The sequence below is a fragment of the Scyliorhinus torazame genome, chromosome 10, assembly GCF_047496885.1.
Source record: "Scyliorhinus torazame isolate Kashiwa2021f chromosome 10, sScyTor2.1, whole genome shotgun sequence".
Classification (NCBI taxonomy): domain Eukaryota; kingdom Metazoa; phylum Chordata; class Chondrichthyes; order Carcharhiniformes; family Scyliorhinidae; genus Scyliorhinus; species Scyliorhinus torazame.
Genome location: NC_092716.1, coordinates 2,908,563 through 3,037,360, shown reverse-complemented (window position 1 = coordinate 3,037,360; position 128,798 = coordinate 2,908,563). Strand labels below are relative to the sequence as shown.

Here is a 128,798-nt window from a genome sequence, read left to right as displayed (position 1 = left end):
GGTAGTCCCAGTCCGGATTGGGACCGGAATGATCGGTAGTCCCGGCCCGGATTGGGATCGGCATGATCGGTAGTCCCGGTCCGGATTGGGATCGGCATGATCGGTAGTCCCAGTCCGGATTGGGACCGGAATGATCGGTAGTCCCGGTCCGGATTGGGACCGGAATGATCGGTAGTCCCAGTCCGGATTGGGATCGGCATGATCGGTAGTCCCAGTCCGGATTGGGACCGGAATGATCGGTAGTCCCGGTCCGGATTGGGACCGGAATGATCGGTAGTTCCGGCCCGGATTGGGACCGGAATGATCGGTAGTCCCAGTCCGGATTGGGACCGGAATGATCGGTAGTCCCAGTCCGGATTGGGACCGGAATGATCGGTAGTCCCAGTCCGGATTGGGACTGGAATGATCGGTAGTCCCAGTCCGGATTGGGACCGGAATGATCGGTAGTCCCAATCCGGATTGGGACCGGAGTGATCGGTAGTCCCAGTCCAGATTGGGATCGGCATGATCGGTAGTCCCGGCCCGGATTGGGATTCGCATGATCGGGAGTCCCGGTCCAGATTGGGATCGGCATGATCGGTAGTCCCGGTCCAGATTGGGATCGGCATGATCAGTAGTCCCAGTCCAGATTGGGACCGGAATGATCGGTAGTCCCAGTCCAGATTGGGACCGGAATGATCGGTAGTCCCAGTCCAGATTGGGACCGGAATGATCGGTAGTCCCAGTCCAGATTGGGACCGGAATGATCAGTAGTCCCGGCCCGGATTGGGACCGGAATGATCGGTAGTCCCAGTCCAGATTGGGACCGGAATGATCGGTAGTCCCAGTCCAGATTGGGACCGGAATGATCGGTAGTCCCGGTCCAGATTGGGATCGGCATGATCGGTAGTCCCAGTCCAGATTGGGACCGGAATGATCGGTAGTCCCGGTCCAGATTGGGATCGGCATGATCGGTAGTCCCAGTCCAGATTGGGATCGGCATGATCGGTAGTCCCAGTCCGGATTGGGACCGGAATGATCGGTAGTCCCTGCCCGGATTGGGACCGGAATGATCGGTAGTCCCAGTCCGGATTGGGACCGGAATGATCGGTAGTCCCTGCCCGGATTGGGACCGGAATGATCGGTAGTCCCTGCCCGGATTGGGACCGGAATGATCGGTAGTCCCAGTCCGGATTGGGACCGGAATGATCGGTAGTCCCTGTCCGGATTGGGACCGGAATGATCGGTAGTCCCAGTCCGGATTGGGATCGGCATGATCGGTAGTCCCAGTCCGGATTGGGACCGGAATGATCGGTAGTCCCTGCCCGGATTGGGACCGGCATGATCGGTAGTCCCTGCCCGGATTGGGACCGGAATGATCGGTAGTCCCAGTCCGGATTGGGATCGGCATGATCGGTAGTCCCAGTCCGGATTAGGACCGGAATGATCGGTAGTCCCAGTCCGGATTAGGACCGGAATGATCGGTAGTCCCAGTCCGGATTAGGACCGGAATGATCGGTATTCCCAGCTGGGAGCTATGTGCTCTCTGACCACGTTGCGGCCTTTACTTCTGTTCAGCCTTTGTTCATGTCATCTTCTTGGGACTCCTCAGGGATTTATACTGGCGACGAGGACAGACTACAGCTGCAACTCTGTAGTCTGGACAGTGTTTGAATTCCTTAACACACGAGCAAGGTCAGAGCAAGTTTAAAAATGGTGCTTTTTGGGAGATATGAGGCTTTTGACGCAGGAGTAGAAGATCGGTCCCAGCGCGCTGAGCGGATGCAGGATTTTTTTCAGGTGAATGCAATCACAGGTACGACCGACAAAAGGCAATACTCCTGACCACCTGCTGAGCCCCATTGTTTAATGTCATCAAAAACCTTACCTACCCGGCGGCCCCAGATTCAACGGCCTCTGATGAGCTGGTCGCACTTGTTGTCGACTATTATGACCCCAAACCGTCGGTGATAGTGCAGAGGTACAGCAGGCCAACCACAGGGGAGTCGGTCAAAGAATTCCTAATGAGCCAGCGCAAGCCGGGCCATCCCTATCAGAGATGTTGACGATCTGCCTCCTGTGTGGCATAAACAACATGGCGGCCCAGCGCAGGTTGTTGGCAGAACCTCTTTGGACTTATCATGTTCAGCAGGTGCCTGATGTTCGACGTAAGCTGTCTACCTTTGTCAAACCCTGTCTGTTTAGGGGCTGTTTAGCACAATGCTAAATTATTGGCTTTGAAAGCAGACCAAGGCAGGCCAGCAGCACGGTTCGATTCCCGTAACAGCCTCCCCGAACAGGCGCCGGAATGTGGTGACTAGGGGCTTTTCACAGTAACTTCATTGAAGCCTACTTGTGACAATAAGCGATTTTCATTTTCATTTCATTCTGGTCCTCTGCAACCACCTCGGGTACACAGTCTTCTAACCTTTTGGCTCGGATTTTGGCCAGTATTTTGGCGTCTGCGTTCAGCAGTGAGATGGGTCTGTATGACCCACATTCCGTTGGGCCTTTATCTTTCTTAGGTATCAGCGAGATTGAGGCCTGTGCGAGCGTGGGTGGCAGTGTGCCCCTAGCGAGCGAGTCTGTGAACATCTCCCGCAGGTGCGGGGTCAGTGCTGTCGCAAAGTTTTTGCAGAAGTCCGCCGGGAACCCGTTGGGACCCGGCGCCTTCCCCGCCTGCATGGAGCTAATGCTGTCCATGATCTCTCCCAGTGCGAGTGGTGCTTCCTGGCCCCGTTTTCTGCCCTCCCCCACGACTGGAATGTCCAGTCCATCAAGGAACCGGTTCATCCCAGACTCCCCCATTGGGGGCTCTGAGGTGTACAGCCCTTGGTAGAAGGCCTTGAAGGTTTTGTTGATCTTTTCTGTTTCTGTTTCGAATGTGCCTCTGGTATCCCTGATTTGTGCAATTTCTCTGGTGGCTGCCTGCTTTCTCAGCTGGTGTGCCAACAGGCTGCTGGCTTTGTCTCCGTGTTCTTATCGGGTCCCACGTGCCTGGCGGAGTTGGTGCACTGCTTTCCTGGTGGAGAGCAGGTCAAAGTTCCTTTGTAGCTCTTTCCTCTCCGCCAGGAGCTCTACGGTCGGGGCCTCGGAGTATTTACGGTCTACCTCCAGTATGGAGTCGACCAGCTGCCTCCCCCCCCCCTTCCCTCTATCGTTCTGCGAGGTATTCGACGAACGGTTGCCACCGCCTGGTGAACCCTTGAGCCGAACCCCTTAGGACGAACTTAATCCGCTCTAGCTTTATAAACCCTGCTATGTCGTTTATCCAGGTCTCCACACCCGGGGGTTTGGCTTCCTTCCACATTAACAGTATCCTGCGCCGGGCTACTAGGGACGCAAAGGCCAAGACATCAGCCTCTCTCGCCTCCTGCACTCCCGGCTCCTCTGCAACCCCAAATATAGCCAACCCCCAGCTTGGTTCGACCTGGACCCCCACCACCTTCGAAAGCACATTCACCACCCCCACCCAAAACCCCTGTAGTGCCGGGCATGACCAGAACATGTGGGTGTGATTCGCTGGGCTTCTCAAGCATCTCGCACACCTATCCTCTATCCCAAAAAATTTACTGAGCCGTGCTCCAGTCATATGCGCCCTGTGTAACACCTTAAATTGTATCAGGCTTAGCCTAGCACACGAGGACGATGAGTTTACCCTACGTAGGGCATCTGCCCACAGCCCCCCCTTGATCTCCTCCCCCAGCTCTTCTTCCCATTTCCCTTTCAGCTCATCTACCATGATCTCCCTCTCGTCCCTCATTTCCCTATATATGTCCGACACCTTACCATCCCCCACCCATGTCTCTGAGATCACTCTATCCTGCACCTCCTGCGTCGGGAGCTGCGGGAATTCCCTCACCTGTTGCCTCGCAAAAGCCCTCAGTTGCATATACCGAAATGCATTCCCTTAGGGCAACCCATATTTTTCCGTCAGCGCTCCCAGACTCGCAAACGTCCCATCTACGAACAGATCTCTCAATTGTGCTACCCCAGCTCTTTGCCATGCTCCAAATCCCCCATCCATTCTCCCCGAACAAACCTATGGTTATTTCTTATCGGGGACCGCACCGAGGCTCCCGTCCTTCCCCTATGCCGTCTCCACTGCCCCCAAATTTTCAATGTAGCCACCACCACCGGGCTTGTGGTGTATTTCTTCGGTGAGAACGGCAACGGTGCCGTCACCATAGCTTGTAGGCTAGTCCCCCTGCAGGACGCCCTCTCCAATCTCTTCCACGCCGCTCCCTCCCCTTCTCCCATCCACTTACACACCATTGAAATATTGGCGGCCCAGTAGTACTCACTTAGGCTCGGTAGTGCCAGCACCCCCGTCCCTACTGCGCTGCAAAAATCCCCTCCTCACTCTCGGGGTCTTCCCGGCCCACACAAAACTCATAATACTCTTCTCGATTCTTTTGAAAAAAGCCTTCGTGACCACCACTGGGAGGCACTGAAACACAAAGAGGAATCTCGGGAGGACCACCATTTTAACCGCCTGCACCCTACCTGCCAGTGACAGGGACACCATGTCCCATCTCTCAAAGTCCTCCTCCATCTGTTCCACCAACCGCGTTAAATTAAACCTATGCAATGTGCCCCAATTCTTGGCTATCTGGATCCCCAAGTACCGAAAGTACCTTGTTACCTTCCTCAACGGTAAATCCTCTATTTCTCTGCTCTGCTCCCCTGGATGCACCACAAACAACTCACTTTTCCCCATGTTCAATTTATACCCTGAAAAATCCCCAAACTCCCCAAGTATCCGCATTATCTCTGGCATCCCCTCCGCCGGGTCCGCCACATATAGCAATAAATCATCCGCATACAGAGATACCCGGTGTTCTTCTCCTCCCCTGCGTACTCCCCTCCACTTCCTGGAACCCCTCAATGCTATGGCCAGGGGTTCAATCGCCAGTGCAAACAGTAACGGGAACAGAGGACATCCCTGCCTCGTCCCTCTATGGAGCCGAAAATAATCAGACCCCCGTCCATTCGTGACCACGCTCACCATTGGGGCCCTATACAGCAACTGTACCCATCTGATATACCCATCTCCAAAGCCAAATCTCCTCAGCACCTCCCACAAATAATCCCACTCCACTCTATCAAATGCTTTCTCGGCATCCATCGCCACTACTATCTCCGCTTCCCCCTCTGGTGGGGGCATCATCATTACCCCTAGCAGCCTCCGTATATTTGTATTCAGCTGTCTCCCCTTCACAAACCCAGTTTGGTCCTCATGAACCACCCCCGGGACACAATCCTCTATCCTCGTTGCCATTACCTTGGCCAGAATCTTAGCGTCCACATTCAGGAGGGAAATAGGCCTATAGGACCCGCATTGTAGCGGGTCTTTTTCCTTCTTGAGGAGGAGCGATATCGTTGCCTCTGACATAGTCGGGGGCAGCTGCCCCCTTTCCCTCGCCTCATTAAAGGTTCTCATCAGTAGCGGGGCCAGCAAGTCCATATATTTCCTATAGAATTCAACTGGGAATCCATCTGGTCCCAGGGCCTTCCCCGCCTGCATGCTCCCAATCCCTTTCACTACTTCCTCCGTCTCAATCTGTGCTCCCAGTCCCACCCTCTCCTGCTCCTCCACCTTAGGGAATTCCAGCTGATCCAGAAAGCACATCATTCTCTCCTTCCCATCTGGGGGCTGAGCTTCATATAATCTTTCATAAAATGCCTTGAACACTCCATTCACTCTCTCTGCTCCCCGCTCCATCTCTCCCTCCTCATCTCTCACCCCCCCCTATCGCCCTCGCTGCTCCCCTTTTCCTCAGTTGGTGGGCCAGCAACCTGCTCGCCTTCTCCCCATATTCGTACTGTACACCCTGTGCCTTCCTCCATTGTGCCTCTGCATTACCCGTAGTCAACAAGTCAAATTCTGCATGTAGCCTTTGCCTTTCCCTGTACAGTCCCTCCTCCGGTGCCTCCGCATATTGTCTGTCCACCCTCAGAAGTTCTTTCAACAACCGCTCCCTTTCCCTACCCTCCTGCTTTCCTTTATGTGCCCTAATAGATATCAGCTCCCCTCTAACCACTGCCTTCAGCGCCTCCAAGACCACTCCCACCTGGACCTCCCCATTATCATTGAGTTCCAAGTACCTTTCAATACACCCCCTCATCCGCCATTAGTCCCATGTCCATTCTCCAGGGTGGACGCCGTTCTTTTTCCTCCCCTATCTCCAGGTCCACCCTGTGGTAGTATGTATTGGGGGTCATGTGGGACTGGAAGCCCTAATGTCATTGGCTGACAGATCCCAGGTCCTGGTTGGCCGTTGACCTCAAGCTCCGCCCTGAAGGCGAAGTATAAGAAGCCGGTGTCTTCCCCCGCAGGCCAGTTTACTGTCGAGCTGCTGGGGAACAGACACGCTTAATAAAGCCTCATCGACTTCACTCTATTCGTCTCATGGAGTCTTTGTGCGCCACAATTTATTAAGCGTGCCTAAAAAGGACTATGGAGCTCAGGATCATTCCAGAATGCCTGAGGATCAGCCCCCACGCAGTGAATGCGGCAGCAGCCTTCAAACACTGGCAGACTTGCTTCGAGGCCTACCTCAGACCGACCACCGGCCGAGTCTCAGACGAACAAAAACTGCAGGTCCTGCACTCGAGGGTGAGCACGGAGATTTTCACCCTCATTGAAGACACCGACGATTTCCAGACGGCGTTCACAGCACTGAGAAGTCTCTACGTTCGCCCAGTTAACCAAATCTACGCTTGCTACCAGCTCGCGACAAGACGGCAAGCTCCCGGAGAATCGATGGACGAATTCTACGCCGCACTGCTGATTTTGGGACGAGCCTGCAGCTGCCCGTCGGTGAATGCAAACGAACACACGGACATGTTAATGCGCGACGCTTTTGTGGCAGGTATGCAATCCTCCCAAATCCGCCAAAGACTTCTAGAAAAAGAGTCGCTAGGACTCTCAGAGGCACGGGCCCTAGCAGCCTCCCTAGACGTGGCCGCGCGTAATACCCGCGCCGACGGCCCCGACCGCGCGGCAGGCCATTGGGCCCCGTACGTACCCGTCGCAGCAAACCCCCTACCCCCCCCCCCCCCCCCCCGGACACCCCACAGGCTTGCGCAGTCCAAACGCCGAGTCGCACCGGGGGCGGCCGCTGTTATTTCTGCGGCCAGGCGAAACACCCCCGACAGCGCTGTCCGGCCCGCGCAGCCATCTGCAAAAGCTGCGGGAAAAAGGGCCATTATGCAGTGGTGTGCCGATCCCGCGAGGTCGCCGCCGTCCCGGGGCCACAGGGAGCCCTACAAGCAGTCTATGCGCCCCAACCCCCCCAGCACGCCATGTGCGACCCGCAGGCGCAGCCGCTCTGGGTCCCGACCATCGCGGTCCCGGGAGAACTGGGAGCCCTGCACGCTGCCTACGCTCCCCAACCCCCCTCCCCGCAGCCCATGTACGACCCGCCGCCGGCGCTACCGCTTTGGGTCCCGGCCAACACTCTCCACGGGGAGGAGGGGGTTTTTCCCGTCCCTAACGCCACCCTCACCCCCGTCCCGCGCCCCACGCCTGACCCGCCGGCGCCACCTACTTGGGCGCCGACCACCGCTGCCCCCGGTGAGGGAGCTCCGCGCGGTCCCAGCGCTCACGGCCCCACGCCTGACCCGCCGGCGCCGCCGACTTGGGCCCCGACCACCGCTGTCCCCGGTGAGGGAGCTCCTCGCGCTCCTTGCGCTCGCAGCCCCACGCCTGTCCCGCCGGCGCTGCCGACTTGGACCCCGACCACCGCTGTCCCCGGTGAGGGAGCTCCTCGCGCTCCTTGCGCTCGCAGCCCCACGCCTGTCCCGCCGGCGCTGCCGACTTGGACCCCGACCACCGCTGTCCCCGGTGAGGGAGCTCCGCGCGGTCCTCGCGCTCGCGGTCCTAGCGCTCGCGGTGAGGGAGCTCCGCGCGGTCCTAGCGCTCCCCAGACCCCCCAGCACACCATGTGCGACCCGCAGACGCCGCCATTTTGGGTCCCGACCACCACGAGGGGCGAAGGGGCGCCGCCATCTTGGACCGCCCCCGACCTGTACGACGCATGGGGGCGGCCATTTTGTCCACCCCCGCCGCCATCTTGTGACCCTCAGCCACGTGCGATGTATGGGGCGGCCATTTTGTCCATCCCCGACGCCATCTTGGACGGCAACAACGTACCCCACCCCACTACTACAACCACGGCTCGCTTCGGTTACGCTCGATCAGGCTCGGCCCCGGACACTCCAGACGACGACAACAACGGTCCTAATTAACGGCCACGAGACGCCATGCCTAGTCGACTCCGGGAGCACGGAAAGCTTTATACACCCCGACACGGTAAGACGCTGTTCCTTGACCACCTATCCCAGCGCACAAAAGATTTGCCTAGCTGCAGGATCCCACTCCGTACAGATCCAGGGATTCTGCATAGTTACCCTAACGGTGCAGGGGAGGGAGTTCAAAAACTACAAACTTAACGTCCTTCCCCAACTCTGTGCCCCCACCTTGCTGGGATTAGATTTCCAATGTAATCTACAGAGCCTTACGTTTAAATTCGGCGGCCCCATACCCCCACTCACTATCTGCGGCCTCGCTACCCTCAAGTTGCAACCCCCGTCCTTGTTTGCGAACCTCACCCCGGATTGCAAACCCGTCGCCACTAGGAGCAGACGGTACAGCGCCCAGGACCGGACCTTCATTCGGTCCGAAGTCCAGCGGCTACTAAAGGAGGGCATAATCCAGGCCAGCAATAGTCCCTGGAGAGCGCAGGTGGTAGTAGTGAAGACAGGGGAGAAACAAAGGATGGTCATTGACTATAGCCAGACCTTCAACAGGTACACACAACTAGACGCGTACCCTCTCCCCCGCATATCCGACATGGTCAATCGGATTGCCCAGTATAAAGTCTTCTCCACCGTGGACCTCAAGTCCGCCTACCATCAGCTCCCCATCCGCCCAAGTGACCGCAAATACACAGCCTTCGAGGCAGACGGGCGATTATACCATTTCCTACGGGTCCCTTTTGGCGTCACAAACGGGGTCTCGGTCTTCCAACGGGAGATGGACCGGATGGTTGATCAACATGGGTTGCGGGCCACGTTCCCGTACCTCGACAATGTAACCATCTGCGGCCATGATCAGCAGGACCACGACGCCAACCTCCAAAAATTCCTCCAGACCGCCAAAGCCTTGAATATCACGTACAACGAGGACAAGTGCGTTTTTAGCACCGACCGGCTAGCCATTCTGGGCTACATAGTACGGTGTAGACAGCGAACTGAGTGCACTCCCGGTGTAGACAGCGAGCTGAGTGCACTCCCGGTGTAGGCAGCGAGCTGAGTGCACTCCCGGTGTAGACAGTGAGCTGAGTGCACTCCCGGTGTAGACAGCGAGCTGAATTCACTCCCAGTGTAGACAGCGAGCTGAATTCACTCCCGGTGTAGACAGCGAGCTGAATGTACTCCCAGTGTAGACAGCGAGCTGAATGCACTCCTGGTGTAGACAGTGAGCTGAGTGCACTCCCGGTGTAGACAGCGAGCTGAATTCACTCCCAGTGTAGACAGCGAGCTGAATTCACTCCCGGTGTAGACAGCGAGCTGAATGTACTCCCAGTGTAGACAGCGAGCTGAATGCACTCCTGGTGTAGACAGCGAGCTGAGTGCACTCCCGGTGTAGACAGCGAGCTGAGTGCACTCCCGGTGTAGACAGCGAGCTGAGTGCACTCCAGGTGTAGACAGCGAGCTGAGTGCACTCCCGGTGTAGACAGCGAGCTGGGTGCTCTCCCGGTGTAGACAGCGAGCTGGGTGCACTCCCGGTGTAGACAGCAAGCTGGGTGCACTCCCGGTGTAGACAGCGAGCTGGGTGCACTCCCGGTGTAGACAGCGAGCTGAGTGCACTCCCGGTGTAGACAGCGAGCTGAGTGCACTCCCGGTGTAGACAGCGAGCTGAATGCACTCCCCGTGTAGACAGTGAGCTGAATGCACTCCCGGTGTAGACAGCGAGCTGGGTGCACTCCCGGTGTAGACAGCGAGCTGGGTGCACTCCCGGTGTAGACAGCGAGCTGGGTGCACTCCCGGTGTAGACAGCGAGCTGAGTGCACTCCCGGTGTGGACAGCGAGCTGAGTGCACTCCCGGTGTAGACAGCGAGCTGAATGCACTCCCCGTGTAGACAGTGAGCTGAATGCACTCCCGGTGTAGACAGCGAGCTGGGTGCACTCCCGGTGTAGACAGCGAGCTGAGTGCACTCCCGGTGTAGACAGCGAGCTGAGTGCACTCCTGGTGTAGACAGCGAGCTGAATGCACTCCCGGTGTAGACAGCGAGCTGAGTGCACTCCCGGTGTAGACAGCGAGCTGAGTGCACTCCCGGTGTAGACAGCGAGCTGAATGCACTCCCGGTGTAGACAGCGAGCTGAGTGCACTCCCGGTGTAGACAGCGAGCTGAATGCACTCCCGGTGTAGACAGCGAGCTGAATGCACTCCCGGTGTAGACAGCGAGCTGAGTGCACTCCCGGTGTAGACAGCGAGCTGAGTGCACTCCCGGTGTAGACAGCGAGCTGAGTGCACTCCCGGTGTAGACAGCGAGCTGAGTGCACTCCCGGTGTAGACAGCGAGCTGAGTGCACTCCCGGTGTAGACAGCGAGCTGAGTGCACTCCCGGTGTAGACAGCGAGCAGAGTGCACTCCCGGTGTAGGCAGCGAGCTGAATGCACTCCCGGTGTAGACAGCGAGCTGAATGCACTCCCGGTGTAGACAGCAAGCGGAGTGCACTCGCGGCGTAGACAGCAAGCTGAGTGTACTCCCGGTGTAGACAGCGAGCTGAATGCACTCCCGGTGTAGACAGCGAGCTGAATGCACTCCCGGTGTAGACAGCAAGCGGAGTGCACTCGCGGCGTAGACAGCAAGCTGAGTGCACTCCCGGTGTAGACAGCGAGCTGAGTGTACTCCCGGTGTAGACAGCGAGCTGAATGCACTCCCGGTGTAGACAGCGAGCTGAGTGCACTCCCGGTGTAGACAGCGAGCTGAATGCACTCCCGGTGTAGACAGCGAGCTGAATGCACTCCCGGTGTAGACAGCGAGCTGAATGCACTCCCGGTGTAGACAGCGAGCTGAATGCACTCCCGGTGTAGACAGCGAGCTGAGTGCACTCCCGGTGTAGACTGCGAGCTGAATGCACTCCTGGTGTAGACAGCGAGCTGAATGCACTCCCGGTGTAGCAGCTAGCTGAATGCACTCACGTTGTAGACAGCAAGCTGAATGCACTCCCAGTGTAGACAGTGAGCTGAGTGCACTCCCGGTGTAGACAGCGAGCTGAGTGCACTCCCGGTGTAGACAGCGAGCTGAATGCACTCCCGATGTAGACAGCGAGCTGAATGCACTCCCGGTGTAGACAGCGAGCTGAATGTACTCCCGGTGTAGACAGCGAGCTGAGTGCACTCCCGGTGTAGACAGCGAGCTGAGTGCACTCCCGGTGTAGACAGCGAGCTGAATGCACTCCCGGTGTAGACAGCGAGCTGAGTGCACTCCCGGTGTAGACAGCGAGCTGAATTCACTCCCAGTGTAGACAGCGAGCTGAATTCACTCCCGGTGTAGACAGCGAGCTGAATGTACTCCCGGTGTAGACAGCGAGCTGAATGCACGCCCGGTGTAGACAGCGAGCTGAGTGCACTCCCGGTGTAGACAGCGAGTTGAGTGCACTCCCGGTGTAGACAGCGAGCTGAGTGCACGCCCGGTGTAGACAGCGAGCTGAGTGCACTCCCGGTGTAGACAGCGAGCTGAGTGCACTCCCGGTGTAGACAGCGAGCTGAGTGCACTCCCGGTGTAGACAGCGAGCTGAGTGTACTCCCGGTGTAGACAGCGAGCTGAGTGCACTCCCGGTGTAGACAGTGAGCTGAGTGCACTCCCGGTGTAGACAGGAAGCTGAATGCACTCCCGGTGTCGACAGCGAACTGAGTGCACTCCCGGTGTAGACAGCGAGCTGAATGCACTCCCGGTGTAGACAGCGAGCTGAGTGCACTCCCGGTGTAGACAGCGAGCTGAGTGCACTCCCGGTGTAGACAGCGAGCTTGGTGCACTCCCGGTGTAGACAGCGAGCTGAGTGCACTCCCGGTGTAGACAGCGAGCTGAGTGCACTCCCGGTGTAGACAGTGAGCTGAGTGCACTCCCGGTGTAGACAGCGAGCTGAATGCACTCCCGGTGTAGACAGCGAGCTGAGTGCACTCCCGGTGTAGACAGCGAGCAGAATGCACTCCTGGTGTAGACAGCGAGTTGAATGCACTCCCGGTGTAGACAGCGAGCTGAGTGCACTCCCGGTGTAGACAGTGAGCTGAGTGCACGCCCGGTGTAGACAGCGAGCTGAGTGCACTCCCGGTGTAGACAGCGATCTGAGTGCACTCCCGGTGTAGACAGCGAGCTGAGTGCACACCCGGTGTAGACAGCGAGCTGAGTGCACTCCCGGTGTAGACAGCGAGCTGAGTGCACTCCCGGTGTAGACAGCGAGCTGAGTGCACTCCCGGTGTAGACAGCGAGCTGAGTGTACTCCCGGTGTAGACAGCGAGCTGAGTGCACTCCCGGTGTAGACAGCGAGCTGAGTGCACTCCCGGTGTAGACAGTGAGCTGAGTGCACTCCCGGTGTAGACAGGAAGCTGAATGCACTCCCGGTGTCGACAGCGAACTGAGTGCACTCCCGGTGTAGACAGCGAGCTGAATGCACTCCCGGTGTAGACAGCGAGCTGAGTGCACTCCCGGTGTAGACAGCGAGCTGAGTGCACTCCCGGTGTAGACAGCGAGCTTGGTGCACTCCCGGTGTAGACAGCGAGCTGAGTGCACTCCCGGTGTAGACAGCGAGCTGAGTGCACTCCCGGTGTAGACAGTGAGCTGAGTGCACTCCCGGTGTAGACAGCGAGCTGAATGCACTCCCGGTGTAGACAGCGAGCTGAGTGCACTCCCGGTGTAGACAGCGAGCAGAATGCACTCCCGGTGTAGACAGCGAGTTGAATGCACTCCCGGTGTAGACAGCGAGCTGAGTGCACTCCCGGTGTAGACAGTGAGCTGAGTGCACTCCCGGTGTAGACAGCGAGCTGAATGCACTCCCGGTGTAGACAGCGAGCAGAATGCACTCCCGGTGTAGACAGCGAGTTGAATGCACTCCCGGTGTAGACAGCGAGCTGAGTGCACTCCCAGTGTAGACAGCGAGCTGAGTGCACTCCCAGTGTAGACAGCAAATCATTCTCCCCAATATCTGACCGAATATTTATCCCTCAATCAGCATCAGGAGATCAGATGATTTTGCCATTATCAATTTTTATCGGAACATGCCACACACACATCAGCTGACATGCTATACACACATTTGTTGACATTCTATACACACATCAGCTGACATGCTATGCACACATTGGCCAACATGCTATGCACACATTGGCTGACATGCCATGCACACATTGGCTGACATGCTATACACACATTTGTTGACATGCTAAACACACGTTAGCTGACATGCTATACACACATTGGCTGACCATGCTAAACACACGTCGGTTGACATGCAATGCACACATCGGTTGACATGTTTACCTATATTACAACAGTTACTGTGCGTCCAAAGTATCTCAGTGGCATTTTGGAAATGCTGATGTTAACATAGGACATAGAAAAATACAGCACAGAACAGGCCCTTCGGCCCACGATGTTGTGCCGAACCTTTGTCCTAGATTAATCATAGATTATCATTGAATTTACAATGCAGAAGGAGGGCATTCGGCCCATGAGTCTGCACCGGCTCTTGGAAAGAGCACCCTACCCAAGGTCAACACCTCCACCCAACACTAAGGGCAATTTTGGACACTACGGGCAATTTATCATTGCAAATCCACCTAACCTGCACATCTTTGGACTGTGGGAGGAAACCGGAGCACCCGGAGGAAACCCACACACACACAGGGAGGATGTGCAGACTCCGCACAGACAGTGACCCAAGCCAGAATCGAACTTGGGACCCTGGAGCTGTGAAGCAATTGTGCTATCCACAATGCTACCGTGCTGCCCTTAAGAACAAATTAATCTACATTATATCATTCTACCGTAATCCATGTACCTATCCAATAGCTGCTTGAAGGTCCCTAATGTTTCCGACTCAACTACTTCCACAGGCAGTGCATTTCATGCCCCCACTACTCTCTGGGTAAAGAACCTACCTCTGACATCCCTCCTATATCTTCCACCATTCACCTTAAATTTATGTCCCGTTGTCATGCTTTGTTCCACCTGGGGAAAAAGTCTCTGACTGTCTACTCTATCTATTCCCCTGATCATCTTATAAACCTCTATCAAGTCGCCCCTCATCCTTCTCCGTTCTAATGAGAAAAGGCCTAGCACCCTCAACCTTTCCTCGTAAGACCTACTCTCCATTCCAGGCAACATCCTGGTAAATCTCCTTTGCACCTTTTCCAAAGCTTCCACATCCTTCCTAAAATGAGGCGACCAGAACTGTACACAGTACTCCAAATGTGGCCTTACCAAAGTTTTGTACAGCTGCATCATCACCTCACGGCTCTTAAATTCAATCCCTCTGTTAATGAACGCGAGCACACCATAGGCCTTCTTCACAGCTCTATCCACTTGAGTGGCAACTTTCAAAGATGTATGAACATAGACCCCAAGATCTCTCTGCTCTTCCACATTGCCAAGAACTCTACCGTTAACCCTGTATTCCGCATTCATATTTGTCCTTCCAAAATGGACAACCTCACACTTTTCAGGGTTAAACTCCATCTGCCACTTCTCAGCCCAGCTCTGCATCCTATCTATGTCTCTTTGCAGCCGACAACAGCCCTCCTCACGATCCACAACTCCACCAATCTTCGTATCGTCTGCAAATTTACTGACCCACCCTTCAATTCCCTCATCCAAGTCATTAATGAAAATCACAAACAGCAGAGGACCCAGAACTGATCCCTGCGGTACGCCACTGGTAACTGGGATCCAGGCTGAATATTTGCCATCCACCACCACTCTCTGACTTCTATCGGTTAGCCAGTTTGTTATCCAACTGGCCAAATTTCCCACTATCCCATGCCTCCTTACTTTCTGCAGACGCCTACCATGGGGAACCTTATCAAATGCCTTACTAAAATCCATGTACACTACATCCACTGCTTTACCTTCATCCACATGCTTGGTCACCTCCTCAAAGAATTCAATAAGACTTGTAAGGCAAGACCTACCCCTCACAAATCCGTGCTGACTATCCCTAATCAAGCAGTGTCTTTCCAGATGCTCAGAAATCCTATCCTTCAGTACTCTTTCCATGACTTTGCCTACCCCTGAAGTAAGACTAACTGGCCTGTAATTCCCAGGGTTATCCCTACTCCCTTTTTTGAACAGGGGCACGACATTCGCCACTCTCCAGTCCCCTGGTACCACCCCTGTTGACAGTGAAGACAAAAAGATCATTACCAACGGCTCTGCAATTTCATCTCTTGCTTCCAAAAGAATTCTTGGATATATCCCGTCAGGCCCGGGGGACTTGTCTATCCTCAAGTTTTTCAAAATGCCCAACAAGTATTTCCTCGAGCTTACCAGTCTGTTTCACACTATCCTCTCCAACAATATGGCCCCTCTCATTTGTAAATACAGAAGAAAAGTACTCGTTCAAGACCTCTCCTATCTCTTCAGACTCAATACACAATCTCCCGCTACTGTCCTTGATCGGACCTACCCTCGCTCTAGTCATTCTCATATTTCTCACATATGTGTAAAAGGCCTTGGGGTTTTCCTTGATCCTACCCGCCAAAGATTGTTCATGCCCTCTCTTAGCTCTCCTAATCCCTTTCTTCAGTTCCCTCCTGGCTGTCTTGTATCCCTCCAGCGCCCTGTCTGAACCTTGTTTCCTCAGCCTTACATAAGTCTCCTTTTTCCTCTTAACAAGACATTCAACCTCTCTTGTCAACCATAGTCCTCACTCGACCATCTCTTCCCTGCCTGACAGGGACATACATATCAAGGACACGTAGTACCTGTTCCTTGAACAAGTTCCACATTTCACTTGTGTCCTTCCCTGACAGCCTATGTTCCCAACTTATGCACTTCAATTCTTGTCTGACAACATCGTATTTACCCTTCCCCCAATTGTAAACCTTGTCCTGTTGCACACACCTATCCCGCTCCATTACTAAAGTGAAAGGCACAGAATTGTGGTCACTATCTCCAAAATGCTCCCCCACTAACAAATCTATCACTTGCCCTGGTTCATTACCAAGTGCCAAATCCAATATTGCCCCTCCTCTGGTCGGACAATCTACATACTGCGTTAGAAAAGCTTCCTGGACACACTTCACAAAAATCACCCCATCCAAACTATTTGATTTAAAGAGTTTCCATTCAATGTTTGGGAAGTTGAAGTCACCCATGACTACTACCCTGTGACTTCTGCCCCTTTCCAAAATCTGTTTCCCAATCTGTTCCTCCACATCTCTGCTACTATTGGGGGGCCTATAGAAAACTCCTAACAAGGTGACTGCTCCTTTCCTATTTCTGACTTCAACCCATACTACCTCATTAGGGTGATACTCCTCGAACTGCCTTTCTGCAGCTGTTATACTATCTCTAATTAACAATGCCACCCTCCCCCCCACCTCTTTTACCACCCTCCCTAATCTTATTGAAACATCTATAACCAGGGGCCTCCAACAACCATTTCTGACCCTCTTCGATCCAAGTTTCCATGATGGCCACCACATCGTAGTCCTAAGTACCGATCCATGCCTTAAGTTCACCCACCTTATTCCTGATGCTTCTTGCGTTGAAGTATACACACTTCAACCCATCTCCGTGCCTGCAAGTACTCTCCTTTGTCAGTGTTCCCTTCTCCACTGCCTCACTACACGCTTTGGCGTCCTGAATATCGGCTACCTTAGTTGCTGGACTACAAATCCGGTTCCCATTCCCCTGCCAAATTAGTTTAAACCCTCCCGAAGAGTACTAGAAAACCTCCCTCCCAGGATATTGGTGCCCCTCTGGTTCAGATGCAACCCGTCCTGCTTGTACAGGTCCCACCTTCCCCAGAATGCGCTCCAATTATCCAAATACCTGAAGCCCTCCCTCCTATACCATTCCTGCAGCCACGTGTTCAACTGCACTCTCTCCTTATTCCTAGCCTCGCTATCACGTGGCACCGGCAACAAACCAAAGATGACAACTCTGTCTGTCCTGGCTTTTAACTTCCAGCCTAACTCCCTAAACTCGTTTATTACCTCCACACCCCTTTTCCTACCTACGTCGTTGGTACCAATGTGCACCACGACTTCTGGCTGCCTTCCCCCAGTAGGTCATCCCCCCCAAAAGCATCCAAAACGGTATGCTTGTTTTGAAGGGGAACGGCCACGAGGGATCCCTGCGCTGTCTGTCTGTTTGTTTTCTTTCCCCTGACTGTAACCCAGCTACTCTTGTCCTGTACGTTAGGTGTGGTTACCTCCCTGTAACTCTTCTCGATCACCCCCTCTGCCTCCCGGATGATCCGAAGTTCATCCAGCTTCAGCTCCAGTTCCCTAACACGGTCTTTGAGGAGCTGGAGTTGGGTGCACTTCCCGCAGGTATAGTCAGCGGGGACACCGGTGGTATCCCTCACCACCCACATCCTACAGGAGGAGCATGTAACTGGCCTAGCCTCCATCCCCTCTTACCTGACAGAATATAGCTGCCCTGTGGACCAACTGGACCTCCGCCCTCCGACTCTGCTCCCAGTCAGCTGCACTCTCTGCAAACTCCAGGCTCCCTTCACGCTCTTTGCGGAAATGTCGGAAACAAAATGAAAGGAGCACCGTACTCCCTCCTCACCTAACTCCCTCAGTCACCAAACTCTCACTATCGCACTCAAATGCACCAAATTCAGCACTCAGTGCAAAATCAGAGTTGGTGATTTGGTTTATTGGGATTGTTGTTGATTTGGTTTATTGGGAATGTTGGTGATTTGGTTTATTGGGATTGTTGGTGATCGGGTTTATTGGGATTGTTGGTTTATTGGGATTATTGGTGATCGGGTTGATTGGGATTGTTGGTTTATTGGGATTGTTGGTTTATTGGGATTGCTGGTTTATTGGGATTGTTGGTTCGGGTTTATTGGGATTGTGGGTTTATTGGGATTGTTGGGAATCGGGTTTATTGGGATTGTTGGTTTATTGGGATTGTTGGTGATTTGGTTTATTGGGATTGTTGGTTTATTGGGAATGTTGGTGATTTGGTTTATTGGGATTGTTGGTGATCGGGTTTATTGGGATTGTTGGTTCATTGGGATTGTTGGTGATTTGGTTTATTTGGATTGTTGGTGATTTGGTTTATTGGGATTGTTGGTTTATTTGGATTGTTGGTGATTTGGTTTATTGGGAATGTTGGTTTATTGGGATTGTTGGTGATTGGGTTTATTGGGATTGTTGGTTTATTGGGATTGTTGGTGATCGGGTTTATTGGGATTGTTGGTGATCGGGTTTATTGGGAATGTTGGTTTATTGGGATTGTTGGTGATCGGGTTTATTGGGATTGTTGGTTTATTGGGATTGTTGGTGATCGGGATTATTGGGAATGTTGGTTTATTGGGATTGTTGGTGATCGGGTTTATTGGGATTGTTGGTTCATTGGGATTGTTGGTGATTTGGTTTATTTGGATTGTTGGTGATTTGGTTTATTGGGATTGTTGGTTTATTGGGATTGTTGGGATTGTTGGTTTATTGGGATTGTTGGTGATTTGGTTTATTGGGATTGTTGGTGATTTGGTTTATTGGGATTGTTGGCTTATTGGGATTGTTGGTGATTTGGTTTATTGGGATTGTTGGTTTATTGGGATTGTTGGTGATCGGGTTTATTGGGATTGTTGGTGATTGGGTTTATTGGGAATGTTGGTTTATTGGGATTGTTGGTGATCGGGTTTATTGGGATTGTTGGTTTATTGGGATTGTTGGTGATCGGGTTTATTGGGATTGTTGGTTTATTGGGATTGTTGGTGATCGGGATTATTGGGAATGTTGGTTTATTGGGATTGTTGGTGATCGGGTTTATTGGGAATGTTGGTTTATTGGGAATGTTGGTGATTTGGTTTATTGGGATTGTTGGTGATCGGGTTTATTGGGATTGTTGGTGATTTGGTTTATTGGGAATGTTGGTTTATTGGGATTGTTGGTGATTGGGTTTATTGGGATTGTTGGTTTATTGGGATTGTTGGTGATCGGGTTTATTGGGAATGTTGGTTTATTGGGATTGTTGGTGATCGGGTTTATTGGGATTGTTGGTTTATTGGGATTGTTGGTGATTTGGTTTATTTGGATTGTTGGTGATTTGGTTTATTGGGAATGTTGGTTTATTGGGATTGTTGGTGATTGGGTTTATTGGGATTGTTGGTTTATTGGGATTGTTGGTGATCGGGTTTATTGGGAATGTTGGTTTATTGGGATTGTTGGTGATCGGGTTTATTGGGATTGTTGGTTTATTGGGATTGTTGGTGATCGGGTTTATTGGGATTGTTGGTTTATTGGGATTGTTGGTGATCGGGATTATTGGGAATGTTGGTTTATTGGGATTGTTGGTGATCGGGTTTATTGGGAATGTTGGTTTATTGGGATTGTTGGTGATCGGGTTTATTGGGAATGTTGGTTTATTGGGATTGTTGGTGATTGGGTTTATTGGGATTGTTGGTTTATTGGGATTGTTGGTGATTTGGTTTATTGGGAATGTTGGTTTATTGGGATTATTGGTGATTTGGTTTATTGGGATTGTTGGCTTATTGGGAATGTTGGTGATTTGGTTTATTGGGAATGTTGGTTTATTGGGATTGTTGGTGATCGGGTTTATTGGGATTGTTGGTGATTTGGTTTATTGGGAATGTTGGTTTATTGGGAATGTTGGTGATTTGGTTTATTGGGATTGTTGGTGATTTGGTTTATTTGGATTGTTGGTTTATTGGGATTGTTGGTGATCGGGTTTATTGGGATTGTTGGTTTATTGGGATTGTTGGTGATTTGGTTTATTGGGAATGTTGGTTTATTTGGATTGTTGGTGATCGGGTTTATTGGGATTTTTGGTGATTTGGTTTATTGGGAATGTTGGTTTATTGGGAATGTTGGTGATTTGGTTTATTGGGATTGTTGGTGATTTGGTTTATTTGGATTGTTGGTTTATTGGGATTGTTGGTGATCGGGTTTATTGGGATTGTTGGTTTATTGGGATTGTTGGTGATTTGGTTTATTGGGAATGTTGGTTTATTGGGATTGTTGGTGATCGGGTTTATTGGGATTGTTGGTGATTTGGTTTATTGGGAATGTTGGTTTATTGGGATTGTTGGCGATTTGGTTTATTGGGATTGTTGGTGATCGGGTTCATTGGGATTGTTGGTTTATTGGGATTGTTGGTTTATTGGGATTGTTGGTGATCGGGTTCATTGGGTTTATTGGTTGGTTTATTGGGATTGTTGGTGATTTGGTTTATTGGGATTGTTGGTGATTTGGATTATTGGGAATGTTGGTTTATTGGGATTGTTGGTGATTTGGTTTATTGGGATTGTTGGTGATTTGGATTATTGGAATTGCTGGTTTTTTCGGATTGTTGGTGATCGGGTTTATTGGGATTGTTGGTGATTTGGATTATTGGGAATGTTGGTTTATTGGGATTGTTGGTGATTTGGTTTATTGGGATTGTTGGTGATTTGGATTATTGGAATTGCTGGTTTATTGGGATTGTTGGTGATCGGGTTTATTGGGATTGTTGGTTTATTGGGATTGTTGGTGATTTGGTTTATTGGGAATGTTGGTTTATTGGGATTGTTGGTGATCGGGTTTATTGGGATTGTTGGTGATTTGGTTTATTGGGAATGTTGGTTTATTGGGATTGTTGGCGATTTGGTTTATTGGGATTGTTGGTGATCGGGTTCATTGGGATTGTTGGTTTATTGGGATTGTTGGTGATCGGGTTTATTGGGATTTTTGGTGATTTGGTTTATTGGGAATGTTGGTTTATTGGGAATGTTGGTGATTTGGTTTATTGGGATTGTTGGTGATTTGGTTTATTTGGATTGTTGGTTTATTGGGATTGTTGGTGATCGGGTTTATTGGGATTGTTGGTTTATTGGGATTGTTGGTGATTTGGTTTATTGGGAATGTTGGTTTATTGGGATTGTTGGTGATCGGGTTTATTGGGATTGTTGGTGATTTGGTTTATTGGGAATGTTGGTTTATTGGGATTGTTGGCGATTTGGTTTATTGGGATTGTTGGTGATCGGGTTCATTGGGATTGTTGGTTTATTGGGATTGTTGGTTTATTGGGATTGTTGGTGATCGGGTTCATTGGGTTTATTGGTTGGTTTATTGGGATTGTTGGTGATTTGGTTTATTGGGATTGTTGGTGATTTGGATTATTGGGAATGTTGGTTTATTGGGATTGTTGGTGATTTGGTTTATTGGGATTGTTGGTGATTTGGATTATTGGAATTGCTGGTTTTTTCGGATTGTTGGTGATCGGGTTTATTGGGATTGTTGGTGATTTGGATTATTGGGAATGTTGGTTTATTGGGATTGTTGGTGATTTGGTTTATTGGGATTGTTGGTGATTTGGATTATTGGAATTGCTGGTTTATTGGGATTGTTGGTGATCGGGTTTATTGGGATTGTTGGTTTATTGGGATTGTTGGTGATTTGGTTTATTGGGAATGTTGGTTTATTGGGATTGTTGGTGATCGGGTTTATTGGGATTGTTGGTGATTTGGTTTATTGGGAATGTTGGTTTATTGGGATTGTTGGCGATTTGGTTTATTGGGATTGTTGGTGATCGGGTTCATTGGGATTGTTGGTTTATTGGGATTGTTGGTTTATTGGGATTGTTGGTGATCGGGTTCATTGGGTTTATTGGTTGGTTTATTGGGATTGTTGGTGATTTGGTTTATTGGGATTGTTGGTGATTTGGATTATTGGGAATGTTGGTTTATTGGGATTGTTGGTGATTTGGTTTATTGGGATTGTTGGTGATTTGGTTTATTGGGATTGTTGGTTTATTGGGATTGTTGGTGATTTGGATTATTGGAATTGCTGGTTTATTGGGATTGTTGGTGATTTGGATTATTGGGATTGTTGGTTTATTGGGATTGTTGGCGATTTGGTTTATTGGGAATGTTGGTTTATTGGGATTGTTGGCGATTTGGTTTATTGGGATTGTTGGTGATCGGGTTCATTGGGATTGTTGGTTCATTGGGATTATTGGGAATGTTGGTTTATTGGGATTGTTGGCGATTTGGTTTATTGGGATTGTTGGTGATCGGGTTCATTGGGAGCGGGGATCCGGGATGCCGCTCTCTGATTGGCTGTGAGCGGTGGGCGGGTCTCTGTTCCTGAATCAAGAGGCGGCCGCGGCGGAAAACCCGCTCAGAGCGCGAGCGGCGCCCGGGGGCGAGAGACCGGGATCGAGTGGATCCGGGACTGAGGAGACCGGGATCGAGTGGATCCGGGACTGAGGAGACCGGGATCGAGTGGATCCGGGACTGAAGAGACCGGGATCGAGTGGATCCGGGACTGAGGAGACCGGGATCGAGTGGATCCGGGACTGAGGAGACCGGGATCGAGTGGATCCGGGAGTGAGAAGAGCGCGGGGATCCGGGATCCAGTGAGGGATCTGCCGCCCGGGATCCGGAGTCGGTTCGGCCGCGATGACCGAAACTCTCCGGACAGCCGGACACCCGGTCAGCCCGGCCCGAGAGAGCGGCCGCTTCCGCAAGGTCAGTGCCCGGGATCGAGTGGATCCGGGATCGAGTGGATCCGGGATCCCGGGGGATCCGGTGTGTGGGGGGATCCCGGGGTGTGGGGGGGATCCCGGGGTGTGGGGGGATCCCGGGGTGTGGGGGGGATCCCGGGGTGTGGGGGGGATCCCGGGGTGTGGGGGGGATCCCGGGGTGTGGGGGGGATCCCGGGTCTTTCGGGAGATGGGGGGGATCCCGGGGTGTGGGGGGGATCCCGGGGTGTGGGGGGATCCCGGGGTGTGGGGGGGATCCCGGGGTGTGGGGGGGATCCCGGGGTGTGGGGGGGATCCCGGGGTGTGGGGGGATCCCGGGGTGTGGGGGGGATCCCGGGGTGTGGGGGGATCCCGGGGTGTGGGGGGGATCCCGGGGTGTGGGGGGGATCCCGGGGTGTGGGGGGGATCCCGGGGTGTGGGGGGGATCCCGGGTCTTTCGGGAGATGGGGGGGATCCCGGGGTGTGGGGGGGATCCCGGGGTGTGGGGGGATCCCGGGGTGTGGGGGGGATCCCGGGGTGTGGGGGGGATCCCAGGGTGTGGGGTGGGGGGGATCCCGGGGTGTGGGGGGGATCCCGGGTCTTTCGGGAGATGGGGGGGATCCCGGGGTGTGGGGGGGATCCCGGGGTGTGGGGGGATCCCGGGGTGTGGGGGGGATCCCGGGGTGTGGGGGGGATCCCGGGGTGTGGGGGGGATCCCGGGGTGTGGGGGGATCCCGGGGTGTGGGGGGGATCCCGGGGTGTGGGGGGATCCCGGGGTGTGGGGGGGATCCCGGGGTGTGGGGGGGATCCCGGGGTGTGGGGGGGATCCCGGGGTGTGGGGGGGATCCCGGGTCTTTCGGGAGATGGGGGGGATCCCGGGGTGTGGGGGGGATCCCGGGGTGTGGGGGGATCCCGGGGTGTGGGGGGGATCCCGGGGTGTGGGGGGGATCCCAGGGTGTGGGGTGGGGGGGATCCCGGGGTGTGGGGGGATCCCGGGGTGGGGGATCCCGGGGTGTGTGGGGATCCCGGGTGTGGGGGGATCCAGTGAGTCCACACGGGGTCCGGATCCACTCTTTGTTTTAATCTTGTTGCCATTTCTCATTTTGTGATTTTGGGTGTTTTAAGTGGGGTTGAAGTTGTTGTGAACACAGGGCTATATTCTAAAATGAAAATCGCTTATTGTCACAAGTTGGCTTCAATGTAGTTACTGTGAAAAGCCCCTAGTCACCACATTCCGGCGCCTGTTCAGGGAGGCTGGTACAGGAATTGAACCGAGCTGCTGGCCTGCCTTGGTCTGCTTTCAAAGCCAGCGATTTAGCCCTGTGCTAAACAGCCCCGATTAGAGCTCACTGAATACTGCGGCTGACCCTTTCTGGAAAGAATATTGAAAACAAATTGTGGGGTGCGTAACCCCGGATCAATGAAGCGAGCAGTAGGACAGGCAGGGGCAGCATCCGGCTTTGCTAAAAATGAGCTGTCAACCTGCTGAAGCTACAACACGGGAACTACGCTTTCGTCCATGTTTGAACCAAGGCTGTAATGAGGTCAGGAGCTGAGTAACTCTGGCGGCACCCAAACTGAGCGTCCGTGAGCAGGTTATTGCTGAGTAAGTGCTGCTCGATAGCACTGTTGATAACACCTTCCATCACATTACTGACGATTTGAGAGTAGACTGATCAGGCGGTAATTGGCTGGGTTGGATTTGTCTCTTGTGTACAGGACATACCCGGGCAATTTTCCACATTGCCGGGTAAATGCCAGTGTTGTAGCTGTACTGGAACAGCTTGGCTAGGGGTGCGGCAAGTTCTGGAGCACAGCTCATCAGTACTATTGCCGGGATCTTGTCAGGGCCCAGAGCCTTTGCAGTATCCAGTGTCTTCAGCCGCTTCTTGATATCACGCGGAGTGAATCGTATTGGCTGAAGACTGACATCTGTGATGCTGGGGACCTCCGGAGGAGACCGAGATGGATCATCCACTCGGCACTTCTGGCTCAAGATTGTTATCAATGCTTCAGTCTTGTCTTTTGTAAAGACGTGCTGGGCTCCTTCATCATTGAGGACGGGGATATTTGTGGAGCCTCCTCCTCCAGTCAGTTGTTTAGTTGTCCACCACCATTCACGGCTGGATGTGGCAGGACTGGACTGGATTTGTTTTTGTCACGTGTACCAAGGTACGGTGTTTCCACTTGTCGGGCTGTCCATTACTAACTGGGAACCATAAATATAAGACAGTTACTAAATAAATCCAGTACAGGGTTCAGCAGATATGTGTTTGCCAGAGAGAGTGGTTACAATGTGGAACTTGCTGCAACAAAAACAGCAAGAGGCATTTCCTTTCTGACATTTTCTGTTGTGAGGTGTTCACAGGACAGAATCAGGCCGTTTGGCCCAGCCGCCCCTTGCTGGTGTTTATGCTTCAAGTAAACCTGTTGCCACACTCTCCACCGAGCCTCATCAATATATCCGCCTATTACTTTTCCTCCTGTCTGTTTATCGAGCAGCTTAAACAGATCATTTGGTACATGAAAAGAAAAGAAATTACATAATAGGGCAACACAAGGTATACACTGTAAATACGTAGACACCGGCATCAGGTGAAGCATACAGGGGTGTAGTGTTAATCAGGTCAGTACATAAGAGGGTCGTTTAGGAGTCTGGGAATATGACTGCAGAGCTTAGATCTGATGTATTCATTGTGGGATCGCTTGGCTCTGTCTATTACTTGCTGCTTATGTTGTTTGGCACAGAGTCCTGTGTTGTAGCTTCACCAAATTGACTCCTCATTTTTCAGTATGCCTGGTGTTGCTCCTGGCACGCTCTCCTGCACTCGTCATTGAACCAGGGTTGATCCCCTGGCTGGGTGGTAGAGTGGGGGATATGCTGGGCCATGAGGTTACAGATTGTGGTTGATACAATTCTGCTGCTGCCGATGGCCCACAGCACCTCATGGATGCCCAGTCTTGAGTTGCTCGATCTGTTCAAAGTCTATCCCATTTAGAACCATTTTGGTGTCCCACATGTGAAGACGGGACTTTGTTACCACAAAGATTAAGACTTCCCACTTGAACTGAAAAGGCCCAAGAGTATTTTTAAATGCACGCGTCCGCGGTGATCTCGTACAGGAGACACTGGGCCCATTGTGGCTGCCAGCTCTTTGAAGGAACAATCCAATTGCATCCTCTCCCCTTCTCTTTCCCTATTTTCCTACAATATTTATTTTCAGATACATCCAATTCCTTTCTGAAATTTTCTGTTGTGAAGTGTTCACAGGACAGAATCAGGCCGTTTGGCCCAGCCGCCCCTTGCTGGTGTTTATGCTTCAAGTAAACCTGTTGCCACACTCTCCACCGAGCCTCATCAATATATCCGCCTATTACTTTTCCTCCTGTCTGTTTATCGAGATTCCCTTAAATGCCTCTTGCTGTTTTTGTTGTAGCAAGTTCCACTTTGTAACCACTCTCTCTGGTAAACACATATCTGCTGAACCCTGTACTGGATTTATTTAGTAACTGTCTTATATTTATGGTTCCCAGTTAGTAATGGACAGCCCGACAAGTGGAAACACCGTCTCTACGTTTATCCTACTGAACCCTTTCATAATGTGGGAGACCCCCAGACTCTGTAAAGAGCCCCAGCCTATTTGTCCTTTATCCTTGATTCTAGTATCATGCTTGAAATCATCTTTGCCCAATGTGTGTGTTTCCTTTTTTTGATAACATCACAAATAGTCCCAGTTTAAGGTGCGGCCTGACCCAAGGCTTTATACAGGTTTTTGTCGATAGCAATGAACCCCAGTGCGTTGTTGCAGTTATATGGGGCTGCACAGTGGTTAGCACTGCTGCCTCACAGCGGCAGGGCGGCACGGTGGCACAGTGGTTAGCACTGCTGTTTCACGGCGCCGAGGTCCCAGGTTCAATCCCGGCCCCGGGTCACTGTCCGTGTGGAGTTTGCACATTCTCCCCGTGTCTGCGTGGGTTTCGCCCCCACAACACAACGATGTGCAGGGTAGGGGGATTTGCCACGTTAAATTGCCCCTTAATTGGAATTTCTTTTTTTATTTGGCAACGGGCTTGCAGTATTCAGTGAAGTTCCTCACATGGAAAGATGTTAGTTGCTATGCTGAAACTGGGCTGAATGATAAACTGAAATGTTTATCCAGTGGTTTAAGTGACTGTGTGTGTACAGAGTGGAAGGTGTACTGGGAGTGTGTGTGTACAGGGTGGAAGGTATACTGGGAGTGTGTGTGTACAGGGTGGAAGGTATACTGGGAGTGTGTGTACAGGGTGGAAGGTGTACTGGGAGTGTGTGTACAAGGTGGAAGGTGTACTGGGAGTGTGTGTGTACAGGGTGGATGGTATACTGGGAGTGTGTGTGTACAGAGTGGAAGGTATACTGGGAGTGTGTGTGTACAGGGTGGAAGGTGTACTGGGAGTGTGTGTGTGCAGAGTGGAAGGTGTACTGGGAGTGTGTGTGTACAGGGTGGAAGGTATACTGGGAGTGTGTGTGTACAGGGTGGAAGGTATACTGGGAGTGTGTGTGTACAGGGTGGAAGGTATACTGGGAGTGTGTGTGTACAGGGTGGAAGGTGTACTGGGAGTGTGTGTGTACAGGGTGGAAGGTGTACTGGGAGTGTGTGTGTACAGGGTGGAAGGTATACTGGGAGTGTGTGTGTACAGAGTGGAAGGTATACTGGGACTGTGTGTGTACAGGGTGGAAGGTGTACTGGGAGTGTGTGTGTACAGAGTGGAAGGTGTACTGGGAGTGTGTGTACAGGGTGGAAGGTATACTGGGAGTGTGTGTACAGGGTGGAAGGTATACTGGGAGTGTGTGTGTACAGGGTGGAAGGTATACTGGGAGTGTGCATGTACAGGGTGGAAGGTATACTGGGAGTGTGTGTGTACAGGGTGGAAGGTATACTGGGAGTGTGAGTGTACAGGGTGGAAGGTGTACTGGGAGTGTGTGTGTACAGGGTGGAAGGTATACTGGGAGTGTGCGTGTACTGGGTGGAAGGTGTACTGGGAGTGTGTGTGTACAGGGTGTGTGTGTACAGGGTGGAAGGTGTACTGGGAGTGTGTGTGTACAAGGTGGAAGGTGTACTGGGAGTGTGTGTGTACAAGGTGTACTGGGAGTGTGTGTGTACAGGGTGGAAGGTGTACTGGGAGTGTGTGTGTACAGGGTGGAAGGTGTACTGGGAGTGTGTGTGTACAGGGTGGAAGGTATACTGGGAGTGTGTGTGTACAGGGTGGAAGGTGTACTGGGAGTGTGTGTGTACAGGGTGGAAGGTATACTGGGAGTGTGTGTGTACAGGGTGTGTGTGTACAGGGTGGAAGGTGTACTGGGAGTGTGTGTGTACAAGGTGGAAGGTGTACTGGGAGTGTGTGTGTACAAGGTGTACTGGGAGTGTGTGTGTACAGGGTGGAAGGTGTACTGGGAGTGTGTGTGTACAGGGTGGAAGGTGTACTGGGAGTGTGTGTGTACAGGGTGGAAGGTATACTGGGAGTGTGTGTGTACAGGGTGGAAGGTGTACTGGGAGTGTGTGTGTACAGGGTGGAAGGTGTACTGGGAGTGTGTGTGTACAGGGTGTGTGTGTACAGGGTGGAAGGTGTACTGGGAGTGTGTGTGTACAGGGTGGAAGGTGTACTGGGAGTGTGTGTGTACAGGGTGGAAGGTGTACTGGGAGTGTGTGTGTACAGAGTGGAAGGTATACTGGGAGTGTGTGTGTACAGGGTGGAAGGTATACTGGGAGTGTGTGTGTACAGGGTGGAAGGTGTACTGGGAGTGTGTGTGTACAGAGTGGAAGGTACTGGGAGTGTGTGTGTACAGGGTGGAAGGTATACTGGGAGTGTGTGTGTACAGGGTGGAAGGTGTACTGTGAGTGTGTGTGTACAGGGTGGAAGGTATACTGGGAGTGTGCGTGTACAGGGTGGAAGGTACTGGGAGTGTGTGTACAGAGTGGAAGGTATACTGGGAGTGTGTGTGTACAGGGTGGAAGGTGTACTGGGAGTGTGTGTGTACAGGGTGGAAGGTGTACTGGGAGTGTGTGTACAGAGTGGAAGGTATACTGGGAGTGTGTGTGTACAGGGTGGAAGGTATACTGGGAGTGTGTGTGTACAGGGTGGAAGGTACTGGGAGTGTGTGTACAGAGTGGAAGGTATACTGGGAGTGTGTGTGTACAGGGTGGAAGGTGGACTGGGAGTGTGCGTGTACAGGGTGGAAGGTGTACTGGGAGCGTGTGTGTACAAGGTGTACTGGGAGTGTGTGTGTACAAGGTGGAAGGTGTACTGGGAGTGTGTGTGTACAAGGTGTACTGGGAGTGTGTGTGTACAGGGTGGAAGGTGTACTGGGAGTGTGTGTGTACAAGGTGTACTGGGAGTGTGTGTGTACAAGGTGGAAGGTGTACTGGGAGTGTGTGTGTACAAGGTGTACTGGGAGTGTGTGTGTACAGGGTGGAAGGTGTACTGGAAGTGTGTGTGTACAGGGTGGAAGGTATACTGGGAGTGTGTGTACAGGGTGGAAGGTGTACTGGGAGTGTGTGTGTACAGGGTGGAAGGTGTACTGGGAGTGTGTGTGTACAGAGTGGAAGGTGTACTGGGAGTGTGTGTGTACAGGGTGGAAGGTATACTGGGAGTGTGTGTGTACAGGGTGGAAGGTATACTGGGAGTGTGTGTACAGGGTGGAAGGTATACTGGGAGTGTGTGTGTACAAGGTGGAAGGTGTACTGGGAGTGTGTGTGTACAGGGTGGAAGGTGTACTGGAAGTGTGTGTGTACAGGGTGGAAGGTGTACTGGGAGTGTGTGTACAGGGTGGAAGGTGTACTGGGAGTGTGTGTGTACAGGGTGGAAGGTGGACTGGAAGTGTGTGTACAGGGTGGAAGGTATACTGGGAGTGTGTGTGTACAAGGTGGAAGGTGTACTGGGAGTGTGTGTACAGGGTGGAAGGTGTACTGGGAGTGTGTGTACAGGGTGGAAGGTATACTGGGAGTGTGTGTGTACAAGGTGGAAGGTATACTGGGAGTGTGTGTACAGGGTGGAAGGTGTACTGGGAGTGTGTGTGTACAAGGTGGAAGGTATACTGGGAGTGTGTGTGTACAAGGTGCAAGGTGTCCTGGGAGTGTGTGTGTACAGGGTGGAAGGTGGACTGGAAGTGTGTGTGTACAGGGTGGAAGGTGTACTGGGAGTGTGTGTACAGGGTGGAAGGTATACTGGGAGTGTGTGTACAGGGTGGAAGGTGTACTGGGAGTGTGCGTGTACAGAGTGGAAGGTATACTGGGAGTGTGTGTGTACAGGGTGGAAGGTGTACTGGGAGTGTGTGTGTACAGGGTGGAAGGTGTACTGGGAGTGTGTGTGTACAGGGTGTGTGTGTACAGGGTGGAAGGTGTACTGGGAGTGTGTGTGTACAAGGTGGAAGGTGTACTGGGAGTGTGTGTACAAGGTGTACTGGGAGTGTGTGTGTACAAGGTGGAAGGTGTACTGGGAGTGTGTGTGTACAGGGTGTGTGTGTACAGGGTGGAAGGTGTACTGGGAGTGTGTGTGTACAAGGTGGAAGGTGTACTGGGAGTGTGTGTGTACAAGGTGTACTGGGAGTGTGTGTGTACAAGGTGGAAGGTGTACTGGGAGTGTGTGTACAGGGTGGAAGGTGTACTGGGAGTGTGTGTACAGGGTGGAAGGTATACTGGGAGTGTGTGTGTACAGGGTGGAAGGTATACTGGGAGTGTGTGTGTACAGGGTGGAAGGTGTACTGGGAGTGTGTGTATACAAGGTGGAAGGTATACTGGGAGTGTGTGTATACAAGGTGGAAGGTATACTGGGAGTGTGTGTATACAAGGTGGAAGGTGTACTGGGAGTGTGTGTATACAAGGTGGAAGGTGTACTGGGAGTGTGTGTGTACAGGGTGGAAGGTGTACTGGGAGTGTGTGTATACAAGGTGGAAGGTATACTGGGAGTGTGTATACAAGGTGGAAGGTATACTGGGAGTGTGTGTGTACAGGGTGGAAGGTGTACTGGGAGTGTGTGTGTACAGGGTGGAAGGTGTACTGGGAGTGTGTGTATACAAGGTGGAAGGTATACTGGGAATGTGTGTGTACAGGGTGGAAGGTATACTGGGAGTGTGTGTGTACAGAGTGGAAGGTGTACTGGGAGTGTGTGTATACAAGGTGGAAGGTATACTGGGAGTGTGTGTATACAAGGTGGAAGGTATACTGGGAGTGTGTGTGTACAGGGTGGAAGGTGTACTGGGAGTGTGTGTGTACCGGGTGGAAGGTGTACTGGGAGTGTGTGTGTACAGGGTGGAAGGTGCACTGGGAGTGTGTGTGTACAGGGTGGAAGGTGTACTGGGAGTGTGTGTGTACAGGGTGGAAGGTGTACTGGGAGTGTGTGTGTACAGGGTGGAAGGTGTACTGGGAGTGTGTGTGTACAGGGTGGAAGGTGTACTGGGAGTGTGTGTGTACAAGGTGGAAGGTGTACTGGGAGTGTGTGTATACAAGGTGGAAGGTATACTGGGAGTGTGTGTGTACAGGGTGGAAGGTATACTGGGAGTGTGTGTGTACAGGGTGGAAGGTGTACTGGGAGTGTGTGTGTACAGGGTGGAAGGTGTACTGGGAGTGTGTGTGTACAGGGTGTGTGTGTGTGTACAAGGTGGAAGGTGTACTGGGAGTGTGTGTGTACAGGGGGTGTGTGTACAGGGTGGAAGGTGTACTGGGAGTGAGTGGCTCTCTGCTGTTGATATTTTTGAGATGGCCATTGGGTCTGAATTCACAATATTATTGCTGAGCTGGAGTGGGCGTTGTTTGACGTTTGAACAGGTGGCTCACTATCTAAAATCAATATGTTTACTGGATTTTTAGCTTTTGGTTGATCTCCAAGTTCTGTGAACTGAAATGAAATGAAATGAAAATCGCTTATTGTCACAAGTAGCTCCATATGAAGTTACTCTGAAAAGCCCCTAGTCGCCACATTCCGGCGCCTGTTCGGGGAGGCTGGTTCGGGAATTGAATCCGCGCTGCTGGCCTGCCTTAAAGGCCAACTATTTAGCCCTGTGCTAAACCAGCCCAGGTTGAGTCAATTGAGGGAGGGGAGTAATGTCACACTGGGCGCGATTCTCCCAAGTCCCCGAGCGAGCGGGTCGAGCCGTGTATTTCCCAGCGCTCGCAGTCCCGCCAAACATTTGGCTATTCAACGCGACCCGCGTTGTATAAGGGTCTGAACGGGGAACGCACGGCCGAGGCCACACGCAGCCCTGTTTTGTACAGTGGGGAGCTCCACTCGCCAAAACTCTCCATTGTAGCAAGAGATCGGGAAGCCATTTGTCAATAGCATCCCAATCTCCGAGGCCCCCAAAAAAGATCCGTGCCCACCCACCCCCGCTTTTCCAGCGCAGCATAGTCAGAGGATCACGGCCACCATCTCAAACACTTCATTCACTTTCTGCACTTTTCAGGAAAGACTGAATCTCCTGATCACTGTCCAGAAAAGATGGTGTAATTAGGGATGGAAAGAGTAAGATGTGGTGAATTGAGGCTGCCGTTGGAGTTTGTGGAGCACCCTGGATTGTGCCTCACTCTGTTAGTGGAGCCAGTGTTTCAGTCCCAGACTAGCAGCATGGAGCGCAAGGTGGAGAACGGGTGCCAGCCCGAGGGGCAGGGACGGATAGCGAGGTGGGGAAAGGGAGGCAGCCTGAGGGGCAGGGACGGAGAGCGAGGTGGGGAAAGGGAGCCAGCCTGCGGGTCAGGGACGGAGAGTGAGGTGGGGAAAGGGAGCCAGCCCGAGGGGCAGGGACGGAGAGCGAGGTGGGGAAAGGGAGGCAGCCTGAGGGTCAGGGACGGAGAGCGAGGTGGGGAAAGGGAGCCAGCCTGAGGGTCAGGGACGGAGAGCGAGGTGGGGAAAGGGAGGCAGCCTGAGGGTCAGGGACGGAGAGCGAGGTGGGGAAAGGGAGCCAGCCTGAGGGTCAGGGATGGAGAGCGAGGTGGGGAAAGGGAGCCAGCCTGAGGGTCAGGGACGGAGAGCGAGGTGGGGAAAGGGAGGCAGCCTGAGGGTCAGGGACGGAGAGCGAGGTGGGGAAAGGGAGGCAGCCTGAGGGTCAGGGACGGAGAGCGAGGTGGGGAAAGGGAGCCAGCCAGAGGGTCAGGACTCCAAGGTTGAACAGCGAAACCTGGTTAAGTTTCATACTGTCAGAGGCTGGGTTTGGATTCATTGCTCAAAGTGAGACTGTAATCCTAATTTCTGTAACTCTGGGGGCTGGTAAGAGGGTTAACATTTGCATTTGTAGCCAGATTTGTCATGTGGCGTTGGATAACACGATCAGGGTGTCATCTACAAACCTTTCTGTTCTACTGTGGGTCACCAGAATCTTTCCGGGGCAGACTGGGTCGGATTTGTTTATTGGACAAATCCCGGCCTCACCACTGACGTTGACAGCAAGTGGGAACATTGCAGTTTTATATTTTATGAACATTCCAGTTTTTATATTTCAAAAGCGAAACACTGCGGATGTTGGGATTCTGAAATAAAAATGGAAAATGCTGGAAATATTCAGCAGCTGAAACAGCATGTGTGCAAAGAGAAACTGTTAATGTTTCAGGTCATTCTTTCATCAGATGATCGGTCCCAGACTTGAAACAATACAGAATAAGATTGCCTTTTTAATCCTAGTAACTGCCTTTAGACGAGAAATTGAGCATAATGTTTGAGACGATGAGTTGGGATCTGTGGTCTTCTCCGTGGTGGTGGGGGAGGGGGGGGGGGGGGTGTTTTGAGAATTTAATTTCCAGTAGGCCAGCTTGGGGACATTGCTCCAATTAGTTCATTAAATCCCTCAGGGCTGGCTTCCTGATGATTCTCCGAAGCCTGGCCTACACGTGACCTTATTGACTGCACATCCTCAACCTGCAAAGGAATGGACAATAGTAATCGCTGGCCTCATTCCAATAACAGAAAGTGTTTGCCACCCTCGTTTTGGGTAGCAATTTGTGACTCCCTCCCTCTTTATTGCTGGTGGAGAATCTCTGCTCTCTGGGTACTTTTCCCTGGCTGTTGGGGTCAGTTTGTATTTCTGGCTCCTGTTGGAATAAGAGCTCCATTAGCTGTGGCGAAGAGGCATCAAGTGTTTCCCAGTGAACCCCGGCGCTCACAGCATTGATGGATTTGCTCAATCCACCGTCACATCAGACAGGAGCTCGTACTGCTCTGGGAAAGGGACTGTGCACAATAACAACAGGTGGGAATTGGGAATCAGTCTCCCAAGCAATATGTACCTTTGCTCCATGTTGTGGAGTCCAGGCCTCTCATAGAACTTTTACAGCCCATCTGCCCATCGTGTACATGCCAGCCATCAAAGACTGATCTATTCTAACCCTATTTCCAGCAATTGGTCCGTAGCCTTGTACACGGTGGCGTTTCAAGTGTTCAGCTAAATAATACTTAATGTTGTGAGGGTTCCCACCTCTACCACCCTCCCAGGCAGCGAGTTCCAGATTCCCACCACCCTCCCGGGCAGCGAGTTCCAGATTCCCACCACCCTCCCAGGCAGCGAGTTCCAGATTCCCACCACCCTCCCGGGCAGCGAGTTCCAGATTCCCACCACCCTCCCAGGCAGCGAGTTCCAGATTCCCACCACCCTCCCAGGCAGCGAGCTCCAGATTCCCACCACCCTCCCCGACAGCGAGTTCCAGATTCCCACCACCCTCCCGGACAGTGAGTTCCAGATTCCCACCACCCTCTGGATGAAAAAGCTTTTCCTCAAATTCCCTATAAATCGCTCGGCACCCCTTAGCTCAAATCTGCGCCCCCTGGTTATTGACCCCTCTACTAAGGGGTCTACTCTATCCATGTCCCTCATAATTTTGTACACCTCCGCCTTATCTGCTCTATGGAAAACAAACCCAGCCTCTCTTCATAGCTGAAACTCTCCATCCCAGGCAACATCCTGGTGAATCTCCTCTGCACCGTGTCCAGTGCCATCACATCCTTCCTATAGTGTGGTGAACTGCACACAGTACTCTAGCTGTGGCCTAACGAGTGTTTTGTACAGCTCCATCAGAACCTCTCAACTCATGCCCAGCAGTGTTGAGGCAACAATTGCCCAGGGCTTGGCGTTGAACAGAGTGAATATCATAGAATCATCGAATTTACAGTGCAGAAGGAGGCCATTCGGCCCATCGAGTCTGCATCGGCTCTTGGAAAGAGCACCCTACCCAAGGTCCATACTTCCACCATATCCCCATAACCCAGTAACCTCCACCCAACACTAAGGGCAATTTTGGACACTGAGGGCAATTTATCATGGCCAATCCACCTAACTGCACGTCTTTGGACTGTGGGAGGAAACCGGAGCACCCGGAGGAAACCCACGCACACACAGGGAGGATGTGCAGACTCCGCACAGACAGTGACCCAAGCCGGGAATCGAACCTGGGACCCTGGAGCTGTGAAGCAATTGTGCTAACCACAATGCTACCGTGCTGCCCTCGAATGGGCCTCTCAACTGACAGCCTGCGGAAAAAGGTGAGAACTCATTTCCCCTCCTCCTACTCCTCACATACACCAAGCCACACCCCTAGGTTATTCTACCCTGGCAGTTTTGTGAGGGAGGGATGATTCACACCCCGGAGGGTATCTGATCGATAGGGCTCTCGGCTGTTTTAGTTCCAGCTAACTGAAACAAATTACTTCAAAAGAAAACTGTTTACTGAGCAGTTAGTCGTAGGTTGAGTCTAATGTAGCTAAAGCCAGTTCCACCCTGGAACAGGAACGTTAAACATAGACTGGCAGAGTCTGATTGGCTGGATTACACTCCTCGGGGAGCGAAGAAACTCCTTAAGGATGTTGATTAAACAACGTAATCTTGTTAGTGACAGCACCCAGGTCAATCCTGTCCCTCAACTATGAGAATTCATGCAGTATTATAACATCAGCACGGTAGCATTGTGGTTAACACAATTGCTTCACAGCTCCAGGGTCCCAGGTTCGATTCCGGCTTGGGTCACTGTCTGTGCGGAGTCTGCACATCCTCCCCGTGTGTGTGTGGGTTTCCTCCGGGTGCTCCGGTTTCCTCCCACAGTCCAAAGATGTGCAGGTTAGGTGGATTGGCCATGATAAATTGCCCTTAATGTCCAAAATTGCCCTTAGTTTTGGGTGGGGTTACTGGGTTTTGGGGATCGGGTGGAGGTGTTGACCTTGGGTAGGGTGCTCTTTCCAAGAGCCAGTGCAGACTCGATGGGCCGAATGGCCTCCTTCTGCACTGTAAATTCTATGAAAATATCGATATGTCCCAGGAAGCGTGATTGGACAGAAAGACTGAGGAGCTATCTGTCTGAGTGAACTTTGCTGTAAGAGCCTCACTGTTTACTGAACAGGTTCATGGAGTGAGTGCTGGTAGGTAGCTAACACCCCAGAGAGAGAGTTTATTACTATTTAGAGCTGACAGCATTGATTGCTAAATGTACACAAAGGTGTGTGTGTGTGAGAGAGAGAGAGAGAAGCTTCTGGAATGTGTATTAATTGGCAATGATAACAGATGGTTGTCATGGCTACATTTAAAACAGGAATGTGTGACGTGGGGATTAGTCCCGTGGTTAATTGAAGTTTTTGAATTTCCTTGAAACACGACATGTTGCTACTAAGCCTGCTGCAGGTGACCCTGACTGTGTCAGAATGAGGGGTCCGGAGTGGGGTGAGCTGTGCGTGTACAGTAACACCAGCTGATCTTTCAATCCCCTGGAGATGGGCTTCCAGAACCACCAGGGTTCTTTTCATGTTGAGGACACTTGGAGCTTTACCCCACAGCCCCGATTTCCTTCTCGCCATTGGCAGTCATGTCTCCAACTGCTCGGCCACCAAGCTCTGGAATTCACCCACACTAACATTCTCCACTTCTCTGCATCTGTCCCATTCCCATCAGAATGATCTGCGGTTTACACCTGCCCCTGCGAGGGACAAGGGAAACTTGCTGACTGCCAGGGAGGATTAGGATATTGACTCTATGTTGCATCATGGCCTTGCCTGTTCTCTGCTGGAATGCAACTCGCACCCTGAGATTACATCATACACACGTCATAGGATGGAGTGAGTCACAGGCAGGTCATTGAGCTAAAAATATCTACTTCCTAATGCATTTGGACACTGGACATACTGTCTCCACTGGACATACTGTCCCCCCACCGGACATACTGTCCCCCCACCGGACATACTGTCCCCCCACCGGACATACTGTCCCCCCACCGGACATACTGTCCCCCCACCGGACATACTGCTCTGGACATGTCGCCACTGGACACACTTGTCCCCACTGGACACACTTGTCCCCACTGGACACACTTGTCCCCACTGGACACACTTGTCCCCACTGGACATACTGCCCCCACTGGACATGTCCCCACTGGACACACCGTCCCCACTGGACACACCGTCCCCACTGGACACACTGCTCTGGACATGTCGCCACTGGACACACTTGTCGCCACTGGACACACTTGTCGCCACTGGACACACTTGTCACCACTGGACACACTTGTCACCACTGGACACACTTGTCACCACTGGACACACTTGTCCCCACTGGACACACTTGTCCCCACTGGACACACTTGTCCCCACTGGACACACTTGTCCCCACTGGACACACTTGTCCCCACTGGACACACTTGTCCCCACTGGACATACTGTCCCCACTGGACATACTGTCCCCACTGGACATACTGTCCCCACTGGACATACTGTCCCCACTGGACATACCGTCCCCACTGGACATACCGTCCCCACTGGACATACCGTCCCCACTGGACACACCGTCCCCACTGGACACACCGTCCCCACTGGACACACCGTCCCCACTGGACACACCGTCCCCACTGGACATGTCGCCACTGGACATAATCTCCCCTGGACATAGTCCCCACTGGACATGTCCCCTCTGGACACACTTGTCGCCACTGGACACACTTGTCCCCACTGGACACACTTGTCCCCACTGGACACACTTGTCCCCACTGGACACACTTGTCCCCACTGGACACACTTGTCCCCACTGGACACACTTGTCCCCACTGGACACACTTGTCCCCACTGGACACACTTGTCCCCACTGGACATACTGTCCCCACTGGACATACTGTCCCCACTGGACATACTGTCCCCACTGGACATACTGTCCCCACTGGACATACTGTCCCCACTGGACATACTGTCCCCACTGGACATACCGTCCCCACTGGACATACCGTCCCCACTGGACACACCGTCCCCACTGGACACACCGTCCCCACTGGACACACCGTCCCCACTGGACACACCGTCCCCACTGGACATGTCGCCACTGGACATAATCTCCCCTGGACATAGTCCCCACTGGACATGTCCCCTCTGGACACACTTGTCACCACTGGACACACTTGTCCCCACTGGACACACTTGTCCCCACTGGACATACTGTCCCCACTGGACATACTGTCCCCACTGGACATACTGTCCCCACTGGACATACTGTCCCCACTGGACATACTGTCCCCACTGGACATACTGTCCCCACTGGACATACTGTCCCCACTGGACATACTGTCCCCACTGGACATGTCCCCACTGGACATACTGTCTCCACTGGACATATCCCCACTGGACATATCCCCACTGGACATATCCCCACAGGACACATTGTCCGCACTGGACACATTGCCCGCACTGGACACATTGTCCGCACTGGACACACTGTCCGCACTGGACATACTGTCACCACTGGACATGTCTCCACTGGATATGGGATTAGTGGCCACAATGAAGCCAAAGCACGGACATTTTTTCTTTTTAAAAATAGCTCTGTACCTCAGCGGCTTTCATTTCAATAGCACCTTTCATGTTCTGAGAACGTCCAAACGTGTTTTTCAGCCAATGAAATACTTTCGAAACGTAGTCACTGTTGTAATGTGGGAAACGCAGCAACCAATTTACTCACAGCAAACCCCCACACACGGCAACGTAAGAATGAGCAGATAATCTGTTTGAGGTGTCAATCAACTCCACTTTCCTGCCCCATCCCCATTGCCCTGGATTTCCTTCGTTATTTTGTTTCCGTAGTTATTTTTTCAAAAAATATACTTTATTCATAAAATTTGTAAAGTACATTCTGTCTGTGTGGAGTTTGCGCGTTCTCCCTGTGTGGGTGCTCCGGTTTCCTCCCATTGTCCACAGTGTGTAGGTTAGGTGGATTGGCCATGATCAACATGCGGGATTATGGGGACAGGGCGGGGAAATGGTCCTTGATTTGCTACTTTTTCGGAGGGCCAGTGCTAACCCAGTGGGCAGAATGGCCTCCTGCACTGTAGGGATTCTATGGATAGGAATTAAAATTTGTTAACATAAACGCAGGGTAGTTCAATTTCTTTCAGTACAGTATGTGACACTCTGGGATACCTCTCTACACTTATGATTACAGGTTATATTTACAGTGCACATTTACATTTTATGTCAAACATTCCCTGGTACAGACAGTCCGAGGGGTTCAACAGTTTCCCACCCCTCAGAGTACATTGGCTGAAAGACCTTAGTCAGTGACCTTTCTCCATTGTACCTCTGCGGCCACTGACCCAAGCTTGAGTTCGCCCCTCAGCCTGTATTCCTGCACCTTGGAATGTGCCAGTCTGCAACACTCGGTCATGGTGGTGGAAGCAGGGCCGATCGTGACATTTAAGGGGCATCTTGACAAATACATGAATAGGATGGGAATAGAGGGATACGGACCCAGGAAGTGTAGAAGATTTTAGTTTAGACGGGCAGCATGGTCGGCACGGGCTTGGAGGGCCGAAGGGCCTGTTCCTGTGCTGTGCTTTTCTTTGTTCTAAATCCACATTCCTCTTGAGCACCCGATTCTAATCAATGCACCATTGCTGGCTCTGACTTTGGTTATCTCGGTCCTAAACGTTGCAGTCCCTTCCCCACACCTCTCTGTCTCTCTGCCTCACCGTGCTCCTTTAACACACTCCTTCAGATCTACCTCTGTGAGAAAGATTTTGGCCTCTGCCCTAATATCTCCTTGTATAACTCGGTCTCACACTTTGTTTTATAATGCTCCTGGGGACGTTTCATTAAGGCGCTATATAAACGTAGGTTGTTGTCTAACAGAGATTCAAGTCAGTTGAGGCACAATTTCATGTCTTGATACAAATTGAACTCACAATTGTGACTATCATTGTTTTAGACCTTTTTATATGATTAGTTTCAAATAAACATTTTAATTAATTTTGAAGCTAAACTCTCTCTTGTCCTTGTGACCTGATGATCTTTATTTTCATACGTTGGGTTATTGGGATACAATGTCTCATTAGAACGAGTGGGAGAAGTAGAAACCACCATGGCTTTTAGAAGGTGATAAAGATTTGAAAAATAAAAGCTTTGTAAAGATGGGATGGGGCTGTTTAGCACAGGGCTAAATCGCTGGCTTTGAAAGCAGACCAAGGCAGGCCAGCAGCACGGTTCAATTCCCTTAACAGCCTCCCCGAACAGGCGCCAGAATGTGGCGACTAGGGGCTTTTCACAGTAACCTCATTGAAGCCTACTCGTGACAATAAGCGATTTTCATTTCATTTCATTGCCACCGTCTGTCTAGTCTGGTTGATGGTTTGTGCTGTGGACACCTGCTCTGTGTTGGGCATTTCCGGGTGCGTCGTGTCTCGGGATCCCCATTCGGCCGAGCCAGTCAACAGCTTTGCTCGACCCCTCTGCTGAGGGTTCAATATGCAGCACCGCCCTGACGGACAGGACCGTGTTCCTCCCAGACTCACGGCAATGTTCCACCCATCTCTCCCGCTCTTTATTTTTTATTTCTTAAATTTAGAGTACCCGATTATTATTTTTTTCCAATTAAGGGTCAATTTAGCGTGGCCAATCTACCTAACCAGCACATCTTTGGGCTGTGGGGATGAAACCCACGCAGACACAGGGAGACTGTGCAAACTCCACGCGGACAGTGACCCAGGCCCGGAATTCGAACCCGGGTCCTCAGCACCGTAGTCCCCGTGCTAACCACTGCGCCACATGCCGCCCCTCCCGCTGTTTATTACAGTCGGTGGTCACCTCCCTTACTTGGTTTTCAATGGGGACATTTTGTTTGCCAATGAACCTTTTTGATTTCTTCATACAAGGCCCAGTATTCCAGATGTTAAAGGACATGGAGGCATATTCTGGCAGAGTTGTGACCAGCAGATGTTGGATTTTGCTTTGAGCGTTTTTTTAGTGCATTCAGAGTTTCCTCATGCGGGTCTCTCTGGTATTTAATAAGAAAGTATCGTTTGGCCTCCTCAACAGACTCCATCACAGTGACGTCGGCGCCAAGTCAGTCAGCATTTCCCACTTTGGCTATCCACATGTACAGAGTACCGTATTGTACACCTTGGGTGAAATTCTCCTACCCGCCCCGCCACATTTCTGCGCTGACCGGCCGGCGGGAGTCTCCGTAACGCCGGCCGGTCAATGGGATTTCCCATTGTGGGGCAGCCCCACGCCGTCGGGAAACCCCCGGGCGCCGGCAGAACGGAGACTCCTGCCGGCGGAGAATGACGCCCCTGGTCTCAGATATGTTCCAATTTGCTTCTGCACTCTGTGCGAATGTCAGAGAGCACTTTTAAACCAGTTGAGGAACTATTGGTGATTATCTGGGTGGCAGAATGGCTGTTATCAGGATGGTATTTCTGCTTTGAATTCCAAAAATGGTACACCACGGAGTGATCTGTACCACAGTCAGTGCTGTGGTGTGTGTGTGTACACCAGGGAGTGATCTGTATCACAGTCAGTGCTGTGGTGTGTGTGTGTGTGTGTGAGTGTGTACACCAGGGAGTGATCTGTATCACAGTCAATGCTGTGTGTGTGTGTATGTACACCAGAGAGTGATCTGTATCACAGTCAGTGCTGTGGTGTGTGTATGTGTGTGTACACCAGGGAGTGAGCTGTACCACAGTCAGTGCTGTGGTGTGTGTGTGTGTGTACACCAGGGAGTGATCTGTATCACAGTCAGTGCTGTGGTGTGTGTGTGTGTACACCAGGGAGTGATCTGTATCACAGTCAATGCTGTGGTGTGTGTGTGTGTGTACACCAGAGAGTGATCTGTATCACAGTCAGTGCTGTGGTGTGTGTGTACACCAGGGAGTGATCTGTATCAAAGTCAGTGCTGTGGTGTGTGTGTGTACACCAGGGATTGAGCTGTACCACAGTCAGTGCTGTGGTGTGTGTGTGTGTACACCAGGGAGTGAGCTGTACCACAGTCAGTGCTGTGGTGTGTGTGTGTGTGTACACCAGGGAGTGATCTGTATCACAGTCAGTGCTGTGCTGTGTGTGTGTGTGTGTGAGTGTGTACACCAGGGAGTGATCTGTATCACAGTCAATGCTGTGGTGTGTGTGTGTGTGTACACCAGAGTGATCTGTATCACAGTCAGTGCTGTGGTGTGTGTGTACACCAGGGAGTGATCTGTATCAAAGTCAGTGCTGTGGTGTGTGTGTGTACACCAGGGAGTGATCTGTACCACAGTCAGTGCTGTGGTGTGTGTGTGTGTGTACACCAGGGAGTGAGCTGTACCACAGTCAGTGCTGTGGTGTGTGTGTGTACACCAGGGATTGAGCTGTACCACAGTCAGTGCTGTGGTGTGTGTGTGTGTACACCAGGGAGTGATCTGTATCACAGTCAGTGCTGTGGTGTGTGTGTGTGTGTACACCAGGGAGTGATCTGTACCACAGTCAGTGCTGTGGTGTGTGTGTGTACACCAGGGAGTGATCTGTATCACAGTCAGTGCTGTGGTGTGTGTGTGTACACCAGGGAGTGAGCTGTACCACAGTCAGTGCTGTGGTGTGTGTGTGTACACCAGGGAGTGATCTGTATCACAGTCAGTGCTGTGGTGTGTGTGTGTGTGTGTGTGTGTGTACACCAGGGAGTGATCTGTATCACAGTCAGTGCTGTGGTGTGTGTGTGTACACCAGGGAGTGAGCTGTACCACAGTCAGTGCTGTGGTGTGTGTGTGTACACCAGGGAGTGAGCTGTACCACAGTCAGTGCTGTGGTGTGTGTGTGTGTGTACACCAGGGAGTGAGCTGTATCACAGTCAGTGCTGTGGTGTGTGTGTGTACACCAGGGAGTGAGCTGTATCACAGTCACTGCTGTGGTGTGTGTGTGTGTGTACACCAGGGAGTGAGCTGTATCACAGTCAGTGCTGTGGTGTGAGTGTGTGTGTGTACACCACGGAGTGATCTGTATCACAGTCAGTGCTGTGGTGTGTGTGTGTGTGTGTGTACACCAGAGAGTGAGCTGTATCACAGTCAGTGCTGTGGTGTGTGTGTGTGTGTGTGTGTGTGTGTGTACACCAGGGAGTGATCTGTACCACAGTCAGTGCTGTGGTGTGTGTGTGTGTGTACACCAGAGAGTGATCTGTACCACAGTCAGTGCTGTGGTGTGTGTGTGTACACCACGGAGTGAGCTGTACCACAGTCAGTGCTGTGGTGTGGGTGTGTACACCAGGGAGTGATCTGTATCACAGTCAGTGCTGTGGTGTGTGTGTGTGTGTGTGTGTACACACCAGGGAGTGATCTGTATCACAGTCAGTGCTGTGGTGTGTGTGTGTACACCAGGGAGTGATCTGTATCACAGTCAATGCTGTGGTGTGTGTGTGTGTGTACACCAGGGAGTGAGCTGTACCACAGTCAGTGCTGTGGTGTGTGTGTGTGTGTACACCAGAGAGTGATCTGTACCACAGTCAGTGCTGTGGTGTGTGTGTGTGTACACCAGGGAGTGAGCTGTATCACAGTCAGTGCTGTGCTGTAGTGTGTGTGTGTACACCAGGGAGTGAGCTGTATCACAGTCAGTGCTGTGTGTGTGTGTGTGTGTGTGTGTGTACACACCAGGGAGTGATCTGTATCACAGTCAATGCTGTGGTGTGTGTGTGTGTGTACACCAGGGAGTGAGCTGTACCACAGTCAGTGCTGTGGTGTGTGTGTGTGTGTACACCAGAGAGTGATCTGTACCACAGTCAGTGCTGTGTGTGTGTGTACACCAGGGAGTGATCTGTATCACAGTCAGCGCTGTGGTGTGTGTGTGTGTGTGTGTGTGTGTGTGTACACACCAGGGAGTGATCTGTATCACAGTCAGTGCTGTGGTGTGTGTGTGTACACCACGGAGTGAGCTGTACCACAGTCAGTGCTGTGGTGTGGGTGTGTACACCAGGGAGTGATCTGTATCACAGTCAGTGCTGTGGTGTGTGTGTGTGTGTGTGTGTACACACCAGGGAGTGATCTGTATCACAGTCAGTGCTGTGGTGTGTGTGTGTACACCAGGGAGTGATCTGTATCACAGTCAATGCTGTGGTGTGTGTGTGTGTGTGTACACCAGGGAGTGAGCTGTACCACAGTCAGTGCTGTGGTGTGTGTGTGTGTGTGTACACCAGAGAGTGATCTGTACCACAGTCAGTGCTGTGGTGTGTGTGTGTGTGTACACCAGAGAGTGATCTGTACCACAGTCAGTGCTGTGGTGTGTGTGTGTGTGCGTGTGTGTACACCAGGGAGTGAGCTGTATCACAGTCAGTGCTGTGGTGTGTGTGTGTGTGTACACCAGGGAGTGAGCTGTATCACAGTCAGTGCTGTGGTGTGTGTGTGTGTGTACACCAGGGAGCGATCTGTACCACAGTCAGTGCTGTGGTGTGTGTGTGTGTACACCAGAGAGTGAGCTGTACCACAGTCAGTGCTGTGGTGTGTGTGTACACCAGAGAGTGAGCTGTATCACAGTCAGTGGTGTGTGTGCGTGTGTGTGTGCGTGTGTGTGTGTGTGTGCGTGTGCGTGCGTGTGTGTGCGTGTGCGTGCGTGTGTGTGCGTGTGTGTGCGTGTGCGTGTGTGTGTGTGTGTGTACACACCAGTGAGTGATCTGCATCACAGTCAAATCCCCCTGAGGGTAACTATGTTCTGATTGAGTCTTCCGCTGACAGCAGTGCCGCGCTCCGGATTGGTCTGTCTTGTGATGGACCACAGTTTGGAGCGCAGATTCTCAGATTAACTGGCTCCATGAGCTGAGAGGTGGATGGAGAGATCAGGGGCAGAATGTTCCCCAAACGGCGCGATGTCCGCTGACCGGCGCCCAAAACGGCGCCAATCAGACGGGCATCGCGCTGGCGGAAGCGGCCTTTGTTGCCCCGCCAGCTGGCGCGGAAATGACATATCGGGGCGGCGCATGCGCGGGAACGTCAGCGGCCGCTGGCAGTTTCCCACGCATGCGCAGTGGGGAGAGTCTCTTCCGCCTCCGCCATGGTGGAGACCGTTGCGGAGGCGGAAGGGAAAGAGTGCCCCCACGGCACAGGCCCGCCCACGGATCGGTGGGCCCCGATCGCGGGCCAGGCCACCGTGGGGGCACCCCCCGGGGCCAGATCACCCCGCACCCCCCCCAGGACCCCGGAGCCCGCCCACGCCGCCTTGTCCCGCCAGTAAATAGGTACTTTAATTTACGCCGGCGGGACAGGCAATCTATCGGCGGTACTTCGGCCCATCCGGGCTGGAGAATCCAGCGGGGGGGGGCCCGCGAACCGGCGTGGCCCGATTCCCGCCCCTGCCGAATATCCGGTACCGGAGACTTCGGCAACCGGCAGGGGCGGGATTCACGGCAGCCAACGGCCATTCTCCAACCCGCTGGGGGGTCGGAGAATGACGCCCCAGGTCCTGAACCATTTCTGGGGCTTCTATCATCGAGAGTAATGAGTTCCTTACAGTGAGGCCTGCACTTTGCTCACAGATTTTCTCTGAAATCTTTCCCCTGCCAGATGAACCTCTCCGTGGCCTGCTCTCGGTGATCCTGGTCTCTTTTCGGGTAGATGTGTCGGTCGGGTAGATGTGTCGATGTTCAGCCATGTCACTCGTGGCTGTCTTGTGCGGTTCAGCGACCAGCTGCAAGTCTTCTGTTAATCTGGTGAACATGGTCCTGGCATTGCAGCTTTGCTAATTGAAGAGTTGACACGTTTTCTTTTAATTGGTTTTCCGTGTGTGATGCATTCTGTCTCCTTGTTGATCAGAGACTCTAAGCTTCAAGCACTGTTGCAGCAGATGGACTGTGGTGGGTGGGTCAGCACCTCACCAGTCGGGGTCTGTCTGGCTTGAACTGGGCGGTGGCTGGCCAGTGGGGCATGGTGATCCCACACCCATCAGAGACAGCCTTCTCTGTGCCAATCGAGTTGGACTTTTCACTCGTAGCTGCTGTTTCCTGAGCTGTGTTAACTCTCTGTAATGAGGAGGGTCTGGGTGAAAAGGGTTTTCCTCACATCTCCTTTAAACCTCCTGCCTATTCCCTTAAATCTGTGCCCCCTGGTGATTGACCCGCCCACTAAGGGGAATGTTACCTTCCTATCCACCCTATCTGTATCTCATAATTTTATCATAATCTTTATTGTCACAAGTAGGCTTACATTAACACTGCAATGAAGTTACTGTGAAAAGCCCCTAGTCGCCACACTCCGGCACCTGTTCGGGTACACCGAGGGAGAATTCAGAATGTCCAATTCACCTAACAGCACGTCTTTCGGGACTTGTGGGAGGAAACCCACGCAGACACTGGGAGAACGTGCAGACTCCCCAGACAGTGGCCCAAGCCGGGAATCGAACCCGGGACCCTGGTGCTGTGAAGCAACGGTGCTAACCACTGTGCTACCGAGAGACACTGACCATAAAGTTTCTGTCTTAGACTCTGGGTTGGACCCAGCCGGTTGGAGAATTGCAAACGATATGCCCTTGTTTAAAAACGGTGTAAAGCTAAACCCAGCGGCTACATGCCAGTCAGTTTCACGTTGGTGGTGCAGAAAGTTCCAGAAACAATAATCCGGGACAGGGTTAATAGTTACATGGAAAGCCAGCGTGGATTTGTTCCGGGAAAATCACGTTTAACTAACTTGCTGGAGTTTTTTTGAAGAGGTAACAGAGAGGGTTGATGAAGGTGATGCAGAACTGGAGTAATCCCGTTTGGGAGAAAGAAATGAAGAGACAATATAAAATAGGGATATAACTGTAAAAGGGGAGCAGAGGGTGTATCAGTGCCAAAGTCATTGAAGGTGGCAGGACAGGAGGAGTGAGCAGTTACTAAAGCTCACAGCATCCTGGGCTTTATTCACAGAACACATCACATGTTGCACACACCGAATGATAACTTATCCAGCCATTATTATATTGGGGTGTTGATGGTGCTTCAGTGCCTCTGATATACCCCGGCAGGTCCTGAGACTATGAAAGGTACTTTTAAAAATGAATCTTTCTTGCCTCTTGGAGCCAGTACAGATGCAACTAGCTGAGTGGCCCACTGCTGATTTTATCGGGTGCGCTCTCTAATTTGTTTTGCCACTCACTTGAGCTCTTTACTCTCCTGGGCTGAAAGTTTGTATTTTAGGTTCTAAAATGGTTGAACTGACTTTGCCTTTTCAGACACAGGTCAGTGTGTCCTGCCCCGTGAGGATAGAGCCTCTCACTCTATCACTAATCTGTGTGTGTAACTGTGAGCTCCTCGGGGAGGGAGAGCGGTTCACCAGCCTTGCCCATTGAGATCCGTCTCTCCATCTCCTCTCCTCAACCTCTTTTCCCTCCTCCCTCACAGCCTTGTTTTATTTTCAGGGTTGTAACCCATACGCACAGACTGGTCGCAGCAAGTTGCAGAGCCAGAGAGTGAGCCTCAACCAGCAGATTATAAAAGCGATGCGACTACGAGCTGGAGCAGAGAATCTACTGCGGTAAGTCGTGTCTGTGAATAAACCCTCGCTCCCCTCTCTCGGTGACCTCCACCCTTTTCAATGCCCCCCTCTCTCTCGGTGACCTCCACCCGTCCCCTTCTCGATGCCCCCCTCTGTCTCGGTGACCACCCACACACACCCCCCTCGTGCTCTCTCTCGCTCCTGTGCGCACTCTGTTGAGGTAGTTTAGCACAGGGCTAAATCGCTGGCTTTGAAAGCAGACCAAGGCAGGCCAGCAGCACGGTTCAATTCCCGTAACAGCCTCCCCGAACAGGTGCCGGAATGTGGCGACTAGGGGCTTTTCACAGTAACTTCATTTGAAGCCTACTTGTGACAATAAGCGATTTTCATTTTCTCTCTCTCTCTCTCTCTCTGTCTCTCTCTCACTCTGGACAGGATGTAAGTTTCTGCGCTGGATCTACTGGCCATGCTGTGCCCGATGAGCGGTGCGGCACAACGCGACCGGTAAATGCCAGGAGATCCCACTTTCGGGATCTACCCAACTCGCCACGCAGGATCCCTTTCTGGAAAATCTGTATATCAGAGTGACACAGCTAGTCTCTAATATGTGTTCCCGAGGCATTGGGATCTAACCATTTTGCCGGGAGACCTCTGGCGACCCCGTTCAGTGCTGCTCTGCACAAAGGGGGACGATATGGAACGGCACTCATGGGGATCTCCCAGGGGATGGGAGACCCCAGCTGCATGCACTCTGGATAGGGTGATGCCCTGGCAGTGCCACCTGGGTGCCAAGTTGCCAAGCCGGCATTTAAAAAAAAATTTTTTTGCAAGGGTGATCGGGATGGGTGGGTGCACTCGGAGCGCCGGGAAACATCCAGCTAATCTCGCGCTACAGGACTCTGTCTCCATTCGGGTAGATCACGCCCTTTAAGTGTCATTTGTGGTGGGTTTTGCTGGGAGTTTCTGGCAAGTTCCCCACCACAATCTAACCACACTCATTCATTTTGGGGGGCCCAGGGAGTTTTCCGCCGGTTCAGCCACATTTAAAATTATTTCCATCGCTGGGAAGCTGAACTCACGGGCCAGACCGCTTCTTCCCAGATCGGGCCACCATTTTGAAAGAGTGCTCGGATCGCTAAGTGGGTTTGAGAGTCCTCCACATTCCCCACTCACTGGCAATATCAATCCCCACACACATGGGCATTACCCTATTTCCCCCCCCCCCCCCCCACCACCACCACCAAGTGAGGACATCCCATTCTTCAGATCCCCTCCCAATCTCCCAGAGACCCCTACATACCTGCTCTGCCCCACCCCCCACCCTTCATACCCTCCCACACCTGGTCGCTGCCGGCGGGAACATCGCGGGAACGCTGGGGGGTCGACCTGTGGGAGGGGGAGGGGGGTTCCTGCACCAGGTGTGGGGGGCCTCAAATGGGGTCTGGCCCACGATCGGTGCCCACCGATCGGCGGGCCGGCCTCTCTGAGGGAGGACCTCCTTTCCTCCGCTGCCCCGCAAGATCCATCCCACATCTTCTTGCGGGGCGGCCTCGGGGAGGACGGCAACCACGCATGCGCGGGTGACGGCAGTTACGCGGCGCCGCTTTTACGTGGCGCCAAGGCCCGGCGCGCGTAAATCACGCGACGCCGCTCCTAGCCCCCCGGGGGCGGGAGAATAGGGGGCTGGGAGCGGGCTCCAACGCCGGAGTGAAACACTCCGGTTTTCACTCCGGCGTCGGCACTTGGACTCCCGATGGGAGCATTGCACCCCCTGTCTCTCTCTCTCTCTTTCTCTCTCTCACTCTCTCTCTACCTCTGTGTGTCTCTCTCTCTCTCTGTGTGCTCCAATACTTTGAGTTCTGTCTGACTCAGTGAGTGCCGATCCCAGTCCATGGTATCTGTCCAGTGATGTTCTGTACTTTTCAATTCAAAGAGGTGCAGAGTTTGTGCTGACAGAGAGAACACTCGGTTCTCAAGCTGCTCACACTCTGTCCCATTGTTCAGCTTGAAACCAGGCAGCCAATGTTCCCACTACCTCAGTCCCTGGCTGAACTCTGCCAACCAGCAGGCGGAAAGGAGCAAATGGCAGCCTTTAAATCTCAGGATACTGTCGCTCAAAGATACTCTCCAAGGGAGAGTGGGGCTCCCACAATGAGCTCCCTGCATTACAGTTCTTTTCTCCTTCCCTGTCTGGCTTTAGGGATGGGCTCTCATTGGCTACAGTTCCACAGGGAACTTTCCCCACACCTATCCCTTGTTATAGAAACACATTTCAATATTTCTTGGTTATTCCCAACGCCCTGCAAAATAGTCCATCCTCTGTAACCCTTTGAGTGTAAAAGATTAAGTTGGATTTAAAGCTTTTGCTGCAGTCAGCTATTTCTCAGGGTGGAAGCTCTGTGAATGCTGAAAATCTAAAATAAGAAACCAACATGCCAGATGTGATTCTTCTTTGGAAACGATCTTCTTTTCCCACTGAGCTGTCTGCGTCGGAGTCCCGCTCACTGAGAGCCGGGGTTCCTGCTCCTGATCACTGCCAAGTGATCCCTGGGTTAGAGAGAGAGAGAGGAAATCAGCCAGGGTTCCTGCTCCTGATCACTGTCCAGTCATCACTGGGTTAGAGAGAGAGGGGAAATCAGCCAGGGTTCCTGCTCCTGATCACTGTCCAGTCATCCCTGGGTTAGAGAGGGAGGGGAAATCAGCCAGGGTTCCTGCTCCTGATCACTGTCCAGTGACCTCTGGGTTAGAGAGGGAGGGGAAATCAGCCAGGGTTCCTGCTCCTGATCACTGTCCAGTGACCTCTGGGTTAGAGAGAGAGAGGGGAAATCAGCCAGTGTTCCTGCTCCTGATCACTGTCCAGTGATCTCTGGGTTAGAGAGAGAGAGGGGAAATCAGCCAGGGTTCCTGCTCCTGATCACTGCCAAGTGATCCCTGGGTTCGAGAGAGAGAGAGGGGAAATCAGCCAGGGTTCCTGCTCCTGATCACTGTCCAGTGACCTCTGGGTTAGAGAGGGAGGGGAAATCAGCCAGGGTTCCTGCTCCTGATCACTGTCCAGTGACCTCTGGGTTAGAGAGAGAGAGGGGAAATCAGCCAGGGTTCCTGCTCCTGATCACTGTCCAGTGATCCCTGGGTTAGAGAGAGAGAGGGGAAATCAGCCAGGGTTCCTGCTCCTGATCACTGCCAAGTGATCCCTGGGTTCGAGAGAGAGAGAGGGGAAATCAGCCAGGGTTCCTGCTCCTGATCACTGTCCAGTGATCCCTGGGTTAGAGAGAGAGAGAGGGGAAATCAGCCAGGGTTCCTGTTCCTGATCACTGTCCAGTGATCCCTGGGTTAGAGAGAGAGAGGGGAAATCAGCCAGGGTTCCTGTTCCTGATCACTGTCCAGTGATCCCTGGGTTAGAGAGAGAGAGGGGAAATCAGCCAGGGTTCCTGTTCCTGATCACTGTCCAGTGATCCCTGCTGATGGATTTTAGGTGCGATGCCCGATAGATTATCGTAGAATTTACAGTGCCGAAGGAGGCCATTCGGCCCATCGAGTCTGCACCGGCTCTTGGAAAGAGCACCCTACCCAAGGTCAACACCTCCACCCTATCCCCATAACCCAGTAACCCCCCCCCCCCAACACCCAGTAACCCCACCCAACACTAAGGGCAATTTAAGACACTAAGGGCAATTTATCAAGGCCAATCCATCTACCCTGCACATCTTTGGACTGTGGGAGGAAACCGGAGCACCCGGAGGAAACCCACGCAGACACGGGGAGAACGTGCAGACTCCGCACAGACAGTGACCCAAGCCGGAATCGAACCTGGGACCCTGGAGCTGTGAAGCAATTGTGCTATCCACAAGGCTACCGTGCTGCCCACAAAGATGAAGTGGAGATGCCGGCGTGGACTGGGGTGAGCACAGTACGAAGTCTTACAACACCAGGTTAAAGTCCAACAGGTTTGTTTCGATGTCACTAGCTTTCGGAGCGCTGCTCCTTCCTCAGGTGAAGGAAGGAGCTGTGGAAGGAGTTCCTTCACCTGAGGAAGGAGCAGCGCTCCGAAAGCTAGTGACATCGAAACAAACCTGTTGGACTTTAACCTGGTGTTGTAAGACTTCGTACTGCACAAAGATGAAGGAAGGCCTTTTGTAAACTTCCAGACATGGGCTAGTGCCAATGATCTGCTGACTTGTTAGACTCTGGAGTTGTGTATGTTTGATATTGAACTGGCTGCTCTGATTTAGCCATGTGGCGTTTTGATCTGGGAGGGGCTGTGTGTGCGTCACACAGACTCGCTAATATTGATTCTCCTTTCTAATCATGATGTCCTTTGTAGTTTAATTACCAATCCTCTCTTTCCATTTCCCCTCTAGTGGAGTAGATTTTGGGGGTGTTTGCAGCTCCTGAACGCTCTGTGATTCTCCCAGGCACAGTCCACCTTTAAAGAACTATTAAGCAGCTCACAGCTCATATACATTCCTTCAAGGTGCCAAACCCCAAAACAACCAGTCAAACGTGGCTGACAAAGGAAATTAAGGATTGTATATGATTAAAATAAAAGAGGGTTTGTAAAGTTGCCAAAAACAAACCTCAGGAAACTGAGGGTTGGGAGGTTTTTGGAATGTCGCAAAGGCAGGCCAAGAAACTGATAAAGAGAGAATATAGTGTGAATATAAACACCAAAAAACATAGAAAGAGTCTGTAAAAGCTTCTACAGATATGCAAAAAGGAAATGTTTGGCTCAGACCAATGTGGGTCTATCACAGGCCGAGTTAGGATAATTCACATTGGGGAACAGAGAAATGGCAGAGAATCTACATCAAGGGCGAAATTCTCCCGAAACGGCGCGATGTCCGCCGACTGGCGCCCAAAACGGCGCCAATCAGACGGGCATCGCGCCGCCCCAAAGGTGCGGGATGCTCCGCATCTTTGGGAGCCGAGCCCCAACATTGAGGGGCTAGGCCGACGCCGGAGGAATTTCTGCCCCGCCAGCTGGCGGAAACGGCCTTTGTTGCCCCGCCAGCTGGCGCGGAAATGACATCTCCGGGTGGCGCATGCGCGGGAGCGTCAGCGGCCGCTGACAGTTTCCCACGCATGCGCAGTGGAGGGAGTCTCTTCCACCTCCGCCATGGTGGAGACCGTGGCGGAGGCGGAAGGGAAAGAGTGCCCCCACGGTACAGGCCCGCCCACTGATCGGTGGGCCCCGATCGTGGGCCAGGCCATCGTGGGGGCACCTCCCGGGGTCAGATCGCCCCGCGCCCTCCCCAGCACCCCGGAGCCCGCCCACGCCACCTTGTCCCGCCGGTAAGGTAGGTGATTTAATTTACGCCGGCGGGACAGGCAATTTATCGGCGGGACTTCGGCCCATTCGGGCCGGAGAATCGAGCGGGGGGGCCCGCCAACCGGCGCAGCGCGATTCCCGCCCCCGCCGAATATCCGGTGCCGGAGACTTCGGCAACCGGCGGGGGCGGGATTCACGCCAGCCCCCGGCGATTCTCCGACCCGGCGGGGGGTCGGAGAATGTCGCCCCATTACTTTGAGTCTATAGATATGTCAGGAATAAAAGAATGACTAGGGTAAGAGTAGGGCCAGTCAAGGACAGTAGTGGGAAGTTGTGCTTGGTGTCCGAGGAGATAGGAGAGGTGCTAAATGAATATTTTTCGTCAGTATTCACACAGGAAAAAGACAATGTTGTCGAGGAGACTACTGAGATTCAGGCAGACTAGAAGGGCTTGAGGTTCATGAGGAGATGTTAGCAATTCTGGAAAATGTGAAAATAGATAAGTCACCTGGGCCGGATGGGATTTATCCTAGGATTCTCTGGGAAGCTAGTGAGGAGATTGCTGAGCCTTTGGCCTTGATCTTTAAGTCATCTTTGTCTACAGGAATAGTGCCAGAAGACTGGAGGATAGCAAATGTTGTCCCCTTGTTCAAGAAGTGAGTAGAGATAACCCAGGTAACTATAGACCAGTGAGCCTTACTTCTGTTGTGGGAAAAATCTTGGAAAGGTTTATAAGAGATAGGATGTATAATCATCTGGAAAGGAATAATTTGATTAGCGATAGTCAACACGGTTTTGTGAAGGGTAGGTCGTGCCTCACAAATCTTATAGAGTTCTTTGAGAAGGTGACCAAACAGGTGGATGAGGGTAAAGCAGTTGATGTGGTGTATATGGATTTCAGTAAAGCGTTCCCCATGGTAGGCTACTGTAGAAAATACAGAGGCATGGGATTCAGGGTCATTTAGCAGTTTGGATCAGAAATTGGCTAGCTGGAAGAAGACAAAGGGTGGTGGTTGATGGGAAATGTTCAGACTGGAGTCCAGTTACTAGTGGTGTACCACAAGGATCTGTTTTGGGGCCACTGCTGTTTGTCATTTTTATAAATGACCTGGAGGAGAGCGTAGAAGGATGGGTGAATAAATTTGCAGATGACACTAAAGTCGGTGGAGTTGTGGACAGTGCGGAAGGATGTTACAAGTTACAGAGGGACATAGATAAGCTGCAGCGCTGGGCTGAGAGGTGGCAAATGGAGTTTAATGCAGAAAAGTGTGAGGTGATTCATTTTGGAAGGAATAACAGAAAGACTGAGTACTGGGCTAATGGTAAGATTCTTGGCAGTGTGGATGAGCAGAGAGATCTCGGTGTCCATATACATAGATCCCTGAAAGTTGCCACCCAGGTTGAGAGGGTTGTTAAGAAGGCGTACGGTGTGTTAGCTTTTATTGGTAGAGGGATTGAGTTTCGGAGCCATGAGGTCATGTTGCAGCTATACAACACTCTGGTGCGGCCGCATTTGGAGTATTGCGTGCAATTCTGGTCGCCGCATTATAGGAAGGATGTGGAAGCATTGGAAAGGGTGCAGAGGAGATTTACCAGAATGTTGCCTGGTATGGAGGGAAGATCTTATGAGGAAAGGCTGAGGGATTTGAGGCTGTTTTCGTTAGAGAGAAGAAGGTTAAGAGGTGACTTAATTGAGGCATACAAGATGATCAGAGGATTGGATAGGGTGGACAGTGAGAGCCTTTTTCCTCGGATGGTGATGTCTAGCACGAGGGGACATAGCTTTAAATTGAGGGGAGATAGATATAAGACAGATGTCAGAGGTAGGTTCTTTACTCAGAGGGCCGAAGGGCCTGTACTGCGCTGTAATGTTCTATGTTCTGTGTTCTATGTTTTCACGAAGGAAGATACAGGAAATCTCCCAGATGTTGAGATCGATGGGGCAGCATGGTGGCACAGTGGTTAGCCCAGCTGCCTCGCAGAGCCAGGGACCCGGCTTTGGGTGACTGTGTGCAGTTTGCACTTTCTCCCTGGGCATTGGTGAGGCCACACCTGGAGTATTGTGAGCAGTTTTGGTGTCCTTATCTGAGGAAGGATGTTCTTGCTATGGAGGGAGAGCAGCGAAGGTTTACCAGGCTGATTCCTGGGATGGCGAGACAGTCTCTCCTCAGATGACAAAGTCGGCTAGGATTATATTGATTGGAGATTAGAAGAGTGAGAGGAGATCTCATAGAAACTTATAAAATTCTAACAAGGTTGGACAGGGTAGATTCAGAAAGAATGTTCCCGATGGTGGGGGAGTCCAGAACTAAGGGTCATAGTTTGAGGATAAGGGGTAAATATTTTAGACTGAGGTGAGGAGAAATTTCTTCACCCAGAGAGCGGTGAATCTGTGGAATTCACTCCCACAGCAAGTAGGTGAGGCCAATTGTGTAATTTCAAGAAGGAATTGGATATAGCTCTTGGGGCTGAAGGGATTTGGGAAAAAGGTGTCATCAAGGTATTGAACTTGCTGATCAGCCATGATTATCATGAATGGTGGAACAGGCTTGAAGGGCTGAATGGCCTCCTGCTGCTTCTATTTTCTATGTGTCTGCATGGGTTTTCTCCGGGTGCTCCGGTTTCCTTCCACAGTCTCCCACAGTCCAAAGATGTGCAGGTTAGGTGGATTGGACATGATCAATGGCCCCTTAGTGTCCAGGGATGTGTAGGTTAGGTTAAGGGATTGTTAGGATAAGGTGTAGTGCTCTTTCAGAGGGTTGGTGCAGACTCGATTCAGCACTGTAGGGATTCTATTATCAAAGGGACTCTGGGATTGAGGAGTTGATGGAAATTAATATAAATAAGGTTGTATTGGAGAAATTAATGGACTGAAAGTTGATAAGTCCCCAGGAGCAGATGGTCTACATCCCAGAGTGTTGAAAGAGGTTGCTGTGGAGATAGTGGCTGCATTGGTGATCATCTTCCAAAATTCTACAGATTCTGGAATGGTTCCTGAAGATTGGAAGGTAGCAAATGTCACCCCATTGTTTAAGAAGGGAGGGAGAGAGAAAACGGGACTACAGGCCCGTTAGTCGCACATCAGTTGTAGGGAAAATGCTGGAATCTGTTATAAAGGATGTGATAAATGGACACGTGGACAATCGTGATCGGATTGGGCAGACAGCATGGAGTCACGAATGGGAAATCATATTTGACAAACTTGTTGGAGTTTTTTGAAGATGTTACTGACAAAGAGTCGATGGACGGGGCATATTTAGATTTTCAGAAGGTTACTGATAAAATCCTCCACAGAAGGATAATTAGCAAAATAAAAGTAATTGAAGGTGGCAGGGCATGTTGAGAGAGCAGTTACTAAAGCAAGTGGCATCCTCGACTTTCATAAGAACATTGAGTAGAAGACTAAGAAGGTCATGTTGAACTTGTATAAGATACTAGTTACGCCTCATCTGGAGAACTGCGTCCTGTCCTGGGTGCCATACTTTAGGAAAGATTTGCAGACATCGGAATGAGTACAGACGAGACTCTCAAGAATGATTCCAGGGACAAACAATTGTAGCTACGAGGAGAGATTGGGTCTGTTTTTGTTGCAGAAAAGAAGGCTGAGAGGAGACTTGATGGAGGGATACAGTTGCTGAGGGCTGTGGACAGGGTAATTAGTGAGAAACGTCCCACTCAGGAGAACATCAAGAACTAGAGGGCACAGATTCAAAATAATGGGCAAAAGGAGCAGAAAAGATGTGAGGAAAGGTTTTTCCACCCGGAGCGTGTTTGGAGACTGGAACAAACTTCCTGAGAGAGTGATAGATTTTGTGAATCCTTTTGTTGATGTTCTATGGCAAGGGTTCGTTGACGCTCACTCACTCACACCTGTGAATTGTGCTGCCTGGGTGGAGTGGACAGGATTTGGAATCTGTACCCCGGTGAGCGGCGGGAAGGTCGGGGTGGGGAGAGAGTGGCATGTCTATCTTGCTATTGTTACATCTGGAGCAGGCTGAGGGCTCGACACGATGGTCTTTGTCTTACAGAGCGACTGACAACAACAAGGTTCGCGATATGGTGATGCTGGAACTGAGTTTTGTCAACTCCAACTTGCAGCTGTTGAAGGAGGAACTCGAAGGGTTAAACGGCTCTGTTGAAGTTTATCAGAATGAAAAGTGAGTTCCCAAACTGCGCCACATTTATACCGTTCCCCCCACTGGCGATTGCTGCCGTTTTCTCCATGATCCTCACCCACATTTCCATTTGGGGCTTGATTGGGGGAGGGGAGAGGTGGGGATGGGGGAGGGGAGAGATGGGGGTGGGGGGAGAGGGGGTGGGGGGAGAGAGGTGGGGTGAGGGGAGAGGTGGGGGTGGGTGGGGGGAGAGGGGGTGGGGTGAGGGGAGAGGTGGGGGTGGGTGGGGGGGAGAGATGGGTGGGTGGGGGGGAAGAGGTGGGGGTGGGGGGGGGGAGAGGTTGGGGGTGGGGGGGGGGGGGGGCAGTGCCAGATTAAGATCTGCAAGCAGCTGTTTGTGGGGTGTGGGCTCTTTTCCCGGGTTTACCCGACCTGTTGTTAAGACTGGAACAGACAATTCTGCCCACTCCCCCTCCCCTTTTCCAATTTCCTGGGAATCCCTTTTCCTTCCACCATTTCTCTCGTGTGATCCTGAAAGTCTCTCCCTCATTTCAGGGTGCAAATCCTGTCACCTAAACACCCAAGTACCGTTTGCTCTCTCAAGTCTTTCACAGTTTGTCTTATATTTATAGCCCTGGGTCTAGATCCTCAGTTACTGGAATTTCTGCATCCTCGGACCCTATCACATTGTTACATATTGTCCGTTAGCACTGCTGCCTCACAGTGCCACGGACCCGGGTTAGCTCTGCTGCCTCACAGTGCCACGGACCCGGGTTAGCTCTGCTGCCTCACAGTGCCACGGACCCGGGTTAGCACTGCTGCCTCACAGTGCCACGGACCCGGGTTAGCTCTGCTGCCTCACAGCGCCAGGGACCCGGGTTAGCACTGCTGCCTCACAGTGCCAGGCACCCGGGTTAACACTGCTGCCTCACAGCGCCAGGGACCCGGTTAGCACTGCTGCCTCACAGTGCCAGGGACCCGGTTAGCACTGCTGCCTCACAGCTCCAGGGACCCGGGTTAACACTGCTGCCTCACAGTGCCAGGGACCCAGGTTAACACTGCTGTCTCACAGCGCCAGGGACCCGGGTTAGCACTGCTGCCTCACAGTGCCAGGGACCCAGGTTAACACTGCTGTGTCACAGCGCCAGGGACCTGGGTTAGCACTGCTGTCTCACAGCGTCAGGGTCCTGGGTTAACACTGCTGCCTCATAGCGCCAGGGACCCGGGTTAGCGGGGGGGGGGGGGGGGGGGGGGGGGGGGGGGCAGACATGGGTAGAGTGCTCTTTCTAAGGGTTCAAGCAGACTCGATGAGCGGAATGGCGTCCTGAGGGATTCTAAGTTTAAAAAAACACTGAGAAGGGGAACCCAATTTCCTGAAGCTCCGGCCCCCGATCTCTCTCTTTTGCTGCTGGTTCTCGCCAACCCTGAGCATTCTGCCTTTCACTGGGGTCCTTTGGGGTCCTCGCTCAAGGGAGACAATCTTCATCTGGGGGCAGTGTTCCCTCTAATTCCTACCTGCTCTGCCCAACTGACTTGTCGCTTGGGTGTGTCCCCTTTAAGATTGACACAAGGCTGAGCATCTGAAAGGGGACGTTGCTGGAGTGTGGCCTGTTCATTTCCAGTTGCTGTGAAGTTTATAGGGACCATTGTGACTCGATAACATTGATGGGCTGTTCAACAACTGGGGGTTTCATACCTGCACCTCACCACCTCCTAGTCAGCTGGCTCACTTTCCAATAGGAGAATTCCGTGACTAACATGGTCTTCAGCACATTTTCCCGGCTTTAACCCAGGAGTGAATTATGGCAGGTGTTTTTATTCTTTTGCGGGCTGTGGGTATTTGTTGCCTGTCCCTCATTGCCCTTGAGAAGGTGGGAGTGAAGCAGCGGCCTTGACTGGACTCCATTTGGAGATTGTGGTTTGACTGAGTGGCTTGTTCGGCCATTTCACAGACAGTTAAGAGTCTGGTAGGCCAGGCCAGGTAAGGATGGCAGATTTCCTTCCCTGAAGGTCATGAGTGAATCACAGAATTGCTACGGAGCAGAAGGAGTCTATTCGGCCCATCGTGTCTGCACCCACTCTCCATACGAGCAGCATGACTCAGTGCCATTCCTCTGCCTCTTCCCCGCACATTGTTTCTGTTCCAATAACCATCTAATACCCTCTGGAATTCCTCGATTGAAGCTGCCTCCACCACACTTCCAGGCCCTGCAGTCCAGACCCCAACCACTCGCTGGGTGAAAAAGTTTTTTCTCACATCTGGGGCGAAATTCTCCCCAAACGGCGCGATGTCCGCCGACTGGCGCCCAAAACGGCGCAAATCAGACGGGCATCGCGCCGCCCCAAAGGTGCGGAATGCTCAACATTGAGGGGCTAGGCCGGCGCCGGACGAATTTCCGCCCCGCCAGCTGGCGGAAAAGGCCTTTGGTGCCCCGCCAGCTGGCGCGGAAATGACATCTCCGGGCGGCGCATGCGCGGGAGTGTCAGCGGCCGCTGACAGCATTCCTGCACATGCGCAGTGGAGGGAGTGTCTTCCGCCTCCGCCATGGTGGAGACCGTGGCGGAGACGGAAGGGAAAGAGTGCCACCACGGCACAGGCCCGCCCGCGGATCAGTGGGCCCCGATCGCGGGCCAGGCCACCGTGGGGGCACCCCCCGGGGCCAGATCGCCCCGCGACCCCCCCAGGATCCCGGAGCCCGCCCGCGCCGCCTTGTCCCGCCGGTAAGGTAGGTGGTTTAATCTACGCCGGTGGGACAGGCATTTTAGCGGCGGGACTTCGGCCCATCCGGGCTGGAGAATCGCGCGGGGGGGCCCGCCAACCGGCGCGGCCCGATTCCCGCCCCCGCCGAATATCCGGTGCCGGAGACTTCGGCAACCGGCGGGGGCGGGATTCACGCCAGCCCCCGGCGATTCTCCGACCCGGCGGGGGGTCGGAGAATTCCGCCCCTGCTTTTTTGCAAATCACTTTAAGTCTGTGCCCTCTCGTTCTCGGTCCTTTTTCGAGGGGAAACAGTTTCTCCCCCCGTCTACTCTGTCCATCCCCCCCATGATTTTGAACATCTCGATCAAATCTCCTCTCAGCCTCCTTCTCTCCAAGGGGAAAAGACCCAATCTCTCCAAATAACTGAAGTTTCTCATCCCTGAACCATTCTTGTAAACCTCTCCTGCTCTCTCTTCACATCCTCCTATAGTGTGGCCCCCAGAACTGTGCACAATATTCATAAGAACTAGGAGCAGGAGTCGGCCATCTGGCCCCTCGAGCCTGCTCCGCCATTCAATGAGATCATGGCTGATCTTTTTGTGGACTCAGCTCCACTTTCCGGCCCACTCACCGTAATCCTTAATTCCTTTAAAATCTATCTACCTTTTCCTAAAAAACATTCATCGAGGTCGCCTCAACTGCTTCACTGGGCAGGGAATTCCACAGATTCACAACCCTTTGGGTGAAGAAGTTCCTCCTCAACTCAGTCCTAAATCTACCTTATTTTGAGGCTATGCCCCCTAGTTCTGCTTTCACCCGCCAGTGGAAACAACCTGCCCGCATCTATCCTATCTATTCCCTTCATAATTTTATATGTTTCCAAAAAATCCCCCCTCATTCTTCTAAATTCCAATGAGTATAGTCCCAGCCTACTCCGTCTCTCCTCATAAGCCAATCCTCTCAACTCGGGAATCAACCTACTGAATCTCCTCTGCACCCCCTCCATGTGCCAGTACATCCTTTCCCAAGTAAAGAGACCAAAACTGTACACAGTGCTCCAGGTGTGGCCTCACCAGCACCCTATACAGCTGCAACATAACCTCCCTGGTCCCAGCTGTGGTCGAACTAGTGTCTTGTATCAGCATAACCTCCATGTTCTTGTAATCTGTGCTCTAGATATTAGTTTTGTTTCATACCCAATTTTCATGAATTGAATTTTAAATTTCCCAATGGCCATTATTTGAACGGCTGTGTCTAGATTTTTTACCAAGTGTCAAAAGTGCCGTGTTACTGGATTAACTCGAGTCCATTGAGCTCAGTGTAACTCCAGACGACTAGCTGGCAAGCCCCCCCCCCCCCACCCTGTCAGGGAGTGAGGGGATGGGGGGTAGGGGGGAGTGTGGGGAGGAGCTGGAGGGGGGGGAGGAGCTGGGGGGTGGGGAGTGGGGGAGTGTGGGGGTGGGGGGGCAGGGTGAGTGTAGGGGTGGGGGAGGAGCTGGGGGGGGACTGGGGGGAGGAGCGGGGAGGAGCTGGGGGAGTGTGGGGAGGAGCTGCGGGGTGGGGGGAGTGTGGGGAGGGGGTGGGGGTGCAGGGGGAGGGGGGGTGGAGGTGGGGGGGCTGGGGAGGAGCTGGAGGGGAGTGTGGGGAGGAGTTGGGGTGGGGAGGAGCTGGGGGAGTGTGGGGAGGAGCTGGGGGGAGGAGCTGGGGGAGTGTGGGGAGGAGCTGGGGGGGGGTAGTGGGTAGGAGCTGGGGGTGGGGGGAGTGTGGGGAGGAGCTGGGGGGAGTGGGTAGGAGCTGGGGGAGGGGAATGTGGGGCAGAGCTGGGGTGGGGGGGAGGAGCGGGGAGGAGCTGGGGGAGTGTGGGGAGGAGCTGCGGGGTGGGGGGAGTGTGGGGAGGAGCTGGGGGGGAGTGGGTAGGAGCTGGGGGGAGGGGAATGTGGGGCAGAGCTGGGGTGGGGGGGAGGAGCGGGGAGGAGCTGGGGGAGTGTGGGGAGGAGCTGCGGGGTGGGGGGAGTGTGGGGAGGAGCTGGGGGGGAGTGGGTAGGAGCTGGGGGGGAGGGGAATGTGGGGCAGAGCTGGGGGGGGGGGGGGGGGGGAGGAGCTGGGGGTTACAGGGAGAAGAGGATTGGGGAAGGTGGTAAATGATGTCAACACCGGCAAGGTATTAAATAGGGAGCGAAAGCAGATTGTGCGACCTGCTGGGGAGAGTCCGTTCAGTCAGTACCCTGAACAAAGACAGTCTGTTTGCCAGTTTCCCTGGCTCTTCGACTGGAATGTACTGGCTGGGCTCCTGGTCCATTCAGTGTAACACAACCTTGTTCCAAACCAGTGAGATTATGTGATGAAAACCCTCCTTGTGTCTCTGATCACACTAACCCTCCTTGTGTCTCTGATCACACTAACCCTCATTGTGTCTCTGATCACAGTAACCCTCCTTGTGGCTCTGATCACACTAACCCTCACTGTGTCTCTGATCACACTAACCCTCATTGTGTCTCTGATCACACTAACCCTCATTGTGTCTCTGATCACACTAACCCTCCTTGTGGCTCTGATCACACTAACCCTCATTGTGTCTCTGATCACACTAACCCTCCTTGTGTCTCTGATCACACTAACCCTCACTGTGTCTCTGATCACACTAACCCTCATTGTGTCTCTGATCACATTAACCCTCCTTGTGTCTCTGATCACACTAACCCTCACTGTGTCTCTGATCACACTAACCCTCATTGTGTCTCTGATCACACTAACCCGCATTGTGTCTCTGATCACACTAACCCTCGTGTCTCTGATCACACTAACCCTCATTGTGTCTCTGATCACACTAACCCTCACTGTGTCTCTGATCACACTAACCCTCATTGTGTCTCTGATCACACTAACCCTCATTGTGTCTCTGATCACACTCACCCTCATTGTGTCTCTGATCACACTAACCCTCATTGTGTCTCTGATCACACTAACCCTCATTGTGTCTCTGATCACACTAAACTCCCAACTAGATTTTTCCTACTGGGTGCAAAGACTTCTTTACTTTTTCTTGCTTGCTCTCACTCACCCGCGCCCTCTCTCTCGCGCGCGCTCCCAATCTCTCCCTTCCATGCTGGCTCCTTCTCTCTCGCCCTTGTGCGCTTTACCTCGCCCTCGCACACTCTACTTCGCCCTTGCGCGTTCTCTCTTTCCCTTGCGCGCTCTCTCTTTCCCTCGCGCGCTCTCTCTTTCCCTCGCGCGCTCTCCCTTTCCCTCGCGCGCTCTCCCTTTCCCTCGCGCGCTCTCCCTTTCCCTCGCGCGCTCTCCCTTTCCCTCGCGCGCTCTCCCTTTCCCTCGCGCGCTCTCCCTTTCCCTCGCGCGCTCTCCCTTTCCCTCGCGCGCTCTCCCTTTCCCTCGCGCGCTCTCCCGTTGCCTCGCGCGCGCTCTCCCTTTCCCTCGCGCGCGCTCTCCCTTTCCCTCGCGCGCGCTCTCCCTTTCCCTCGCGCGCGCTCTCCCTTTCCCTCGCGCGCGCTCTCCCTTTCCCTCGCGCGCGCTCTCCCTTTCCCTCGCGCGCGCTCTCCCTTTCCCTCGCGCGCGCTCTCCCTTTCCCTCGCGCGCGCTCTCCCTTTCCCTCGCGCGCGCTCTCCCTTTCCCTCGCGCGCGCTCTCCCTTTCCCTCGCGCGCGCTCTCCCTTTCCCTCGCGCGCGCTCTCCCTTTCCCTCGCGCGCGCTCTCCCTTTCCCTCGCGCGCGCTCTCCCTTTCCCTCGCGCGCGCTCTCCCTTTCCCTCGCGCGCGCTCTCCCTTTCCCTCGCGCGCGCTCTCCCTTTCCCTCGCGCGCGCTCTCCCTTTCCCTCGCGCGCGCTCTCCCTTTCCCTCGCGCGCGCTCTCCCTTTCCCTCGCGCGCGCTCTCCCTTTCCCTCGCGCGCGCTCTCCCTTTCCCTCGCGCGCGCTCTCCCTTTCCCTCGCGCGCGCTCTCCCTTTCCCTCGCGCGCGCTCTCCCTTTCCCTCGCGCGCGCTCTCCCTTTCCCTCGCGCGCGCTCTCCCTTTCCCTCGCGCGCGCTCTCCCTTTCCCTCGCGCGCGCTCTCCCTTTCCCTCGCGCGCGCTCTCCCTCGCCCTCGCGCGCGCTCTCCCTCGCCCTCGCGCGCGCTCTCCCTCGCCCTCGCGCGCGCTCTCCCTCGCCCTCGCGCGCGCTCTCCCTCGCCCTCGCGCGCGCTCTCCCTCGCCCTCGCGCGCGCTCTCCCTCGCCCTCGCGCGCGCTCTCCCTCGCCCTCGCGCGCGCTCTCCCTCGCCCTCGCGCGCGCTCTCCCTCGCCCTCGCGCGCGCTCTCTCTCGCCCTCCCGCATTCACGACCGCCCTAGCGAGCCTGCTTGCTCTAGACCATGTTGGCCCGCATTCTCTCTCACGGTCTCTCTCTCTCTGTCTCTCTCTGTCTCTCTGTGTCTCTCTCTGTCAGTCTCTGTGTGTGTCTCTCTCTCTGTCCCTCTCTCTGTCTCTCTCTCTCTATCTCTGTGTCTCTCTGTCTCTCTTTCTCTCTCTGTCTCTCTCTGTCTCTCTCTGTCTCTCTCTGTCTCTCTCTGTCTCTCTCTGTCTCTCTCTGTCTCTCTCTCTCTCTATCTCTCTCTATCTCTCTCTTTCTCTCTCTATCTCTCTCTTTCTCTCTCTCTCGCTCTCTCTCTTGACTGGATTCTCCGTCCCGCCGTGCCACATTTCTATTTTACCCTGCCGGTGGGATGCTCTGTTACCCCTGCCGGTCAATGGTGTTTCCCATTGTGGGGCGGCCCCACACCGTTGGGAAACCCCCGGGCTGCCGTCAAAACGGAGCTTCCCGCCGGCGGAGAATCCAGCCCTCTGTCTCTCTTTCTCTCTCTCTCTCTCTTTCTCTCTTTCTCTCTCTCTCTCTCTGTCTCTCTCTCTGTCTCTCTCTCTGTCTCTCTCTCTGTTTCTCTCTCTCTGTCTCGCTCTCTCTGTTTCCCTATTTCTCTCTGTGTGTCTCTCTCTCTCTTTTTCTCTGTCTCTCTCGCTCTCTCGCTCTCTCTGTCTCTCTCTCTATCTCTGTCTCTCTCTGTCTCTCTCTCTCTCTCTGTTTCTCTCTCTCTGTCTCGCGCTCTCTGTTTGTCTATTTCTGTGTGTGTGTGTGTCTCTCTCTCTCTGTTTGTCTATTTCTCTCTCTCTCTCTCTCTCTCTGATTCTCTCTCTCTGTCTCTCTGTTTCTCTCTGTTTCTCTCTCTCTGTCTCGCTCTCTGTTTCTCTATTTTTCTCTCTCTCTCTCTCTCGCTCTCTCTGTCTCTCTCTCTATCTCTGTTTCTCTCTCTCTGTCTCGCGCTCTCTGTTTGTCCATTTCTCTGTGTGTGTGTGTCTCTCTCTCTGTTTCTCTATTTCTCTCTGTCTCTCTCTCTCTCTCTCTCGCTCTCTCTGTCTCTCTCTCCCTCTCTGTTTCTCTCTCTCTGTCTCGCGCTCTCTGTTTGTCTATTTCTCTGTGTGTGTGTGTCTCTCTCTCTGTTTCTCTATTTCTCTCTGTCTCTCTCCCTCGCTCTGTTTCTCTCTCTCTGTCTCGCGCTCTCTGTTTGTCTATTTCTCTGTGTGTGTGTGTCTCTCTCTCTGTTTCTCTATTTCTCTCTCTCTCTCTCTCTCTCTCTGGCTATCTTTGAGATCCTGAATCCAATTTGGGTTCTTTGTCCTTTTAGTTAGAGTTCTGCTCTCACTTCTGATTCTGCAGCTTTTTTTTCCTATAAATTTAGAATAACCAATTCATTTTTCCCAATTAAGGGGCAATTTAGCGTGGCCAATCCACCTATCCTGCACATCTCTGGGTTTGTGGGGGCGAAACCCGCGCAGACACGGGGAGAATGTGCGAACTCCACACGGACAGTGACCCAGAGCCGGGATTCGAACCTGGGACCTCGGCGCCATGAGGCAGCAGTGCTAACCCACTGCCGTGCTGCCCTCTGATTCTGCAGCTTTAACCCTCTAAATTCTGACAATAGATCCAGGGAATTGAAAGCTATTTAATCCCTAAAATCCATTTATATGCCATATCGGTTTATGTTTAAATTTGCCTCTTGCCAGCCTCTCCCTCACAGACGGAATGATTTGGCCGCGAGGATCATTTCTCTTTGAGTTTTGCTCGGGGGTTTTCACAGGAACTGCCTTCAGTCTGGGACCTGAGACCTTTTCGGATTTGAGCAAGTTTATTTGGCCGGTGTGGATAGTTTGTAAACCTGCTCCCGATCTGCCTGTGACGATTTCTCATGACGTTTTTGCAGGGATGCGCTCTGCTTTCCCCTCATCCCCCTGGGACTGAAAGAAACGAAGGAAGTTGACTTTGTGACGCCCATCAAGGTAAGGGAAGAACGGGTTGCCTGTCACGGCTTGATTTCATTACAAAACTTGAAATAAGCTGCATTTCTTTAGTGTCTTTTACCATCACAGCACCTCCCACAGTACAGACTGATCAATACAGCACCCTCCACAGTACAGACTGATCAATACAGCACCCTCCACAGTACAGACTGATTACTGATCAATACAGCACCTCCCACAGTACAGACTGATTACTGATCAATACAACACCTCCCACAGTACAGACTGATCAATACAGCACCCTCCACAGTACAGACTGATCAATACAGCACCCTCCACAGTACAGACTGATTACTGATCAATACAGCACCTCCCACAGTACAGACTGATTACTGATCAATACAACACCTCCCACAGTACAGACTGATTACTGATCAATACAACACCTCCCACAGTACAGACTGATCAATACAACACCTCCCACAGTACAGACTGATTAATACAGCACCTCCCACAGTACAGACTGATTACTGATCAATACAGCACCTCCCACAGTACAGACTGATTACTGATCAATACAACACCTCCCACAGTACAGACTGATTACTGATCAATACAACACCTCCCACAGTACAGACTGATCAATACAACACCTCCCACAGTACAGACTGATTAATACAGCACCTCCCACAGTACAGACTGATTACTGATCAATACAGCACCTCCCACAGTATAGACTGATTACTGATCGATACAACACCTCCCACAGTACAGACTGATTAATACAGCACCTCCCACAGTACAGACTGATTACTGATCAATACAACACCTCCCACAGTACAGACTGATTACTGATCAATACAACACCTCCCACAGTACAGACTGATTACTGATCAATACAACACCTCCCACAGTACAGACTGATCAATACAACACCTCCCACAGTACAGACTGATCAATACAGCACCTCCCACAGTACAGGCTGATTAATACAGCACCTCCCACAGTACAGACTGATCAATACAACACCTCCCACAGTACAGACTGATTAATACAGCACCTCCCACAGTACAGACTGATTACTGATCAATACAACACCTCCCACAGTACAGACTGATTACTGATCAATACAACACCTCCCACAGTACAGACTGATTACTGATCAATACAGCACCTCCCACAGTACAGACTGATCAATACAGCACCCTCCACAGTATAGACTGATCAATACAGCACCTCCCACAGTACAGACTGATCAATACAGCACCTCCCACAGTCTGATAACTGGCTGTTGTCTAAAAATGAGTGTATGGTTGGAACTAACGACTAAGATTTGATGCTGTTTTCCAAAAATGAAATTTGATTAAATTAAATAAGAACAGGGGATAATGAAGATGATTGGAATTGGGGGAAGTGTTTGTGTTGTTTCGTTGCTGGTTAATATATTCCAGTACGAATACTTCTGGTTAACGCTCTTGTGAAGCATTTTGTGTTGATTGACTATGTTAAATGTGATATATTAATGCAGGTGAGGAGCTCCGTGCTACTGCTGTCTGTCATATTGGTTCGTGGGAGACTGATCTCTCCCTGAACCCACGGGTTGTTTGAGTTTGAATGCACACGGGACTTTCCTGGGATGGTTTAGCACACTGGGCTAAATCACTGGCTTTTAAAGCAGACCAAGGCAGGCCAGCAGCACGGTTCAATTCCCGTACCAGCCTCCCTGAACAGGCGCCGGAATGTGGCGACTAGGGGCTTTTCAAAGTAACTTCATTTGAAGCCTACTTGTGACAATAAGCGATTTTCATTTTCACTTTGATTTTCCATGGGTCTGGAGCTGCTGATCCTGTCCAGATGAACTGTGTGAATGAATAACAAAGAAGATTTCCTATTAACAAACAATAAAATGTCAATCCGCTTCTTGCAGTGTTGCTACTCTGCTCTGTACCGTGGGTGGCACAGTAGCACAGTGGTTATCACTGTTACTTCACAGCTCTAGGGTCCCAGGTTCGAATCCCGGGTGGGTCACTGTCTGTGTGGAGTCTGCACGTTCTCCCCGTGTCTGCGTGGGTTTCCTCCGGGTGCTCCGGTTTCCTCCCACAAGTCCCGAAAGACGTGCAGTTAGGTGAATTGGACATTCTGAATTCTCCCTCTGTGTACCCGAACAGGAATGTGGCGACTAGGGGATTTTCACAGTAACTTCATTGCAGCGTTAATGTAAGCCTACTTGTGACAATAAAGATTAAGATAAAATTGAGATACAGATAGGGTGGATAGGAAGGTGCCTACTTGTGACAATAAAGATTATTTTTATTGTTCTTTACACAGAGCGTGGTGGGTGTGTGGAATGCACTGCCAGCAGAGGTGGTGGAGTCAGAGTCATTAGGGACATTTAAGGGACTCTTAGACAGGCACATGGACAGCAGTAAATTGAAGGGGTGGAGGTTAGGTTGATCTTGGATGAGGATAAATGGTCGGCACAACATCGAGGGCTGAAGGGCCTGTACTGTGCTGGACTGTTCTATGTTCTATGTCTTATATTATAATGAGCTGTTGTCGAAGACTGATCCGGTGGGCTGGGGCCACTGGGTGGGACTGGTGGTAGAGATTGGGGAGGACCTTTAGGAGATCACTGCCGTCAGAGATTAGAGATTTGTATGTGATCACTTGTTACGATGGAGATTATTTCTTACTGACGGAAAAACATTCCAGTATAACCTGGACACCAAGGGTATGTACTTAAGGCCAGACCGAGGGCTCCGTAACCGTCAGCAAGTCTTTACTAGCTTGTAGTTTTCATTGCCTTTGTCAGGCCGGCATTGCAGCCTCAAAATACTTTGAGTTCCTCCTCTTTTCCGCAGGATTTAATTCAGGAACATTACAGCGAGGATCCAGCAGAGTATGAAGATAAGATCCTGGATGTGATGGATATGCGGCAGGTGGGTTTTCCGACAGGGAGCACATTACACTGTGTGTCCCGTCTACAATGCAGTCTACATCCAGTGTCCGAGTGGTGTTCTGTTGCATGTGTCTCCCCTACCCCCTGCTGGGGTATCGCTGGCTCTCCATGTGTTGGAGACAGTGAGTTACTTTCCCCAAAATAATAGTCTTGATGAGAGGGCATGAAGGTCAAATTCATAAAAATTAGGAGGCCACTCGGCCCCTCGATTCTGCTCCGCCATTCAATAGGATCACGGCCAATCTGATGGTGACCTCAACCCCACATTCCTGCTGACCCCTGGGTGCCAGGTTTCATTCCCTTGAAGGACATTAGTGAGTCGGCTGGATTTTTAACAATATAATGTTAATTCATTCATGTTCTGTGGGTGTCGCTGGGCTGGGCCAGCATTTATTGCACATCCCTAATTGCCCTCCAACTGAGTGGCTCGCTCGGCCATTAAAGATCCAACCGCATCACTGTGTGGGTCTGGAGTCACATGTAGACCAGACCAGGGACGGACGGCAGATTTCCTTCCCTAAAGGACATTAGTGAACCAGATGGATTTTTACAACATTCGGCAATGGTTTCATGGTCATTATTAGACTTTTAATTCCAGATTTTTACCGAACTCAAATTTCACCACCTGCCGTGGAGGGATTTAAACCCGGGTCTCTGGACAATACCATTACACCCCTGCCTTCCCATTGTGCTGAATGCAGTGTCAGATTTATTGAATTCGGTTTTGTGTCCTATGGGAAAGGATGTGACTCACTGGTTAGCTCTGTCAGAGATAGCATGAGCAGGATGGGCTGAATGGCCAACTGGAGAGGAGACGTTCCGAGGAGAAGCGACCCCCGGAGCGTCCCCTCGGAACATCTCCCTGGAGTGACCCCCGGAGCGTCCCCCCCCGGAGCGTCCCCCCCGGAGCGTCCCCTCGGAACATCTCCCTGGAGTGACCCCCGGAGCGTCCCCCCCGGAGCGTCCCCCCCGGAGCGTCCCCCCCGGAGCGTCCCCCCCGGAGCGTCCCCTCGGAACATCTCCCTGGAGTCCCCCCCGGAGCGTCCCCCCCGGAGCGTCCCCCCCAGAGCGTCCCCCCCGGAGCGTCCCCTCGGAGCATCTCCCCAGAACGTCTCCCCGGAGCGTCCCCCCGGAGCGTCCCCCCGGAGCGTCCCCCCCCGGAGCGTCCCCCCCGGAGCGTCCCCCCCGGAGCGTCCCCCCGAGCATCTCCCCGGATCGTCCCCTCGGAGCCTCTTCTCGGAACGTCTCCTCGGAGAGTCCCCTCGGAACGTCCCCTCCGAGCATCTCCCCGGAGTGCCCCCCTGGAGTGACTCCACGGACCGATTCCACGAAGCGTCCCCCCGGAAGGTCCCCTTGGAGCATCTCCCCAGAACGTCCCCTTGGAGCCTCTCCTCGGAGCGTCCCCTCGGAACGTCCCCTCAGAGCATCTCCCCTGAGCATCCCCCCCGGAGCATCTCCCCGGAGCGTCTCCCCGGACCATCTCCCCGGACCGTCTCCTCTGAGCGTCTCCCCGGCGCGTCTCCCCGGAGCGTCCCCTCGGAATGTCCCCTCGGAGCCTCTCCCCGGAGCATCCCCCCATGAGCCTCTCCCCGGAGCGTCTCCACTGAGCGGCCCCCCGGAGCGTCCCCTCGGAACGTCCCCTCAGAGCATATCCCCGGAGCATCCCCCCCCCCGGGAGCCTCTCCCCGGAGCGTCCCCCCGGAGCGCCTCCCTGGAGCGTCCCCTCGGAGCATCTCCCTGGAGCGTCCCCTCGGAGCATCTCCCTGGAGCGTCCCCCCGGAGCGCCTCCCTGGAGCGTCCCCTCGGAGCATCTCCCTGGAGCGTCTCCCAGGAGCGTCTCCCCGGAGTGTCTCCTCAGAGTGCCCCCACGGACCAACGTCACTGATAGTCCTTTGAATGGAGAAAAATACATAAACAACTTTTGGATTGTAGGAAGATTTTGTGCCTGGTTTGTGTTCCCTGCCCCGGTGGGTTGTCCCAGGCAGTGAGGCTGTGCCGGTAACGGCTGCGTCAGGCATTCCGAGTAAAACCCCTTGGGCATTTACCTGGAAACGGATAACCTCCTGAATTTGAATATTTATACTTTGCATGCAGACAGTTTGAGCAATGGCAATCAGCTGGAGTTTTACTCGTGGCGATGACGCATCCCTGCACCGCTGGGGCCTGCTCTGTTATTGCTCATTGATTGAGGTCTTCTCTCTCGACAGGCTGTCCGCACCCCCAGCCGGAATGGGTTGGGTATCGAGCTGCTGATTTCCTATTACAATCAGCTCAGCCTCCTAGAGAGTCGCTTCTTCCAGCCGAACCGGCAACTGGGCCTGTTCTTCACCTGGTAAGGACTCTGTCCCTCACCCCCTCTCTCTGTCCCTCACCCCCTCTCTCTGTCCCTCACCCCCCTCTCTGTCCCTCACCCCCCCCCTCTCTGTCCCTCACCCCCCCCCTCTCTGTCCCTCACCCCCCTCTCTCTGTCCCTCACCCCCCTCTCTCTGTCCCTCACCCCCCTCTCTCTGTCCCTCACCCCCCTCTCTCTGTCCCTCACCCCCTCTCTCTGTCCCTCACCCCCTCTCTCTGTCCCTCACCCCCTGTCTCTGTCCCTCACCCCCTGTCTCTGTCCCTCACCCCCCTCTCTCTGTCCCTCACCCCCTCTCTCTGTCCCTCACCCCCCTCTCTGTCCCTCACCCCCCTCTCTGTCCCTCACCCCCCTCTCTCTGTCCCTCACCCCCTCTCTCTGTCCCTCACCCCCTCTCTCTGTCCCTCACCCCCTCTCTCTGTCCCTCACCCCCTCTCTCTGTCCCTCACCCCCTCTCTCTGTCCCTCACCCCCTCTCTCTGTCCCTCAGCCCCTCTCTCTGTCCCTCAGCCCCTCTCTTGTGTCCCTCACCCCCTCTCTTGTGTCCCTCACCCCCTCTCTATGTCCCTCACTCCCTTTCGGCTTCTCTCTCCCTCTGTCTCTCTGTCTGTCTCTCCCTCCGTCTATGTAGACAGTCCAACTAGGGAAGGGGCTGTACTGGACCTGGTATTGGGGAATGGGCCCAGCCAGGTGGTAGATGTTTCAGTCGGGGAGCATTTCGGGAACAGTGACCACAATTCAGTTAGTTTTAAAGTGCTGGTGGACAAGGATAAGAGTGGTCCTAGGGTGAATGTGCTAAATTGGGGGAAGGCTAATTATAACAATATTAGGCGGGAACTGAAGAACCTAGATTGGGGGCGGATGTTTGAGGGCAAATCAACATCTGACATGTGGGAGGCTTTCAAGTGTCAGTTGAAAGGAATTCAGGACCGGCATGTTCCTGTGAGGAAGAAGGATAAATACGGCAATTTTCGGGAACCTTGGATGACGAGAGATATTGTAGGCCTCGTCAAAAAGAAAAAGGAGGCATTTGTCAGGGCTAGAAGACTGGGAACAGACGATGCCTGTGTGGAATACAAGGAAAGTAGGAAGGAACTTAAGCAAGGAGTCAGGAGGGCTAGAAGGGGTCACGAAACGTCATTGGCTAATTGGGTTAAGGAAAATCCCAAGGCTTTTTACACGTACATAAAAAGCAAGAGGGTAGCCAGGGAAAGGGTTGACCCACTGAAGGATAGGCAAGGGAATCTGTGTGTGGAGCCAGAGGAAATGGGCGAGGTACTAAATGAATACTTTGCATCAGTATTCACCAAAGAGAAGGAATTGGTAGATGTTGTGTCTGGAGAAGGGTGTGTAGATAGCCTGGGCCACATTGAGATCTAAAAAGACGAGGTGTTGGGCGTCTTGAAAAATATTACGGTAGAAAAGTCCCCAGGGCCGGTGGGATCTACCCCAGAATACTGAAGGAGGCTAGAGAGGAAATTGCTGAGGCCTTGACAGAAATCTTTGGATCCTCACTGTCTTCAGGTGATGTCCCGGAGGACTGGAGAATAGCCAATGTTGTTTCTTTGTTTAAGAAGGGTAGCAAGGATAATCCAGGGAACTACAGGCCGGTGAGCCTTACTTCAGTGGTAGGGAAATTACTGGAGAGAATTCTTCGAGACAGGATCTACTCCCATTTGGAAGCAAATGGACGTATTAGTGAGAGGCAGCATGGTTTTGTGAAGGGGAGGTCGTGTCTCACTAACTTGATAGAGTTTTTCGAAGAGGTCACATAGATGATTGATGCAGGTAGGGCAGTGGATGTTGTCTATATGGACTTCAGTAAGGCCTTTGACAAGGTCTCTCATGGTAGACTGGTACAAAAGGTGAAGTCACACGGGATCATGGGTGAGCTGGCAAGGTGGATACATAACTGGCTAGGCCATAGAAGGCAGAGAGTAGCAATGGAAGGATGCTTTTCGAATTGGAGGGCTGTGACCAGTGGTGTTCCGCAGGGATCAGTGCTGGGACCTGTGTTTGTAGTATATATAAATGATTTGGAGGCAAATGTAACTGGTCTGATTAGTAAGTTTGCAGACGACACAAAGGTTGGTAGGATTGCGGATAGCGATGAGGACTGTCAGAGGATACAGCAGGATTTAGATTGTTTGGAGACTTGGGCGGTGAGATGGCAGATGGAGTGTAATCCAGACAAATGTGAGGTAATGCATTTTGGAAGGTCTAATGCAGGTAGGGAATATACAGTGAATGGTAGAACCCTCAAGAGTATTGAAAGTCAGAGAGATCTAGGTGTACAGGTCCACAGGTCACTGAAAGGGGCAACACAGGTGGAGAAGGTAGTCAAGAAGGCATACGGCATGCTTGCCTTCATTGGCCGGGGCATTGAGTATAAGAATTGGCAAGTCATGGTGTAGCTGTATAGAACCTTAGTTAGGCCACACTTGGAGTATAGTGTTCAATTCTGGTCGCCACACTACCAGAAGGATGTGGAGGCTTTAGAGAGGGTGCAGAAGAGATTCACCAGGATGTTGCCTGGTATCGAGGGCATTAGCTATGAGGAGCGGTTGAATAAACTCGGTTTGTTCTCACTGGAACGACGGAGGTTGAGGGGCGACCTGATAGAAGTCTACAAAATTATGAGGGGCATAGACAGAGTGGATAGTCAGAGGCTTTTCCCCAGGGTAGAGGGGTCAATTACTAGGGAGCATAGGTTTAAGGTGAGAGGGGCAAGGTTTAGAGTAGATGTACGAGGCAAATTTTTTACACAGAGTGTAGTGGGTGCCTGGAACCCGCTACCGGAGGAGGTGGTGGAAGCAGGGACGATAGGGACATTTAAGGGGCATCTTGACAAATACATGAATAGGATGGGAATAGAGGGATACGGACGCAGGAAGTGTAGAAGATATTAGTTTAGACAGACAGCATGGTCGGCACGGGCTTGGAGGGCCGAAGGGCCTGTTCCTGTGCTGTATTTTTCTTTGTTCTCTTTCTTTGTTCTTTGTTTGTCTCTCTCGACTGTTCACTATTCTCAAACCTGTCTTTCTAGCTCTGAGTCAGTGTTGTTCAATTTATGTTAATCAGCATGTCCACAAAATAAGGGCTATTTTTGAATTACTTTTTAACTTGGAACTAGAAGCTTGTTGAAAGAAATCCAGACAAGAGTGCAAGATCGACTCTGAGACTCCCAGTACATCACTGAGTGAGTGCCGCACTGTCAGAGGGTCAGTACTGAAGGAGTGCTGCTCTGTCAGAGGGTCAGTACTGAGGGAGTGCCGCACTGTCAGAGGGTCAGTACTGAGGGAGTGCTGCTCTGTCAGAGGGTCAGTACTGAGGGAGTGCCGCACTGTCAGAGGGTCAGTACTGAGGGAGTGCTGCACTGTCAGAGGGTCAGTACTGAGGGAGGGCCGCACTGTCAGAGGGTCAGTACTGAGGGAGTGCCGCACTGTCAGAGGGTCAGTGCTGAGGAAGTGCCGCACTGTCAGAGGGTCAGTGCTGAGGGAGTGCCGCACTGTCAGAGGGTCAGTGCTGAGGGAGTGCCGCACTGTCAGAGGGTCAGTACTGAGGGAGTGCTGCTCTGTCAGAGGGTCAGTACTGAGGGAGTGCCGCACTGTCAGAGGATCAGTACTGAGGGAGTGCTGCTCTGTCAGAGGGTCAGTACTGAGGGAGTGCTGCACTGTCAGAGGGTCAGTACTGAGGGAGTGCCGCACTGTCAGAGGGTCAGTATTGAGGGAGTGCTGCACTGTCAGAGGGTCAGTACTGAGGGAGTGCCGCACTGTTTGAGGGTAAGTACTGAGGGAGTGCCGCACTGTCAGAGGGTCAGTACTGAGGGAGTGCTGCACTGTCAGAGGGTCAGTACTGAGGGAGTGCCGCACTGTCAGGGAGTCAGTACTGAGGGAGTGCCGCACTGTCAGAGGGTCAGTACTGAGGGAGTACCGCACTGTCAGAGGGTCAGTGCTGAGGGAGTGCCGCACTGTCAGAGGGTCAGTACTGAGGGAGTGCCGCACTGTCAGAGGGTAAGTACTGAGGGAGTGCTGCACTGTCAGAGGGTCAGTACTGAGGGAGTGCCGCACTGTCAGAGGGTCAGTACTGAGGGAATGCCGCACTGTCAGAGGGTCAGTACTGAGGGAGTGCCGCACTGTCAGAGGGTCAGTACTGAGGGAGTGCCGCACTGTCAGGGAGTCAGTACTGAGGGAGTGCCGCACTGTCAGAGGGTCAGTGCTGAGGGAGTGTCGCACTGTCAGAGGGTCAGTACTGAGGGAGTGCCGCACTGTCAGAGGGTCTGCAGGATGAGAAATTAAATTGAGACTCTGGGTGAAACGGATCTCACAATTACTGGGCGGGATCTGCCGGCCGAATCCCGCTGGAACGGGGGCGCAACGCAGCCTCCCCCCAGATTCCCAACAGCCTCTTGGCACCAGTGCCAAGGTGCCAGGCAGGCATTTTGCCCATGTGGGATCGGGCCCGGGGGTGCCCCATGCGTGTGAGGTGGGGTGCGGGGGGGGTGGCCCTTATGGGTGAGTTGGGGGATCCGGGGGTTGGGTCGGGGGCTTGAGAGATTGTGCCCAATGTTTTCGCGAAGTTCCTCCGTGCATGAAATGGCGTTGAGTGGGGCCTGAAGGGGGCGTGGGGGTGAGGCAGGTGGTCCCGGTATTGGGGGGGGGGGGGGCTAAAAGAACAGAGTCTGGTTAGACAGGCTACCTGAACTCTGTATCCCTTTATTGTGATGATGTTGAGATACAAGTGGTTTTGTATAAGTACAACTTTATTTGCCTGTTCAAAGTTTTTGATTCCTTCCTTTGAGGTCGGACTGTGAATTTGCTGTTTTAATTATTTTGAGGTATGACTCCTTCACTGGCGTTCCTGTGTGCCAACAACACCTGTCCCTGGAGAAAGCCAGCATTCTGTTCAATATTGGAGCACTTTACACCCAGATTGGCACTCGGTGTGATCGCAAGACCCAAGCTGGACTTGACAGCACCATTGAGGCCTTCCAGAGAGCAGCAGGTCAGCATTCCCATTCACTTGCATTACTGCCTTAGTTTAGTATTTTTCCCATGGGCAACTTGTTGTATTTCACATTTCACACCACCACCACCACCACCCCCCACCACCCCCCACCACCCCCCTCCTCCTCCCACAGAGTCACTGTTCAACAGGTTTATGACTGTGTGTAGAAACTAGTTGCTGACCTATTTTGAATAGGAAGCACCCCCGTCACCAGTTCAGAGTATTTCAAAGCTCTCTGAGCTGTGAGTAAATTCATTCCCAGCTGTGGTCAAACAGACCAGAATACCATGGGTTCAGATTCCAATAAATGTAATTGGATAATCTCAATGGGGATACTACAATAGTCTGTAATGTCCCTGTTGAAGAGTGGAGTAGGTGTCACAGGGCTGAGCAGCGGGTGCTTTGCTTCCGAGAATCTTTACACTGTCAGTTCTTTATCATGACTGGAAATGATGAAGTTTGGTCATCAGCGTCAGGAGAGTAGGGGGCATGGCTTCCTGTGTGAACTGCCTGTGGTGTTGGCAGGGGGCACAGTCAGAATAACTGCTTGGTAAAGGGGAGAAGGTGGCCCTTTTCTGACACACACAGGGCAGAATGTCAATTCCAGTTGCTGACCCTGATTCAACAACAAACTGTTCCTGGAATACTGCTTGAGGGAAATGTCCCAGCGAGCTCCAGGTCTGTGTGTGTTTGGTGACAGAGGGACGTTGGCTGCAACATGACAATTATGAGGCAGCTGTGTATCACACCTGAAGCAGGAGACATTCAAACAAAACGTGAGCTGACAGTTGATGTCCCCGTACACACCGCACGCCTGGGGCTCAGAGTGGGAGAATGTCCAGCTCCTGATCATCCATTCACCGCTGATTGGAAATCTGCAGGATGGGGACAGTTTTCAGAATGACAACTGAGATATTTCCCAACCAGTAACATGAGAGAAAGACCTGGTGAGCAAGTGGCACCAATTAATTGGATCCTAGATGGTCTACATCTGAACCCCATTGACTCACCCTGATTACATCATCCTGATTACCTTTGCCCAACTAATCTAGATTTAACTCAGTTTTGAAATCTGAACTCAACAGTTTCTGTTTTATTTCAGATTTTCAGTACCTGCTGTATTTTGCTTTCAGCTTTTTTAAAATCACCTTAAACACCACAATCACAGGAAAGTTGACATCCAGATATAAAGGCTATTGGGAAGTCAAATTGTATGTTAACTTTATTGTATAGAGAATTCCAAAGATTCACAACCCTTTGAGTGGTTTTCATCAATTCAGTCCTCATTGATTGGCTCCTTATCACAGAATCCCGACAGTGCAAATGGAGGCCATTCGGCCCATCGAGTCTGCACTGACCCTCCGAAAGAGCACTTGACCCAGCTCTACTGCCCCACCCCACTCTATCCCTGCAACTCCTTAACCTAACCTGCACATCCCTGGATGCTAAGGGGTAATTTAGCGTGGCCAATCCACCTAACCTGCACACCGTTTGGACTGTGGGAGGAAACCGGAGCACCCGGAGGAAACCCACGCAGACACGGGGAGAAAGTGAAAATTCCACACAGTGATCCAAGGTCAGAATCAAAATTGGGTCCCTGGCACTGTGAGGCAGCAGTGCTAACCACTGTGCCCCCCGTGCCGCCCTGGTGCTGTGAGGCAACAGTGCTAACCACTGTGCCCACGTGCCGCCCTGGCGCTGTGAGGCAGCAGTGCTAACCACTGTGGCCCCGTGCCACCCTGGCGCTGTGAGGCAGCAGTGCTAACCACTGTGCCCCTGGCACTGTGAGGCAGCAGTGCTAACCACTGTGCCCCCATGCCGCCCCATGGCATCATGAGACTGTCCCCGTGTTTTAGATTCCCCGGCGAGTGAAAACAATCTCAGCATCTACCTTGCATGTTTCAATGAGATTTCCGCGCTTTCTTCTAAATATAGACCCAATGTACTCAGCCTCTCGCCACAGGACACCCCAATCTAGTGAATCTTTGCTGAAACACTTGCAATGCAAGTATATCCTTCTTTAAATATGGAGACCAAAACTGTACACACTATATTCCAGATGTGGTCTCACAATTGCAGTTGGACTTCTTTATTCTTACAACAAAGTCCTACTTGCCATTTGCTTTCCTAATTACTTACTGCACCTGTGTTCCTTGAACAAAAGCATCCAAATCTCTGAACACAACACTTAGTTTCACACATTAAAAAAAATATTCAGCTTTTCTCACGGCCAAAGTGAATGACTTCACACTTCCCCACATTCTACTCCATCTGCCTTCTTGTTGCTCACTCACTTAACCGCTCCATATCTCTATGTTTCCCCCCCCCCCCCTTACTTTCCCATCTATCTTGGTATTGTTGGCAAATTTAGATATTCTGGGCGTCATTCTCCGACCCCCCGCCGGGTTGGAGAATCGCCGGGGGCTGCCGTGAATCCCGCCCCCACCGGTTGCCAAAGTCTCCGGTACCGGATATTCGGCGGGGGCGGGAATCGGGCTGCGCCGGTTGGCGGGCACCCCTGCTGGATTCTCCGGCCCGGATGGGCCGAAGTCCCGCCGATAAATTGCCTGTCCCGCCGGCGTGGATTAAATCACCTTTTGAACGGCTGGACAAGGCGGCGTGGGTGGGCTCCGGGGTCCTGGGGGGGGCGATCTGACCCCGGGGGGTGCCCCTACGGTGGCCTGGCCCGCGATCGGGGCCCACCGATCCGCGGGCGGGCCTGTGCCGTGGGGGCACTCTTTCCCTTCCGCCTCCGCCACGGTCTCCACCATGGCGGAGGCGGAAGAGACTCCCTCCACTGTGCATGCGCGGGAAACTTTCAGCGGCCGCTGACGCTCCCGCGCATGCGCCGCCCCGACATGTCATTTCCGCGCCAGCTGGCGGGGCAACAAAGGCCGTTTCCGCCAGCTGGCGGGGCGGAAGTTCCTCCGGCGTCGGCCTAGCCCCTCAATGTTGAGGCTCGGCCCCCAAAGGTGCGGAGCATTCCGCACCTTTGGGGCGGCGCGATGCCCGTCTGATTGGCGCCGTTTTTGGGCGCCAGTCAGCGGACATCGTGCCGTTTCGGGAGAATTTCGCCCTCTATTCTCTCTCTTCATTAAGCCATTAATACAGATTGTAAATCGCTGAGGCCCCAGCACTGACTCTTGTGGCACTCCGCTATTGACGGATTGCCAATTTGAAACATCCCATTTATGCGCACTCTGTTTTATTTCAGTTGACCAATCCTCTATCATTGTTAATATATTACCCCAACTCCGTGAGCCCTTATCTTGTGAGCAACACCTTATTGAAAGCCTTTTGGAAATCCAGGTATACTACATCTGGTTCCCCATTATCTACCTTACCAGTTACATCCTTAATATATTTATCAAACAGGATTTCCCTTTAGACCGCGCTGTGTGAATGGTCCCCAGATCTCTGTCTCGACAGCGATCCTCATGTCTCTTTGTTTTCAGGGGTGCTGAGCCACTTGAAGGAAAGCTTCACACACACGCCAAGTTTTGACATGAGTCCATCGATGCAGAACATGCTGATTCGCTTGATGTTGGCCCAAGCGCAAGAATGTGCCTTTGAGAAGATGGTGCTGCCTGGGATTCGCAACCAATATTTCAGCTTACTGAAGGTGGCCCAGGAAGCTACCAAGGTAAGTTCCAGCATTGGGCTTTTGATTCCTGGGATCTGAATATTGTTGGCAAGGCATTTATTTCCCAGGCTGCTCAGGTGCTGGTCAGTCAATCCAAATATGGAGCAATTTCAGGGGTCATTTAAGAGTCCACCACATTGTTGTGGGTCTGGAGTCACATGTAGGCCAGACCGGGTAAGGATGGCAGATTTCCTTCCCTGAGGTGAACCAGGTGGGTATTGACCACAATGGCAGACTAACATCACAGAGCCTGGCTCTATATTCCACATTTATTTTGCCCCCAGATGCTATGCTGGGATTTGAACTCTTGTATTCAGAGTATTAACTGGGGCCTCTGTATTGCATGTCCAGTCTGTTACCCCACTTCTCACATCACTGCTGCTGGGGTGTGTCTGTGACTAACTCTGCACCTTCCGCAGTGGCAGGACACTGATTGGAGGAGGGAAGTGAAATGGTAATTAATACAAGCCTGGGATTTGGAAAAAAAATTCACAAGCTCAGAATTTCCCAGAGGTTTTGCAGCCAATAAAGTGATTTTGAAACATGGGGCAACTGGCCCATTGCGCCCAGAAAACAGCACGGCATGGCTGGGAGACCCCCCCCCCCAAGATCTCCCCCGAGATCTCCCCAGCTCACCACGCCTCCAGTGATCTAACACGTTGTGATGTGAATGCCGCCCATTGTGGGTGAGATCATTTTCTGGCAAATCTGTACATGAGCGTGAGCTGGTCACTCAAATACCCGTTCCCGATCTAACTGAGACGTGGATCTAATCCCCTCATCTTGGAGATCTCAGGTGAGCGCCGTTCAGTGCCGAGGACCCCCTTGTAAGTGTGTTGGGGTTTGGGGGTTGCGTTGAGACATTGAGAGGCCATTTTTAAACGGCACCCCGATCTTACCCTGCAGTGAGGCGTTACAGCGAGTGGCATTCCTCGGTGCAGGAAACAGGACCACGTGCTGCCTTGGCCGGGCTGAGGCCCCCTATCTACCCGAATGGCCGTTCGATAACGTGGTGCTCTGAGCACCGGGAAAGACCCGGCTAATCCCGTACTGTGGGCTCTGTTCCCATTCGAGTAGATCAGTCTCTTAGTCGCTGTGTAATGTGGGAGACACAAAGCAATGCATGATTATTGATTTTGAAAATTGAGTTTTATTTGAACAGGCTACCGTTCCTGACTTGGTTAATGTTTCTTCTGTGGCTTTCCCAGGTGTCAGATGTGTACAACCTCATTAACCAGTCCATCACACAGGCTCCGATCAAGGAGCATGTTCCTCCAGCATGGTTCTACACTGTCCAGGTGAAACTGCAACATTACAGAGCTCTGGCACATTACTTTGTGGCTGTTGCAATGCTGGACCACCAATGTGAGTACTGGGAGCGGCCAGGCCTGGTGGGGGGGCTGCGGGAGTAGCCAGTTGTATACGTTCACCTCAGTGCCCTCCATAGTCAAATACAATTTCCTTTTCATAGAATCCCGACAGTGCAGGAGGAGGCCATTCTGCCCATCAAGTCTGCACCAACCCTTTGAATGAGTACTCTACCCTTGCCCAGTCCCCCCATACCACGTAACCTAACCTGCACATCTCTCAATATTAAGGGGTAATTTAGCATGGCCAATCCACCTAAACTACACATCTTTGGATTTAAATAGCCAGCTAATGCTCATGATCTGAGATTCTACTTGAGTGAGGTGTTGGAGCCCTGTGAATTAATCAAGGCGTGTGGGGAAGGACAGTCTGTAAAGTATCGAGTAGCAGTAATATATTGAGTATTTGTGTTTTGTAGTGAATTCCAAGGATGACGTTGACCAGCAGGAAATGCTGCTCTCTCAGCTGTATGATGCAATGCCCGATGGCCTCGCACCGCTCTCCATCCTCCGCAGCAAAGAGGAACGCAAACGTGTCGGTAAGAAACCGCTGCTCCAACTCCAGAGATGTGGTTTGTAGTAGAGTGGCAGGTTTGGGTGTAAGAATTGCTTCCCTTAAAAAATCCTCCTGAGGGCTGAATGATGGTCAGGTCCGACACTATTTCCTGCTGTGCTTTTAATAGCCTGGGATACATTTCATCTGAGTCTGGTGATTTATCCACTCTCAAAGATTCTAAATACCTTTTTACATTTCCTCTCTCGAAATTTGCCTCCAGCAATATTTCACAGTTGTCCTCTGTGGTTACAATAACTGCACCTTCCCCAGGTTTTGTGAAGATAGATTTGCTCTCGGCTGTGCCACAAGACTATAATTCCTCAATTATCCTCTTGTTTTTTATGTATTTAGAAAACAACTTGTGTGTTTCCCTTGATGTAATTACCAACATTTTTTAATGCCTTTTTTTCCTACTTTCCTTGTTTGTGGCAGTGCTCCGTTTACCTACTGCCATAGCTCTCTGCAGCACTGAGCTCTGTTGCTGACAACTCTTCCCTCCTGCTGCCTTTACCCTACACTCGTTCTTCTTTGACATCCGGGTGTCTTAATTTCACCTGTTTTCTTCATGGGCACACATTTGTTCTGAACCCTCACTAAAGTCTGCTGGAATGTAGAACATCTACTGCTCATAGACACTGACGTCCCTCCGGGAAAGAAGGTTGAAAATGTTTGCAGGTTTTAAAATCTGAAATATTCTAGTGACTGGGTAAGTGGATTATGAAATAAAAGTTTGTCTGAGCTGAGAGACACGTATTGCCCATCCAGCATTAAACTCTTCCTCATACATGTCCTGTGTCCACAGGGAAAGCACATCTGAGGAAAGCCGTTATGGGACATGAGGAGGCTGTGAGAGTTCAGAGCCTCTGCAGATCTCTGAGGAAAATCGAGATCCTTCAGGAGATTCTGAGAGTTTCCCATAAACGCTCACTCAACAAGTACGCTGAACACGAACAAGAGGATGATTTCGACATGATGGCTGCTCCCAATATAATTGGTATGCTTCCCTCAGCGTTCTGTGGGGATCTCTCTTGTTCTGATGTACTCCTCAGCACTCTTCACGGTTCCTTCCTGACTTGTTGATTACATTCTGTTTATTTTCTTCCCGCAGCTAAAAGTGATCAAAAGATTGAAATCGTGAAGCCGGAATTCTCCAAAGTGAAAGTGGTGGATTTTTTCCATGATCTGGTACATAGCCCAAGCTGAAGGAGGAGGGAGGGGAGGGATCTGGGAACAGGGGACTGTGGGGAGGAGGGGGAGCGGGGGCTGGGGGAGGATGGGGAGCGCTGTGAGGGGATGGGGGGCAGGAGAACTGTGGGGAAGATGGGAAGGGCTGTGGGGAGGAAGGGGAGCGGGAGGGTGGGGAGGAGGAGAGCTGCTGGGGATGGGGAGGAGGGGAAGGGCTGTGGGGAGGAGGGGGAGCGGGAGGGTGGGGAGGAGGAGAGCTGCTGGGGATGGGGAGGAGGGGAAGGGCTGTGGGGAGGAGGGGGAGCGGGAGGGTGGGGAGGAGGAGAGCTGCTGGGGATGGGGAGGAGGGGAAGGGCTGTGGGGTGTGGGGGGAGGACTGGAGGAGGGTTGGGAGCGAGGGGAAGACTGAAGGCTGGGAACTCTCTCACTTATGCCAACCTTCACCTCCAACAGTCTTCCACCAAGTCTTTCCTGTAAACCACTTCCTCTGCTCAAGTCAGTGACTATTCTACCATGATGGTCATTCTGACCTGAGTCTCCATAATGAGTCAAAAGGCTATCTGATGAGGCAGTTGTGGTCCTGGCTGAACTTAATCCTGTCCTTGCACTTTGGGAACTATTTCAGCAGCGATGATTGGGCAATGACTAAGATTCCTGACTAACTTCCACCACCCTTGCCCCTTGTACCACCCCAGCTTTCGATAAGAGTAGTTACTGATTGAGCAGATCAGACTGCTGGAGTCGGGAGGGGAGCAGACTGTTACACATTAACTACTTCACCGAGCGTGGCTCTAATGAGTGGGGAAATCAGTGTAACTTAGAAACACAGCACAGAACAGACCCAACTGTGCTGTGCCGGTGTTTATGCTGAATACCAATGTCCTCTTGTCCTTCTTTATCTCAGTGGATCAGGTATTTGTCACTTTTTAATGAGCTGAGTGTCTTTCTGAGGGACGTTTGGTGGAGTTGGTCAGGATTTTGGGACTATGTCAGTTTTCACTGAGCTGACAGTGATTGTTACTGGGATAACTTGGCGAATGGTGACCTGACCCTCTGCGCTGGGGTTAACCTTTCCTCTTCAGTCCTTCAAATGAATGGCTTCCAGCATTTCCACAGCAAGGCAGCTGATTCCTGTTGCTTAGGAAGAGGAGCTAATTCTGTGGAGGGAATATCAGAGAGGTGGGTTTGAGAGTTTTTGCGAGAGGGTGTTGCTGGGGGGGGATGGCAGTGAGTGAAGCATTACACTTCCTGGTGCACAGCAGAGCTCCTTTCTGTGAGGCTCCTTCAAACATTGACCTGCTCTTCAAACGATGCCGAACTCGGAGAGGGTAGATACGGCCTCCCAACAGCTCAGTACTTGTCCAGCACAGGGAGTGTCAGCCTGGGTTCTGGGTTCATTTCTCTGTGAGACTCCAACCCAAGGGGCAGGATTGACTGAATTGCTCTCCCAGGTATGTCGTCAATAAATTGGCTGCAATTCTCCTTCTCAGGGTCCCATTAGTGTGTTCTCGGCGAAACAGAAATGGACAGCACCTCGTAAAATCTGCCTGATGCCAGGGGACCAGGATCAGGGATTCACGCTGGAGGGAGAGTCGGCGGTGCAGGTTACGAGCTTGGATCCAGCCAGTCACGCTGCCGTAAGCAAAGCTGCTTTTTTCCTCTGCTTGAAACAAACATCACCTGCTGCTGACTTCATTTCTCACCCCACCTCTCACTTGTACCTGTTGTGCTGGGGAGCCCCGTGGTCTGTGCTGGGCTAGTGGATCTGGGCCTCTAGCAGGCAGGGTATCACCATATGTGCTCTGATCATTGCAGGAGGCAGAGCCGCACTTGCCGATTACCCCCCCCCCCCCCCCCCCCCCCCAATGTTTTGCTACACCGGAAGCACCTGCTACAATCGCCATAGGAATTAGGAGCAAAAGTCAACAATTCAGCCCCTCGAGCTCACTGCACCATTCAATCAGATCATGGCTGATCTCTTCCTGGTCTGAAATTCACCTCCTCCCCTCTCCTGTTCCCCATATCCCATTAATCTGATTTTTAAAAATCAGAAATGTATCTATCTCCTTCTTGAAACCATTTTAAAGACTCCGATTCCACAGCACTGAGGCACAGACAGACACAGGAAGAATGGCCAGGGTTAAGAATCTGAAAGTACCCGTGGATCCCGTAGGTGAGCAGATAGAGTCGCAGGAGTTTCGCGAGTCGACATTCCAATCCCCTGAATCTCAGCAAACTAGTATGCAGGTACAGCGGGTAATAAGGAAGGAAAATTTAATTTTTATAGCTGAAGAAATAGAGTACAAAAGTCAAGAAGTGTTGCTGGAACTATACAAGGCATTGGTGAGGCCACACTGGGGAACTGTGCAGAATTTTGGTCCTGTTATTTGAGGAGGGGTGTCGTTGCATTGGAGGCAGTTCAGAGGAGGTTTACTCGATTGATTCCAGAGATTGTTTTATGACGAGAGATTGAGCAGTTTAGGCCGATACTCTCTTGAGGTTAGAAGAACGAGAGGAGATCTAATTGACACATATATCAGGGGCGGGTTTCTCCGACCCCCCGCCAGGCCGGAGAGGGGTGCCATGAATCCCCCCCCCCCCCCCCCCCCCGACGCCTGCTGCCGGATTCTCCGGCGGCAGTTTTTCGGCGAGGGCGGGAATCGCGTTGTGCCGGTCGGGGGCCGTTGGCAGCGGACCCCGGCGATTCTCCGCCCTGCGATGGGCCGAGTGGCTGCCCGTTTTCGACCGGTCCCGCCGCCGTAAATCAAACCAGGTCTGTACCGGCGGGTCCTGGTTCTGCAGGCGGCCTGCGGAGTCCTCGGGAGGGGGGGGGGGGGCCTGGCCCGCCATCGGGGCCACTGATCCGCGGGTGGGCCTGTGCCGTGGGGGAACCCTTTCCCTCCCTGCCGGCCGCTGTAATGGTCCGCCATGGCCGGCGCGGAGAAGAACCCCCTGCGCATGCGCTGGGATCACGCCAGCACACGCTGGAGCTCCCGTGCATGCGTCAACTCGCGGAGGACCTTCGGCGCCGGTTAGGGGAGAATCCCGCCCCAGATGTTTGAAGGATTTTGACAAAGTAGACGTACAGCGGATGCTTCCTCTTGTGGGGCATTCTAGAACGGCCTTGTGTCACTGTGAGGAGTCTGCATGTTCTCCCCGTGTCTGCGTGGGTTTCCTCCGGGTGCTCCGGTTTCCTCCCACAGTCCAAAGATGTGCAGGTTAGGTGGATTGGCCGTGATAAATTGCCCTTAGTGTCCAAAAGGTTAGGTGGGGTTACTGGGTTACGGGGGTAGGGTGGAGGCATGAGTTTAACTGGGGTGCTCATTCCAAGGGCCAGTGCAAACCTGATGGGCCGAATGGCCTTCTTCAGCACTGTAAATTCTATGATAGTTTTAGGATAAGGGGTGGCAAATTTAAAACCGAGATGAGAAGAAATGACTTCTCTGAAAGGGTGGTGAATGTGTGGAACTCACTCCCCCAGAGTGCGGTGGGTGCCGGGAGTGTATTTAAGGAGGAGATGGGCAGATTTTGAATTTGTGATGGGGGCTGAAGGGTTACGGAGAACGGGCTGGAAAGTGGAGTTGAAGCTGAGAGGGGATCAGCCATGATTGTGTTGAATGGCAGGAACGGGATCGAGAGGCTGAATGGCCTCTTCCTGCTCCGAGTTCTTTTGTTGTCTGTTCTTTCCTGACACCGCCTTCCCCATTCCTTTTTTAAAAAATAATAAATTCAGAGTACCCAATTCATTTTTTTTCCAATGAAGGGGCAATTTAACGTGGCCAATCCACCTACCCTGCACATCTTTGGGTTGTGGGGGTGAGACCCACGAAGACACGGGGAGAATATGCAAACTCCACACGGACAGTGACCCAGGGCCGGGATCGAACCTGGGACCTCGGCGCCATGATGCAGCAGTGCTAACCACTGCGCCAAATTGCTGCCGCCACCTTCCCCATTCCTGAGGCAACACTGATGTGAGTGGGGTGGATGCACCAAGGATTGGTTAGTGGAGGAGCCCTGACTCTGTGTCTCTATTCTTCTCTTGTCAGAGGTCGGGGCTGAGGGATGGAGATATCATCGTGTCTGTTGCAGGGAGAGACTGTAAATGGAACTCGGTGACTGAGCTGATTAAGATGCTGAAGGAGATGCCGGAAAATGGACTTGACATTCAGGTTATCAGCCCCCAAGGCCTGGAGACGGTGCAACTGGTGAGTGACAGTGAGGAATTGTCAGCTACCACTCGCTCTGTATGGAGATTATCAGACCCTCTGGACGGAATACACTTTGGCAACACCGATTACTCTGCGCAATATCCGAATAAGAATCTATCAAGCAGACAAGGCCCAATCCCTCTGGCTGAGTCCGCTTAATTATCGCACCTACGCTTCTATGCCTGAGACCCATTCCTGTGAGTGAGGTGAGGGAAACAGGGCCCTCAATATCAAGGCAGTGGTGAGAATATGGAACTCACTATGATGGGGAATTAAGTGAAAAGTGTGGATGTCTTTAAGGGTTAGGAGACAGGTATATGAGGGAGATGGGAAATAGATGGTTACGATGTTAGATTTAGACGAGGAAAGGAGGGAGAAGACTCAAGTGGAACATAAATAACAACATGGACTGGGTGGGCTGAATGGCCTGTTTCTGTGTGCTATATGCAATGTAATCCTATGGAGATCCACCTCACTGTTTTCTTAAATTTATGAGTTTCAACTCCATCTGAAAATTTTGAATTTTTTTTGAATCCTGAAACGGGGCCCTCAATCCTGAAACGGGGCCCTCAATCCTGAAACGGGGCCCTCAATCCTGAACCGGGCCCTCAATCCTGAAACAAGGCCCTCAATCCTGAAACGGGGCCCACAATCCTGAAACGGGGCCCTCAATCCTGAAGCGGGGCCCTCAATCCTGAAGCGGGGCCCTCAATCCTGAAACGGGGCCCTCAATCCTGAAACGGGGCCCTCAATCCTGAAACGGGGCCCTCAATCCTGAAACGGGGCCCTCAATCCTGAAACGGGGCCCTCAATCCTGAAACGGGGCCCTCAATCCTGAAACGGGGCCCTCAATCCTGAAACGGGGCCCTCAATCCTGAAACGGGGCCCTCAATCCTGAAACGGGGCCCTCAATCCTGAAACGGGGCCCTCAATCCTGAACCGGGCCCCTCAATCCTGAACCGGGCCCTCAATCCTGAAACGCGCACTCAATCCTGAAACGGGGCCCTCAATCCTGAAACGGGGCCCTCAATCCTGAAACGGGGCCCTCAATCCTGAAACGGGGCCCTCAATCCTGAAACGGGGCCCTCAATCCTGAAACGGGGCCCTCAATCCTGAAACGGGGCCCTCAATCCTGAAACGGGGCCCTCAATCCTGAAACGGGGCCCTCAATCCTGAAACGGGGCCCTCAATCCTGAAACGGGGCCCTCAATCCTGAAACGGGGCCCTCAATCCTGAAACGGGGCCCTCAATCCTGAAACGGGGCCCTCAATCCTGAACCGGGCCCCTCAATCCTGAACCGGGCCCTCAATCCTGAAACGCGCACTCAATCCTGAAACGGGGCCCTCAATCCTGAAACGGGGCCCTCAATCCTGAAACGGGGCCCTCAATCCTGAAACGGGGCCCTCAATCCTGAAACAGGGTCCTCAATCCTGAAACGGGTCCTCAATCCTGAAACGGGTCCTCAATCCTGAAACGGGTCCTCAATCCTGAAACGGGTCCTCAATCCTGAAACAGGACCCTCAATCCTGAAACGGGGCCCTCAATCCTGAAACGCGCCCTCAATCCTGAACCAGGCCCTCAATCCTAAAACGGGGCCCTCAATCCTGAAACAGGGCCCTCAATCCTAAAACGGGGCCCTCAATCCTAAAACGGGGCCCTCAATCCTAAAACGGGGCCCTCAATCCTAAAACGGGGCCCTCAATCCTAAAACGGGGCCCTCAATCCTGAAACAGGGCCCTCATCGGTGAAACGGGTCCTCATTCCTGAAACAAGGCCCTCAATCCTGAAACGGGTCCTCAATCCTGAACCGGGCCCTCAATCCTGAACCGGGCCCTCAATCCTGAACCGGGCCCTCAATCCTGAACCGGGCCCTCAATCCTGAAACAGGTCCCTCATTCCTGAAACGGGTCCTCATACCTGAAATGGATCCTCAATCCTGAAATGGGTCCTCAATCCTGAAACAGGGCCCTCATTCGTGAAACGGGGCCCTCAATCCTGAAACGGGGCCCTCAATCCTGAAACGGGGCCCTCATTCCTGAAACGGGTCCTCAATCCTGAAACGGGGCCCTCATTCGTGAAACGGGGCCCTCATTCGTGAAACGGGGCCCCCTCAATCCTGAAACGGGGCCCTCAATCCTGAAACGGGGTCCTCAATACTGAAACGAGGTCCCCAATCCTGAAACAGAGCCCTCAATCCTAAAACGGGGCCCTCAATCCTAAAACGGGGCCCTCAATCCTAAAACGGGGCCCTCAATCCTGAAACAGGGCCCTCATCGGTGAAACGGGTCCTCATTCCTGAAACAAGGCCCTCAATCCTGAAACGGGTCCTCAATCCTGAACCGGGCCCTCAATCCTGAACCGGGCCCTCAATCCTGAACCGGGCCCTCAATCCTGAACCGGGCCCTCAATCCTGAAACAGGTCCCTCATTCCTGAAACGGGTCCTCATACCTGAAATGGATCCTCAATCCTGAAATGGGTCCTCAATCCTGAAACAGGGCCCTCATTCGTGAAACGGGGCCCTCATTCGTGAAACGGGGCCCTCAATCCTGAAACGGGGCCCTCAATCCTGAAACGGGGTCCTCAATCCTGAAACAGGGCCCTCATTCGTGAAACGGGGCCCTCATTCGTGAAACGGGGCCCCCTCAATCCTGAAACGGGGCCCTCAATCCTGAAACGGGGTCCTCAATACTGAAACGAGGTCCCCAATCCTGAAACAGAGCCCTCAATACTGAAACGAGGTCCCCAATCCTGAAACAGAGCCCTCAATCCTGAAAAGCGCCCTCAATCCTGAAACGGGGCCCTCAATCCTGAAACCGGGCCCTCATTCCTGAACCGGGCCCTCAATCCTGAACCGGGCCCTCAATCCTGAACCGGGCCCTCAATCCTGAACCGGGCCCTCAATCCTGAACCGGGCCCTCATTCCTGAAACGGGCCCTCAATCCTGAAACTGGGCCCCCAATCCTGAACTGGGCCCTCATTCCTGAAACTGGGCCCTCAATCCTGAACCGGGCCCTCAATCCTGAACCGGGCCCTCAATCCTGAACCGGGCCCTCAATCCTGAAACGTGGCCCTCATTCCTGAAACAAGGTCCTCATTCCTGAAACAAGGTCCTCATTCCTGTTTACAATCTATAATCAGGGAAGGAGTAGGGATCAGAATGAGGCCAGCCTGATTCTCTTGATTCCTGTGATGTGCGTCTCTAGACAGATGGATTAGGAGCAGGAGCAGGCCACTCGGCCCCTCAAGTCTGCTACACCGTTCAGTAAGATCATCGCTGATCTGATTGTAACCGCCGCCTTTTGAGGAAGACTGTTCCGAAGATTCACGAACCTCAGAGTGAAACAATGTCACCTCATCTCCGTCTTAAATGAGCGACCCCTTATTTTTAAACAGTGACCCCAGTTCCAGATTCTCCCACAAGAGGTAACATCCTCTCCACATCCATCCTGTCAACACCTCTCAGCATCTTAAACGTTCCAATCTACTCACCTCTTACTCGTCGAAACTCCAGCAGATACAAGTCTAGCTGGTCCAACTTTTCCTCATAAGACTACCCCCCCCCCCCCCATTCCTGGAATTAGTCTAGGAAATGTTCTCTGAACTGCTTCCAACGCATTTACATCTTAAATAAGGAGGCCAACACTGTCCACAGTACTCCAGATGTGGTCTCACTAATATCCTGTACAACTGAAGCATAACCTCCCCACTTTTGTATTCAATTCCCTCACAATAAACAATAACATTCTATTAGCTTCCTATCACTTGCTGTACTGTACACCAGCCTTTTGTGATTCATGCACTAGCACACCCAGATCCCTCTGCATCTCAGGGCTCTGCAATCTCCCACCATTTAGATAATAAGCTTCTTCTTTATTCTTCCGGCCAAAATGGAGAATTTCCCATATCGCCACATTATACTCCAATTGCACTTAGCCTATTTCTATCCCTTTGTAGCCTCCTTATGCCCTCTTTACTTTCCTCACTATCTTTGTGGCGTCAGCAAATTTAGCGACCATCCCTTAAGTCCCTTCACCCAAGACATTTATATAGATTGTAAAGAGTTGAGGCCCCAGCACTGCTCCCTGTGACACACCACTCGTCACATCCTGCAACTAGAAAAAGACCCATTCACGCACAACTGTTTCCTGGCAGCTAGTCCATCTTCAATCCACATCAATGTCACCTCCTACACCATGAGCTTTTATTATGGCGCCTTTATCAAAAGGCTTCTGGAAATCGAATTACATCCGCTGGTTCCGCGAGAGACCAATCTGTGAGAAGCAGGGTCAGCCACAAGTGTTGCTTGGATGTAGAATGTCTGGTTTCACCCAGTCTGACTTTGCCCAGTGCTGTGGCCGGGTTTATTTTGCCCGTTAGCTGCCCCGCAGTGGCTGGGTGACTGAGTGGGAATGAAGCTGCGGTCTTGCTGTGCAGCAATTACCCAGCAGCCAGCTGTTTCCAGCCGAGTGCTGGTGACCTCTGACCCAGCCCGCCCGACACTTTTTATTTTGTTTCTGTGCCAAGGAATTCTTCCAACTGTGGTTACTGTACACAGGGATCAGCTGAGCGTGCCCTCAGCTGGCCCGCCTGGCCTTGTGTCAACAAACACTTTGGGATTGGGGATTCTATTAAAAACACAGTTTGTTTTAAGCCAGTGATTTGGTACCTGTAGGATTCCCTTCCGTAAAGGACATTATTGAACCAGGTGGCTTTTTTTTTTTTTACAGCAATTGATACAGTTTCATGTCGCCAACACCAGGCACACCGAAAAATGAGGTGTCAGCCTGGTGAAGCTATAACACAGAGCTAAGCGTCAGATCTAAGCTCTGTAGTCCTACCACATCCAGCCGTGAATGGGGGTGGACAATTAAGCAACTGACTGGAGGAGGAGACTCCACAAATATCCCCGTCCTCAATGATGAAGGAGCCCAGCACGTCTTTACAAAAGACAAGACTGAAGCATTCGCAATAATCTTCAGCCAGAAGTGCCGAGTGGATGATCCGTCTCGGTCTCCTCCGGAGGTCCCCAGCATCACAGATGTCAGTCTTCAGCCAATACGATTCACTCCGCGTGATATCAAGAAGCGGCTGAAGACACTGGATACTGCAAAGGCTCTGGGCCCTGATGATATCCCGGCAATAGTACTGATGACCTGTGCTCCAGAACTTGCCGCACCCCTAGCCAAGCTGTTCCAGTACAGCTACAACACTGGCATCTACCCGGCAATGTGGACAATTGCCCAGGTATGTCCTGTACACAAGAAATGGGCCAAATCCAACCCAGCCAATTACCGCCCGATCAGTCTACTCTCAAATCGTCAGTAATGTGATGGAAGGTGTTATCAACAGTGCTGTCGAGCAGCACTTACTCAGAAATAACCTGCTCACGGACGCTCAGTTTGGGTTCCGCCAGGGTCACTCAGCTCCTGACCTCATTATAACCTTGGTTCAAACATGGACTAAAGAGCTGATTGCCAGAGATGAGGAGAGTGACTGCCCTCGACATCAAGGCAGCATTTGACCGAGTGTGGCATCAAGGAGCCCGAGCTAAACTGGAGTCAATGGGAATCAAGGGGAAAACTCTCCGCTGGTTGGGGTCATACCCGGCACAAAGGAAGATGGTTGTGGTGGTTGAAGGTCAATCATCTCAGCTCCAGGACATCACTGCAGGAGTTCCTCAGGGTAGTGTCCTCGGCCCCAACCATCTTCAGCTGCTTCATCAATGACCTCCCTTCCACCATAAGGTCAGAAGTGGGGATGTTTGCGATGACTGCACAATGTTCAGCACCATTCGCGACTCCTCAGATAATGAAGCAGTCCCTGTCCAAATGCAGCAAGACCTGGACAATATCCAGGCTCGGGGCTGACAAGTGACAACTTATATTCGTGCCACACAAGTGCCAGGCAATGACCATCTCCTACAAGAGAGAATCTAACCACAGCCCCGTGACATTCAATGGCATTACCATCGCTGAATCCCCCACTATCAACATCCTGGGGGTTACCATTGATCAGAAACTGAACTGGACCCAGTCACCTGACCCCCCGAAGCCTGTCCACCATCGACAAGGCACAAGTCAGGAGTGCGATGGAATACTCTCCACTTGCCTGGATGAGTGCAGCTCCAACAACACTCAAGAAGCTCGACACCATCCAGGACATAACACCCCCGCTTGATTGCTCCTCCTTCCACAAACATTCAAACCCCCCATCATTGACGCACAGTGGCAGCCGTGTGTACCATCTACAAGATGCACTGCAGTAACTCACCAAGTTTCTTCAGACAGCTCCTTCCAAACCCACGACCACTACCATTTTGAAGGACAAGAGCAGCAGATACCTGGGAACCCCACCACCTGGAGGTTCCCCTCCAGTTCACCCACCACCCTGACGTGGAAATATATCGCCGTTCCTTCACTGTCACTGGGGCAACAGCCTGGAACTCCCTCCCTGACAGCACAGTGGGTGTACCTACACCTCGGGGACTGCAGCGGTTCAAGAAGGCAGCTCACCACCACCTCCTGAAGGGCAACTAGGGATGGGCAATAAATGCTGGGTCCAGCCAGGGAACCCCGCATCCTGTAAATACATTTTTAAAAATCATTCCGGAGACTAGTTTCGATTCCAGACTTTATTTACTGAATTTAAATTCCATCAGCTGCTGCTGTGGGATTTGAACCCAGTCCCCAGAGCGTTAGTCTGGACCTCTGGATTACTAATCCAGTGACAACACTATCACCGTCTCCCTATAAACTACAGTTGGAACTCTGAATATTTCCATTATTTATTCCAACAAGCCGCACACTAATGAAAGTGACCAGAAACTTCAAGAAATATTGGCCCAAGCAGGGAAACATTCACAATGTATTTCTATTTTAAGGGGATTTGTTAGAAGTTTGCATCCTATCTGTTTATCCCAGCTCATAACTCACTCCGTACCTCTTTCTGTTTATATATAACATTGTTTTTCTCCATACTGTAATTTACAGCTTTGTTCTGGACACTAACGGTGTCATTACATCTGACATTTGGAGTAATCTCTTGAATAAACAGTCACTGGGAGCTCAGTTAGTCATGCCCTTTTTTACCATTGTCCTTACCTGAATGTGTTTATTTACTGTTAATTCCCGGTCTTTCTTCTCTCCCACCCTCCCTAATGTTCTCAACAGCCTTTTGAATAATGAACTCTCACTAACGCCGAGAGAGAGAGAGAGAGAAAGGTGCTTTTGGGGAACTTCTATTGTTGAAATGTTCTGTTCATTAACAGCCCGTACCAGCCTCCCCGAACAGGCGCGGAATGTGGCGACTAGGGGCTTTTCACAGTAACTTCATTTTTGAAGCCTACTTGTGACAATAAGCGATTTTCATTTCATTTCTTTTCATTTAAACAATCGCAGTATCCAGGTGTGTAGATGAGGGCAGTGCAGCTGGTGCAGTTTACATGGATATCAGCAAAGCCTTTGACAAGGTCCCTCACATGGGAGATTATAAAGAAGGCAAATACACCTGGGATACAGGGGAACTCAATAAGATGGATTCAAAGCTGGCTGAGCTGTTGGAGACAGAGGGTGATGACACCCGACTCTGGAAGCCAGTGGCGTACCACAGGGATCCGTGCTGGGTTCCCTATTATTTGTCATTTATATAAACGACATAGATGACTATGTGGGGGGTAGGATCAGTAAGTTTGCGGATGACACAAAGATTGGCCGGGTGGTAACACTGAGGCCGAGAGTCTTGGGTTACAGGGAGATGCAGACGGGATGGTCAAATGGGCAGAAAAGTGGCCGATGGAATTTAATCCTGAAAAGTGTGAGGAAGGAGCAACTTGACAAGGAAATATTCATTGAATGGCACCACACTGGGAAGTCCAGACGAACAAAGAGACTGTGGCGTATTTGTAAATCGACCTCTGAAGACAGATGGGTAGGTTAATAGGGTGGTGAAAAAGGCACATGGGACACTTGCCTTTACCAATCCCATGGATTGCAAAAGCAGCTTTGACAAAGGGTTATCTGGACTCGAAACGTCAGCTCTTTTCTCTCCCAACAGATGCTGCCAGACCTGCTGAAATTTTCCAGCATTTTCTCCCAGCAGGGAGGTCATGTTGGAGTTGTACAGAACTTTGGTGAGCCTACAGCTGGAGTACTGTGTGCAATTCTGGTCGCCACATTATAGGAAGGATGTGATTGCACTGGAGGGGGTGCAGAGGAGATTCACCAGGATGTTGCCTGGGATGGAACATTTCAGTTATGAAGAGAGGTTGGAGAGGCTTGGGCTGTTTTCTCTGGAACAGGAAGATTGAGGGGCGACCTGATCGAGGTGGACAAGATTATGAGGGGCATGGACAGGGTGGATAGGGAGCAGCTGTTCCCCATGTTGAAGGGTTGGTTACGAGGGGGACACAAATTCAAAGTGAGGGACGGGAGGCTTAGGGGGGGATTTGAGGGAAAAACCTTTTTACCCAGTGGATGGTGATGGTCTGGAACGCACTGCCTGGGAGGGTGGTAGAGGCAGGTTGCCTCACATCCTTTAAAAATTACCTGGATGAGCACTTGGCACGTCACAACATTCGAGGCTGTGGGTCTAGTGCTGACAAATGGGATTAGGATTGGCAGCTCAGGACCTTTGTGCGGCAGTGCAGATTCGATGGGCCGAAGGGCCTCTTCTGCACTGTATTGTTTGTGATCCTTGCTGTAGCTGACAAAAGGTCAAATATCGGTCCACAGGAATTGCAAACCATGAAATAAATGGGACTGGGAAGCTTCCTCTTTAACGAAAAGCAGGAACATGTTTAAGTTTTCCTCTAAAACCTGGGAGTGAGTTTGTAACTTTCCAATCTGATTTCCCATTCTTAAATCAGCAACTTGCACATTTTGGACGGACAATGAATGTGTTTCAGTTCGCAAATAATTCACGTCTTTCAGGGGGAGGCAGTTCATGAAGTGATCTTGGAAAGTTTTGGATTGTTTGCTAATTTGTTTCCTTCTGATTCCAGCCCAAGTGTGCGACATACAGCGGTGGGTTACCCAAGACCTACTCATTGACCTGCTTAACTCTGGATGATGTGCAAAGCAGGAAGGGCAAAAAAGTGGTGAAGAAGCTGTCATTCCTGAACTGGGGAAGTAAGAACACAAAGAAGATGGCTAGTACAGTCAGCCTTCCCTCGGCTGTGGAAAGCACACCCCAACAAGTCTCTGAGAGCACTGCCCACTTTCCAGATGCATTGGATGGGAGCTCTCTGTACTGAGGAGCCCTGTCTGCTGACTGGGCTCCTGAGTCTAACTCCTAAAGATATCTAGACAATTCTACCCTGTCCGTACTCTCATTTGAACCAGGAGCCATAAATTCGTGAATTGTGTCTGATGGGTACAGATGTACTTTGTTTATCTTGCAGACCATATCCTCATTGTAGACACAAGTGTCTCTACAACTGTATAATCTCTACTCTCATGATGCAGCTCACTGAAGATGTCTGATAGTGGCCCTCACACAAACACACAGAAAAACAGATAGTACAGTGTAGAAGAGGCCATTCGGCCCAACGGATCTGCACCAACGCATGAATGGCCCTGACATGCCCACAACTGACAATCAGCTGATCACATTCCCCCCAGAATTAGCTCATGTCTCAATGTGCTACGGCACAACTGGGGCGTCCTGGCTGTAACACATCTCATTTCCAACAAGTTATTGGGAAACGCACAGTCTCTGTGTCGCGTGTGTGTGTTTCTCGATCTCCGTGTCGTGTGTGTGTTTCACTCTCCGTGTCGTGTGTGTGTGTTTCACTCTCCGTGTCATGTGTGTTTCGCACTCTCCGTGTCGTGTGTGTGTTTCACTCTCCGTGTCGTGTGTGTGTTTCACTCTCCGTGTCGTGTGTGTGTGTTTCACTCTCCGTGTCGTGTGTGTGTGTTTCACTCTCCGTGTCATGTGTGTTTCGCACTCTCCGTGTCACGTGTGTGTTTCACTCTCCGTGTCGTGTGTGTGTGTTTCACTCTCCGTGTCATGTGTGTTTCTCGATCTCCGTGTCGTGTGTGTGTGTGTTTCACTCTCAGTGTCATGTGTGTTTCGCACTCTCCGTGTCACGTGTGTGTTTCACTCTCCGTGTCGTGTGTGTGTTTCACTCTCCGTGTCGTGTGTGTGTTTCACTCTCCGTGTCATGTGTGTTTCGCACTCTCCGTGTCACGTGTGTGTTTCACTTTCCGTGTCGTGTGTGGTTCTGCTCTACACATAAATTTAAGCTGCTTCTCATTGACATACCAGAAGTGGAGAGGGTCAGAACAATTCATTCTGACTTCAGTTGTCATTATCCAGAACCTCTGGTGACTGGTCAATTATGATCCTCTTCGGTACACACCCCAGAAATGGGGTCAAAGGCCAAAGGTGAATCGACGTCCTCTCTCGTTCATGCCACTGAAGAATGAACAAGTGGATTCCTCTAGATTTAAAAAGGAAATCAATAAATGCTTTGGATTGTTGCGGTTGTAGAGCCAATGCTATTCTGTTAGTTTATAAATACTGTCTACAGGGTAGATTTAAAATATTACTGTTTGATACTCAAATGAAAATTGTGCCTTAATTTAATAATTAGAATAATCTTAAACAGCAAGTCTGATTTATTTTTGGGTACATGTCTTTAACTACATTATTTAACCAGGGTTTATGTGGGTTTAACTTATGTATAAATACGTACTGACGTGTTTTGTACCGAACTTGTCCTGTTTTTAACAAGTTCACTTAATCAAGAAGTGTAGTTTTTGATCATTTCACTGCTGCGTGGTTTTCTACACTTTGTCTACTGTGGTTTTGGGGAAGTGAGATTAATGCCCCTCTGATCTGACCTCTGGAGGCATGAACCACCCCCCCCATTCTCATGGGATAAGATCTCGGAACAATGCTTCCCAAGAATGTAAATGCTCAGGGAAGTGGTGAAGAGCTCCCCTTATCGAAGGTTACATCTTTATTTCTCCTTCCTGTTGTTTCTTATAAACTGGTGCCTTACATGAGGATTTAATTTCTATTTAAACCTCGTCACACCAGTCCAACAAGTTCAGGAACTAATCACACCCCATAGAAAATTGAGAGATCCACATTTCTACTCCAGTAGATTTACATCCTCCAGCCTCGCTTTTGTATTTACATTATTTATGATTTGATTGCGTCTGTAAAATGAGATTTTTATAATGTGTAGAAATTAAAGATTAAAATAAATGTACAGCTCCTGTGCTGCTCCTGGTGTATTTCTTGGGCCTGAGTAATAAGAGAATAAGTAGCAACCCCCCCCCCAAGCAGGGAGAGCTGGGCACACACACATAGACAGACACACACACCCCCAAGCAGGGAGAGTTGGGCACACACACACACACAGACAGGACCCCCCCCCCCCCCCCCCCCCCCAAGCAGGGAGAGCTGGGCACACACACACACACAGACAGACACACACACCCCCAAGCAGGGAGAGCTGGGCACACACACACACACAGACAGGACCCCCCCCCCCCCCCCCCCCCCCCCAAGCAGGGAGAGCTGGGCACACACACAGACAGACCCCCCCCCCCCCCCAAGCAGAGAGAGCTGGGCACAGACACACACACCCCCAAGCAGGGAGAGCTGGGCACAGACACACACACCCCCAAGCAGGGAGAGCTGGGCACACACACACACAGACAGACCCCCCCCCCCCCAAGCAGGGAGAGCTGGGCGGGCACACACACACAGACAGACCCCCCCCCCCCCCCAAGCAGGGAGAGCTGGGCACACACACACACACACACAGACAGACCCCCCCCCCCAAGCAGAGAGAGCTGGGCACACACAGACAGCGCCCCCCCCCCCCCCCCCCCAAGCAGAGAGAGCTGGGCACAGACACACACACCCCCAAGCAGGGAGAGCTGGGCACACAGACAGACCCCCCCCCCCAAGCAGAGAGAGCTGGGCACAGACACCCCCCCCAAGCAGAGAGAGCTGGGCACAGACACCCCCCCCCAAGCAGAGAGAGCTGGGCACAGACACACACACCCCCAAGCAGGGAGAGCTGGGCACACACACACACAGACAGACCCCCCCCCCCCCCAAGCAGGGAGAGCTGGGCACACACACACACACAGACAGACCCCCCCCCCCCCCCCAAGCAGGGAGAGCTGGGCACACACACACACACACAGACAGACCCCCCCCCCCAAGCAGAGAGAGCTGGGCACACACAGACAGCCCCCCCCCCCCCAAGCAGAGAGAGCTGGGCACAGACACACACCCCCCCAAGCAGGGAGAGCTGGGCACACAGACAGACCCCCCCCAAGCAGAGAGAGCTGGGCACAGACACCCCCCCAAGCAGAGAGAGCTGGGCACAGACACCCCCCCAAGCAGAGAGAGCTGGGCACAGACACCCCCCCAAGCAGGGAGAGCTGGGCACACACACAGACAGACCCCCCCCCCCCCCCCAAGCAGAGAGAGCTGGGCACACACACACACACAGACAGACCCCCCCCCCCCCCCCCCAAGCAGAGAGAGCTGGGCACAGACACACACACCCCCAAGCAGGGAGAGCTGGGCACACAGACAGACCCCCCCCCCAAGCAGAGAGAGCTGGGCACAGACACAGACACACCCCCAAGCAGAGAGAGCTGGGCACGTCTGACCGGTTACACTGGAGTTCCTGTTTCAGCCATTAACTCCGATTCCACCGTACACCCACACAGACCCCACCCCAGACACACACGCGCACACAGACACACCCCCTCCACACACACATCCACAGACACACACACAACCACGGGGACAAATTGCCATGTGGCCGATCGGCCATGCTCTCGTGATTCGAATGATTGTAACCAATGGAAGAGGGCTCAGATTTTGCTGTTGTGAAGGGGCACTGTTTATACCAGAGCAAACACACCAAACCTCAATCTGCAGAAACCACGTCAGCCAACGGATGGTCAATTTAGGGGGACAGATTCCCTGGACAGATGATGGAAGCAGTGGCGATTCACTCCCTGGTTGCCTGTTCCCCAGTGTAACACACAGCTTCCAACGCTTTTACGGCAGCACAGTGGTTAGCACTGCTGCCTCACATCTCCAGGGATTCGATTCCCAGCTTGGGTCACTGTCTGTGCGGAGTCTGCACGTTCTCCCCGTGTCTGCGTGGGTTTCCTCCGGGTGCTCCGGTTTCCTCCCACAGTCCAAAGATGTGCAGGTTAGGTAGATTGGCCATGATAAATTGCTCCTTGTGTCCAACGGTTAGGTGGGGTTACGGGGATAAGGTGGAGGCGTGGGTTTAAGTAGGGTGCTCTTTCCACGGGTCGGTACAGACTGGATGGGCCGAAGGGCCTCCTTCTGCACTAAATTCTATCATTCTTTTGAACACCTAGTTGTCTATTCCACAGCCAGCATCTTCTGAGAACTGTGGATTTCCTTTTTTTTAAATTTCGAGTACCCAATTCATTTTGTTTCCAATTAAGGGGCAATTTAGTGTGGCCAATCCACCTACCCTGCACATCTTTGGGTTGTGGGGGTGAGACCTACGCAGACATGGGGAGAATGTGCAAACTCCACACGGACAGTGACCCAGAGCTGGGATCAAACCTGGGACCTCGGCGCCATGAGGCAGCAGTGCTAACCACTGTGCCACCGGGACTAGAACTGTGGATTTCCTCCGTGCTTCAGATTGAAAAGACTAATCACTTATCGAAACGTATGATCCCTAACTCTGGCTGGAAAGGTAGGCTGAGAGCAATCAAATAGGAACATTGATGTAGAGTCTAAAGTCCTGACTAATGGTGATGGAATGAAGCAAATCCTGTTTCATTACACAAGGGTTTGCAGCCATGTAGGAAATCTGACCTGAAACATGAACTCTGTCTTCAATAAACAGAAACCTGGACCCATTCAGCTGCAGGGGGAAACAATGTTTTGTCAAATGTGAGAAACTGATTATTCTTTTCCTTGCTGGATTTCCACAACAGGCTGTCAGACACTGGCATTAATTGGCTTGTTAGGCCTGTTCAACCACATGGCTGTGGGTCTGGAGCCACATGTAGGCCCGACCAGGAATGATGGCAGATTCCAAATCACAGAAAAATACAGTGCAGAAAAGGCCTTCAGCCCATTGAATCTGCACCGCCACACAAAGGCCCTGATCTGCCAATCCTACAAAGAACAAAGAAATGTACAGCACAGGAACAGGCCCTTCGACCCTCCAAGCCCGTGCCGACCATGCTGCCCGTCTAAACTTAAATTTACACTTCTGGGGTCCGAATCCCTCTATTCCCATCCTATTCATGTATTTGTCAAAATGCCTCTTAAATGTCACTATCGTCCCTGCTTCCACCACCTCCTCCGGCAGCGAGTTCCAGGCACCCACTACCCTCTGTGTAAAAGACTTGCCTCGTACATCTCCTCTAAACCTTGCCCCCCGCACCTTAAACCTATGCCCCCTAGTAATTGACCCCTCTACCCTGGGGAAAAGTCTCTGACTATCCACTCTGTCTATGCCCCTCATAGTTCTGTAGAATTCTATCAGGTCGCCCCTCAACCTCCGTCGTTCCAGTGAGAACAAACCGAGTTTATTCAACCGCTCCTCATAGCTAATGCCCTCCATACCAGGCAACATTCTGGTAAATCTCTTCTGCACCCTCTCTAAAGCCTCCACATCCTTCTGGTAGTGTGGTGACCAGAATTGAACACTATACTCCAAGTGTGGCCTAACTAAGGTTCTATACAGCTGCAACATGACCTGCCAATTCTTATACTCAATGCCCCGGCCAATGAAGGCAAGCATGCCGTATGCCTTCTTGACTACCTTCTCCACCTGTGTTGCCCCTTTCAGTGACCTGTGGACCTGTACACCTAGATCTCTTTGACTTTCAATACTCTTGAGGGTTCTACCATTCACTGTATATTCCCTACCTGCATTAGACCTTCCAAAATGCATTACCTCACATTTGTCCAGATTAAACTCCATCTGCCATCTCTCCACCCAAGTCTCCAAACAATCTAAATCCTGCTGTATCCTCCGACAGTCCTCATCGCTATCCGCAATTCCACCAACCTTTGTGTCGTCTGCAAACTTACTGATCAGTTTTAATCCCATTGGCCAGCACCCAGGGCCTCGAATGTTAAGAAGTGCCAAGTGCTCATCTGGGTACTTTTTAAAGGATGTGAGGCAACCTGCGTCTGCCACCCTCCCAGGCAGTGCGTTCCAGACCCTCACCACCCTCTGGGTAAAAAGGTTTTTCCCTCAAATCCCCCCTGAACCTCCCGTCCCTCACCTTGAACCTGTGTCCCCTCGTGACTGCCCCTTCAACATGGGGAGCAGCTGCTCCCTATCCACACCTCTCAATCTCCTACATCTCAATCAGGTCGACCCTCAGTCTTCTCTGTTCCGGCAAAAACAGCCCAAGCCTATCCAACCTCTCTTCATAAATGTTCCATATAAGGCAACATCCTGGTGAAATGTCTCTGCACCCACTCCTGTGCTGGTTAGGTCAGCATCTATTGCCCATCCCTAGTTGCCCTTCAGGAGGTGGTGGTGAGTTGTCTTCTTGAACCCCTGCAGTCATGAGGTGTAGGTACACCCACTGTGCTGTTAGGGAGGGAGTTCCAGGATTTTGTCTCAGCAACAGTGAAGGAACGGCGATATATTTCCAAGTCGGGATGGTGAGTGACTTGGAGGGGAACCTCCAGATGGTGGGGCTCCCAGGTATCCGCTGTTCTTGTCCTAGATGGTAGTGGTCGTGTGTTTGGAAGGTGCTGCCTAAGGTGAGTTACTGCAGTGCATCTTGTAGATGGTACACACGGCTGCCAGTGTGCATCGGTGGTGGAGGGTTTGAATGTGGTGGAAGGGGGAGCAATCAAGCAGCTGCTTTGTCCTGGATGGTGTCGAGCTTCTTGAGCATTGTTGGAGCTGCACTCATCCAAGAATCCTTAAATTCTGGAAAAGTCTCAGAGGATTGGAAAAATTCCCTGATTCAAAAAAGGAGACAAAAATCAGGTAACTATGGGCCAATTAGCTTAACATCTGTCATTGGAGAAATGCCAGAGTCCGTTATAAAGGTTATAATAGTAGAGCATTTAGAAATGTTTAACAGAATCTAACAGAGCCATGAAGGGGAAATATTGCCTGACAAATGTATTCGATTTCTTTGAGATGGTAACGAGCAGGATAGATAAGACAGAATCAGTAGATGTAATATACTTGGATTTCCAAAACGTGTTCAAGAAGGTTCCGAACAAAAGGCTACTTAGCAAGATAAGAGTCTGTGGTTTTGAAGGTCGCATATTCGCATGGATAGGGGACTGTTGACTCACAACGCCAGGGACCCGGGTTCAATTCTGGCCTTGGGTCACTGTCTGTGTGGAGTCTGCACATTCTCCCCATTTCTGCGTGGGTTTCTTCTGGTTTTCTCCCATAGTCCAAAGATGTGGTTAGGTGGATTGGCCATGCTAAATTGCTCTTACTCTCCAAAGATGTTCAAGTTAGGTGGGGTTATGGGGATAGGGAGGGGAATTGGCGGAGGTGTGATTTCAGAGGGTTGGTGCAGACTCAATGGGCTGGATGGCCTCCTTCTGCACTGTCGGGGATTCTATGAAGACAGAGTTTGGAGAAGAGGGGCAATTTCAAGATGGCAACCTGCAACTGGTGGAACACCACAGGGATCAGTGCTGGGGCCACAATTATTCACAATGGGCGCGATTCAACTTAATGGGAACACAGTCCCATAGCAAGCCCGTTTAGCTGCGTGTTTCCTGGTGCTCACAGCGCTGAAAAACACAACGCTATATATACGTGACTCGTGCTGCCTAAGACTCGCTTTGTATAAGGGGCCTCAGCGGGGACTGCACAGCCGAGGCCACACACAGCCTCATTTTGCACACTGGGGGAACTCCACTCGCCGGAACTCCTCAGCAGAGCGAGAGATCGGGAAGACATTTCTAAATGGCGTCCTGGTCTCTACGGCCCCTGAAGTGACCCCCGATCCAGCCCAAACTCACTACGGGAGGGTTCTCACTCCAACACCCACACAGGACACCCCGTCCCAATCGCGCACAAGCGCAAATGCCAGGTTGGCAGTGCCACCTTGGCAGTGCCAGGCCAGCACCCAGGTGGCAGTGCCAGGGTACCCAGGTAGCACCAGCAGTGTCAAGGCACCACGTTGCCCAAAGAGCATGCAGCTGGGGGCCTCCCTAACGAGTGCTGTTCCGTCTGGTCCCCGTTTGTGGAACTCAATACAGTTCCAAGAACCAGGGCAGAGAGTAAAGAAATAGTCAAGAACCAAACTTCAGGAACTGCAGCTAATGGCAAAAGTACAAGAAGTTTACAGGTTGAACCAGAAATGAAATAAAATAAACAAGCAGATAGAATATCAGTGCTGAGGGACAGGTCAGGGGGTATCGCGCAATGAAGAGTTCTATAGATTAATACACAGAGTGTCAGGAATAAATTGGATGAGCTGCAGGCGCTAGTGCAAAATGCAGATTATGATGTGGTCGCTGTTACAGAGACATGGCTGCAGGATGCTAGGTATTGGGATGTGAATATGCCTGGTTAGAGAGTCTACAGGAGGGACAGGGAATATGGCAGAGGGGGTGGAGCAGCCTCACTGATCAGAAATACCATCACCTCAACGGTGAGGGAGGATATAATGAGGGTAAAGCACCCAATGGGGTGGAACTGAGGAACAAAAAAGGATCTCACACTGTAATGGGTGATGTGCATCAACTCCCTGGTAGCAGTTCTGAGGTGTCAGATTGTATAAAGGCAGGAATTAGGCAAGTGTGTAGCAAAGTCCGAGTAATATTAATGGGGGTTTTAACTTGCACAGAGATTGGGAGAGGCAGACAAGTACCTGTCAGAAAGGCGGTGAATTTCTGGAATGTGTCCGGGATAGTTTCCTGCAGCAATATGTTCTGGATGCAACAAGGGGACAGGCAATATTAGATTTAGTTATGAGCAATGAGCTCACTTTAACGGGATGACACAGAGACTGTCCACGGGAAACTGGGAAGATCTGTTCATGGGTCAAACTGAAGATCAGTGGAGAATATTGTAAAAACACATTTAACGAGATACAGAGTGAGTATATACCCCTGAGAGGAAAAAGCTCCACTTCACAAAAAACAAAGTCATAGACAACTACAGAGGTTAGGGACAAATAAATCTGAAAGAAAGGGCTGACAAAATTGCAAAACCTGGCACAGATCAGGAAAAATGCGATAGATACAAAGACCAGCAAAGGGTCACAAAGCAGCTTAAGAGAGCGGCTAAAAAGGATTATGAAAAGAAACTTGCAAAGAACATCAAAATCAGTAAGAAGATTATGTGTGTCCAGAACCAGGGGTCACAGTCTGAGGATTCAGGGTAAACCATTTCAGACAGAGATAAGGAGACATTTCTTCCCACAGGAAGTAGTTGCTGCTAAAACTTTGAATATGTTAAAGAGGCGGCTGGATATCGCACTTGGGGAGAATGGGATCAAAGGCTATGGGGAGAAAGCAGGATTAGGCTATTGAGTTGGATGATCAGCCATGATCGTGATGAATGGCGGAGCAGCTCGAAGGTCCAAAAGGCCTCCTGCTCCTATCTTCTATGTATGTATCTATGTAAGATGTTTTATTGTTATATTAAATAATAATAATAATCTTTATTGTCACAAGTAGGCTTACATTATCACTGCAATGAAGTTGCTGTGAAAAGCCCCTAGTTGCCACATTCCGGCACCTGTTTGAGTACACAGAGGGAGAATTCAGAATGTCCAAATTACCTAAAAGGGAAAGTGGATGGTGAAGAGCAATGTGGGCCCACTAAAAGCTGAAAATCGAGATATTGTCGGTGATGATGGGGAAATGGCAGACATGTTAAACAATTACTTTGCCTCAGTATTTACAGTAGAAATGGAGGATAACTTGCCGGAAGTCCCCCCAAAATTAAGTCAATAGAGGGCAAAGACTTAATAATTTTTGGCAGCATGGTAGCACAGTGGTTAGCACTGTTGCTTCACAACTCCATGGCCGCAGGTTCGATTCCAGCTTGGGTCACTGTCTGTGCGGAGTCTGCATGTTCTCCCCATGTCTGCGGGGGTTTCCTCCGGGTGCTCTGGTTTCCTCCACAAGTGCCCAAAGTCGTGCCGTTAGGTGAATTGGACATTCTGAATTCTCCCTCTGTGTACCCGAACAGGCGCTGGAATGTGGCGATTAGGGGATTTTCACAGTAACTTCATTCAGTGTTAATGCAAGCCTACTTGTGACAATAAAGATTATTATTATAAATACAGCATCAGTAACTTGGAAATTAATGGAACTAAAGAGTGACAAATCCCCAGGGCCTGACGGTTTCTATCCGAGGGTTTTAAAGGAAGTGAGGAGCACGTTGTAGATGTCCCAACTATAATCTTTCAGAGTTCCCGAGATTCAGGAGTCATCCCTCTGGATTGGAAAATTGCACATATCACTCCACTTTTTAATAAGGGTGAAAGGGGGAAACCAGTGGATTACAGACCGGTTAGCCTAACGTCTGTGGTGGGGAAATTATTGGAGTCTATAATCAGGGATGGAGTAGAATCATAGAAGCCGACACTGCAGAAGGAGGCCATTCAGCCCATCGGGTCTGTACCATCCCTCTGAAAGAGCCCCCCCATCCAGGCCCACTCCCCTGCCCTATACCCGTAACCCCACCTAACCTCCACATCTTTGAACACTTAGGGTACAAATTATCATGGTTAATCCACCTAACCTGCACATCTTTGGATTGTGAGAGGAAACCGGAGCACCCGGAGGAAACCCACGCAGACACGGGGAGAATGTGCAAACACCGCACAGACAGTGACCCAAGGCTGGAATTGAACCTGGGTTGTTGGTGCTGTGAGGCAGAAGTGCTAATCACTGTGCTACCGTGCCAGTCACCGAACACTTTGAAAACCTTTGATCGATCAGGGAGAGCCAGCATGGATTTGTGGAGGGAAGATCATGCCTGACTAATCTTATTGAATTTTTTGAAGAGGTGACTAAGGTAGTGGACAGGGGAATGTCAATGGATGTCATTTATATGGACTTCCAGAAGGCATTTGATAAAGTCCCACACAAGAGACTGTTAACTTAGGTGGAAGACAACAGAATTGAAGGCAAATTATTGACATGGTTAGGAAATTGGTTGAGTAGCAGGCGACAGAGAGTGGGGATAATGGGTAATTACTCTAATTGGGAAGAGGTAACGAGTGGTGTACCACAGGGATCCGTGTTGGGGCCTCAATTATTCACACTATTCATTAATGACTTAGATGATGGCAATAGAAAGTCATATATCCAAATTTGCTGATAATACAAAGTTAGGCAGCATTGTAGGCAGCTTAGATGATAGCAGAAAATGGCAAGGAGATACTGAGAGAGTAGGTGAATGGGCAAAATTGTGGCAGACTGAATTTAATGCAAGCAAGTAATAATAATAATCACTGATTGTCACAAGTAGGCTTCAATGAAGTTACTGTGAAAAGCCCCTAGTCGCCACATTCGGCGCCTGTTCGGGGAGGTCGGTACGGGAATTGAACCTGCGCTGCTGGCATTGTTCTGCATTACAAGCCAGCCCCTGGTTATCCATTTTGGACCAAAAAAGGATAGAGCACAGTACTTTCTAAATGGAAAGAGGTTAGGTACAGAGGATGTCCAAAGAGACTTTGGTTCAGATCCTTAAAATACCAGGAATAAGTGCAGAAAATAATCAAAACGTCTAATGGAATGCTAGCTTTTATATTGAGAGGATTGGAATATAAAGACGCAGGGGTTATGCTGCAGCTTTACAAAATTCTGGTTAGACCCCTCTTGGAGTCACTGGGAGCAGTTCTGGGCACCACACCTTAGGGAGGATATTTTGGCTTTGGAGGGAGTGCAAGGTAGATTTACAAAAATGATACCTGGATTACAAGGGTTGAGTGACGAGGAGAAATTACTCAAATTAGACCTGTTTTTGCTAGAATTTAGAAGGTTACGGGATGATCTGATCGAAATATTCAGGCTATTAACAAAGAAAGGCAGGGTAGACAAAGATAAACTATTTCCACTGGTTGAAGATTCTAAACCTAGGGAGCAGAGTCTGAGAATTAGGGCTAGACCGTTCAGGAGAGATGTTAGAGAGTTCTTCTCTTAAAGGGTGTTTTTTTAAAAACTCACCACTATTCTTATAATTCCCCCTATACCAAAAAGGGCCGACATTCTAAATGATGATCAGGGATTCTCACTCCCCGACTCCGATGCAAGCTTCAGTGGGTGCTATTCAGGTCAAACTATGTTTTCAAGTTATCCCCCGGTATAACCCATACCTTCACCGAAGATTTCATCTACTTACCACTTAGTAGCATCGATCCTGGGTCCCGCATTGCTAAGTAAGTAAAGTAGACTTTGGAATAACCACTATTTCAGATTAAATTAAGTTATTTTATTATTATATTTTTTCTTTTAAAAGATGCAATCACTGTCTTTACAGAAAAGTAAAAAGATCTTGCTTCTGGATCCTTCTGGTTGGTTGAAGGACCTTCAGGCCCAACTTCTCAATCAATCTTCTTTAAATCTGGTCTTCTTTAGTTGTATTCGCTGATGTGCTCGGTTGCTGTGTCCTATCTTTCCCATGTACCGAGCTATGAGAGCCGGCTCTGCTGGCTGTCTCTGAGCTGACTCTGCCTCCTCTTTAAATTCTAGTCTTCCTTAGATGTATTAGCTATGTTAGCTCGGCTGCTTTGCTCTGTCTCTTTCCCATGGCCGAGCTGACTCTGCTTGCTTCTCTTGTTCCTTCTCTGCTTCTCTCTCTCTCCCTCTGAGTTCTGGATCACCTTGCTGTTCTGGTCTCTAGGTTTATATATTTTTCTAACAGTTATCTAGTTTTTATGACTTTATTGTAAAGTAACATTTTTCACTTTGATTGTAAAAAGTATCTTTGATCTCAACCTTCTAATCCAACTAAGTATTCATTTTGACATGACTTGCCGTCTCGTGAAAGAATAAAAAAAAGAAATTTAAAAAACGTGGAACAATCTTGCAGATGGAGCACACCAGAATGATAGGGAGTGGGATAGCTTGATCTTGGTTTCAGACAATGCTCGACACAACATCGAGGGCCGAAGGGCCTGTTCTGTGCTGTACTGTTCTATGTTCATCTCATAGATCTGATTACATTGTGTCCTTTGTGATGTTCAAAATGCTTTGGTTTCAATAGAGGTGTGAATTTTAATTCCTGTCATTTTATTTTCCAATTGTGTCCTCAGCTCATAATTTTGACTTTGATTTTGGCTTTGAATTGTTTCTCGTAGACTGATAGTCTCCAGTTTTCTTTAATTTACCTGGTATTAGCAAAATTTCACACCTAGAATTCAACTGAACCTCATCCTTTTTTCCAGCTGCCAACTAAGATAGTTACTTTAGTGAAGGTGTGAGCCATTGTTTTTGGCTTCATTCAAAATCCTGTTTGTCTTGTTTGCGAACCTGCTTGACCAAGGATATCTGCATTTTACAATCCTTCCCTGGCAGCTGCTGTTAACCCTTTGTGGGATCTTTCCCTGTATCCTCTCATGTTTCTCTCGGACCAGATATTGCCAGACTTCCATGTTTCAAATGACACATCTTTCCATATTTTCAATAACAGGTGGTAGAGGTTTGGAATTCTCTCCCACAAACAGCAGTTGGAGCTAGAACGGTTAATTTTAAATCGGAGATAGATAGATTTTTGTTAAGCAAAAATCTTCAGGGTATGGGCCAAAGGCAGGTATATGGAGTTAGGCCGCAGATCAGCCATGATCTCATTGAATGGCGGGGCTGAATGACCCACTCCTGTTCCTGTGTTCTGAGAGACAGGTTATGTGAAGGGGCAAAAATACAGGAGATGAAATATGTCGGAAAATGTGAAGTTTTGCACTTTGGTAGGAAGAATAAACATAGATTAACATAGAATTTACAGTGCAGAAGGAGGCCATTCGGCCCATCGAGACTGCACCGGCTCTTGAAAAGAGCACCCTACCCAAGGTCAACACCTCCACCCGATCCCCATAACCCAGTAACCCCCCCAACACCCAGTAACCCCACCCAACACTAAGGGTAATTTTGGTCACTAAGAGCAACTTATCATGGGCAATCCACCTAACCCGCACATCTTTGGACTGTGGGAGGAAACTGGAGCACCCGGAGGAAACCCACGCAGACACGGGGAGGATGTGCAGACTCCGCACAGACAATGACCCAAGCTGGAATCGAACCTGGGACCCTGGAGCTGTGAAGCAATTGTGTTATCCACAATGCTACCGTGCTGAATCAGCTAAAGCAGCTGAATATCATTTAAATGGAGAAAGATTGAAGAAAGCTGCAGCTCGGAGGGATTTGGGGGTCCTCGTGAATAAATCACAAAAAGCTAGCATGCAAGTTCAGCAGGTAATAGGAAAGGCAAATGGAACATTGGCCTTTATTTCGAAGGAGTATAAAAATAGGGAAGTCTTGCTGAAACTATACAAGGCATTGGTTAGACCCGGCTTTTTCAAAGTGGGGGTCACGGGCAGGTGTAAAAAGGGTCGTGGTGCATCCTGAAACTAATATAAATATCCCAACTACCGGGAAGGATCAGCAGGATAGTGAATCGAATGATGGCTGTAATGGGAGATAGGAGAGAACACATGGCCCCGGAGCGAGAAGCGAGTGGATTGGTGACCTGACAGACATCCCAACAGTGAGCTGGATGGTTATCTGTCATTTGGAACCATCACACCAAGAACAAAACAGCACAGGAACAGGCCCTTCGGCCCTCCAATTCTGCGCCGATCACGTGTCCTATCCAGACCAACGGCCTGTGTCCTTCTATACCCAGTCTGTTCATGTGCCTGTCCAGATAAGTCTTAAAGGTCGCTAATGTAGCTGCCCCAACCACCTCACTGGGCCGAGCATTCCAGGCCACCACCAGCCTCTGTGTAAAAAACTTCCCCCGCACATCTCCACTGAACCTTTCCCCTCCTCAACTTGAACATGTTCCCACTTGGAATTGTCATTTCCGCCCTGAGAAACAGCCTCCAACTGTTCACCCTATTTATACCCCTCAGAATTTTATAAACTTCTATCAGGTCGCCCCCTCAGCCTCCGTCTCTCTAGGGAGAAAAATTCCAGTTTGTTTCATCTCTCCTCTTAGCTAAAAGACTGAAACCGAGTAAAAGGACATCTGATCGTCACCAATCAATTTGGTTCTTAACTGAAGTCTTTGAATCAACTAACCTTAAATTGGGAATCGAGCAGCTTTGCAGCATCACCCAGCAAGCGACTCGGTCCCCATTTCTGTCGAGAAGCTCGCTCAGACCCCACCCTGCCAGCCCTCCACTCATACACACACTCTCTCTCGATGGAAGGAGATTTGGGGAAGACAAACACCAGGTTGGAGAGTTTACTCACCATTGCCGTGGGACAAGAGAGTTTGGAGAGAACCATCGTCTTTCTTTCTGTCCGGGTGTCGTTCCTCACCCACAGCAAAATCTCTGCATTTACCAAATTAAAGCTGGCACAGAACAATCACACTCGGACTCATTCACAACAGCTAATGAAGGAAAATCCTCAACCTTTACAGAAACTCACTGCCTTCGTCTGTCTGCCCCCCACCCCAAAAAATCTTACACTGTTAAATTCTTGAAATCAGTACTAAAAGCAGCCTTCTCAAGTTTAAACCTGTACCTCTCTGTCCTACTCTCACGGTTTGATTTATAGAAATGTTCTGGATTCATCTTTCCCAACCCTGTATATGTATTATGATTCATCTTCCCCTGCAAGATTGTCTTTAAGATTAGAAGCCTGTACTTCTCTTGGCTTTCCTCCGTGTTAGCGGGGGCTCAGTGGGTGGTGCTCTTGTCTCTACATTGGACGGTTGTGGATGAGCTTCACATCTCGGCTACCAGCCCAGTGCCGTGCTGCAGGGGTGCTGCCCTGTTGGAAATGCGGTTTTCCAGATACCATGTTAAATGGAGCCTCTGCCTCTTATGTGGATGTAAAAGATTCCTGGGACGACATTGAATAGGAGCAGGGAGCCATCCCTGATACCCTAACTGGCATTTATCCCTCAATCGACATCACACAAAGAAACAGGTTATCTCGTCTTTATCACATTGCTGTTTGTGGGAGCTTGCTGTGCATAAATTGGCATTCCTGCAGCGGTTGCACTTCATTGGCTGCAAACTACTTTGTGCTCGTAGTTGGGAAGGTGCTAGCAAAATGCAAATCGTATTTTTTCCCATAATTCAAACATTGACATCAACCTCCTGGTTCTCCTTTGCACTTTAGATATCTCTCCACGCTGATAGTCACAGAGTTTCCCAGCTCAGAGGGGCTCTCAGCACCGCCTCTGAGCGGGCCACAAAGTGGCCCTGAAGGTCGGCCATTCGGCAAAAGTGGGTCTCGGGCAAAAAAGTTTGAAAAACACAGAGTTAAACACCCTGGAATACTGTGAACAGTTTTGGTCCCTTATCTAATGAAAGATATACTGCAATTGGAGGCAGTCCAGAGAAGGTTCACTAGGTTGATCCCAGGTAGGGAGGTACTTTTTTACGTGGAGAGGGTGAGTAGATTGGGTCAGTACTCATTGGAGTTTAGAAGAATGAGAGGCGAACTTATTGAGACTTAGAGGATTCTCAAGGGGTTTGACAGAGTCGATGCTGAGAGGTTGTTTCCCCTTGTGGGAGAGTCTAGGACCAGAGGGCAGAATCTCATAGTCAGGAGTCGCCCATTCAAAAGAGGTGAGGAGGAATTTCTTCTCTCAGAGGGGAGTGAATCTGTGGAATTCTTTACCGCAGAGAGCTGTAGAGGCCGGATCGTTAAGTATGTTCAAGGCTGAGACAGACAGGTTTTTAATCAGTAAGGGAATCAAGGTGTAGCCATCTAAGATGGCCACCTGCAAAGGACCATGGGAATTATGGCCAACCCAGGACTCAGACAGATACACAGCCTATGTGTATCTAAAACACAGGTAACCAGACCTGAACGAAACCCCCGCTCGTTTGCATTTTAATGGCCCATTTTCCCAGGACAATAGAGCAACTGGGACAGCCCCAGACTGATCGGCGCCACTCCCCTTACTCAGAAAGCACAACTGCCAAGGTCAATGACCACTAAGGACCCGCCCAGCCACCAAGGCACCCACCCCTTTATTGGCCGAAATCGAAGAGAGTGATCAGAGCCCTGTCGAACTATTGGGTCCAAGGTTAAGGACTGCCCCAAAGAGCGCGAAATCCCAGAGGGATAAAAGAGAGCACAGCCATCTGTTCTGTCTCTTTTGGATCCGGCCTGTGCCAAACCAATTGTAGCAGGAACAGCCAGCCAAGTTCCAAGACCAACGATCGCTACCTGACGGATGAGTCCAGCAGAGACCAAGTCACTTTCTTTGAACCAGCCAAGTGAAATCCAGATAAAGGCCTTTATCCATTTGCACAGTGCCGGTCGCCCTGAAGTTAAGTATAGGTTATTGTAGCTGATAGGTGTAGTTTAACTCGTAGTAAATATTGTGTTTGCATGTCGAGATAACTCTTGGGTATGTAAATAAACCATCTTTTGAACTAACTAACTGGTTGTGTGGTCATTTGATCGATATAAGGGAAGGATTGTGGTTCACTAAGATAAGTAGAAATACCCACAGTATTGGGGACGCTGTTGGGACCGAAACAGAGCAACAGAGGGTTATGGGGACAAGGCGGGAAAGTGGAGTTGAGAATTATCACATCAGTCAGGACATGGTGGAGCAGGCTCGATGGGCTGAATGGCCTACTCTGCTCCTACCTTACGGCCCTATTTCCTTCCCAGGTGAACCAGATGGGTTGTTACAACAATCCGTGACTAGCTTTTAATTCTAGGTGTTTTTTATTGATTGAATTTAAATTCCACCAAGTGCCATGGTGAGATTGAAATCCATAGAATCTCAGAATTGTTACAGTGCAGGAGGCCATACGGCCCATCGTGTGTGTACTGGCCCTCCAATCGGGCAACTCCCCTGGTTCCATTCCCCCGCCTTCTCCTCCTAACCCTGCACATTCTTCCTTTTCAGACAACAATCTCATTCCCTTTTGAATGCTTCAATTGAAGCTGCCTCCACCACAGTCTCAGACGGAGCACTGCAGACCATAACCACTCGCTGTGTGAAGAAGATTTCTCTCGTATCACTTTTACGGATTCAATCTGTGAATGTCCCTCGAGCTTTACCCTGGGCTTAGATTAGGAGTCCAGGAATATTATCACGACTTCACTGTCTCTCCATAACCAGGAGCTGGATTCTCCGCAGCCTCGTGCCGAAATCGCGTTTGGCGCGGGGGCGGAGGATCCATTTTTACGTGGGGATGGTGGCCGGCGCCACTCCCACGATTCTTTGCCATTGACTGGGGCCAATGGTGGGGAGCGGGGGGCTTCGAGCACCGGGGGAGGCTTCAAGGGCGGTGATCAAGTGCTTGGTAACCGCGTACTCTCGCCATCTTGGGGGGGGCCTCCTTCTTAGAGGTCGCTCCGGAGTCCGAGTCTGCCATGTTGCACGAGGCGGCCGCTGCAGGCTGCTGCGGCGCATGCGCAGACGCCCAACCGGACGTGCGGGGGCCGTTTCTGGAGCCAGAGCTGAGGCCCTGCTAGACCCCTGCAGGTGGGAGAATCACTCTTGACCTTTTCGAGGCAAGTCTGGTGTGAAACGGCAGCGTTTTTACGCCGGCCATGCGGACATAGCCCCATTTCTGCAGAATCCAGCCCCAGATGTTTAACTGCTGCAACTTTTAGTTTTTTTCCAATTAAAGGCAATTTAGCGTGGCCAATCCACCTACCCTGCACATCTTTGGGTTGTGGGGGTGAAACCCACGCAGACACGGGGAGAATGTGCAAACTCCGCACGGTCAGTGACCCAGAGCCGGGATCGAACCCGGGTCATCAGTGCCATGAGACAGCAGTGCTAACCACTGCACCACCGTGCTGCCCTACAGATACTTTGTTAAGCAAAGTGGAGCCTTGCAGTTTTGAGACCGAGATCATATCCGTGCAAGGTTACGAAGAGTTCTCTCACAGAATCAAACTGTTGTGCACAACAATTCTGTCTGCGTCAGACCCTCAGTGATCCTGCTCGAAACAGCAGTAAATTGAAGGGGCTATAGGTTAGGTTGATCTTAGATTAGGATAAATGGTCGGCGCAACATTGTGGGCCGAAGGGCCTGTACTGTTCTATGTTCTAAACTAGAAGAAAGGTTCCCAAAAGAGAGGTACAGGTCCTGTGTGGTAATTATTTGCTGGATTTGACTCATAGTGTTAAAACTAATGGGATGTTGTTTTGGTTAAGACATATTCTCAAAGTTTAGGAAAGTAGATAGATTTGGATTGGGGGTATTTGAAAGTATACTGTCCAGGTAACCATTATTGTATCGAATTGTAAACATTGTTCTTTGCCTTCCTTGTTACGTTTAAAGTTTAATAAACATTTTGTTATTAGCATAATTTACAACAAGACAGAAAGAACCCTTTCTTCACCGAGTTTCATCTCTTTTCTCACATTTCTTTCCAAGTCGCAAAAATAAACTGTCAAGAAGCAGCACTCCAAGTTTCCCCTTATGAGATTTGGGATACCTTTGCATTGAACTCAGCGGGTTCAGAACACTACAAGAATATACCACAGCCCTGATGAGTCTTGAAGCAATGCAGGGATCGAGAGAAAAACTTTGCAAACTCAAATCTCACCCACCTAATTCCATCCCAGCTGAGCACGGGTCTGAGAGAGTACAGGGAGAGACATTTTATTGAGACTCTTTGTACAAATCCATTTCCCAGTCAGCTGTGTCCAACCTCACCCCCACTATACTGCCCCTTCCTTTGTCAACAGCCTGCTCTCTGAGGCAGACGGTACAGAGACAGATCTGCGTGACTACTTGCACATTATTCATGGAGCGCCCATTTCTGCATAGGATCCCTACAGTGCAGAAGGAGGCCATCGAGCCCATCAAGTCTACACTGACCATTTGAAAGACCACCCTACACAGACCCAATCCACACCCTATCCCCGTAACTCCATCTAACCTCTGGACACTTGGGGACAATTTATCATGGCCAATCCACCTAAACCTGCACATCTTTGGACATTCTCTGACCCAAATGATTATTCACACCTGTTGTGAGATCATCTCCTGCACACTTGGCTACTTGTCAATGAATCACAGAAGATACCTGTGCCCCCTACACTCGTTCCCTCCCCCCACCCATCTGCTCTCTCACCCCACAACAATATTTTACACAAGGCACCCAGGCAGACGGACCAGGAGCTAGAGTGAGTTGGTTCTCATCCAGCAGTTACGCCCCTCACGCGGTGGCACTGACACTAACGTCCAGAATGCACCTGGTTTAGGCTGAGTGTCATTTTGTTCATGAGAAGAAGTGAGTGATTTGCTGAGCAAGTGCCTGCCCCGTTACTGCTTCCAGCTCCTGTGGACTGGCTGTACTGAGCTGCTGAATACTGGGGAAATGCTTCAGGAGACTCATGGCCTTGACTTTCCCAACTCCAGGGATTTGCTGCACTGTGGCCAGGACTCTCGCATCCGACAAACCGGAGGGTGTCCTGTGCTGGAAAGGATTGCGACCCTGCTCCCGACTCTCCTCGCGAACCTGTTCAAATCACAATGACGGTTAGCTTACACTCGAGTGACAGCCCACAATTTTAATAGGGTGGGTCAGAGAGAAACAATTGCATTTCTATCACATCTTTCGTAACCTCGGAACCTACAGCACAAAAACAGGCCCAAACACTGTTATTTACCCGTCCTCATCTACTTCAATCAGGATAACACGGTTTGTTTTTAGTTTTCCCTTAAATATTTCTATATTATTAAATACTGTCAAGATTGTTGTTTTAGTCATAGTCATCCACCCAAACAACTCAAAGACCAGGGAAGACCTTCATGTCCAGTTCTGAAGCCACCCATCACCCAGAGCAAAATACCTTAGCCTCAGTCTCGGCCGCACGGAAACACCTCCAGAAACCAGAGCCAAGGTCAAGATGAGAGTGCATCTCAGACAGAAACTTGTGGATAACACGTAGGGCAGCAGAGCCAGCACACTACACATCGCTTCACTCACCTGAGTCTACCCAATGACAGAGTACTGCAGTTAAACAAGCTGCAGGAGCCACCACACAAACATGGCAAACGTCTACCTTGGGAAGTCAGGAGAATCCTTTCTGGAATATTGGGACCAAGCAGAAAAGTATCTGCGAGAGGTCTCAACATCCAGCACAGAGAGCAACGTCTCCACACAAACAGGAGCAACATCCATCTCTGGTCCCCCAGGATGTCGTCCAGCTGGAAGGGGTGGGGTCCCATGTCTAGACAGAGGCCAGACAAAGGGGTCAGCACTGTCCTGCTGGCTTTGAAATGGGTGGAAGCCTGTAAGGGGCGGCACGATAGCACAGTGGTTAGCACTGCTGCTTCACAGTGCCAGGGACCCGGGTTCGATTCCCGGCTTGGGTCACTGTCTGTGCGGAGTCTGCACGTTCTCCCCGTGTCTGCGTGGGTTTCCTCCGGGTGCTGCGGTTTCCTCCCACAAGTCCCGGAAGACGTGCTGTTAGGTAATTTGGACATTCTGAATTCTCCCTCTGTGTACCCGACCAGGTGCCGGAATGTGGCGACTAGGGGATTTTCACAGTAACTTCATTGCAGTGTTAATGTAAGCCTACTTGTGACATTAATAAAGGTTATTATCATTAAAGGACATGTTCACTGAATATATCACTTTGTTCACAGATACACTGAGATGTTGATGAGCATTGACCGACAATGGTGGTGCTCTTAGCTAGAGATGAGCAAGAAGCAATGCCAGTGGCGCCCTCGTGTATCCAGGGATGTAGTTACTTACACCGGTCAGCTTCTCCAGCACAATTGGCGACGGATTCTGGAGGAGGAATGTAGAGGACCTGGCTGTCATCGGGAGAATGTCCGCCCGAGGGCCATTTAAAATAGGACCACGTCAATGGCGGGCAGGCACCTCCTCCCCAACCACCATGACAGTCACTCAGCGCCTCGCCAATAAAGCAGGGGGTTGTGTCTGTTCACCTGCCCAGCGAGAATCACGCCAACTTTCCCACCCCCTTTCAGAGCAGAAACATCCGGCCAGTGTCTTTGTTTAACTTCTGGGATGAGGGATGAAGTGAGACAAGAGGTAAGAGAAAATGTCGAGGAGCAAAAGATAGTTCGACAAAATTTGTATCTGGCAACAACATTCCCAGAATGATTGGCCGGTTTTGCGGAAGGTGCTTATGAGCTGAAATTATTTCCCTTCTGCTTTTTACACCATCGTCCCTCTTAGCTTCAATCTCTCAGCTCTTCCGCCCAATCACAGATCTGCCTTTATTAGACCATAAGACATAGGAGCAGAATTAGGCCACTCGGCCCATCGAGTCTGCTCCGCCAATCATGGCTGATATTTTCTCATCCCCATTCTCCTGCCTTCTCCCCATGACCCCTGATCCCCTTATTAATCAGGAACCTATCTATCTCTGTCTTAAACACACTCAGTGATTTGGCCTCCACAGCCTTCTGTGGCAAAGAGTTCCACAGATTCACCACCCACTGGCTGAAGAAATTCCTCCTCATCTCTGTTTTAAAGGGTCGTCCCTTTAGTCTGAGATGGTGTCCTCTGGTTCTGGATTCTCCTACAAGTGGAAACATCCTCGCTAATATCCTCGTATGGGCAGCACGGTAGCACTGTGGATAGCACAATTGCTTCACAGCTCCAGGGTCCCAGGTTCGATTCCGGCTTGGGTCACTGTCTGTGCGGAGTCTGCACATCCTCCCAGTGTCTGCGTGGGTTTCCTCCGGGTGCTCCGGTTTCCTCCCACAGTCCAAAGATGTGCAGGTTAGGTGGATTGGCCATGCTAAATTGCCCTTAGTGTCCAAAATTGCCCTTAGTGTTGGGTGGGGTTACTAGGTTATGGGGATAGGGTGTAGGTGTTGACCTTGGGTAGGGTGCTCTTTCCAAGAGCCGGTGCAGACTTGATGGGCCGAATGGCCTCCTTCTGCACTGTAAATTCTATGATAATCTATGATAATCCTCTCCACGTCCACTCTATCCAGGCCTCGCAGTATCATCTAAGTTTCAGTAAGATCCCCCCTCATCCTTCTGAACTCCAACGAGTACAGACCCAGAGTCCTCAACCGTTCCGCATACGACAAGTTCTTCATTCCAGGGATCATTCTTGTGAACCTCCTCTGGACCCTTTCCAAGGCCAGCACATTCTTCCTTAGATACCAGGCCTAAAACTGTTCACAATACTCCAAATGGCGTCTGACCAGAGCTTTGTACAGCCTCAGAAGTACCTCCATATTATTCTCTCCTTCCTTCTCCCTGTACTTGCTGGAAAACTTCAGGTTCTAACAGAGGGCAACTAGGACGGATAATAAATACCGGCCTTGCCACAATTCCCACATCTTGTGAAGGAATATCAAAGAAAACTTTAATTTTCGCTCTCTCCACAGACCCAGAGTATTTCTACCATTTCCTAGTTTCAAAGAAATATTAAGGCCAGGTGGTCAAAAGCAGTTTTGAGGAATTTCTTTAAAAAGTGGAAAGAGGGAGAGTGAGATGGGTTTAGGGAGGAAAGCCAGCTTGGTGCTAGACAGCGAAGGACATAGCTTCCCATGGGGAGAGTGAACAAAATCAAATTGTGTTTGAGACCAGAATTGCAGGAATGCATCAAAGTCAGGAGACAACCGCCCTTACCAACTGGGTGATGAGATGTGAGGCCTCAGTCTGACTGGCTACAGGCAGCAACGTCATTCCTAGTTCCAATACCACGAACTTCTGAACCCCAGGGAAATACTGTTCACTCAACTGGGTCTTTTCCAACACGATTATTCCATTTAAAGTGCTCGCCTGGATCCAATGTGGGGAGAAGAAACTGGTGAAAATGTTGCTAAAGTGAACATATAATTTATGTTAGGATATGGCACTGTCACCATCTACAATGTTTGTAACCAGGTAGAGGGCCCATTGGTGTCAAGTTTCACATATTCTCATGTGTCCAGTTGTAATAAATGAACAACAATGAGCTTACACAATCTCTTATCAACGATTGTGCCTTCATATTATTATTAAAAACACAAATGGTGTTAGTGGTGATCACACAGCCTGGAAACAAAGTTAAACACAGATATGAAAAGTGTGAGGTGTTACTTTGGAAGGAGTAATGTGACAATGAAATATTCAATCAATGGCCTGACACTGGGAAGTTCCGAAGAACAAAGGGACCTTGGCGTGTTTTGTAAATAGATCTCTGAAGGCAGAAGGGCAGGTTAACAGGGTGGTGAAAAAGGCACATGGAACACTCACTTTTATCAATCGAGGCATTCATTACATAAGCAAGGAAGTCATGTTGGAGTTGTACAGAACTTTGGTGAGGCCACAGCTGGAGTACTGTGTGCAGTTCTGGTCGCCACATGAAAGGAAGGATGTGACTGCACTGGAGGGGGTGCAGAGGAGATTCACCAGGATGGTGCCTGGGATGGAACATTTAAGTTATGAAGAGAGGTTGGATAGGCTTGGGTTGTTTTTGCTGGAACAGAGAAGACTGAGGGGCGACCTGATCGAGGTGGACAAGATTATGAGGGGCATGGACAGGGTGGATAGGGAACAGCTGTTCCCCATGTTGAAGGGTCGGTTACGAGGGGGACACAAGTTCAAGGTGAGGTTCAGGGGGGATTTGAGGATATACATTTTTACCCAGAGGGTGGTGAGGGTCTGGAACGCACTGCCTGGGAGGGTGGCAGACGCAGGTTGCCTCACATCCTTTAAAAAGTACCCAGATGAGCACTTGGCACTTCTTAACATTCGAGGCTCTGGGTTCTGGCCAATGGGATTAGGATTGGCATCTCAGGGCCTTTGTGCGGCGGTGCAGATTCGATGGGCCGAAGGGCCTCTTCTGCACTGTAATATTCTGTGATTCTATGATATGACATGGTGAATAGACGCAGATCGCGCAATGTGACAAGAGACTACCCTCGACAATCTGGTCAGACCACAAAACGTCGCAGAGGTTGAATTGGAAGGAGGAATTTAGGCAGAGACTATTTTCTAAATGGGGAAATGCTTCGGAAAGCAGAAGCACAAAGGGACTTGGGAGTCCTTGTTCACTATTCTCTTAAGCTTAATGTGCAGGTTCAGTCGGCAGTTAAGAAGGCAAATGCAATGTTAGCATTCATGTCAAGAGGGCTGGAATACAAGACCAGGGATGTACTTCTGAGGCTGTATAAGGCACTGGTCAGATCCCATTTGGAGTATTGTGTGCAGTTTTGGGCCCCGTATCTAAGGAAGGATGTGCTGGCCTTGGAAAGGGTCCAGAGGAGGTTCACAAGAATGATCCCTGGAATGACGAGCTTGTCGTATGAGGAACAGTTGAGGACTCTGGGTCTGTACTCGTTGGGGTTTAGAAGGATGAGGGGGGATCTTATTGAAACTTACAGGATACTGCGAGGCCTGGATAGGGAGGACGTGGAGAGGATGTTTCCACTTGTAGAAAAAACTAGAAGCAGAGGACACAATCTCAGACTAAAGGGACGATCCTTTAAAACAGAGATGAGAAGGAATTTCTTCAGCCAGAGGGTGGGGAATCTATGGAACTCTTTGCCGCAGAAGGCTGTGGAGGCCAAATTACTGAGTGTCTTTAAGACAGAGATAGATAGGTTCTTGATTAATAAGGGGATCAGGGGTTATGGGGAGAAGGCAGGAGAATGGGGATGAGAAAATATCAGCCATGATTGAATGGCGGAGCAGACTCGATGGGCCGAGTGGCCGAATTCTGCTCCTATGTCTTATGCACTGGCTGAGGCTGTATAAGGCTCTGGTCAGACCCCATTTGGGGTATTGTGAGCAGTTTTGGGCCCCGTATCTAAGGAAGGATGTGCTGGCCTTGGTAAGGGTCCAGAGGAGGTTCACAAGAATGATCCCTGGAATGAAGGGCTTGTCATATCAGGAGCAGTTGAGGACTCTGGGTCTGTACTCGTTGGAGTTTAGAAGGATGAGGGGGGATCTTATTGAAACTTACAGGATACTGCGAGGCCTGGATAGAGGGGGGTGTTGCCTTTAAGGGAAAGCAGCATGACATCAGTAGAAGGGAAGTGTGTCATGCAATCCAGTATCAGTTACATTTGCCCTATGAGTAAAACACAGCACACAGGACTTCTGGTTGCAGCTATGCGGAACTAAGTTGCACATTCGGCAGCTCCCGCTAAAAACGAAGGCGGTGCTGCACAGAAAGGGGGTGAAGTTTGGCATGTTGCAGCCGGCGCGACTGTGGGTCACCTACAAGGACCGGCATCATTACTCGTCTCCGGAGGAGGCGTGGGCCTTTGTTCAGGCCGAGAAACTGGACACAAATTGAGGGTCAGGATGGGTGGTCAGGGATTGTTGTTGGGGTGTTATACTTTGAGGGGGGGGTTCTTTGCTCTTATTTCTGATTGGTTCGGTGAGGGTGGTTAGGGTGGGTTGGGCACTGTTTTGGTTGGGTCTGTCGGGTGGGCTCTTGGAGGGGGATAAGTAAACGGAGTAGGGGGTGGATGGCCGGTAAAGAGGGTGAGGCCCGAGTCAGGGTTAAGGGAACTGGGCTTGTAAAAGGAACGGTGACAGGGGTGGTGGGGCCGGGCAGGTGGAAAGCGCGGGCCCTTTCCCGCACTGAAGGCTGGAAGGGGCGGGGAAGCGAGGGTTGTTTCCCGTGCTTGGGATGGAAGGGGGAGGCGGAGAGCCTGTGGATGGGTAATGGAGGAGGAGGCTATGTCCCACAATGGGAGGAGTCGAAGGAGAGGCGGGAGCAGCCGGGGTCAGCTGACTTGCGCGAGTGCAATGGGGGGAGTAAGGCAGCTAGGAGGGGTCCTAGCAGGGGGGCCTGGGGGGTGGGGGGGAAACCGGGTTGCTGCTGCTATGGTCAAGGGGGAGCTGGAGCGAGTAGAGGGGGTTGGGACGGGGGTCTGCCGCCGTGGGAAACGGGCCGGGTGTGGGGTTCGGGCGCGTGGCTGGCCGAGGAGGGGTTATGGCTAGTTGGTGGGGGAGGGGGTGGGTGGCCCCCCCCCGATCCGGCTGATAACCTGGAATGTAAGGGGACTGAACGGGCCGATCAAGCGGGCCCGGGCGTTCGCACACCTGAAGGGGCGGAAGGTGGATGTGGTCATGCTCCAGGAGACACACCTGAAGATGGCAGACCAGGTAAGATTGAGGAAGGGGTGGGTAGGTCAGGTGTTTCACTCAGGGTTGGATGCCAAAAATCGGGGGGGGGGGGGGGGGGGGGGCGATCTTGGTGGGAAAGAGGGTGTCGTTCGAGGCGTCGAGCATTGTGACAGACAATGGCGGCAGGTACGTAATGGTAAGTGGTAAGCTGCAAGGGGAGAGGGTGGTGCTGGTCAACGTGTACGCCCCAAACTGGGACGATGCGGGTTTTATGCGGCGCATGTTGGGTTGGGGCGGGGACTTTAACACGGTGTTGGATCCGGCACTGGATCGCTCCAGGTCTAGGACGGGTAGGAGGCCGACGGCGGCTAAGGTGCTGAGGGGGTTTATGGACCAGATGGGAGGGGTGGACCCTTGGAGATTTGCAAGGCCGGGGCTAGGGAATTTTCATTCTTCTCGCATGTCCAAAAGGCTTACTCTCGGATCGACTTCTTTATTATGAGTAGGGCGTTGATAGCGAGAGTAGAGGATACCGAGTACTCGGCGATAGCCATTTCGGATCATGCCCCGCATTGGGTAGACCTAGAGTTGGGGGAGGAGAGGGACCAGCGCCCGTTGTGGCGCTTGGAGGTGGGGTTGTTGGCGGACGAGGAGGTGAGTGAGCGGGTCCGAGGAAGCATAGAGAGATACCTGGAGGCCAATGATAATGGGGAGGTCCGAGTGGGGATGTATGGGAGGCGCTGAAGGCAGTGGTTAGGGGAGAGCTGATCTCCATTTGGGCCCACAAGGAGAGGAGGGAGCAGAGGGAGAGGGAGAGGCTGGTGGGGGAGATGGTGAGGGAAGACAGGAGGTATGCGGAGGTGCCGGAGGAGGGACTGCTGAGGAAGAGGAGTAGCCTCCAGGCCGAATTCGACTTGTTGACCACCAGGAAGGCGGAGGTGCAGTGGAGGAAGGCCCGGGGGGCGATTTAGGAGTATGGGGAAAAGGCAAGTCGGATGCTGGCGCATCAGCTTCGGAAGCGGGACGCAGCTAGGGAGATCGGGGGAGTTAAGGATAGGGGGGTGGGGAAGAGTGTGGTGCGGAGTGGGGTTGGCATCAATGGGGTCTTCAGGGACTTAAATGAGGAATTGTATCGGTCCGAGCCCCCACGGGAGGAGGGAGGGATGGGCCGCTTTCTGGACCAAGTGAGGTTTCCGAAGGTGGAGGAGGGACTGGTAGCGGGATTGGGGCCCCCGATTGGGCTGGAGGAGCTGGCCAAAGGGATAGGGAGCATGCAGGCGGGGCAGGCACCGGGGCCGGACGGTTTCCCGGTCCAATTCTACAAGAAATATGTGGACCTGTTGGGCCCGTTGCTGGTTAGGACCTTCAATGAGGCAAGGGAGGGGGGGCTTCGCCCCCGACGATGTCCCGGGCACTGATCTCCTAGATCCTGAAGCGGGACAAGGATCCCCTGCAGTGTGGGTCTTACAGGCCAATTTCGCAGTTAAATGTAGATGCCAAGGTGCTGGCGAAGGTCTTAGCCACGAGAATTGAGGATTGTGTGCTGCAGATGATCCACGAAGACCAGACGGGGTTCGTGAAGGGGAGGCAGTTGAACGCGAATGTGCGGAGGCTCCTGAACGTGATTATGATGCCGGCGAGGGAGGGGGAGGTGGAGATAGTGGTGGCGATGGACGCTGAGACGGCCTTCGATAGGGTAGAGTGGGGGTACTTGTGGGAGGTGCTGAAGAGGTTCGGGTTTGGGGAGGGGTTCGTCAGGTGGGTTAGGCTGTTGTACGAGGTCCCAATGGAGAGTGTGGCCACGAACAAGAGGAGGTCTGAGTACTTTTGGTTGCATCGAGGGATGAGGCAGGGGTGTCTCCTGTCCCCCCTGCTCTTCGCACTGGCGATTGAACCCCTGGCTATGGCACTGAGGGAGTCGAGGAACTGGAGGGGGTTGATGCGGGGCGAGGAGGAGCATAGGGTGTCGCTCTATGCGGACGACTTGCTGCTATATGTGGCGGACCCAGTGGGGGGGAATGCCGGAGGTAATGAGGATCCTCAGGGAGTTCGGGGATTTCTCAGGGTACAAGCTCAACATGGGGAAGAGCGAGTTGTTCGTGGTTCACCCAGGGGACCAGGAGAGGGGGATTGGCGAGCTCCCACTAAAAAGGGCGCCCAGCAAACCACACCCATATGTTCTGGGCATGCCCAGCGCTGGAGGAATTTTGGAAGGGTGTAGCGAGGACGGTGTCGAGGGGGCTGCATGGAAGAGGCTGGAGACGGCGTCTTGTGAGGGTACGTGTCTGGAGGCGCTGGCAACGGCGCCATTGCCGTTCCCTCCAATGAGGTATACCACGAGCCCGGCGGCTACCCTCAAAATTTGGGGGCAGTGGAGGTGGCACAGGGGGAGGTTGGGGCCTTGGTGTGGACCCCAATATGGGGGAACCACCGGTTTGTCCCAGGGAAAATAGATGGAGGGTTTTCGGGGTGGCACAGTGCAGGGATACGAAGGTTGGGGGACCCGTTTGTGGACGGGACGTTCGCGAGCCTGGGTGAGCTGGAGAAGTACGGGCTCCCCCCGGGGGACGCCTTCAGATATTTACAGGTAAGGGCGTTTGCCAGGCAACAAGTGGTGGAATTCCCGCAGCTGCTACCACGCACAGTACAGGATAGGGTGCTCTCAGGGGGTGGGTGGGTTGGAGTGGGGAAGATCTTGGAAACTTACCAGGTGATGCAGGAGGAGGAGGAGGCCTCGGTGGTGGAGTTGAAAGGTAAGTGGGAGGAGGAATTGGGAGAGGAGATCGAAGAGGGGACGTGGGCAGATGCCCTAGGGAGGGTGAACTCTTCCTCTTCGTGTGCGAGGCTCAGCCTCATACAGTTTAAGGTGCTGCACAGGGCACACATGACCGGGAAAAGGATGAGCCGGTTCTTTGGGGGAAGAGGACAGGTGTGTTAGGTGCTCAGGGAGCCCAGCAAACCACACCCATATGTTCTGGGCATGCCCAGCGCTGGAGGAATTTTGGAAGGGTGTAGCGAGGACGGTGTCGAGGGTGGTAGGATCCACGGTCAAACCGGGCTGGGGGCTCGCAATATTTGGGGTTGCAGGGGAGCCGTGAGTGCAGGAAGCGAAAGAGGCCGGTATTCTGGCCTTTGCGTCCCTGGTAGCCCGGCGAAGGATTCTGCTTCAGTGGGAAGATGCGAGGCCCCCAAGCATGGAATCCTGGATCAGCGATATGCCGGGGTTTATTAAATTGGAGAAGGTGAAATTCGCCTTAAGGGGATCGGTACAAGGATTCTTTAGGCGGTGGCAACCGTTCTTGGACTTCTTGGCAGAACGATAGACAATGGTCAGCAGCAGCAGCAACCCGGGGGGGTGGGTTCAACTTTATTTTTGTTTATTTGCCCTGGGGGATCTCAGGAGGTGTATATATTTGCTATGTTTGCTTTGTGTTAAATTCGGGGTGTTAATTTATTATTTATGTATAGGGGGGAGGGGGGCACGGGGGTTGTTTTAATTTGTTCTGTATTTAATTTTATTGGGTTTCTTTTCCATTCTGTTGTTGATATTTTGAGAAAACCCCAATAAAAATTATTTTTTTTAAAAACACAGACCACACACAGTTCTGCTGCTGAGATCTTCAAGCTTTGTCCCCAGGTATAGCTGTTCCCAGTGTGCCTAATCTAAATAAATAAACCCTCAACCTGTTTACATAATTCCCGATGAGTGATTGGTAACTTTACATTGTCATAAAAACACAGCAAGGTGCTGTCTCAGAACTGTTCGCTGATAGCCTCATGCGGTGGGTGAACCGGGAATCGAGGTATGGTCAACCTCGGATATTCATCCGATTGAACTGACAAGTAGAAGAATGATGATAATCTTACACAGAGACCATGTTCCGCATTGATAATGAGGTTCATGCAATGAATGGAGTTCTGAATGCACAAGACCACAGCCAGCACAAAGATAAATGTTTATATTTGGTAATGTTAATCGAGTGAGGAATGTTGACCAGGATATAGGGAGAACGCTCTGGTTGTCAAAAGATCTGTTGTGGGTTCTTACCTGCCCAGTGACGCACCTCAGTCTCAATTTAACTTTTCTTCCAAATTTCCCTAATGTGGTACATTCTAAAATTATTTAAAACAGTATTGCCAAACCAAACATCGATCAGTGGAAAAATTCCAGCTGTACCTTCTCTGCTGGTCACCCCCAAGATGTCACATTTTGACCAGTAGATGGTCAAGTCGCAGTCGGCCCACTGCCAACACAGTTCTGCGTAGCACAAGTGGTTAGCACTGTGGCTTCACAGCGCTAGGGTCCTAGGTTCAATTCCCCGCTGGGTCACTGTCTGTGCGGAGTCTGCACGTCCTCCCAGTGTGTGCATGGGTTTCCTCCGGGTGCTCCGGTTTCCTCCCACAGTCCAAAGACGTGCAGCTTAGGTGGATTGGCCATGGTAAATTGCCCTTAGTGTCCAAAAAGGTTAGGAGGGGTTATTGGGTTACAGGGATAGGGTGGAAGTGAGGGTTTAAGTGGGTAACGGTGCAGACTCAATGGGCCAATTGGCCTCCTTCTGCACTGTATGTTCTATGTACTATATATATATATATATATATAATATAGATATATATGTGTTCTATAACAGGAACTCTCTCCACGACAAGGAGCCGGTAAAACCCGATGTGGAACTTTACACCAATCGACACTCTGTCCCTCCCATCAAAACTACACAAGGAAACAGTGACCGCACCGTAGAGGCCTCGCCTGGGCGGGTGACACATTGCAGAATCCCAGTTTCTGATACAAGTACAATGTGACATCCACTAACCGAGCAGCCGTCTCCCAAAGCTCAGCGGGACCCTCAGGGTTGAGCTGGGTCACCTCAGGTCACTTTGGGTTGCAGTCAAAGACTAGAAATTGACCACAGCAACCCAGCACTCAGAAGAGGGAATAATTCTTCGGAACTCAGTCCAGGGATTGTTGCTGCTACAAAAGAACAGGGAGGCCATTCAGCCCCTCAACAGTTTCATCATTCAATCCAACCACAGCAGAACTGAGCCTCAAGCCTATTTTCCCACCTCTATTCCCTTTCCCGAGATCCTCTTACATATTAAGAATGTATTAATTTCTTATTTTTAAATAAATTTAGAGTACCCAATTATTTTTTTTTCCAATTAAGGGGCAATTTAGCGTGGCCAATCCACTTACATTGCACATCTTAGGGTTGTGGGGGTGAGACCCACGCGGACACGGGGAGAATGTGCAAACTGCACACGGACAGTGACCAGAATGTATTCATTTCATCTGACACCCACCCTCTCCCCTGCCACATGCAAAATAGAGGGGGATGGGTGGGGAAACCTTTTTACATATTGAGACCTGGAACTCACTGCCTCAGAGGCTGGTGGAAGCAGAGATTTCAATCGGAAACGGAATGTTAAACGAGAGGGAAATGGCTTGCAGAGCTATCGGGACCGAGCCGGGTCAGCACTGACTGGATTCTCGTGTAGAGAGCCAGAATGGATTCATTCATAGCATCGCAGAGCACATACAACACAACACCAGCCATTCAGCCCACCTCCACTCCAACTTCCGCCCACAGTCTCTCTTCCAAACCCGCACTGATGGGGTCAATGCGTTGATTGGCTGCTTTCATGTC

At 51.5% G+C, this 128,798-nt stretch overlaps 2 protein-coding genes across 5 annotated transcripts in view; one reads left to right on the top strand and one right to left on the bottom strand.

Moving 5' to 3' along the window:
- The first annotated feature begins 22,352 nt into the window (after positions 1 to 22,352).
- On the top strand, positions 22,353 to 98,231 carry rhpn2 (rhophilin, Rho GTPase binding protein 2). 2 transcript variants are annotated; one of them, XM_072517751.1, is made up of 15 exons: positions 22,353 to 22,702; positions 47,293 to 47,408; positions 56,664 to 56,792; positions 65,689 to 65,764; positions 68,587 to 68,664; positions 70,892 to 71,016; positions 75,871 to 76,037; positions 79,496 to 79,683; positions 80,892 to 81,048; positions 81,470 to 81,589; positions 82,409 to 82,600; positions 82,715 to 82,791; positions 84,282 to 84,428; positions 86,841 to 86,999; positions 96,002 to 98,231. In XM_072517751.1, exons 1-15 carry the CDS (start codon positions 22,634 to 22,636, stop codon positions 96,251 to 96,253), a joined length of 2,052 nt encoding a protein of 683 aa, XP_072373852.1. In that variant the 5' UTR covers positions 22,353 to 22,633; the 3' UTR covers positions 96,254 to 98,231. The 2 variants fall into 2 exon arrangements, with proteins under 2 accessions (XP_072373852.1, XP_072373853.1); XM_072517752.1 differs by lacking the exon at positions 47,293 to 47,408 and having other exon boundaries at positions 22,354 to 22,702.
- Positions 98,232 to 115,412: 17,181 nt separating this feature from the next.
- The window catches only part of LOC140430308 (Fanconi anemia core complex-associated protein 24-like), a 400,826-nt gene continuing 387,440 nt past the window's right edge, over positions 115,413 to 128,798 (bottom strand). For all 3 annotated transcript variants that reach the window (XM_072517750.1, XM_072517748.1, XM_072517749.1), the window contains 2 exons: positions 119,722 to 119,874; positions 115,413 to 116,613 (listed from right to left, as the gene is read on the bottom strand). In XM_072517750.1, coding sequence (XP_072373851.1) covers positions 116,374 to 116,613; positions 119,722 to 119,874 — 393 coding nt within the window. In that variant the 3' untranslated portion in view covers positions 115,413 to 116,373. The remainder of the gene's footprint in view (positions 116,614 to 119,721; positions 119,875 to 128,798) is intronic.

Bases quoted from the DNA above. Each gene is read 5' to 3' on its own strand.
- rhpn2 (XM_072517751.1), top strand. From the start codon at position 22,634: ATGACCGAAACTCTCCGGACAGCCGGACACCCGGTCAGCCCGGCCCGA. The intron at 56,793-65,688 runs GTGAGTTCCCAA...ACGTTTTTGCAG, and splicing joins GAAGTTTATCAGAATGAAAA to GGATGCGCTCTGCTTTCCCC. The intron at 81,049-81,469 runs GTGAGTACTGGG...TGTGTTTTGTAG, and splicing joins TGCAATGCTGGACCACCAAT to TGAATTCCAAGGATGACGTT.